General features: G+C 46.1%; 3 protein-coding genes across 6 annotated transcripts; 2 read left to right on the top strand and 1 right to left on the bottom strand.

Annotated features, from left to right (window-relative positions):
• The first annotated feature begins 30,668 nt into the window (after nucleotides 1-30,668).
• tm4sf5 (transmembrane 4 L six family member 5) lies at nucleotides 30,669-57,681 on the top strand. The gene is made up of 5 exons (XM_063048750.1): nucleotides 30,669-30,932; nucleotides 39,163-39,243; nucleotides 44,644-44,789; nucleotides 48,426-48,618; nucleotides 55,499-57,681. Exons 1-5 carry the CDS (start codon nucleotides 30,762-30,764, stop codon nucleotides 55,511-55,513), a joined length of 606 nt encoding a protein of 201 aa, XP_062904820.1. The 5' UTR covers nucleotides 30,669-30,761; the 3' UTR covers nucleotides 55,514-57,681.
• A 4,960-nt stretch (nucleotides 57,682-62,641) lies between these two features.
• LOC134346908 (2-acylglycerol O-acyltransferase 2-like) lies at nucleotides 62,642-102,230 on the top strand. Of its 2 annotated transcripts, none has more exons than XM_063048746.1 (6): nucleotides 62,642-62,873; nucleotides 65,936-66,114; nucleotides 67,495-67,699; nucleotides 70,608-70,782; nucleotides 72,497-72,696; nucleotides 101,583-102,230. In XM_063048746.1, the coding sequence occupies exons 1-6, from the start codon at nucleotides 62,780-62,782 to the stop codon at nucleotides 101,618-101,620; spliced, it is 891 nt and encodes a 296-aa protein (XP_062904816.1). In that variant the 5' UTR covers nucleotides 62,642-62,779; the 3' UTR covers nucleotides 101,621-102,230. The 2 variants fall into 2 exon arrangements, with proteins under 2 accessions (XP_062904816.1, XP_062904815.1); XM_063048745.1 differs by lacking the exon at nucleotides 101,583-102,230 and adding an exon at nucleotides 79,858-80,021 and having other exon boundaries at nucleotides 62,643-62,873.
• On the bottom strand, nucleotides 82,864-108,097 carry LOC134346909 (diacylglycerol O-acyltransferase 2-like). Of its 3 annotated transcripts, none has more exons than XM_063048747.1 (8): nucleotides 107,875-108,097; nucleotides 107,317-107,409; nucleotides 106,848-106,955; nucleotides 102,273-102,343; nucleotides 100,092-100,296; nucleotides 92,732-92,906; nucleotides 87,937-88,139; nucleotides 82,864-83,034 (listed from the first exon to the last, which is right to left on the bottom strand). In XM_063048747.1, the coding sequence occupies exons 2-8, from the start codon at nucleotides 107,387-107,389 to the stop codon at nucleotides 82,880-82,882; spliced, it is 990 nt and encodes a 329-aa protein (XP_062904817.1). In that variant the 5' UTR covers nucleotides 107,390-107,409; nucleotides 107,875-108,097; the 3' UTR covers nucleotides 82,864-82,879. The 3 variants fall into 3 exon arrangements, with proteins under 3 accessions (XP_062904817.1, XP_062904818.1, XP_062904819.1); XM_063048748.1 differs by having other exon boundaries at nucleotides 107,959-108,093; XM_063048749.1 differs by having other exon boundaries at nucleotides 107,968-108,089.
• Nucleotides 108,098-144,179: the final 36,082 nt, after the last annotated feature.

The following is a 144,179-nucleotide window of genomic DNA, read 5'->3' as shown; positions in this document are numbered from 1 at the left end:
TCTCCAGCGCCTTGGTATGAACATAGAATTCTCCAACTTCTGGTAATTCTCTCCCCCTCCCTTCCCCTATCCCTATTACACCCTGCCCCCTCCCCCAGCTGCCTATCACCTCCCTCATGGTTCCACCTCCTTCTACTACCCATTGTGCTTTCCCCTATTCCTTCTTCACCTTTCCTGCCTATCCCCTCCCTGCTTCCCCTCCCCCACCCCTTTATCTTTCCCCTTACTGGTTTTTCACCTGGAACCTACCAGCCTTCTCCTTCCCACCCTCCCTCCCCCCACCTTCTTTATAGGGCCCCTGACCCTTCCCTCTTCAGTCCTGACAAAGGGTCCCGAAATGTTGACTGATCATTTCCATGGATGCTGCCTGACCTGATGAGTTCCTTCAGCGTGTTGTGAGTGTTGCATCAATAGGCAATGCTGGTAGCACACTCACTTGAGCACCTATGTCACATACGAAGCATTGCCCTGAAAGGGTGTCCATAATGAACAGTAGCTGGCCCTGGCAGCTGAATCTCACGGTGTTCACAGACCTCTGATGTCCTGATGCGCTGGCACTGTCAAAGCTAGAAAGCAGCTGGCACTTTCTAGCGTTCATACCAAAGTGTGCATGGTAAAATCACAGGCCCGCCATCGTCCATTTTGCAGCCACAAGCGTCCGTATGTTGAGGGCCTTGCTAACCAGGCTAATTGGTGTAATGAAAGGAGGAGGAGTGATAGATCGCTGCCCAGCTGAGTGTAGACCATCAGTCATTTTAGCAGGATCCCTATAATCCATCATGGGTGCATTAGCAAGGGCTATGCAAACTTGATCGGGCATTTGCTGCATGAAGAGTTCTTTTAAAAATAAAATAAGCTTGGTGATTTCCCAGGAGAGACAGCATGTGATCCAATACCTTTGAAGGCTCACCATTGTCGACGGCGGGCAAGGAGAGCAACTGTTTGCTGCACTCAGACTCCAATAGTCCAAAAGTCTGTAAAAGATGAGTTTTCAGTGATTGGTAGTTATTGTGTTCAGGCGGGTGTTTAAACACAGGGGTCCCCAACCTTTTTGGCACTGCAGACCGCTTTAATATTGACAATATTCTTGTGGACCGGCCGACCGGGGGAGGGTTGAGGGTTGCCAACGGACAAGAGTATGCAACCATCAACTGCGACTCCAGCCTTGAACTCCAGGCCGGGTCTTTATGTGCTGCTGTTGTGACTCCCGTCTCCCCTTCCCCCACCACCACTCCGCAGCCCCGTCTTCCTCAGATCCCACCGTCAACTCCTGGGCCCTCAGAGGCTCCATCTTCCTCTCACCCCAACCCTCCCCTCTCCACTGACACCCCCAGCCTCCCCCCTCCCCCCTCTGATCCCAGCTCTCAAGATTCCAGCCTTGAACTCCAGGCCGGGTCTTTATGTGCTGCTATTGTGACTCCCGTCTCCCCTTCCCCCACCAATACTCTGCAACCCCGTCTCCCTCAGATCCCACCGTCAGCTCCTGGGCCCTCAGAGGCTCCATCTTCCTCTCACCCCAACCCTCCCCTCTCCACTGACACACCCAGCCTCCCCCCTCCCCCCTCTGATCCCAGCTCTCATCCGTGCCGGGTCTTTACCATCCCCTCCGACCTTCAACTGTCGGAGGCAGAACGCTCTGTTCTCAGTAAGGGCCTCACCTTTGTCCCCCTTCGCCCACACCTCAGCGAGTTCCGTGTTCGCCATGATGCGGAACTTTTCTTCCGCCGTCTCCGTCTCCGAGCCTACTTCTTCGGCAAGGACTCTTCCACCCCCACCGATGACCCCTTCTCCCGTCTTCAACCCTCCTCTTCTTCATGGACACCCTGCTCTGGTCTTCTGCCTGCTCTGGATCTCTTTATTGCCAACTGCCGACGGGACATCAACCGTCTCGACTTCACCGCACCTTGTCCCCATTCCAACCTCACTCCTTCGGAACGCTCTGCTCTCCACTCCCTCCGCACTAATCCTAACCTTATTATTAAACCCGCTGATAAGGGGGGTGCTGTTGTAGTCTGGCGTACTGACCTCTACCTTGCCGAGGCACAGCGACAACTCGTGGATACCTCCTCTTATTTACCCCTCGATCGTGACCCCACTAAGGAGCACCAGGCCATTGTCTCCCACACTATCACCGACTTTATCCGCTCAGGGGATCTCCCATCCACTGCTACCAACCTTATAGTTCCCACACCCTGCACTTCCCGTTTCTACCTCCTACCCAAGATCCACAAACCTGCCTGTCCTGGCCGACCTATTGTCTCAGCTTGCTCCTGCCCCACCGAACTCGTTTCTGCATACCTCGACACTCTTTTATCACCCCTTGTTCAATCCCTTCCGACCTATGTTCGTGACACTTCTCACGCTCTTAAACTTTTCGATGATTTTAAGTTCCCTGGCCCCCACCGCTTTATTTTCACCATGGATGTCCAGTCCTTATATACTTCCATCCCCCATCAGGAAGGTCTCAAAGCTCTCCGCTTCTTTTTGGATTCCAGACCTAATCAGTTCCCCTCTACCACCACTCTGCTCCGTCTAGCGGAATTAGTCCTTACTCTTAATAATTTCTCCTTTTGCTCCTCCCATTTCCTCCAAACTAAAGGTATAGCTATGGGCACCCGTATGGGTCCTAGCTATGCCTGCCTTTTTGTTGGGTTTGTGGAACAATCTATGTTCCGTGCCTATTCTGGTATCTGTCCCCCACTTTTCCTTCGCTACATCGACGACTGCATTGGCGCTGCTTCCTGCACGCATGCAGAACTCGTTGACTTTATTAACTTTGCCTCCAACTTTCACCCTGCCCTCAAGTTTACCTGGTCCATTTCCGACACCTCCCTCCCCTTTCTAGATCTTTCTGTCTCTGTCTCTGGAGACAGCTTATCCACTGATGTCTACTATAAGCCTACTGACTCTCACAGCTATCTGGACTATTCCTCTTCTCACCCTGTCTCTTGCAAAAACGCCATCCCCTTCTCGCAATTCCTCCGTCTCCGCCGCATCTGCTCTCAGGATGAGGCTTTTCATTCTAGGACGAGGGAGATGTCTTCATTTTTTAAAGAAAGGGGCTTCCCTTCCTCCACTATCAACTCTGCTCTTAAATGCATCTCCCCCATTTCACGTACATCTGCTCTCACTCCATCCTCCCACCACCCCACTAGGAATAGGGTTCCCCTGGTCCTCACCTACCACCCCACCAGCCTCCGGGTCCAACATATTATTCTCCGTAACTTCCGCCACCTCCAACGGGATCCCACCACTAAGCACATCTTTCCCTCCCCCCCTCTCTCTGCATTCCGCAGGGATCGCTCCCTACACAACTCCCTTGTCCATTCGTCCCCCCCATTCCTCCCCACTGATCTCCCTCCTGGCACTTTTCCGTGTAAGCCGAACAAGTGCTACACATGCCCTTACACTTCCTCCCTTACCACCATTCAGGGCCCCAAACAGTCCTTCCAGGTGAGGCATCACTTCACCTGTGAGTCGACTGGGGTGATATACTGCGTCCGGTGCTCCCGATGTGGCCTTTTATATATTGGTGAGACCCGACGCAGACTGGGAGACCGCTTTGCTGAACATCTACGCTCTGTCCGCCAGAGAAAGCAGGATCTCCCAGTGGCCACACATTTTAATTCCACATCCCATTCCCATTCTGACATGTCTATCCACGGCCTCCTCTACTGTAAAGATGAAGCCACACTTAGGTTGGAGGTACAACACCTTATATTCCGTCTGGGTAGCCTCCAACCTGATGGCATGAACATTGACTTCTCTAACTTCCGCTAAGGCCCCACCTCCCCCTCGTACCCCATCTGTTACTCATTTTTATGCACACATTCTTTCTCTCACTCTCCTTTTTCTCCCTCTGTCCCTCTGACTATACCTCTTGCCCATCCTCTGGGTCACCCCCCCCCCTTGTCTTTCTTCCCGGACCTCCTGTCCCATGATCCTCTCGTATCCCTTTTGCCTATCACCTGTCCAGCTCTCGGCTCTATCCCTCCCCCTCCTGTCTTCTCCTATTATTTCGGATCTCCCCCTCCCCCTCCAACTTTCAAATCCCTTACTCACTCTTCCTTCAGTTAGTCCTGACGAAGGGTCTCGGCCTGAAACGTCGACTGCGCCTCTTCCTATAGATGCTGCTTGGCCTGCTGCGTTCACCAGCAACTTTGATGTATGTGACAAGAGTATGTGTTTACCCAGGAAAAGACTACAATGACCATGAAGCCTTGCGCGGGAACCAGTGTGGATGCGTGACCTGCGCACGTGTCCCTGCTGATTTTTTTCGACAAATCGTTTTTGGCGATTCTGTTGGGTGGGGTTAATCACGACAGGAATATAGGTGATAAGTGGCTAATACACTCAATTTAGTTTCTAAAAGGGTTTATCTAACGAATTTAATATTAAACACACAGCGCATATTTTCCTCGCATGAATATAGCGATAAGTCAATTATCAGGGGAGGACAGGGAAGCTTGAAGTAAGTGTTGAACAAACTTCCAGTAGAAGTGGTAGAGGAAGTTCGATATTACCATTTAAAGAAAAATTGGATAGGTATATGGACAGGAAAGGAATGGAGGGTTATGGGCTGAGTGCAGGTTGGTGGGACTAGGTGAGAGTAGTGTTTGGCACGGACTAGAAGGGCCGAGATGGCCTGTTTCCGTGCTGTAATTGTTATATGGTTATATAAGTAAGTCAATAGCATCATAACGTTTTAAGTAACGTTTGGATATTAAACACACAGCACATATTTTCCCCTTATGAACATATAAAATCATTGCAACACACCAGTATCGCTGAATCAGTGGGAGCCCTGGGCTTGTTTTCCTGCAACAAGACGGTCCTATCGAGGGATGATGGGAGACAGCGATACTTGAAGGGGCTTCCTTATATCCAGTCTATTCCATGATTTAGTTTTCCTTGTATTCATCGCAGAAAACTCTGCTTCGCAGCGATATGATGTTGGAAATGGAAGCAACGTTTTCATTGCTTTCGTGGCTATCTCAGGATATTCAGCCTTGACTTTGATCCAGAATGCCGGCAGAGACATTATGTCAGACATACTTTTCAGCCCGCCGTCATTTGCAAGCTCGAGGAGTCGATCTCCTTCCCGCGCTGACATAGATGACGCGTGGGTAATGACCTCGCGTGCGTTCAAGTTCAACAGTGGGCGTGACAGGGAATGAGGAAAGGTGCCAAAATGAGGAAAGATTTTTCATATCGCCAAATCATATTGTTTCCTCGCGGCCCAGTAGCACATGCATTGCGGCCCGGCACCGGTCCATGGCCCGGTGGTTGGGGATCGCTGTTTAAACAGAGTCACCACTCTCGCAGCCATGGAGTTGCTAAGCAACGCTACCACATAGTAGAATTCGGTGTTGTCAGCGGAGATTTCTCAAAGCACGATTTAGGACTTGGCTTGTGTGAACCAAGCAATGGCATTTTGCTCCCAAAACTTTGGTGATTTTAAAGTTACTGCATTGCCTTGTATATGCAATAACTCTGGAATCATCCTGGAGCATCGGGGTCACCAATGTAGGTTTTCACAAATAAAATGAAGTGAGGCATTTTATGATTAAGAATAACCATAACAGGTTTTATTGAACTCCAAAACCTAATACCTCTGTCAGGATGCTGTTTATTGACTATAAACATTTAACACTGTCATTCCTACAGTTCTGATTGAAAAGCTATAGAACCTAGGCCTCTGTACCTCTGTTTGCAACTGGATCCTCGACTTCCTAACCAGGAGACCACAATCCATGTGGATTGCAAATAGCATCTCCAACTCTCTGATAATCAACACTGGCGCACCACAAGGATGTGTGTTTTGCCCACTGCTCTACTCTCTTTACACCCATGACTGTATGGCTAGGCATAGCTCAAGTGCCATCTATAAATTTGTCAGTGATACAACCATTGTTGGCAGAATCTCAGATAGTGAAGAGAGGGCATACCAGTTGAGATATACCAGCAGAGTGATGTCATAGCAACAACCTTGCACTCAGTGTTAGCAAGAACAAAGAGATGATTGTGGACTTCAGAAAGGGTGACACGAGGGAAAACAAACCAATCCTCATAGAGGGATCAGAAGTGGAGTGAGCAATTTCAAGTTTCTGGGTGTTAATATCTCTGAGGACCTAACCCGGTCACAACATATTGATGCTGCTATAAAGAAGACAAGACAGTGGCTATATTTGGAGTTTGAGAAAATTTGGGTTTGCCACATAAAACACTTGAGAACTTCTACAAATGAACTGTGGAGAGCATTCTGACTGGCTACATCACTGTCTGGTATGGGGGGGGGGTGGCACTGCACTGGATCAAAGTAAGCTGCGGGAAGTTGTAAATTAGTCAACTTCATTATGGATACTAGCCTCCATAGTTTCCAAGATATCTTCAAGGAGCAGTGCCTCAGGAAGGCAGCATCCATCTTTAAGGATCCCCACCACCCAGGACATGCCCCCTTCTCATTGCTACCATCAGGGAGGAGATACAGGAGCCTGAAGGCACACACTCAACAATTCAGGAACAGTTTCTTCCCCTCTGCCATCCGATTTCTGAAGGGACATTGAATCCAGGAACACTACCTCTCTACGTTTTTATTTATTTCTGTTTTATCACTACTTAATTTAACATAACTATTTAATATCAGTCTGAGTCTGAAGCCTCTGTCATCAGAGTTGACCATGGGTATTGTGTCCTAGCTGTCCAGATACGCAAACCAGGGCAGTACGATATGAGAGCAAGCTGTTGCCCATGTAGCAAGCTCCCCCTCTCCACACAACTGATGAACCCAAAGGAACGGCGGAGACCAATGCAGTTTGGTACCAGCAGCATCGCGCAAGTTGCTGGACAGCATTGAACTCAATGTAGGACTGCTTTAAGGACTCGAGCTCTGGAATTTTTCCTTTGGGGTTTACTCCCGAAGCCTTTCCCATGGATGGGTACAGCTGCAAGGCAGCTGAGGTTTGTAATCAGAGCTGCCAACCACGGATGATGAGTCCCATCTGCCTGAAGTGACTGGTTTTAAGGTGCCGGTAACCCGCCTTCGCCCCTTCTCCTGTCACTAGGAACAGTTCCGCCGGAATTAGTAGCTAAACCACATGAGAAGGCCAGGAGCTGGACTTGGTTCTCAGAGACAGTTTGAGGTGCACGCCACTGGGAGCATTTAATATGTAGTGGGAGCTACGCGCCATTACCACCCCCAGCTATAACAAATTTAAGGAACCAACTAATTAATATGCTTAATATAATTTCAGTAATTCAGTTTTCTTTCTATTATCATGTATTGTATTGTACTGCTGCCGCAACGTTAACGAACTTCACGACATATGCCGGTGATAGTAAATCTGATTCTGATTCTGAACACCTAAGCGCACCGTATGTCATGATGTCGTCACTTCAGACCAGCCTCTTAAACTGAAACCCCCAGTCACTGTCGGGGGTTGTGAATTATGCACATTTCCACCAATTACGTTACCCCACACTCTGTCCTTCCACAGTACTTTCATCATTCCTCTCAAAAGCCACGTTTCTGCAGCTTCGAGCCTTCCCTCATTTTGTTTTGATATTGTCTGACATTCGCTTCCATGTTAGTGTGTAATGAACATAGAACAGCAACATTCTGAGTTTCCTACCCATAGGAATTATGTTATTCTTTAGTATCTTGCTCGAAGTCTAAGGCACCCTAACTATGTATATGTATAGCAACACACATCAAAGTTGCTGGTGAACGCAGCAGGCCAGGCAGCATCTCTAGGAAGAGGTACAGTCGACGCTTCGGGCCGAGACCCTTCGTCAGAACTTCGACGGTACCTCTTCCTAGAGATGCTGCCTGGCCTGCTGCGTTCACCAGCAACTTTGATGTGTGTTGCTTGAATTTCCAGCATCTGCAGAATTCCTCGTGTTTGCGTATGTATATGTAACAGTACGTAAGACTTTTGCACTGTACTGTACCTCGTCATGACCCTTGCATTTTATTTGTCTGCCTGCATAGCAACTATAACACAATGTTCTGCGTTCTGTCTTCTTCTTACTTCCTCACTGTAGTTATGTATTGAATTATGGCAAGCAAAATGAATTTTTTTCACTGTATCTTAATACTTACGACAAGATTAAATCAGGAGCACATGTTTCAGAGGCTGCCCTTTGGTGACAGGACTCTAGACTTCTGCCGTGTCTGTCCCAAGCTTCAATGTATTTCTCAGCACCCTGGACTGGGCGATCAGCAGTATTCCCTTATGGACATCTCATTGTATGGAGACTAGCTAGTTTTGTTTTTTACACTGATTTATTTATTTACTTAGTGAGATACAGTGTGGAGTAGCAGGCCTTCGAGCTAAGCCGCCCAGCAATCCCCTGCTTTAATCCGAGCCTAATCATGGGACAATTTACACTGACCAATTAACCTACCAACCGGTATATCTTTGGACTGTGGGAGGAAACTGGAGCACCCGGAGGAAACCCATGTGATCATGGGGAGAATGTACAAACTCCTTACAGGCAGTGGCGGGGAATTGAACCATCGTCACTAGTACTGTAAAGCATTGTGCTAACCACTATGCTACCAGGCTGTCCTAATCTAACAGCAGGCAGCCAGTGACTATCTTGGTGTAAGTCCCTGGGAACAGCCCATTAAAGATTAGAGATCTTAATCACATGTACATCAAAACTTCAAAATGTACAGTGAAGTACATCGCTTGCATCAATGAAGATGCGTTGGGCCCAGCCGGCAACTGCTTCCAGCGCCAAAATAGCATACCCACAAATTACTAATCCTAACTTGTACGTGTATTCAATATTTCAGTAATATTTGAGTAATATTGTAAATATATTGTTTAATTAAGGATTCTGTTTGTTTACATAATTCATTATGTGTTATATGTAAGAAGTACGTGAAAGGTATATGTTATTAAGTCACCACGTCATCATCATGTGTAAGCACCTCACTAAAGAAAATCTTAGTAGACATGTTTTTCTGGCTACTGTGTTTTTCTCTCCATTAGTTTCTGGAATTACACGTTCAAGTTCAAGTTTAATTGTCATTCAACCATATCATCATTATAGCTTGTCACACCAGACAGCCAGTCACTCTAGTGTTGTTTGGTTGATGTTGAGCAGGTCAGTGTCAGCTAAATCAGGTGAGAGTGGGCAGTTGCGCAGAACGTGTTCAATGTTCTACATCCTTTCGCCACACTCACAGGATTCGCTGGTCTTTAAACCCCACTTCACCATATTGTCTCCCGTCCTACAAACTCTCGCTCTCTCTCTGTTGAGAGTGAACCACTTCCATCTGTCAAGCAGTGCCCCGTCTGGTAACATTTCTGTGGGGTCTTGCACTGTATTGTTTGGTGGGGTTCTGGCTTCTGTTTGTTGCCAGAGGTCAATCCTGTATGTTTGGGGGGGATGTTCCGTGCGGTAGTTCCTCCACTGTAGCAAAGCTTTTCCTCGATTTTAGGCGGTTGAAAATGATGGTGTAGTGGGTGCCGTGGATCCAAGTTCTGTTTACCTTTTTCAAATTTTGTTGTAGCGTGTCTTCAGATCTCTGGGGGAGAAATGCCTGCAAGTCTGTAAATGATGTTAGCAGGTGTGGGGCACAGTGTGCCCGTGATTATTTGGCAGGCTTCGTTAAGCAACGGGTCTATTTTCTTCGCATGGGCTGATCTGCCCCACACAGGTGCACAGTATTCTGCCGGTGCATAGCAGAGTGCTAAGGCAGTTGATCTAAGTGTGAGCATTAGCTCCCCATTTCGCACCTGCTAATTTTTTCAAGAGAGAATCACGAGAGGCAACTTTCCCTCGGAGTTTTTGGATGTGGTTGGCAACCATACATGAACACCGATGAATAGGGCCAAACATTACTCCTGGGCCAAGTTGCAAAACACAGTGTCAACAGTCATACACAGCACAAGGCACATGTAAGGTAGCAAGCACACATAAGCTATCAGTGTCACACAAAAAAAAATGGTCCAAGACCCTGAGTCCCATGAATGTTGTAGCAGTCTTCAGTCAAAAATAATACAGCTTGCTTTCTGCCAAGCGAACACTGGGGGGCAGCACCACCTTCAGATTGGACGCTGCGCAACACTGCTTCTGGTGGAGCTCAACAACTCTGACACCTCTCTCCTGGGCAGCTGTAAACAGTGACACCACAATTTGAGGCCTGTTACCGCTAAGACCAACGCCACAGAGCTTCCCCGCCACCTGCCAATAAATCAGTGAATTGGACTTGCAGCATTCCACATTAACAATATCCAACAGGGTCTCATGATCACAAGAAAGGTGACTAAGACGTTCACTCCCTGTTAAGTCCACCTTCATGCACCAACTCCTCTGATATCTCCCTGATGCAGGCTGCAGCATGATCCTCACCAAGTCCAGCTCCTTCAGCTTCTCCGTCAACGAACAACTGGTTGATGGGGTAGACCTGCAATATTATAAGTTCTGAATGTCCAGCATGGTCTTGTGATCATAAAAGAATGTTTAAAATGGAAAATAACACCTTTGTTTAGCCCCGGAGGAGCTACTGCAATTGAATGAGCCGCCATCCTACCAGAAGATAACAGTGGCGACAAGGCAGTTTCAAAACAAACCCGAGACAACTACCAACCTGTTGAGCACCCTTAATTTAATTCAACCTTTAATTCCACGTCCCATTCCCATTCTGATAAGTCTATCCACGGCCTCCTCTACTGTAAAGATGAAGCCACACTCAGGTTGGAGGAACAACACCTTATATTCCGTCTGGGTAGCCTCCAACCTGATGGCATGAACATTGACTTCTCTAACTTTTGCTAATGCCCCACCTCCCCCTCATAGCCCATCTGTTATTTATTTATATACACATGTTCTTTCTCTCTCTCTCTCCTTTCTCTCCCTCTGTCCCTCTGACTATACCCCTTGCCCATCCTCTGGGTTTCCCCCCTCCCCCTTTTCTTTCTCCTTAGGCCTCCTGTCCCATGATCCTCTCATATCCCTTTTGCCAATCACCTGTCCAGCTCTTGGCTCCATCCCTCCCCCTCCTGTCTTCTCCTATTATTTCAGATCTCCCCCTCCCCCTCCATTTACAAATCTCTTCCTATCTCTTTTTTCCGTTAGTCCGGACGAAGGGTCTCGACCCGAAACGTCGACTGTACTTCTTCCTATAGATGCTGCCTGGCCTGCTGCGTTCACCAGCAACTTTTATGTGTGTTGCTTGAGCACAGCACATTTTTCTTTAGAAGAGGAGAAAGACTTTCAAATATAAAAAGCACAGCATGTTTTTCTTTGGAAAAGGAGAAAGACATTTGAGTTTAAAAAGAAAGGCAGGATATGGACAAAATTAACAAGCAACGTTTTGGCTATAAGTTTATAGACAATGAGCACTGGGTGATGATAATAATAATAATTAAATAAAAAAATAGAAGGTGCTGGCCACATCGGAAGGATAGACGCATTCAATAGTACAATAGATAACTAGATCATGTATACTGAACAAATTGAGAGGCATTTTAAAGCAGAAGGAATAGCCAATAAGAAATGAGTCTTGTTGAGTGTAATAGGTGGATAAATACACAGTTTGCATAGAAATTTGACTGCACCAGCCAAGCCGCCGAAATGAGCTTTGCTGTTCTCATGATCATAATGCAGTAACATTCAGAACCAAAGCCAGTGCTGATTGCAGAACAGTTTAGGTTTCATAAGCGGAATCAAAAGGAGCGTCCATTTCATCTCATGTGGCTGAACTGAAGAAATTGTCCAAGCATTACCAGTTCAGTTATGGGCTTAACAATGCACTGAAAGATCACTTAGGTTGTGGAATCTTTCAAGAAACATTCAAAAACAGCTCCTAATAAAGCACAACTCACATTTAAAAGAACAGATGAAATCACTGTATCAATGAAAACAGCAGCCAGAGACACAATTGAGTTGTAGTCAGGAATGAAAGTGAGTGTGAACAAAATTGCAACACGTAATCAAAAACCTACCTGGCCATACAAATTGTGTTACCATTATGGCAGGGGCTCACATACACCAGACCAATGCAAGTTTAAAGGATGCAAAAAAGTAGGATACAGGCAAAGAGCATGTCGGGTAGACAAAAATAAATGATCTGCACAGGAAAGAGAAAAAGATAAATCTAGTTGCAGTTTTGAAAAGAGCACTAATCTGCATGCTGTTGATGAAAAATCTGATAATGATGAGAATGAGTAACACTGGACTGAGTAGCTTTAAGATTTACAATGTGAAAACCAACAAGAGACAAACTTACACCAGAAGTGAACAGCAAATTAATTAATTAAAATGGAATTGGATTCTGACTCAGTTGTTTCCGTCTTTCCACAAAATAAGATTGAATTGCATTTCAAAGATGCTGAACTGAAGTCTGCAGATGTCTAACTAAGGACAGAGTTAGACATCTCTGTTCTTAGATGTCTCAGTCTATTCATAGTTAAACATCTACAGACAAAAGATAAGTCCTGTGGGAATGACATTCATAACAGTGAAATACAACAACCAACAAGCCATATTGGGCTTGTATGTGGTCAAAACAGGAGGGGATGTGATTGGCTGAGCCAACTACAACTTGATCGGAGATCCATCCACTGTTAGCATGCCATATCCCCTGAAACGGAATCAATTGAAAGCAAATTAGGAAAGGTACCATTTGATGACACAGCGGTGTTCAAGGATGGCATTGGAAAACTCAAACAAATCAAGGGTAAAATAGTGTTAAATGAAAATGCCACACCCAAGTTTTACACAGCCCATCCAGTTCCTTTTTTCTTTCTGTCATAAAGTAGCCAGTGAGCTAAATAGCATAGATGCTGAAGGAATTGTTTCTAAGGTTGAATGGAGCCCGTGGGCAATGCCAGTGGCCCCAGTAGCCAAGATGAATGGGTCTGTTAGGTTTTTCTGGTGATTTTAAGGTCACCACCACCTAGTACTAAAAGTATATCAATACCCTCTGCCCAGGATAAAGGATATATTTGCCAACCTTTCTGGAAGGAAACAGTTCAGCAAAGTAGACTTAGCTTAGATCTACCTACAGATGGAGATGGAAGAAGAGTCCAAAATGTTTCTCACTATATATACTTACAAAGGTTTTATCACTACAATAGCCTTATTTTTGATTTTGCATCTGTACCTGCACTCTGGCAGAAAGCTATAAACAAGGTGCTTACAAGGCTGCCAGGCATTCAGTGTTACCTGGATGACAGCATTGTTACTGGTAAGGATGACAAGAAATATCTCCAAAATCTCAAGGCAGTGTTGAAACGATTAGAAGATTAGGGGCTCAGAGCATGACGCAACAGGTGTGACTTCCTTAAACCAAGTATCATCACTGTGGTCACACCATTGATGCACAAGATTTATACAAGTGTGCTGAGAAAGTTCAAGAAGTGGTGGATACCCCAAGGTCAAAGGATGTGTCACAGTTGTTACCCTCTTTAGGAATTTTCAATTACTATAAGAGGCTCCTGTCAACCTGGCCACTGTGCTCCACCCTTTGAACTCATTATTACAGATTGGGAAGAAATGACCATGGACAAAGCAGTGTGAAGTGACTTTCCAAAAAAGTAAAGGAAATGGTGACATCAGACACTGTACTGACACATTATGATCCACAAGATCCAGTGAAGCTTGCCTGTGACAGTTCGCCTTATGGGCTAGCTGCAGTTATGTCATATGTTATGACTGACAGAAGTGAATGCCCCTTAGCCTTTCCCTTTGCATCGCTTTCCCTTACTGCTGTAGAGAAAAATTACCCACAGATTGATAGAGAGGCCTTGAGGTGTAATCATTTCAATCAGTACTTGAATGGGAAAGAGTTTACCCTCGTTACTGATTAACAACCACCTTTCGATCCACAGAAGGGTGTTCCACTAAGAGCAGCAGAACGACTGCAGAGATGGGCTCTGTTTCTTGGAGGACACAATTCCAAGATCGAATTGAAAAGGACAACTAATCATGGAAGTGCTGACGGATTGTCCCCTTTACCCTTGGAAAAAGAAATACCTGAAAATTTTGACAGAAGAACTCACTCTTCCTGACACATTCTCCCTAATGCAAATTGTAAGTTGCCCTATTATGGCAAAGATGGTCCAAAGGGAATCCGGAGAAGGTCCCACACTGTCTCAAGTCTACAAGACAACACAAGTGGGTGGAATGTGCAGCAGAAATTCCAGTTCCCTCACGTTAACCAGTGCCGGGATTGACCCTGATAGGGGTTACTTTATGTGGGCGTTGATGGTTGTTGCACCATCCAAACAGAGAGGCAGAGTGTTTGAGCAGCAACAGTACACGCTGGTCAATTACAGTATGCGTGGTGAAAATGAGATCGTTGGCTCGAAGCTTTGTCTGGTGGCCTGGGATCGATCAGTAGATTGAGCAGCTCACCTTGCACTGTTCAGGTGCCAACACGCCCAAAAGGTGCCAAGAGCAGTACCTCTCCAGCCCTGAGAGTAGCCTGCATTGCCCTGGCAGGGGATTCATGTGAGTTTTGCTGGACCATTCATGTGCACCAGTTTCTTGGTAGTTGTGGATGCAGCTACAAAGTAGCCAGAAGTGTGAACTACAGCCTCATACACTATCAAGTCCTTTTCTTGAGGACTGGTGGTCCAGAACACATAGTCAGTGACCATGGACCACAGTTTGTTGTGGAACAGTTTCAGTCATTCCTGAAAATGAACGGAATAAGACATATTACATCTGCGACGTACCACCCAGCTACAAACAGCTTGGCAGGAAGGTTTGTCCAGAGTATAAAGACAATGTCAGCAGAACACATTACACTTACACTGACATTGAATCAGAATCTGAAGCTCACCAATTTCCTCCTTGCATATCGCAATGCAGCACACTCCACATCCAACAACTCACCAGCTATGTTGTTCCTGGGCCAACCCTTACGCTCACACTTGCACCTAATCTCAGAAGGAGTATGCAGACAAATAGCTGAGGCAAATCAGGAGTCTCGGCCCAAAACATTGACTCTTTGTTCCTCTCTATATTTGCTGCCTAATCTACTGAGTTCCTCCAGTATTGTGTGTTACTGAGGATTTACAGCATCTGCAGAATCTCTTGTGTTGATCAATCTAAAGGTCCTTCTATGGATGCTGCTTGACCAGTGAGAATTTCCAGAATTTATTTATTTCTCAATTGCTTTTTGTTATCATGAAGGTCATACTTACATCTCCAGGTCAAAACTTTTCTCCTCAATTCACCACTCAGTGACTGGTTCCACATTGATTAATTTACTTGTGAGGAATGGGAAGTAGAATTGAAATGGCAACCACTGCGAGATCACTCTTTTTGCATTTTAACACTTCAGTCCATGGACTCCTCTACTGCAAGGATGAGGCCACACTCAAGTGAGAGGAACAATACCTTATATTCTGCTTGTGTAGCCTCCAACCTGATGGCATGAACATTGATTTCTCGAGCTTCCAGTAATTGCCCAGCTCCCTCCCTCTCCTTTACCATTCCCCATTCCTCTCACCTTATCTTATTACCTACCCATCACCTCCCCCTGGATCTCCTCCTCCTTCCCTTTCTTCCATGGTCTTTTGTTCTCTCCTATCAGTTTCCCCCTTCTCTAGCCCTGTATCTCTTTCATCGATGGACTTCCCAGCTCTTTACTTCACCCTCTCCCCAACCCCTTCTCCCCGTTTCACCTATCACCTGCCACCTTGAATTTCTTCCTTCACTTCCCCCACCTTCTTACTTTGACTTCTTCCCCTTTCTTTCCAGTCCTGATGAAGGGTCTTGGTCTGAAACGTTGACTGTTTATTCTTTTCCATAGATGCTGACTGGACTGCTGAGTTCCTCCAGCATTTTGTGTTGTGTGTGTTGCTTTGGATTTCCATCAACTGCAGACTTTCTTGTGACCTGGAGAATCATAGTAGTCTTGGTCTTTTTTTTTGTGGAAATGGTTTGTGCTAGAGGCTGTTCATAAGGGTTAGATTGTGGGAAGAACAAATAGACATGGACAATGAAACAATTGACATTGTGTAGGGTGAGTTCAGAAGAAAGAGAGGTGATCTTATCGAAAGATATTGAATTTTCTCTAATGGGGGAATCTTGGTGGAAGGACGGTTGTATTTTGAGAAGGGGAGGGGGTCACCAAGTAAAATGAGGAAGAATTTCTTCTCTCTGAGGGTCATGAATCTTTGAGTTATGGAGTCATAGGGCACTGATCATCATTGTTACTTGCAGTGTTGCCCTTGGAAAATTTTTCTACAGAAAGTGGTTTGCTATTGCCTGTTTCTAGGCAGTGCTTTTACAAGAAGGGTGACCCCAGCCATATCAATAATCTTCAGAGATTGTCTGCCTGGCGTCAGTTGTCATATAATCAGGTTGTGATATGCACCGGCTGTTCTCACGACCATTTACCTCCTGCTCCCGTGGCTTCACATGACCCTGTCGGGTGTTGGGGGGGGGGGGGGGAAGCAGGTGCAAACCTTGCCCAAGGGTGATCTGCTGGCTAGTGGAGGAAAAGAGCACTTTACATACCTTTGGTAGAGATGTATCTCCACCCCACCACCCAAAAAGCACTAAAGCACAAAAACAGGCCTTTCAGCCCATCTAGTCAGTGCCAAACTATTATTCTACCTAGTCCGATTCAGAATTCTCTAACCAAGAGAGCTGTGGAAGCAAAGATTTTGGTGTTGAAAAACAACTACTTATTTAAAAATAATACTATTTATAAGATTTGTACATTTTAACAAAGTCTTGCATTTTTACACTCATTGGCAGAAAGCAGTATAGCTACTAAGCTAACAGTTTATCGTCTTTCTCATTTTTCATTAGCTAAGTTTTCCCACCTTACCCATGTGATATATTTTATTTAATTAGATTAGGTTAGATGAGATTATGACGACACTCAGTCCTCGTTTATTGTCATTTAGAAATGCATGCATTAAAAAGTGATACAGTGTTCCCCCGGTATCATATCACAGAAACACAAGACAGACCAAGACTAAAACTGACAAAAACCACATAATTATAACATATAGTTACAACAGTGCAAAGCAATACCATAATTTGATAAGAGTAGACCATGGGCACGGTAAAAAAAAGTCTCAAAATCCCGATAGCCCCAACATCTCACGCAGATGTAGAAGGGAGAAACTCTCCCTGCCATGAGCTTCTAGTGCCGCAAACTTGCCGATCCAGCATCCTGGAAGCACCTGATTACAGTCCAACTCTGAGTCCGTCTGAAAACTTCGAGCCTCCGACCAACCCTCTGACACCGAGCACCGAACACCAAGCACCATCTCTGCCGAGCGCTTCGACCCCGGCCCCGGCTGCCAAGCAACAGGCAAAGCCAAGGACTCTGGAACTTCCCCTCTGGAGATTCTGGATCACACAGTAGCGGCGACAGCGAAACAGGCATTTCAGAAGTTTTACCAGATGTTCCTTCGTGCTCTCACGTCTGCCTCCATCAAATCAGAATTGTGCATGACCTCCTACTTGACAGATTACAGATATTCATCACCGGAGAGGCTGTGCGCGCTGCGTTGCGCCGCCATCTTCTCCTCCTCCTCACTAGATGGGCTGAAAGGCCTGTTTTGTGCTTTAGTACTCTTTGGGTGGTGGGGTGGAGATACATCTCCACCAAAGGTGTCAATTATGCAGCCTATTAACTAATTAATTCCTGTCTATGGAATTTCCTTCTCTTATCTATAAAAGTGATCAATTTTTCAGAGGAACCATCTTGGCTTCCCTATTCCTTTGTCTTCTCTTCCCCTCAGATCTTTATATGTTTGTTAGTACTTAAAAATAAACTGAAAATTTCGAGTTAAGAATACTCATCATTCTTGACTCCTTAAGGATCAGGAATTAAACAGAGATCCAACATTGGATCTATCAAAGCTGAGTGTTCTTCCAGCAGGGTGTCAAGGGTCACAGGGAATGGGAAGAAGAGTGTTTCAGAGGTTAAAATCAAATTAACGGTTGTGTCCAAGAATGTTTGAGAGTCTAGATTTCCATGTTCTTCTGTTGCCTGTGTTTTCAAATTCAATGTCAAACTTATTGTTATCTGCACAACTCCAAGTGTCACACAGGTGCAACGAAAAACTTACTTGCAGCAGTATCACAGGCACAGAGCATCAGATACACAATATTCACAAGAAAAACATAAATCAAACATATGCCCTGTATTTATATATTTATTAAGATACAGTGTGGAATAGGCACTTCTGGCTCTTTGAGCCACACTGCTCACCAATCTCCTGATTTAACCCTAGTCTAATCATGGGGCAACTTTACAATGACCAATTAACCGACCAACTGGTACACCTTTGGACTGTGGGAGGAAACCGGAACTCCCGGAGAAACCCCACATGGTCACAGGGAGAATATACAAACTCCTTACAGGCAGTGGTGGGAATTGAACCTGGGTCACCTGTTCCGTAAAGCATTGTGCTAAGCACTATGTTATCGTGTTGCCCCACTCAAGGAACACATTTAGAACAAAGAAAAGTCCATTTTAGTGCAAAGTGGTCATAGCATTGCTAATATTTCCCTCCATAGACTTTTAAGGACTCTTTGTCTCTAGTTCTCAATATTTATTGCTGATTTATTTGTTCTTATTATTTTATTTCTGTTTTGTCTTTGCACTGTTTGTTATCTTTTGCACACTGGTTACCTGGGTGTGGACTTCCTTTGTTTCCGTGATTGTTATTTATTTATTGAGTATGCCCATAAGAAAATGAATCTCAGAGTTGTGCATACATGGTAACGTACATGTACTTTGATAATAAATTTACTTTGAACTTTTGAACTTTTCCCTGACATATTGAGTTCCTCCAGCATTTTGTGTGTGTTGATTTGGATTTCTAACATCTGTAGAATTTCTTGTGTTTATGACTTGATGCTAGATATTCTCAGCAGCTTCTTGTGTTCCATGCATTTGAATTGTCATACCAGGCCATGAAACAACTAGTCTGTTCAAAGTTTAAAGCAAATTTATTACAAATTTATTTATACCGAAGGAGGTGGAAGGTGCTCCTTCCCTCTAGCCTACAGTTTACTCTTGGGTAAGGTGTAGCACCTGCTTAATCACCCCGGCCCCAGTCAGGGTCTCGTGAAGCGATGGGAGCAGGTGGTGGATGGTCGTACGAGCAGCTGGTGCATTTCACAAGTCCTGATTATGTGACCACTGACACCAGGCAGATAATCTCTGAAGAATATTCATAACGCCTGGGATCTTGTAAAGACACTGCCCAGAAGAAAACAATGGCAAAGCACTTCTGTAGAAAAATTTGCCAAGAGCAATCATGGTCATTGAAAGACCATGATTGCCCACATCATACAACACAGCTCGTAATGAATTAACCTGTAGCAAGGTGACCAAAACTGAACACAATATTCTAAAGGCTGCCTCACCAACATCTTGCACAACTACAAGTAAATTTATTTTCGAAGTACGTACATATATGTAAGCTATACTGCCCTGAGATTCACTTACTTGTGGGGATTCATGGTAGATACAAAGAAATACAATGGAATTAAAGAAAAACTACACACAAAGGCAGTCAAGAAAACCAATGTGCAAAAGAGGACAAACTAAGCAATATAAAAAAAGTCAAATAATAATCATAAATAAATAACTAAGGGTGGTACCGTAGCATAGTGGTTAACACAATGCTTACGGGTCCAGTGACCCGGGTTCAATTCCCGCCGCTGCCTGTAAGGAGTTTGTACGTTCTCCCCGTGACTGTGTGGATTTCCTCCGGGTGTTGCTGTTTCCTCCCACAGTCTAAATGCATACCGGTTGATAGGTGACAATTTACAGGCTAGGGTTAAATCGGGGGATTGCTGGTCAGTGTGGCTCACAGGGCGGGAAGGGCCTATTCTGTGCTGTAGCCCAATACATAAATCAATAAGTAAACAGTGATTCTTCCTTGTCACTTAATCCACCGGTAACTTCCTGCTCCCATTGTTTCTATGCCGTTCATTTTAATATAACCCAGGTTCCAAAAGTGATAATGAGGCATTGTAAAACAAATTCTTAGATCAGCAAGCTGAATTTATTGGCCTTAAGGAAATTCGACTTTGTACTGAAATTAATGTCCTGGATGGGTAATTAGTAAATTCACTGAACTGTTTTATGACTTTGTGCTGTACTTAATATAATCATGTTTATATCCCAGACACGGCAAGTGAATGTACCATGGAGGGTGCGGCCATTCAGCCTTTCACATTTGTTCTAGCATTCAATTAGATCTGTCTCCTAACTCCCACTACCTCCTTAAGCAGCAGTAATTGGAATTGGTTTATTATTTTCAATGTAATGAGATAAAGTGAAAAGTTATCTTGCATACGGTTCATACATATCAGATCATTACACAGTGTATTGAGATAGTTTGAGCGTTGGGGTGGAGATACGTCTCTACCAAAGGAAGTGTAAGGCGCTCCATCCTTCCGCTAGCCTGTAGGTCACCCTTGGACAAGCTGCTTAGCCCTCACCCCCACCCCCACCTCTATCGGGGTCACATGAAGCCATGGGAGTAGGTAGTGAATGATGGTTGTATGAGCAGCTGGTGCGTATCAGAAATCCTGGTTACGTGACCACTAACGCCAGGCAGGCAATCTCTGAAAAGAATTGATAATGGCTGGGGTTACCTGTCTCTAAATCCACTGCTCAGAAGAAGGCAATGGCAACCCACTTCTGTAGAATTTACCAAGGTCAATCATGGTCAAGGAAAGACCACGATATCGCCCACATTTTATGACACGGCACATAGTGGCGATGATGTTGAACAATAACAGAATGCAGAGTAAAGTGCATATCTATGGAGAAAATGAAGTACTGTGCTGGTAGACAATAAGGTGCAAGATGATGACGAGGTAGATTCTGAGTCTTATCATCCCGGGGAACCATTCAACAGTCTTCCAACAGCAGGATAACATTGAAGGAGGGTGAGAGTTGAAATAGAGACTTACAACATGATAAGGGGCATAGATTGAGTAGATAGCCAGAGATTTTCTCCTAGGGTAGAAATGGTTAATGCCAAGGGGCATAATTTTAGGGTGAATGGAGGAAAGTAAAAAGGGAATATCAGAGGTAGGTTTTTCCACAGAGAGTGGTGGATACGAGGAACACACTGAGATAGTTGGTGGTAGAGGCAGATACATTCATCATCATCGTTATGCGCCATGTTGTAGGATGTTGGGCGATCATGGTGACCGTGATTGTTCTTGGCAAATTTTTCAACAGAAATGGTTTGCCATTGCCTTCTTCAGGCCAGTGTCTTTACAAGACGGGTGACCTCAGCCTCCCATGGCCTCACGTGATCCTGATGGAGGGTGGGGGGGTGCTCAGCCGGTGCTACTCCTTGCTGAATGATAACCTGCAGGCTAGCAGAGCGAAGGAGTGCCTTGCACCCCCTTTGATGGAGATGTATCTCCATCCCCGCCACCCAAGCTGAAACATTAGGGGAACTTAAGAAACACTTAGACGGACAAATGGATGAAAGAAAAATGGAGGGTTACATAGGAGGAATGTGTTAGATTGATCTTAGTGTAGGCTAAATGTCAGCGAACATCGTGGGCTGAAGGGTCAGTACTGTGTTCTATGGTTTATATTCTTGAAGTGGGACTGAGGTAAAAGGACAGTCTTGAGTAACAAGCAGTCTACTGGAGGAACTCAGCAGGTTGAGCAGCAACTGTGGGAGGAAAGGAACTGTCGACGCTTCAGGTCAAAACCTTCATCAGGATTGGGAGAGTGGAGATGGCTGGGTTAAAGAGAAGGGAGGTCATAGAGTCATAGAAAGCTCCAGCTCAGAAAAAGGCCCTTTGGCCCACCCAGTTCATGCCAAACCATTTAAGCTGCCTACTCCCATCGATCTGCACCGGGACTGTGGCCCTCCATACTCCTCCCATCCATGTACCGATCCAAACTTCTCCTGAATGTTCAAAGCGAAATCGCACGCACCACTTGTGCGGGCAGCGCATTCCACACTCTCACCACCCTCTGAGTGAAGTTCCCCCTCATTTTCCCCTTGAATATTTCTATGACCTCCAGTTTTAGTCTCACCCAACCTCAGTAGAAAAAGCCTCTTGCATTTATCCTACCTATAGCTCTCATCTGCCAAATCTCCTCTCAATCTTCTATGATCTAGGGAACAAAGTTCTAACCTTCTCAATTTTCCCTTATAACTCTGATCCTCTAGTCCTGGAAACATCTTTGTAAATTTTCTCTGTACTCTTTCAATTTTATTTACATCTTTCCTGTAGGTAGGTGACTAAAACTGTACACAATACTTCAAATTAGGTCTCACCAACGTCTTACACATCTGCAACATAACATCCCAATGTTATGTTGAAGATCAATGCTCTGATCTACGAAGGACAATGTTCCAAGAACTCCCTTTATGATCCTTATGGATTATGGACATGAATTCCCAGATCGCTTTATTCTACCGCATTCCTCAATAGCGAGAGATGATTCCAAGGTGATTGGTGGACTGAAGTGAGGTGTGAGAGAACTGACAGTTAGAGAAGTTGAGCAGGGACACAGGTGGGAGAAAATGGCAGGTGAATGATAGATGGAGGTAGAGAGGGAGAGAGAGGGAAAAAGGGAAGTCAAATGAATGGAGCAAGTGTGGGGAGGGGTCTGTGAAGAAAGCAAACATCTACTAGAGGGAGATAAGCAGGAACTCAAAATGCTACTGGTGCTGGATTCTGAAAAGTAGCAGAGATGAGAATGAGAACCGTTAGGGGAGAGGTATATGACAGGTGGAAGCAGGTGGGGGTGTAGGGAGAGGTATATGGCAGACAGAACCAGGTGGGGATGTGGGGGAAGTATATGGCAGACAGAACCAGGTGGGGGTGTGGGTGGAGAGGTATATGACAGGTGGAATCAGGTGGGGGTGTGAAGTGAGGTATATGCAGATGGAATCAGGTAGGGGTGTAGGAAGAGGTATATGGCAGGTGGAACCAGGTGGGGTGGGGGTGGAGAGTAATATGGCAGGTGGAAGCAGGTGGGGGTGTGGGGAGAGGTATATGGCAGGTGGAACCAGGTGGGGTGGGGGTGGAGAGTAATATGGCAGGTGGAAGCAGGTGGGGGTGTGGGGAGAGGTATATGGCAGGTGGAAGCAGGTGGGGGTATGGGGAGAGGTATATGGCAGGTGGAAGCAGGTGGGGGTGGGGGAGAGGTATATGGCAGGTGGAAGCAGGTGGGTGTGGGAGTGGAGAGGTATATGGCAGGTGGAATCAGGTGGGGGTGTGGGGAGAGGTATATGACAGACAGAACCAGGTGGGTGTGGGGGTGGAGAGGTATATGGCAGATGGAATCAGGTGGGGTGGGGGTGGAGAGGTATATGGCAGATGGAATCAGGTGGGGTGGGGGTGGAGAGGTATATGGCAGATGGAACCAGGTGGGGGTGTGGGGGAGAGGTATATGGCAGGTGGAAGCAGGTGGGGGTATGGGGAGAGGTATATGGCAGGTGGAAGCAGGTGGGGGTATGAGGAGAGGTATACAGCAGACAGAACCAGGTGGGGAGGTGGGGAGAGGTATATGGCAGATGGAATCAGGTGGGGTGGGGGAGAGGTATAGGGCAAATGGAATCAGATGGGGGTGTGGGGAGAGGTATATGACAGACAGAACCAGGTGAGTGTGGGAGTGGAGAGGTATATGGCAGGTGGAACCAGGTGGGGGTGTGGGGGAGAGGTATATGGCAGGTGGAACCAGGTGGGGTGGGGGTGGAGAGGTATATGGCAGATGGAATCAGGTGGGGTGGGGGTGGAGAGGTATATGGCAGATGGAACCAGGTGGGGGTGTGGGGGAGAGGTATATGGCAGGTGGAACCAGGTGGGGTGGGGGTGGAGAGGTATATGGCAGATGGAATCAGGTGGGGTGGGGTGGAGAGGTATATGGCAGGTGGAACCAGGTGGGGGTGTGGGGGAGAGGTATATGGCAGGTGGAACCAGGTGGGGTGGGGGTGGAGAGGTATATGGCAGATGGAATCAGGTGGGGTGGGGGTGGAGAGGTATATGGCAGATGGAACCAGGTGGGGGTGTGGGGGAGAGGTATATGGCAGGTGGAATCAGGTGGGGTGGGGGTGGAGAGGTATATGGCAGGTGGAACCAGGTGGGGGTGTGGGGGAGAGGTATATGGCAGGTGGAACCAGGTGGGGTGGGGGTGGAGAGGTATATGGCAGATGGAACCAGGTGGGGGTGTGGGGGAGAGGTATATGGCAGATGGAATCAGGTGGGGTGGGGGTGGAGAGGTATATGGCAGATGGAACCAGGTGGGGGTGTGGGGGAGAGGTATATGGCAGATGGAATCAGGTGGGGTGGGGGTGGAGAGGTATATGGCAGATGGAACCAGGTGGGGGTGTGGGGGAGAGATATATGGCAGATGGAATCAGGTGGGGTGGGGGTGGAGAGGTATATGGCAGATGGAATCAGGTGGGGTGGGAGTGGAGAGGTATATGGCAGATGGAACCAGGTGGGGGTGTGGGGGAGAGGTATATGGCAGGTGGAACCAGGTGTAGGTTGGAGATCCTGTGTGTGAAGTGGGTGGATGAAACTAGGAGGGGGTGTGGGGGGGATGAAGGTGGGTGAAGGTGTGGGGACATTTCAACTCACACCATAGGTAATTCCAGTTACAGAACATAGAACAGTACAGCTCAGGAACAGGCCCCTGTGTGCACTAACTAGTATTAAATCCTTCACAAAACCAATCCATTCTGCTTGCACAATATTTATTTCTCTCCTTTCTCTACCTATCTGCATGCCTATCAGTGAGCCTCTTAAATGGCTTGATGGTATTTGCTTCTGTCACGACCCCTGGCAGCACATTCCAAGCACCCACTACTCTCTGTAAAAAAAAGTGCCCTGCACATGTCAGAATTTAAACCCCCTCTCAGCTCTGAAATTAGACATTTCAACCCTAGGAAAATGGTTCTGGCTGACTACTCTATGTATCGGGTGGTGGAGTGGAGATGCGTCTCTACCAAAGGAGGTGTAATGTGCTCCTTCCCTCCACCAGCCTGCAGGTCATCCTTGGGCAAGGTGTATCACCTGCTTAGTCCCCTCGATCAGGGTCATGTGAATCCACGGGAGCAGGTGGTGGATGGTCGTAGGAGCAGTTCGTGCATATCTCAAGCCCCAGTTATGTGACCACTGACCCCAGGCAGACAATCTCTGAAGAGTATTGATAATGGCTGTGGTCACCTGTCTTGTAAAGACACTGCCCAGAAGAAGGCAATGGCAAACCACTTCTGTAGAAAAATTTGCCAAGAACAATCACGGTGAAAAGACCATGATCGTCCATGTCATATAACACGGGACATAGTGATGATGATGACTTTATTTATGCCTTTCATAATTTTATAGACTAATATCAAATTCTTCCCTCAGCCTTCCCCTACTCCAGAGAAAAACTACCCAAAGATTGTCCAGCCTTTCCTCATAGCACATGGCCTCTAATTCAGACAGCGTTCTGATTTAAGTTCAAGTTTATTATCATCTGACTGTACATATATACAACCAAACAAAACAATGTTTTTCTGGACCACGGTGCACCCACAAGACACATAAAACAAAATATTACCTCAAATAAGTCGATAAAATACAATTCTAAATGCATGTAATATCCAGCACAGGTAAACTGTAAACAGTTAACAGTACAGTAAACAGCCTGCTCTCCTTTTGGGAAGACCTTGGTTGTGACAGGGTATTCATTATTCTCACAAACTGAGAGAAGAAGCTCTTTCTCTTTTAAATCTTTTTATTAATTATTATTGAAAATCAATAACAAAAAAAAACAATGAAGTAATCAACATATCAATATGTATAATAAGAGTTAAACTATCAACCAAGTTAAACAATATATCAATAATAATAAGAAAAAACAAAATGTTAAAGCTATTTTTTTTGGAAAAAAGAAAGAAGGAAAAAGAACCCCTACTAACTAAAACAAAAAAAAAAGAAAAAAAAAGAACCCACTTGGAACACAAACCTGTAGCTATACGCCATACAAGCTTCCATAAAAGAAAGACATCAATCCGCCAACCAAATCCATTTACCCAAGAATCAGAAGGGGATAGAAGAAGCTGTGACCCACTGGCAGTCCTAATCCTGATGCTCCTGTACATTCTCCCTGACGGTAGTGGGTCAAAAAGATTGTGTATGGGTGGTAGGATGATCTTCAACAATGCTTCAGACCCCTCGTATACAACGCTCCCAGTAAATGTCACAAATAGGGTGAAGGGAAACGTTGGTGATCCTCTCAGCAGTTTTCACTATCCTCCGTGCGGTCCTGAGGACCTCAGCCTCCGTATCACACATTGATGCAGCCAGACTGGATACTCTTGATGGTGCTCTTGTGGGGGTGGGGACCCTTGCCCATCTCAGTCTCCTCAGAAAGTGTCGACACTGCTGCGTCTTTTTGACTAACGAGGTGACCAGGTTGGATCGTCCATTATGTGCACACCAAGGAAGTCTATGCTCTTCACAATCTCCCAGCTGGAGCCATTTGATGTGCAATGGAGAGTGGCTGAACTGCATCTTCCTGAAGTCCACAATCATCTCTTTTTTCTTGTTCATGTTGAGACTCGTGTTGTTGTTCTCGCACCATTCGACAGGCCTCTCTACCTCCTCCCTGTATGCTGCTGGCTCATCATTGTTGTTGATGAGGCTGACCACCGTAGTATCATCAGCAACTTGTTGATGCAGTTTGAGCCGGACCTGGTAGCGCAGTTGTGAGTCAGCCACGGACTGAGCATACCACTTGGGGGGGGGCACCAGTGCTCAGGGTGATGGAATACGAGTTGTTGCTGCCAGTTCGGACTGATTAGGGGCCATTCCATCAAGTCCAAGATCCGGCCACGGTGAGGGCAGATGAGTCCCAAAGAGGGCAATTCACCCACAAGCCTCTGAGTGGTGATTGAGTTAAACACCAAGCTGAGGACAATGAACAACATCTTGGGAGATGAGGCATCGTTTTTTAGGTGGGACAGGACGGAGTGGGAAGATGAGGCTATGGCATCATCAGTGCTCTGGTTTGAGCAGTAGGTGAACTGGAAAGGCTCCAATGTAGCTGGAGGTTGGGATTTCGTATGATCCATTACTAGCCACTCAAAGCACTTTATGATTGTTGAGGTCTGTGCCACTGGGGGTAATTCCTCAGGCCAGTTACCATCACTCTCTTCGGCTCCTGATTGATGGTGGCTGCCTTGAAACTTGCAGGGACAGTGGACTGTTGCAAAGAGATTATAAAGGCATACAAAGTATGTTCAAAGTATATTTATTATCAAACTATGTATAAAATATTGAGATTTGCCTGCAAGAAGCCTGAAAGAACCCAATTCAAAGAAGAAAGACCAACACCCAATGCACAGAGAAAGAGAAAAAAACACAAATTATGTAAACGGTAGGAGCCAGGAGCAGCACTCTGAACCAAATTGAGTCCATAGATCCAGATCTTCCGAGCAGCCAAAGCCTCGGTCTCAGTCTGTCACATAGCAGGACAAATCACCACTAAGCTCACAGACATGAAGCCCATAGCAGCCGGAGCAGTCTCACAGCCTCAGCGCCACGGAGAGAAGAGTGAACATTATGTGAGAGCGAGAAAAATTGGCCCAACCCTCGCTTCCAGTCCCGACACCCTGCCTTTTCGGTCTATCCGAGCTGGCCGAACCAGAGTTTTACAAACCTGCAACATAGCTTCCTGTCTTTTGAACTTAATGCCCCGACTAATATGGTTTCACAGATGCTGCTTGATATGCTGAGTCCTTTGAGCACGTTGTATGTCGCTCCAGATTCCAGCATCTGTAGTCTCCTCTGTCTCCAAAAGATTAAAGATGAGCTTTATTGTCACATGTACATCGAAACACACAGGGAAATGCATTATATGCAGCAAAGGCTGACACAGTCCGAGAATTGTGAAGGGTGAAATCGCAAGTGACGTCATGCCTCCAGCATCAACGGAGCATGCCCACAACTCACTAACCCTAACCTATACATTTTTGGAATGTGGGAGGAAACCAGAGCACCCTGAGGAAACCCACGTGGTCGTGGATAGGACATACAAACTCCACACAGACAGCAGTCCGAAGGGAAACTCTATGGTTGGTGCTGCAAAGCGTTACGCTGACCAGAATAGTCAGGATTATTTTCAAAAGCGATGCCCCCAAAAGGAAGACTCCATCGTTAAGGACCCCCATCACCCAGGACGTGCTCTCTTGTTACCATAATGGAGGAGATAGCAGATCCTGAATACACAGCATCAACACTTTAGGAAGAGCTTCTTTGCCTCCATGATCAGAATCAGAATATCACTGGCATCTGTCGTGAAGTTTGTTTTTGTGCGGCAGCCGTATATTGCAGTATATAAAAAGAACTATGAATTACAGTAAGAAACACGTAACATTAAATAAAGAGTGTAAAAAGAGATCAAAAGAATAATACTGAGATAGTGTTCATGGGTTCATTGCCCACTCAGACATCTGATAGTGGTGAGAAGAAGTTGTTCCTAAAACATTGAGTGTGTGTACCTTCAGTGAGAAGAAGGCATCTCCTGGATGATGGGGGTTCTTAATAATAGGTGCCGCCTTTTTGAGGCATCACATTTTGTAGATGTCCTCGATGCTGGGGAATCTAGTGCCCATGATGGGGCTGGCTGAGTTTGCAACAAGCTGCAGCTTTCTTCCGATCCTGTGCTACCGACCACTCCCCGCCCCCATGCCAGACGGTGATGCAAAAAGTTAGAATGGTCTTCTGTAGAAATTTGCCAATGTCAAGTCTCCTCAAACTTCCAATGAAGCAAAACTATTGTAGTGACTCCTTTCTTTTTGCTTCAATATGTTGGGCCCAGGATAGATCTTCAGAGATGGTGACACCCAGGAATTTGAAACTGCTCACCATTTCCACTGCTGATCCCTCAATGAGTTCCCTTGACTTCAACTCCTGAAGTCCACAAAGAATTCCTTGGTCTTACTGATACTGAGTGGAAGGTTGTTGTTGCAGCACCACCTAACCAGCTGATCTCACTCACCCCTATACACCCGCTTACCACCATCTGAAACTGAGCGATTTATAAATGGACCATTAACCCAGGAACACTACCTCACTATTTTTGCTCTCTCTTTTTTTTATTACTTATTTAATTTTTTCTGCACACACAGTGGCCACTTCATTACAGACACCTGTACACCTGCTCACTAATGCAAGTATCTAATCAGCCAATCATGTGGCAGCAACTCAGTGCATAAACGCATGCAGACATGGTCAAGAGGTTCAGTTGTTATTCAGCCCAAACATTACAATGGGGAAGAAATGTGATCTCAGTGACTTAGACTGTGTGAATGATTGTTGGTGCCAGATGGGGTGGTTTGAGTATCTCAGAAACTGCTGATCCCCTGGGATTTTCACACACAACAGTCTGCAGAGTTTACAGAAAGTGATGCAAGAAACAAAAAATACCCTGTGAGTGGCGGTTCTGTGGGCAAAAATATCTTGTTAATGGGAGAGGTCAAAGGAGAATGACCAGACTAGTTCAAGCTGTCAGGAAGGCAACAGTAACTCAAATAACCACATGTTACAAGTGGTGTGTGGAAAAGCATCTCTAACAGTACAACACGTTATAGTCATAGTCATACTTTATCGATCCCGGGGGAAATTGGTTTTTGTTACAGTTGCACCATAAATAATAAATAGTAACAAAACCATAAATAGTTAAATAGTAATATGTAAATTATGCCAGGAAATAAGTCCAGGACCAGCCTATTGGCTCAGGGTGTCTGACCCTCCAAGGGAGGAGTAGTAAAGTTTGATGGCCACAGGCAGGAATGACTTCCTATGACGCTCTGTGTTGCATCTCGGTGGAATGAGTCTCTGGCTGAATGTACTCCTGTGCCCACCAATACGTTATGTAGTGGATGGGAGACATTGTCCAAGATGGCATGCAACTTGGATAGCATCCTCTTTTCAGACACCACCGTCAGAGAGTCCAGTTCCATCCCCACAACATCACTGGCCTTACGAATGAGTTTGTTGATTCTGTTGGTGTCTGCTACCCTCAGCCTGCTGCCCCAACACACAACAGCAAACATGATCGCACTGGCCACCACAAACTCGTAGAACATCCTCAGCATCATCCGGCAGATGTTAAAGGACCTCAGTCTCCTCAGGAAATAGAGACGGCTCTGACCCTTCTTGTAGACAGCCTCAGTGTTCTTTGACCAGTCCAGTTTATTGTCAATTCGTATCCCCAGGTATTTATAATCCTCCACCATGTCCACACTGGCCTCTGGATGGAAATAGGGGTCACCATTTCCATCCAGGGGGTCAGTGCGGACATGGTGGAGGTTGAAGTGGATGGACTACAGCAGCAGAAGCCCATGAACACACACTCAGCGGCCATTTCACTAGGTACAAGAGATACCCAATAAAGTAGCCACTGATGGATTTTGTAATTTATAGTTTTCTAATGCATTGCATTGTACAGCTGTCACAAAACAACAAATTTCACAACGTATTAAATCTGATTTTGATTCCTAATTCCGATTCGGATTCTGGTCAGAATCAGAATATTGGATGGTGGAAGAGGGATGAAGGTCTGAAGTGCTTTGTGCTGCCCTCCTGCTGTGTGGTCTCTGCTCAGTGGTTATCTCGTCGTTTGGTATCTTGTTTGCACAATGAGGTAATTTCACTTCCTTATCAGAGAGTAAACGGTGACCGCAGTGCAGAACAAAGAGACATAGCAGTCGTGAAAGGCTGCTGGAGACTTTCTCAGGCACCAACGTTGGACATTCGGTGGATTGACCTGCACAATGTGCACGGGGCAGTGCTCACGATGCATCGGCCTGATGCTGCTTCCGCTGGCTTTTAGCTGCATTGTAGCAAATATACTGCTCATATTCCCCAACGGTGAGAGAGATTGGGTCGATCATATCACCTTGCAGGTCTGGCTGATGGGAGGAATTGTCGGAGGTGGACTTTTTGTAAGTGCTTTTGCTTTGGTTCTTTTCAAATCCCCAGTCGTCCCCTTCCCTCCCACTCCGCTCCTGTTTGCTGCAGAGTCATAGAGAGAGGAAAGGTACAGAAATAGGCCCTTCAGCCCACTGAGTTTGCACTGACCAACATCCACCCATTTTCACTCACTCCCGCCTGAACCAATTCTACCCCTCACCCGCACGCTAGGGCGAAACAACCCACTGACCCCTGGTGGAGATGTGAGAGGAAAGCTGAATACCCAGGGGAAATCCACACATGGTCACAGGGAAAGAGTGCAATCTACACACACACACACACACACACAGAGCGGCGGAGGCCAGAATCGAACCTGGGTCTCTGGAGGTGGGAGTCTACCACTCTGCACTCAGTAGCCACTTTATTAGGTACACCTACGTACCTGCTCACTAATGAAAATATAGTACCTGATCAGACAATCATGTGGCAGCAACTCAATGTATAAATGCATGCAAGCATGGTTAAGAGGTTCAGTTGTTGTTCAGACCAAACATCAGAATGGGGAAGAAATGTGATCTAAGCGACTTTGACCGTAGAATGTTTGTTGGTGCCAGTCGTGGTGGTTTGAGTATCTCAGAAACTGCCACTCTGGGATCTTCACGTACAACTGACTCCAAAGTTTACAGGGAATGGTGTGAAAAACTAAAGAAAATATTCCAGTGAGTGGCATTTCTGTGGAAACGCACTGTTATTGGGAGAGGTGTAGATGAAAATGCCTTGTTAATGAGAGAGGTCAGAGGAGAATGGCCAGACTGGTTCAAGCTGACAGGAAGGGGACAGGAAGGGGACAGTAACTCAAGTAAACTCGCGTTACAATGGTGGAGTGCAGAAGAGGATCTCTGAATCCGTAACACATCGAACCTTGAAGTGGATGGGCTACAGCAGCAGAAGACCGTGAACATACACTCAGTGGCCACTTTATTAGATACGGGAGGCGCTTATTAAAGCGGGCACGGACTGTATCTTTATGGTCATCTGCTGCTGTCTCTGAGTGTATGTAAGTGGTGGGACATCAGTAACAAGACTGGCCTGATCCCCACCCTCATCTCCAATGGGTGGTAAGGCAGAGACCTTGAATAGTAACCTGTGACAGTGTGAGTTCAAATCTTACACAGATACAGGAACAGTATTCCATCTGGGTGGCCTCCAACCTGATAGCATGCATAGCGAATTCTCCTTGCAGCAAAAATAATTCACCCCGCTCCTCCCCCCTTCCTCTATTCCCCACTCTGACCTTTTACCTCTTCTCACCTGCCTTTCAACTCCCCCCAACCCCTCCTCCTTCCCTTTCTCCACTTTCCTCTTCAGTCCTTTCCGTTCCCCTCCTGGCTGGCTTTGATGATCATCTCCCAGCTGGCCTCCTTCCCCTCCCCCCACCCTTTTATTCCGGCGACTTCCCCCTTTCTTTCTCGGCCCAAAACGTCGATGTTTATTCACTTGCATAGATGCTGCCTGACCTACTGAGTTCCTCCGGAATTTAGTGTGTGTTGCTTAGGGAGAGTATTAGCCCAGATTGTTTAATCCTTCATTAAACCACCTTATCACTAATGGGCCAGAACATAAAACTGGTATTAGTAATGTCATTGGATTATCATATATGGAAAGGAATTTGTCCTCTTTGGGCCATATGTGACTCTGCCGCCCCCACTTCCTGCAATATTATTGATCTGAACTGCCTTCTGATGCTTTGCACTTCACCCGTCACCAACAGCAACCACGGATGGACAATAAATGTGGAGATGCCCATATCTGGGAAACAAACTGCACGGTGACCAAGGGCAGCAGCGTCATGTGTGTCCCCTACATCTACTGATCTACGATTTAAAAAATAAGAACATGAAATATAGAAGCAGGAATTTCTTGTTTCTTATCAACAGTGACACCATGTCCTATCTCTGACCTGTGTTTAGCTAATGATAATTACCATGGTGCAATGGTAGTGCAGTGGTTAGCGTGACACTATTACAGTTTACCTCTGAGAGGACCACAAACTTGTCGTAGGGTTTGGAGGCTTGCGTGCCTCAATGACCTGGAGAACTATGTTGACTGGAGTCAGGGCTTTGTGCTTTGGCTCTTGGTTAGGTCACCCATACCAAACAGGTCAAAGGATACAGGCCAGATAAAGAGTGGTCCACCAATCCTCCAGGTTCAGGGTTTCAGGTCAGGGTTAGCAACCCTGACTGATGAAAAAAATTGTTACAGAAACAGCAGTGAAGAACCCTTCTATATCAGTGTGTGTCTGTATGAACAGACAGAGATGGAGAACCTTCATTGCTGCCCTAAATGCCAGCGGCGTAACGGGCAGGAAGTAAGTAAGAATTACAGCTCAGGGTATCCAAGTTCGGAGTTGAATTCTGACGTTGTTTGCATGGAGTTTGTACGACCCTTCCCATGAGTGCGTGGGTTTCCTCTAGCTGCTCCAGTTTCCTCCCATATTCCAAAGATGTACCTGTGTGTATATAACTTGATCATTGTAAATTTGGTAAGGTATTTGACAAGGTACCCCATGCAAGGCTTATTGAAAAAGTAAGGAGGCATGGGATCCAAGGGGACATTGCTTTGTGGATCCAGAACTGGCTTGCCCACAGAAGGCAAAGAGTGGTTGTAGACAGGTCACATTCTGTGTGGAGGCCGGTGACCAGTGGTGTGCCTCAGGGATCTGTTCTGGGACCCCTACTCTTCGTGATTTTTATAAATGACCTGGATGAGGAAGTGGAGGGATGGGTTAGTAAAATTGCTCATGACACAAAGGTTGGGTGTGTTGTGGATAATGTGGAGGGCTGTCAGAGGTTAGAGCAGGACATTGATAGGATGCAAAACTGGGCTGAGAAGTGGCAGATGGAGTTCAACCCAGATAAGTGTGAAGTGGTTCACTTTGGTAGGTCAAATATGATGGCAGAATGGTAAGACTTTTGGCAGTGTGGAGGCTCAGAGGGATCTCGAGGTCTGAGTCCATAGGTCACTCAAAGCCGCTGCACAGGTTCACTCTGTGGTTAAGAAGGCATACAGTTCATTGGCCTTCATCAATCGTGGGATTGAGTTTAAGAGCCAAGAGGTAAGGTTGCAGCTATATAGGACCCTGGTCAGACCCCACTTGGAGTACTGTGCTCAATTCTGGTTGCCTCACTATAGGAAGGACGTGGAAACTATAGAAAGGGTGCAGAGGAGATTTACAAGGATGTTGCCTGGATTGGGGAGCATGCCTTATGAGAATAGGTTGACTGAACTCGGCCTTTTCTCCTTGGAGCGATGGAGGATGAGAGGTAACTTGATAGAGGTGTACAAGATAATGAGATGCATTGATCTTGTGGATAGTCAGAGGCTATCTGACTATTTTCGATAGTCAGAGGTTTTCCCCAGGGCTGAATTGGCTAGCAAGAGAGGGCATAGTTTTAAGGTGCTTGGAAGTAGGTACAGTGATGTCAGGGGTACGTTTTTTACGCAGGGAGTGGTGAGTGTGTGGAATGGGCTGCTGGTGGCAGTGGTGGAGGCGGAAACGATAGGGTCTTTTAAGAGACTCCTGGATGGCCACATGGAGATTAGAAGAATAGAGGGCTATGGGTAAGGCTTAGGTAGTCCAAAGGTAGGGACATGATCGGCACAACTTTGTGGGCCGAAGGGCCTGTATTGTGCTGTAGGTTTCTATGTTTCCGTGTTAAATTGTTCTGTGATTAGGATAGGGTTAAGTCCATTGCTATTGGGAGGCAGGGTGGAGATGCGTCTCCACCAAAGGAGGTGTAAAGGCACTCCTTCCCTCCGCTAGCCTCCAGGTCACCCTTGGGCAAGGTGTAGCACATACTTAGCCCCCCAATCAGGGTCATGTGAAGCCATGATAGCAGGTGTGGGTGGTCGTACGAGCAGTTAGTGCATGTCACAAGTACTAGGCGACCACTGACGCCAGGCAGACAATCTCCGAAGAGTATTGATAATGGTTGGGGTCACCTGTCTTGTAAAGACACTGCCCAGAAGAAGGCAATGGAAAACCACTTCTGTAGAAAAATTTGCCAAGAACAATCATGGTCAAAGACCATGATCACCTACGTCATACGACATGGCACGTAACAAACAAACAAGAGGGTCGCTGGGCTGGAAAGGCCTGTACTGCACTGTATCCCTAAATAAAATAAAATAGAATGAGTAATAAAATTGAATCTTCACTGCTGACCGTTCAGTATTTCAGTGAGTTCACCTTTCCCCTCAAATGGGTGTAGACACAATCTTCTTAACATTTCCTCATGAGACAGCCTGCCTTCCCATGGATCAAACAGATTACGCAGGTCAAAGTTCGAAGTAAATTTATTAACAAATTACATATCTGTCTCCATACACAACCCTGAGATTCATTGTCTTGTGGACATACTCAATAAATCCATAATCGAATAATAACCATAATAGAACCAATGAATAACCACACTAACTTGGGCGTTCAACCTAGTGCGAAAAAGATTAGAAACTGTGCAAATACTAAAAGAAAGAAATAATAATAATAAATAAGCAATAAATATGGAGATCATCAGATGAAGAATCCTTAGATTGTGGAAACATTTCAATTTTGGGGCAAGTGAAGTTGAGTGCAGTTATTCTCTTTGGTTCAGGAGCCTGATGGTTGAGGGATGTTGCTGATCCTGGTGGTGTGAGTCCTGAGGATCCTGTACCTTCATCCTCATAGAAGCAGTGAGAGGAGAGCACGTCCTGGGTGGAGGAGGTCCCTGATGATGGATGCTGCTTTCCTGCAACAATGCTCCATATAGATGTGCTCAATAGTGGGGAGGCTGCTATCTGTGATGGAGTGGGCTGTATCCATTACTTCTTGTAAGATTTTGTAGCATCTGTAGAGAGTTGACATTTTGGGATTGAGATCCTTCATCTGGAGTTTCTCCAAATTCCCACTTCTTTGGACCGTTCTGTTTCTTTAATCCCAGGAAATCAGTCTGTAGTTCTTGGACAACATATAACAGCTTCCAGAGGAACTCAACAGGTCAGGCAGCATCTACTGAATGCTTCCATCGGTCAGGATCGACCATGGATGTTGTGTCCTAGCTGTCTAGATATGTAAGCTAGAGCATAATGATATGGAGAGAAAGCTGTTGCCCATGTACCAAGCGCCCCCTCTCCACGCATCTGGTGAACCCAGAGGAACGGCAGATACTGATACAGTTTGGTATCAGCAGCATCACAGGAGTTGCCAGTCAGTATTAACTCAACGTAGGACTGCCTTAGGAACCCCAGCTCTGGATTTTTCCCCTCGGGGTTTACTCCCAAAGCCTTCCCCGTGGGTGGATATAGCTGCAAAGTAGTGGAGGTTTCAGATCAGAGTTTTTCTTCTCCTTGATGAGTTGCTGATGAGCTCCATCTGCCCAAACTGACTGGTTTTAAGGCAGCAGTAACCCGTCTTTGCCACTTCTCCTGTCAGAAGAAACGGTTCTGCTGGGCCTAGCAGCTAAGACACACATGTAGGCCAGGAGATGTACTTGGTTGTCGGTGGCTATTTAATCAGCATCTATACAGGGAATAAACAGTCAAAGTTTCGGGCCGAGACCCTTCATCAGGACTGGAAAGGGAAGGTGGAAGAAGCCAGAACAAGGGGAGGGGAAGGAGATGACAATTGAAAAGTGAAATCAAGTGAAGGTGGGATAAAGTTTGAAGTTGTGAGGAGATAGGTGGAAGATAGGTTGAATATGAGAGGGGAAGGATTTAAAGGGGATATTTTCACTTCGAGAGTGGTGGTATTTGGATGAGCTGCTGGAGGAAGTGGTAGGAAGTAAGTACATTGAAGATATATAAATGACATTTGGATTGGTGTATTCATAGAAATGGCCGAGAGCAGAAGTTCCCAACCTGGGGTCCACGAGCCCCTCAGTTAATGGTAAGGGTCCATGGCATAAAAGAGATTGGGAATCCCTGGCTTAGAGGGATATAGGACAATGCAGACATGTGAGATGAGCAAGGATGGACATCTTGATCAGGATGGCCAAGTTGGGCTGTCTAACATGTCTCTCAGGCCAATCTGCTGTGTTTAGTAAGCTTGGGAAGGTTGAATTTGAAGGCAAAATACATAGTTAAGTACATGATTCTTGGCTGTGTGGAGGAACATGGGCATCTTGGAGTCCATATCCATAGATCCCTCAAAATTGCCGCGGAAGTTGATAGGGTGGTTAAGAAGGTGTATGCTATATTTTCTCTAAGAGGACCACAACCATTGGGTTTGGAGCCTTGGCTGCCTCAGTGACCCAGAGAGCAATGTTAGCTGGACTTGGGGCTTTACGCTTTGGTAGAGGCTAGACCAAGAGTGATCCACTGGAGCTCCAGGTTTCAGAGGTTCAGCTCATGGCCAACAACCATGACTGATGAAACAAAATTGTTACGGAAACAGCAATGAAGAATCCTTCTACATCTGAGTGCGACAGCATTCCTGAGTCTCCAGCTGGGACTTGCATGACAGACGATAGTGAAAACTGAGAGGAAGCTACTGACACGATGAAAGAAACACTGAACACTGCCACAGATGGAGGACCTTCATTGCTACCCTACACACCAATGGCAAAACAGGCAGTAAGTAAGTATGATGTGCTGGCCTTCTTTAGTCAGCGGATTGAGTTCAAGGGCCGTGAGGTAATGTTAGAGTTCTATAAAACTCTGGTTAGTCCACATTTGGAATATTATGTTCAGTTCTGGTCACCTCATTATAGGAAGGATGTGGAAGCTTTAGAGAAGGTGCAGAAGAGATTTACCAGCATGCTGCTTGGATTAGAGAACATGCCTTATGAGGAAAGGTTGAGTGAGTTAGTGTTTTTCTCTTTGCAGTGAAGGAGGATGAGAGGTGCCTTGAAAGCCCTGTACAAGTTGGAGTGGCATGGTAGTGTGGCGGTTAGCGTGATGCTGTTACAGTACCAGCAACCTGGGATCAATTCCCACCGCTGTCTGTAAGGAGTTTCTCCATGTGACCACACGGGATTCCTCCGGGTGCTCGGGCTTCTTCCTACAGTCCGATGACATACAGGTAGTGGGTCAACTGATATTGTGGGTGTAATTGGGCCGCTTGAACCCATGCTGTATTGTTAAAAGAAAGTAGCATAGAACAATATGTTGAAGATGATAAGAGGAGTCACAACCTCAGGTTGTCGGTGGAATATTCTGAGTGCTGAGTTTTTTGCTGTTGGGCTATATTTGTATTCTCTGCATACTATTACTCACAATTATCTGTATCGTTGTGCTTTGGGTTTTTAAGTGTTATTGTTAGGTCTTATAGAGGCTTACAAAAGTACAGCACAGAAACGGGCCCTTCAGCCCATCTGGACAATGCAAAACCATTTAAATTGCCTACTTCCATCAATCTGCACCGAAACCATCACCGTCCATACCCCTATCATACATGTACCTATCCAAACTTCTCTTAAACATTGAAACTGAGCTCTAGTCTTCTCTGGCTTACATTAAGTTGCAAATGTCCTTGGATGTTTCCAGATAATTCTCTTTGGGACTTTGCAGGTGTCTAATTAATTACCCTTGGACTTTTGTCTCTTATTGGAATAGTTACTTGTTAATTTGTAATTATTCTGAGGTTTTATCAGCTGGAGTGTATTTAAAAGGACTGTATTAACCCCTTGTTGTCTTGGTCATCCTGATCTTTGCCTAGTGAAGTTCTGGCCCAGTTATCCGAGGCCTTGCAAGTTCAAATTTTTGTTGTTTTTTGTTGTTTTGTTTTGTTTTATTTTATTTTGTTCCCTTCTGAGTCTCTGTGTGATCCTGATCTTGGGTCCAAAGAGGCAATGAAATGAAGAGGTTTAAACTGAATGGACAGGCAGAGACTTTTTCTCAGGGTGGAAATAGCTAATACCAGCGGGCATTATTTTAAAGTGATTGGAAGAAAGTATAGGGGGAATGCCAGAGGTAAGTTCTTTACACAAAGAGTAGTGAGTGTGTGGAATGCCACGCCAGGGTGATGGTAGACGCAGGTGTTCCCAACCTGGGGTCTATGGACCACTTACTCAATGGTATTGGTTCATGGCATAAGAAAGGTTGGGAACCTCTGCACTAGGGGAATTAAATTTTTTTAAAGATGGGGAAATGGAGGTTAATGTAGGAGGGAAGGATTAGATCGATCTTAAAGTAGGTTAAACGTTTGGCACAACGTTGTAGGCTGTAGGCTGTAATGTTCTATGTTCTTTCTTGGTTCATCATTGGTGATGTCTCTGTCCACAGATCCTGTGCCCTGGCTGTGCTGCCATTCGTGCTGGAGGGAAAGGTTGCTGTGGAGCCGGTTGCTGTGGCAACAGATGTCGGGTAAGATTCCTGACGGGTTGCACATTGACTCATGGATCCTGATGTCTACTCAGCCAATGGTTTTGGACGTAACATTTATCTGAAGAAGTTCAAAGTGTTGAGGGGTGGTTGAGTTGCTGGGGGGGACAGCTGGGGATGTGAGTGTTGGGGGGAGAGTGAGGCTGATGATGAGTGGGAGGTGGGAAGTTGAGATGGATTGGCAGTGGGTGATGTGGGGGTAAGGGTTGAGACATCTATTTCAATAATTGGAAAGTCAAAGCTTTATAAAACTCAGGTTAGGCTGCATCTGGAGTATTGCATGTTAGTCCTGGTCACGCCATTACAGGAAGGATATGGAGGCTTTGGGAAGGATGTTGAAGAGGTTCACCAGGATGCTGCCTGGATTAGAAGGGATGAGTTATGAGGAGAGATTGGAGAAATTTGAGTAATTTTACTCTGGAGCGTCAGAGTCTGAGGGGAGACCTGATAGAAGTTTATGAAGTTATGAGCTGCATAGATAGGGCAGACAGCAAGAGGTGGTATGGTGGCATTGTGGTTAGCACAACGCTTTACCGTACAGGTGATATGGGTTCAATTCCCACCACTGCCTCTAAGGAGTTTCTATGTTCTTGCTGTAAACTGCTTGAGTTTCCTTCAGGTACTCTGGTTTCCTCCCATAGTCCAAAGGCATACTGGTTGATAAGTTAATTGATCATTGTGAATTGTCCCATGATTAGGCGGGTAAAATTGGTGGACTGCTGTGGGCATGGCTTAAACAGCCAGAAGGGACTATTCATTTCTGTATCTCAATCAATTGGATAGTGGGGTGAAGAGACGTCTCTACCAAAGGAAGTGTAGGACATCTCCTTCCCTCCGCTAGACTGCAGGTTACCTTTGGGCAAAGGGTATAACCTGCTTAGCTGTTCCCCCCCCCCGCCCCCCGCAAACCGATCAGGGTCACGTGAAGCCATGGGAGCAGGTGGTGGATGGTCGTACGAGCAGCTGGTCCATATCACAAACCTTGGCTATGTGACCACTGATACCAGGCAGACAACCTCTGAAGAGTACTGATAAAGGCTGGGGTCACCTGTCTTGTAAAGACACTGCGCAGAAGAAGGCAATGACAAACCACTTCTATAGAAAAATTTGGCAAGAACAATCAAGGTCATGGAAAGACCATGATCACCCATGTCATATGACACAGCACATAATAAATAAATCTCAATAAATGAATTAGTAAATAAATAAATAATCTTTTCCCAGGGTCAAAATATCATACTAGAGGGCACGTATTTAAGGTGATGGTGGTGGTGTGGATTTCAAAGGGGAATGTATGGGACATATGCAGAGAGTGGTGGGTGTCTGGAATGCACTGCCAGGGGTGGTGGTAGCAAGTATGATAGAGATGTCTGAAAGGCTTTTAGACAGGAACATGACTGTGTGGAGAATGGAGGGACATGGACCATGTGCAGCAGAATGGATTAGCTTAATTCCATGGTTCCATTTAATATTGGAGAATGTATACAATAGACAACCTGAAATTCTTACTCTCTGCAGACATCCTTGAAACAGAAGAAAACCGCAAAGAATGAATGACAAAAAAAATTAGAACCCCAAAACCCCCTCCTCCTCCCTTGCACAATCAACAGCAAAGCATCAACACTCCCCCCTCCCTTTCCCCAGGTAGCATAGCCCGTCACCACTCACTGTAGCAAGGCCTCCAAAGAGACCATGATCCGGAGTCCATCAAAGCCTACAGTCCAAACCCAGCACTTCAACATCCCACAGGCTCTCTCTCTAACAATGCAGAGAGAGGTGACCCCCCCCCCCCACCCCACGACGAGAGGGGAGACTAAAAGCTCGCTGTTTCGATGTTACAATCTACAGCAACATTTTTATTTTGAGTTTCTCTGACTCGAGAATCAGCAGCAAACTATCCCCCTGACCCTGAGTGTGTAGGCCCCAGCAGGGGTGAGTGGCTTGCTGGGAAACTGCAGCAGGCATGTGAGGAAGACCAGGATTCAATATTGAAAAGGCACCGGTCTTGGCTGTGTTCAAGGCTTCCTTCGTCATGCCAAGATGGTTTTCACTACTGCCAGTCATTCAGGTCCCGGGTGGAGACTCAGATGTAGAAGGATTCTTCATTGTTGTTTCTGTAACAATTTTTTTGACCAGTCAGGGTTGTTAGCCCTGAGATGAACCCCCGAACCTGGAGGACTGGTGGGCCACTTTTCGTTTGGCCTCTACCCTTTGACCTGTTTGGCTTGGGTGACCCCACCAAGAGCCAAAGCATAAAGTTCTGACTCCAGCCAACCTAGCTCTCCGGGTCATTGAGGCAGACAATCCTCTAAACAAGGACAAGTTTGTGATCCTTTTGGAGGCACGTCATAGGTAAAAGGACCTGTGAAAAGGTGAGGTGTTTCATTAGGGAAAGGATGATGATTGTCTGGAGCAACATACGTAAAAAGCTGGAGGAATTCAGCAGGTCAAGCAGCCTCTATGGAGAGGAATAAAGAGCCAAGATTTCGGGCTGAGACCCATTCCAAAACATCAGTTCTTTCTTCCTCTTAAGATGAGTTCACCCAGCAATATTGTTTGTGTTATCAAGATTCTAGTTTTATTTATCACCTGTACATAGAAACGTACCGTAAACTGCACTGTTTGCTTCATCAACCAGCGTACCTGAGCGTGTGCTTGGTGCACCGCATAATTGTCACCATATATTCTGGTGCCAGAATAGCAGGCCTACAATGCTCAGCTGAACAACTCAGAGCACAGCAAGCAACAAAACAGACCCTATTCGTCCTTGCCCTCCAAGAGTTCCAAAACCTTGTTATCGGGTTTGGAGGCTTGCGTGCCTCAATAACTCAGAGCTATGTTGGCTGGAGTCAGAGCTTTATGATTTGGCTCTGTGTAGCGTCACACATGCCAAGCAGATCAAAGGGTGGAGGCAAGACCAAGAAAGGTCCACCAGTCCTCCAGGTTCAGGGATACAGCTCAGGGCTAACAACTCTGACTGGTAAAACATAGTTGTTATGGGAACAGCAATGACGAATCCTTCTACATCTGAGTGTGACGGTATTCCCTGAGTCTTCTGTCGGGAGTAGTGAAAACTGTGAGGAAACCTCTGACATGACGAAGGAAGACCTGAACATCATCGAAGATGGAGGACCTTCATTGCTGCTCTAGATGCCGGTGGCATAATGGGCAGTTGGTAAGTGAGTTCCTTCCTCCCACCCATGCACCTACATGGTCCTTTAACCCCTGCACAGGCCTCCGGCATTCAGCAGACTTGGACTCAAGCCTGTAGATGTTGGGCTTCATATTAGCCAAAGGAATGAGCCTGGAGTGATCATGAACAGTTAAATGCCAGCCATCCCAACACACCCAGGAGTAGACCAGCCTTCCTCGCCTAACTTCCACCTTCTCACACTGCTGCCTGTTTTGGGCAACGTTAATGTTATCGATTGTGCTGTGGATAATTTACCAATGTTTGACCTTTACTTGCACAATCATTTACTGTTGTTGAGTCACCATTCGGAGATATCGCTCCTTGTTCCCAGCCCATCAATGATATTGCTCTCGTTTCTTTGCTGCTTTACATCTGGCAGTGATCTTGGTATCTCCCCTTCTGCTCTGTCAGATTCCACAGCGCTGCCTGTTGTCACTCGCCAAACCGAGCCATTGGGAAACAGAGAAGTCGCTTTGCTCAGCAAACCTCCAGAAGAGAGAGAATCATAAACACAAGAGATTCCGCAGATGCTAGAAATCCCAGAGTAACACACACAAAGTGTTGGAGAAACTCAGCAGAATAGGTAGCATCTGTGGAAAGGAATAAAGAGTCAACGTTTCAGAAGTATTGATGAAGGGTCTCAAAGTTCTAAGAAAATTTATCATCAAAGTACATATGTCACCATATACAACCCTGAGATTCACTTTCTTGTAGGCATACTAAATAACTCTATAAAATGATAACCTTAACAGAATCAATGAAGACTGCTCAGCTAGGGCGTTCAACCAGAATGCTGAAGACAACAAACCATGAAAGTAGAAAAAGAAAGAAATAATAATAATAAATAAATATTGAGAATATGAGATGGATAGTCCTTGAAACTGAGTGCCTTGATTGTGGGAACAGTTCATTCATGGAGTGAATGAAGCTGTATGTAGTTATCCCTTTTGGTTCATGAGCCTCATGTTTGCGAGGTAGTAACTGTTCCTAAACCTGGTGGTGCGGGACCTGATGCTCCTGTACCTTCATCCTGAGTGGAGAAGCAAGAAGAGAGAATATCCTGGATGGTGGGGGTCCCTGATGATGGATGCTGCTCTCCTGCAACTGTGTTTCATGGCCAATGGTGGGGAGGCTTTGCCTGTGATCTATTGGGCCGTATCCATAACTTTCTCCAGGCTTTTCTGTTCAAGAGCATTGGTGTTTCCATACCAGACTATGATGCAGCCCTCACTCTTTCTTCGCCCACCTGCTCTCCCTCCCCCCTCGTCCTCCCTCCCCACTTTCTCCCACGGCCCCACCCCCTGCGCTCTCCCATGGCCCCACCCTGTGCTCTCCCATGGCCCCACCCCCCTCACTTTCCCATGGCCCCACCCCGACTGGCTCACCCTTTGCCCCACCCTCCTCCCCACTATCTGCAAATTGATCTACACAAGTAGTTTGCCATTGTCTCCTTCTGGGCAGTGTCTTTACGGGTGACCCCAGCCATTATCAATACTCTTCAGAGACTGTCTGCCTGGCGTCAGTGGTCACATAACCAGGACTTGTGATGTGCACCGGCTGCTCGTACAACCATCCACCACCTCCTCCCACGGCTTCATGTGACCCTGATCGGTCGGGTGGGGGGGCTAAGCAGGTGCTACATCTTGTTCAACTGTGACCTGCAGGATAGTGGAGGGAAGGAACACCTTACACCTCCTTTGGTAGACTGATATCTCCACACCGCAGGTCAAATTTTGTACAGGTGCATATTTTCTGAATCCTGGTTCCCACTTAGTTAATCCATGATTAAGCGATCCACAATATGATACCACCAGAATGATCCCCAACACTGCTGTTCTTCAGAGTCTAAAGAGATTCTGCAGATGCTGGAAAGTTTGAGCAGCAAACGCAAGATTCTGGAGGAACACAGCGGGCCAGGCAGCATCTATGGAGGGAATTCAATAGTCAATATTTCAGGCCAAAAGTTCTTTGACCAAAATGGTATCCTGATGAAGGGTCTTGACCCGAAATGTCGACTGTTTATTCTGCTCCATAGGTGCTGTCTGGCCTGCTGAGTTGCTCCAGTGTTTTGTGTTATCCTACTGTTCGTGCCTTCTTGCTGAACTAGGACACGGAACAGAGAACTGTAGAGCAACGTATGTGCAGGGACCCCGGGCCAGTGGCACTGAGACTGCTCTTGTTCCCTACAGATGCTGCGATCTGTGTTCTCTTCCGCGTTTGGGGTGCTGGGCTCCTTCTACTGCCTGGTTGTGTCTGCAACAGCGCTGCGGAATGGCCCGCTGTGTCTTGTCGAGTCCAGAGGTTGGGATTACCCCTTCCAGAACCTTCCGAATGGGTACGTACATCTCCATTTACCTTGATGGCGAGAAAGGAGGTGATGAGCACAAACCTGGTACTCTGACCTATCCCATCCCTCCCATTTCCCTCTGTAACACTTCAGCAAAAATCGAACATCTATTGGGCCGTGGCAGACCTGATCTCCAATACCAATGGGGAATTCTATTGCTCTTCGTCCTCGAAAACTCAGACCAAGGCACCTATCCACTGATCCAGCATCTTCCCTCTACCCAAGTAGTTAAACTCTGATAACTTGTCATGCCTGCTTCCAGACCAGCAGATCAGCTTCTAAGTACATTTATTACCAAAGTACGAGATACGTCTTCCCTACGGGCAGTCACGAAACAAAGAAGAACCATGGAGCCAAACCGTCAATCATCAATCATCAACCCACCCCTTCCTCAACACGCAAAAAAAAATTGTGCAAATGACAACCAAGTAGTAAGCCAAAAAATTTACAACACAAAAGAGAGGGAGATCGCTTTGCAAGAAAATAAACAAATACAATACAGGGACTAATGTGCAAAATATGGTGAGCTGTGCACAAAACCAATCTTAAAAATAATACAGAGAATATGAATTTTTGGGTCCTTGAAAGTGAGTGTGGAATCAGCTCCAAGTTGAGGTGAGTGAAGTTATCCACGCTGGTTCAGGAGCCTGATGGTTGTAGGAGAGTAAGTGTTCCTCAGTCTAAGGCTCCAGTACCTCCTTGGAGGCTCAGTGAGAAGAGATCATGGCCTGTTTGGCAGGGGTCCTTGATGATGGATGCTGCTTTCTTGTAGCAGTGTTCCTTGTCAACGTGCTCAATAGTTGGGAAGGCTTTGCCTGTGATGGGCCGGGCTGCATCCACCACCTTCTGTAGACTTTTCCCTTCCTGGGCGTTGGTGTTTCTACAGCAGGCTGTGATGCAACCAGTCAGGATACGCTCCGCTGTACATCTGGAGGTTTGTCAATGTTTTGGATGACATGCCAAATCTGTGCTAACTTCTAATAAAATGTAGCGGCACGGTTGTGTCTTCTTCGCGATGGTACTGAAAATCTAGTCTCAGGACAGATCCTCTGATATGAGAATGCTAAGGAATTTAAAGTTAATAACCCTTTCCACCTCTGATCCACATAATGAGAACCGGTTCATGGACCTTTGGTGATGTCCTCCGGTAGTTAATCAACTCTTTGGTTTTGCTGAAGTAAAAACCAACTCTTTGGTTTTGCTGGTGAATTTTAAGGACATTTAGGAGTCAGAACCAGGTGATTTGTAAGGAGTGGTGGAATCAGAACCATCTGCTGATGTCTGATCAGTACCAAGCAGCACGGCATGTCAGTCCATGGCCACCTCTACTGCTGCAAAGAGGCCACACTCAGGTTAGAGGAGCAACACCTTGTATTCCGTCCGGGTAGCCTCCAACCTGATGGCATGAACATTGACTTCCCAAACTTTTGGTCATTCCCCCCCCCCCCCACTTCACCATTCCCCATTCCTTTCTCCGTCTCTCATCTTATCTCCTTGTCTGCCCATCACCTCTCTCTGTTGCTCCTCCTCCTTCCCTTTCCTTCCATGGTCTTCTCTCATCTCCTATCAGATTCTACCTTCTTCAGCCCTTCATCCCTTTCACCAATCAACTTCCCAGCTCTTGATTTCATCCCTCCTCCTCTCCTGGTTTCACTTATCACCTACCACTTTATACTTCTTCCTCTTGTAATGCCCTGGCTAAGATTTTTACTGCTATGCAGTGGGTATTTCATTTTAGCAGTTCCCTAAGAGCAATCTGTTCTGCTTTCCTCATGTTTGGGTTTCAGCTAAAGATAAGGGGTTGTGATGTTCATGCTTAGGAATGTAATGTCATCCAATCAGGATGGTGGAATTGGGAGACGACGCTAGAGAATTCTGGACGGAGAGGTTTTTGTGACAGACACTGGTGTGGTTCGCAGTCTTTTTGGTGGGAGCTAGGAGAAGACAGGAGGAAAGATGGCTGAGGATGCCATCCCTTGTTTCACAAGGTGCTTTGTGCAGGTGAATGGCTTCAAGGAGGAAGAACCAGTACTCCCATGGGGGTGCCCATATGTTCGAGATGGATTTCGAGCAACATTTGGAAGGTGCTATGGACTTTCAGGCAGATTATGGGTGCAGCACACGAGTTAAAGACAACTTTGAGAAGAGCTCCACCTTGTGTGCAAATTTGGACTGGGGTTAATTATAATGGGCCCTTTTTATTTTTTCCTTTTCTTTTCCTACTAGCTGTTGAAATTTGTAAATATACTTCCTTTATAACTGTATGCAGTGTACAGTGTGTTCTTTCTTGATGAGGGGTGATTGCATGGGGGCAGTAATTCACACAGATCGGGGTTCAGGTAGGAGAGACAGCCCAACGTCCTGGGTTTGGAGGGACTCAAGTCATACCAACCCTAGACGTATGGAGCCTGGGGAAGGTGGGTTTCTCACCGCTGAGTCTGGTGGCTGTTAGTGAGGGTCTAACGAACCGCATCTTTAGAGATGCCCGGTAAAAGGGGGTTTCACTCTCCTCCCCCCATCTTCTTACTCTGACCTCTTCCTTTGCAGTCCTGATGAAGGGTTTCAGCTTGAAACACCGACTGTTAACTCTTTTCCATGGATGCTGCCTGGCCTGCTGAGTTCCTCCAGCGTTTTGTGTGTGTGTGTGTGTGTGTGTGTGTGTGTGTGTGTGTGTGTGTTTGTGTGTTGCTTTGGATTTCTAACATCTACAGATTATGTTTCTGAATCACCATTTACCACTTCTGTACATCACAGATGGGGTAGCATACACAGAGTTGGTGGGTCGAGCATGGAATGTGGCCTATACCCTGGGACTGGTGTTGCAGGGATAGAGGGAGAGGGGGGGTGAGAAAAGGAAGGTGGATAAGGGGTACAATTTTCTCTCAATGCTGTGGCAAAAAAAAAGTGAAAAGCATAGGGAAAAGAGATTCTGCAGATGCTGGAAATGCAGACTGACACACACGTTTGGCCTCCTCTACGTCAGTGAGACCAGACATAGGCTGGGTGACCACTTTGTCGAGCACGCTTGCTCCGTCAGCAACAGGGAGGATTTCCCGGTGGACAGCCATTTTAATTCCGCTCCTCATTCCCATTCAGAAACGTCATTCCATGGCCTCCTCTATTGCCACAATGAGGCCACTCTCAGGCTGGAGAAGCAACACCTCATATTCTGTTTGGGTAGCCTCCAACCTGACGGGATGAACATCAATTTCTCTAACTTCTGGGAATTACTTCTCCCTCACCCCCACCGTCTCTCCCTTTCCTTTCCCCATTCTGGCTCCCCTCTTACCTCTTCTCCTCACCTGTCTATCACCCCCCCGCCCCCGGTACTCATCCTCCTTCCCTTTTTGCCATGCACCACTGTTCCCTCCTATCAGAGTCCTTCTTCCTCTTCCACCTTTTACCTCCCAGCTTCTCATTTCATTGCTCTCCGCCCCCCACCCACCCACTCACCTTCCCTCCTCACCTTGTACCTCCTCCCCACCTTCTTATTATGGCTTCTACTCCCCTCCTTCCCAGTCCCAATGAAGGGTCTCAGCCCGTAACGTCAACTCTCGCTTGACCCACTGAGTTACTCCAGCATCTTGTGCGTGTTAACGTGAAAAGCAATTATTTTCCCGACAGGACTAACTATCTGACGAACCAGACTCTGTGGAAAATCTGTACTAAGCCCGATAACATTGTGATGTGGAACGTGGTCCTCTTCTCCATTTTACTTGCGGCCAGTGTGATCGAGCTGGTGTTATGCGGCTTTCAGATCATTAACGCAGCCATTGGGGTGTTCTGTGGAGACTGCAGGAAGAAAAAGAGGAAATACGTAAGTTGAAATTATCATCACGTGCACCCTTTCACTGTGAATGGTAGGCCATTGAGTGGGTTAGAACAGAGGAGAGGGATCTGAGAATACAGATCCATAATTCCATCACAGTTAGGTGGGTTCATAAAGAGAGGTCTAGGATAGTTGGGCTTCATAAATCAAAGTATTGAGTACAAGAATTGGGATGTTATGCTGAAGTCGTATAAGACATTGGTGAGGTCAAATTTGGAGTATTGTGTGCAGTTCTGGTCACCTACCAACAGGAAAGATATCAATAAGATTGAAGGAGTACAGAGAAAATTTATCAAGGATGTTGCTGGGACTTGAGGACCTGATTTACAAGGAAAGGTTAAAAAGGTTAGGACTTTATTCCTTGGAGTGTAGGAGAAAGTGGGGAGTTTTGATAGAGATATACCAAAGTATGAAGGGTATAGATAAGGTAGGTGCAAATAGGCTTTTTCTACCGAGGCTGTTTGGGATTAGAACAAGAGGTCATAGGTTAAGGGTGAAAAGCAGAATCCTTAAGGTGAACCTAAGGGGGAACTCATCCACTCAGGAGATAATGTGAGTTTGGAAGGTGGATATGGGTTTGATTTCAACATTTAAGAAATGTTTGGATAAGTACATGGATAGGAGGGGTTTGGGGATGTGCAGGTACAGACTTTCAGTACACTGGATGAACTCAGCAGGTTGGGCAGCATCAGAGAGAAACGATGAGTCGACGTTTCGGGCCGGAACCCTTCGTCAGGACGGAAGAATGAAAGATGGGGAAGGATTTGAAGAATGCTTGTAGCATCAGTTGATAGACCAGTAATTTGAAAGACAAAGGGGTGGGGGAGGGGGAGCATTGACGTCATAACCCTGAAAACAATGAGTGGTAGAAGAAGGAGGCAGAACCATGAGGGAGCTGGGGGAGGGGTAGAGTGAAATAGGGAAAGAGGAAGGGAGGGGGAGGGAATTACCGGAAGTTGGAGAATTCTATGTTCATACCAAGGGGCTGGAGACTACCTAGATGGTATATGAGGTGTTGCTCCTCCAACCTGAGTTTAGCCTCATCATGGCAGTAGAGGAGGCCATGTATGGACATATCTGAATGGGAATGGGAAGCAGAGTTGAAGTGGGTGGCTACCGGGAGATCCTGTCTGTTGTGGCGGACAGAATGGAGGTGCTCGACGAAGCGGTCCCCCACTCTGCGTTGGGTTTCACCGATGTAGAGGAGGCCGCACCGGGAGCACTGGATGCAATAGATGACCCCAATAGACTCACAAGTGAAGTGTTGTCTCACCTGGAAGGACCGTTTGGGGCCCTGAATGGTTGCAAGTGATGAGGTGTAGGGACAGGTGTAGCACTTACGCTTACAGGGATAAGTGCCGGGTGGGAGATCAGTGGGGATGGACGTGTGGATAAGAGAGTCGCTGAGGGACCGATCCCTACGGAAAGTGGAGAGGGGTGCAGAGGGAAAGGTGTGCTTAGTGGTGGGGTCCTGTTGAAGGTGGCGGAAGTTGCGGAGGATAATGTGCTGGATCCGGAGGATGGTGGGGTGCTAGGTGAGGACAAGGGGAACACTGTCCCTGTTGTGGTTGCGGGAGGATGGGACTACCTCACCTTAAGAATTTCACCTTTCACCCTTAACCTATGACCTCTTGTTCTAATCCCAAACAGCCTCAGTAGAAAAAGCCTATTTGCACCTACCCTATCTATACCCTTCATACTTTGGTATATCTCTATCAAAACTCTTCACTTTCTCCTACACTCCAAGGAATAAAGTCCTCACCTTTTTAACCTTTCCCTGTAAATCAGGTCCTCAAGTCCCAGCAACATCCTTGGTAAATTTTCTCTGTACTCCTTCAATCTTATTGATATCTTTCACATTTAATAACTTCTCTTTTGGCTCTTCCCACTTTCTTCAGACTAAAGGTGTAGTTATGGAAACTCGCATGGGACCCAGCTACGCCTGCCTCTTTGTTGGTTATGTGGAACCGTCTGTGCTCCAAACCTATTCTGGTACTGCTCCCCAACTTTTCCTTTGGTACATTGACGACTACATTGGTGCTGCTTCCTGCACCCATGCTGAGCTCATCAATTTCATCGACTTTACTTCAAACTTCCACCCAACCCTCAAATTCACTTACTCTATCTCGGACACTTCTCTCCCCTTTCTCGATGTCTCGGTCTCCATCTCTGGAGACAGACTGTCCACTGACATCTTCTACAAGCCCACTGACTCTCATAACTACCTCAACTAAACCTCTTCCCACACCGCCACATGCAAAAATGTCATTCCCTATTCCCAGTTCCTCCGTCTCCGCCACATCTTCTCCGAGGATGAGGCTTTCCGTTCCAGGACATCTCAAATGTCGTCTTTCTTTAAGGATCGTGGTTTCCCTTCTACCATCATCAATGATGCCCTCACCCACATCTCCTCCATTTCCCGCACTTTGGCCCTCACCCCATCCTCCCGCCACCACAACAGGGACAGAGTTCCCCTTGTCCTCACCTACCACCCCACCAGCCTCCGGATCCAGCACATTATCCTCCGCAACTTCCGCCACCTTCAACAGGACCCCACCACTAAGCACATCTTTCCCTCTCCACCCCTCTCCACTTTCCGTAGGGATCGGTCCCTCCATGACTCACTTATCCACATGTCCATCCCCACTGATCTCCCACCCGGCACTTATCCCTGTAAGCGTAAGTGCTACACCTGTCCCTACACCTCCTCTCTTGCCATCATTCAGGGTCCCAAACAGTCCTTCCAGGTGAGGCAACACTTCACTTGTGAGTCTGTTGGGATCATCTATTGCATCCGGTGCTCCCGGTGTGGCCTCCTCTACATCGGTGAAACCCGACGCAGATTGGGGGGCCGCTTCGTCGAGCACCTCCATTCTGTCCGCCACAACAGACAGGATCTCCCGGTAGCCACCCACTTCAACTCTGCTTCCCATTCCCATTCGGATATGTCCATACATGGCCTCCTCTACTGCCATGATGAGGCTAAACTCAGGTTGAAGGAGCAACACCTCATATACTGTCTAGGTAGTCTCCAGCCCCTTGGTATGAACATAGAATTCTCCAACTTCCGGTAATTCCCTCCCCCTCCCTTCCCCTATCCCTATTTCACTCTGCCCCCTCCCCCAGCTCCCTCATGGTTCCGCCTCCTTCTTCTACTACCCATTGTTTTCAGGGCTATGACGTCAATGCTTCCCCTCCCCCACCCCTTTGTCTTTCAAATTACTGGTCTTTCAACTGAAGCTACAAGCATTCTGCAAATCCTTCCCCCTCTTTCATTCTTCAGTCCTGACGAAGGGTTCCGGCCCGAAATGTCAACTCATCGTTTCTGACTGATGCTGCCCAACCTGCTGAGTTCATCCAGCGTACTGAAAGTGTTGCTTTGATCTTTTACAGCAGCTGCAGATTATTTTGTGTGTGCAGGTACAGACTGATGGGGCTAATAGTTTGACACAGACTCGACGTGCTGAGAAGTCTGTTTTTTGTGCTGTAGAGCTCTATGACACTAAGTACACAAAAATGCAGATACAGTGGAAATCTTATTTGCAGCAGCATCACGGGAATGCCAATACAGGAGATACACAGAGCATAAATCTTACAGAATAGAAAAGTGAGAGACAAAGAAAGTGTTCAAAAACAAGACCTTATTGGAAAAAGGAAGGCTCAATAGGGGACAAGTCCATGGTGGTGGAAAGGGTGATCTGCAATGCTCCATTCTGAGGTAGGGTTAAGGTTATTCAAAGTTCAAAGTAAATTTATTGTCAAAGGACATTATGCCACCATATACAACCCTAAGATTCATTTTCTTGTGGGCATACTTGATAATTCCATGATAGAATAATAATTACGGACACCCTCCTGTCAGTTTGAACCTGTCAGGCCATTCTCTACTGATCTCTCTCATTACAAGGCGCTTTCACCCACAGAACTGTCACTCACTGGATGGTTTTTTTTGTATCTCGCACCACTCTCTGTAGACTCTAGGGACTGTTGTGTGTGGAAATCCCAGGAAATCAGCAGTTTTTGAGATACTCAAACCACCCCGTCTGGCACCAACAATCATTCCACAGTCAAAGTCACTTTGATGACGTTTCTTCCCCATTCTGATGTTTGGTCTGAACAGCAACCGAACCTCTTGACCATGACTGCATGCTTTTACGCACTGAGTTGCTGCCACATGATCGGCTGATCAGATACTTGCATTAGTATAAGTTTACCTAAGAAAGTGGCCACTGAGTGTAGGTTCGGGTCTAGCACAAGCTACTGAGAACAAGTTTGAGTTTATTGTCACGGGCACACTAGAAATGCCATGAAAGTCAGCTTTTCACAACAGCAGCGGAGTACGTTATAGACATGGCTGTCATAACTTACATGAATTGACATCACAAAATAAAAAAAATAAGATTAACGACATCAGTGCAAGTTGAGGGAAATCTAGTCTGGGGTAGAATTAGGGTTTTGCAGGTGGACTCAGGGATCTGATGGTGGTGGAGGAGATGCTGCTCTTGAACCTTCAGGCATGGGTCTTCAGACTCCTGTTGCTCCTCCCTGATGGTGGCACTGGGAAGAGGGTATGGTCCGGATAGAGAGATCCCTGATGAGGGACGTCTCCTTCCTGAGACATCACCACTTAGAGAGGTCCTTGATGGTGGCAAGAGCTTTACTCAGGGTGGAACTGTCTGAGTCCCACCGCTCTCTGTAGCCCCTTGCGATCCTGTGCACTGGAGTTCCTGTACCAGGCTGTGATAGAACCAATTGGAATGCTTTCCACTGTACACCTATAAACATTTGTCCGAGTCTTCAATTCAAAACCTCTTTAAAATTTTATCAAAGTAGAGATGCTGGCGTGCCTTCTTTGGGATTGGTGTCCTCTGGACAGGAGGGTCAAGACAGCAGGTATAGACAAGGCTCTAGGGCCACTTTTGGCATCCCACACTGTGTTGTCCCCTCGCTACTGTCCCAGAGATGAGGTTAGCCAGGAGAATTGGAGGGAGAGGCTTGACAGGGAGGCGGGCTTTTGTCAGAGTCTTTGGTGACATGATGAATATCTTAAAATTCAAAGAAAGTAGAGATGCTGACATGCCTTGTGGTTGCATCTGTGATTTGGGCCCAGGATAGACCGTCTGAGGTGTTGACACTCATGAACATGAAGCTCATCACTTTTTCCACTGCTAACCCCTCTTGAGGTCAAGGGCAAGACTGTCACAACATTTAAGAAGTTTCTAGACAAACACAAGGCATAGAAGGCTAAGTGATGGAATATGGGATGACTATAGATGGGTTAGCACAAATATGGTGAGTCGAAGGTCCTGTTTCTCTTCATGTATGGATCTAGTCAATAAAAATCTGTCAGCCCCAGATCTAACTTGAAAGACTGAACCTTCCTGTCATGGATTGCTTTTTACAGAAAACAGTCCAATCTAGGCTGTTCTCTGGGGCAGCTCAGTGTCAGACACTGGGTTCAATTCCTACATCTGCCGTTGTGTGTGTGTGTGTGTGTGTGTGTGTGTGTGTGTGCGTGCGCGCGCGTGGAGTTTGTACGTTCTCCCTGTGATCCTGTGGTTGAATTTTTTTTTACAGTGAACCACAAAGATTTTGCTTCCTGACTACTTTGGTGTCTTTCTTGTGGATTTTGGCCTGTTGTGTTTCTATGAACTTGCCTATATTTGTTATCTCAATTCATAATTCAAGTTAATAAAATGTTGCCCACAATTTGAGCTGAAAAGTGTTCTATCTTGTCCAGACACGCCTGGGAATGCTTAGGCAGAGAGATGCTGCATGAGAGGACAGATTCTAGAAAGGCTATAAATTTCCATGAAAGAGTTTGATATTTGAGACGGATGTTTCCCAAAATAACTGATGCCAAGATTAAGGAAGGCATTTTTGTTGCTCCATAGATCAAACAGGTAATCAATGACAGGCAATTCAAAGGACTTCCAGTGAAACTGGAGAAAATCATATGGAAGGTATTCAAAGATGTTGTTGAAAATTTTCTTGGCAACTACAGAGCACCAAACTACGTGCAGTTGGTTGACAACATGCTTCAAGTATACAAAACCATGAAGTGCAACATGTCACTAAAGATTCATTTTCTGCATTCCCATTTAGACTTCTTCCCTGCAAACTTGGTGCTGTCTGTGATGAGCATGGTGAAAAGTTTCACCTGGACATTACAGTCATGGAGAAGCAGTATCAGGGCAAATGGTATCCATCAATGCTGACTGATTATTGTTGGACACTTAAGTCAGAAGCCTCAGACACCGAGTACAAATGAAAATCATCAACAAAACATTTTTAGATTAGTTGAACAATTGCTTGTTTCTCCAAATTCCTATGTGATACAAGTCAGCTGAACTTATATCTGATTTCAGGTTAAAGCAGTTTATCATAAACAAAAACTAATTCTGAGGAAGCCAAACTTTTGAAAAAATTTGTTGTCCAGTGTTATTGGCACCTGTACCAAGGTATGGTGAAAAAAATAGTTTTACAGACAGCATGTCTGTACAAATTATTCCAAATATCAGTACATTGGGGTAGTACAAGGGAAAGTAAATAAGAAATTTCAGAATAAAGTGTTACAGTTGCAGAGAAAGTGCAGTGTAGGCAGACAATAAGATGCAAGGTGTAATGAGGTAGATGTGAGATGAAGAATCTATCTCCATCATATAAGAGGTCTGTCCAAGAGACATGACAGTGGGGAAAAAAGCTGTCCTTGAGCCTGGTGGTTCATGCTTTTGAGCTCTTGCACCTTCTGGCCGATGAAAGGGGAGAAGAGTGGAGAATGCAGCAGATTACCTCTATATTCCAGTGGAGTTATGCTGTGATTATACCTGCTGACTTGAATCTCATGGTGTGCTTTTTCTCTTTACAGGACGATGATCAGTAATGTTCAGACCCAGAGAGGTGACCATGTAGAATTTAGCCCAGCAACCTGACATGTCTTCATGATCCCAGCAGTAGGCTTACTCCTCCCCCTACTGTCCTAGTTCTACGTTTCAACGGTATTGGTTTGTGATGACTCTAGAAGATGATACCCTACAGCCATGGAAACAAGACTTCTGACCGAGGATCCATCTCCAAATTTACCACATCTAACCAGAGGCTGAATCACTCAAACATTATTCCTCACTACCTTAGAGTGGATGTTCCCTCCACTGCTCTGCCTTCTCCACACTCCTCATTTCCATTATTTTTCTTGCTCATCCACTTACTTTTATCTTCCAGTGTCTCTAGTGTTTCTCCTTCCTTTCTTCTGTTCTGTCTTCCTCCCTCCCTCTGTCTCTCTGTCTTTTTCTTTCTCCCTCTCCCTCTATCCTGTTATGTTTCGTAACTTCAAAACATTAAATTAATTCAAAAGAAGACACAGTCCAAAATGTGAGTCTAACTTTGAGTTTCCTTTAAGCGAGGCTTGCACGTATCATATGGTAGAGTGATATTGTATGCAATTCAAGTATCTGTACATATAACCAGTAATCAATTATTTAAATTCACAAGAATGCTTAAACAAACAATATACATACATAGTTACTTAAATACTACTGATACATCAAATACACACATCCCTCCCTCTCTCCATCTCTCCATACATGTCCAGAGTACAAATGTTATGAAGATTACTTTCTAACAGCAGCAACAGAACAGTACATTAAAACATAAGTTAACACAAACTTAAATGGGTGTAAATTACGCATAACTTATGTAACAAAAACAAGCAAAATAAAATGACAAGGCTAGAATCGTCGACTGTACTTTTTTCCATCGCTGCTGCCTGGCCTGCTGAGTTCCTACAGCATTTTGTGTGTGCTGGGCCGAGTCGCTCCAGCATTTTGTGTATGCTGCTCACACATAGACTTGTTCAGATCTGGAACACAATCCCTGACAGGGTTGTGAAGGCATAGAATCTCCCAACACTTAAGACCATAAAACTATAACAAAATCTGCACATCAACTCTTGTCTGCAATTGTGTTCACTCACAATCCTCAGTAGTAGAGTGCTGGATTTTCAATCCAACGACCTGAGTTCAATTCCTAATTGAGTCACTTCCCTTACAAATATAACCATATAACAATTACAGCACGGAAGCAGGCCATCTCGGCCCTTCTAGTCCATGCCGAACTCTCACCTAGTCCCACCGACCTGCACTCAGCCCATAACCCTCCATTCCTTTCCTGTCCATATATCTATCCAATTTAACTTTAAATGACAACATCGAACCTGCCTCAACCACTTCTGCTGGAAACTCATTCCAGACAGCTACCACTCTCTGAGTAAAGAAGTCCAGCAATGACTTGGCCTCCACAGCTTCCTGTACCCACACAGATTCACCACTCTCTGGCTAAAAAAATTCCTCCTCCCACCCTGAGCCAATAGGCTGGTCCTGGACTTATTTCCTGGCATAAGTTACATATAATTATTTAATTATGTATGGTTTTATATTGCTATATTTATACTCTATTCTTGGTTGGTGCAACTGTAATGAAACCCAATTTCCCTCGGGATCAATAAAGTATGACTATGACTATTTCCATTCTAAATGGACATCCCTCTAATCTGAGGCTGTGTCCTCTGGTCCTAGACAGCCCTACAGTAGGAAACATCCTCTCCACATCCACTTTATTGAAGTGTTTCAACATTCGATAGGTTTCAATGAGATCCCTTCTCATTCTTCTGAATCCTAGTGAATACAGGCCCAGAGCCATCAAATGCTCCGCATATGACAAGCCTTTCAATCCTGAAATCATTTTTATGAAACTCCTTTGAACCCTCTGCAATGTCAGCACATCCTTTCTTAGATAAGGGGCGCAAAGTATCTGGAGAAACACAGGTCACAAGGCAGAGAAGTACTCAGACCAAATTCTGGTAAATGGAACTAATGTTGATGGTCAGCATGGATTCAATTCGCAAACACGAGGAAATCTGCAGATGCTGGAATTTCAAGCAACACACATAAAAGTTGCTGGTGAATGCAGCAGGCCAGGCAGCATCTCTAGGAAGAGGTAAAGTCGACGTTTCGGCCGAGATCCTTCGTCAGGACTAACTGAAAGAAGAGCTAGTAAGAGATTTGAAAGTGGGAGGGGGAGGGGGAGATTCGAAATGATAAGAGAAGACAGGAGGGGGAGGGATGGAGCCAAGAGCTGGACAGGTGATTGGCAAAAGGGATATGAGAGGATCATGGGACAGGAGGCCTAGGGAGAAAGAAAAAGAAAAGGGGGAGGGAGGAAGCCCAGAGGATGGTCAAGGGGTATAGTGAGAGGGACAGAGGGAGAAAAAGGAGAGAGAGAGAAAGAATGTGTGTATATAAATAAATAATGGATGGGGTATGAGGGGGAGGTGGGGGCATTAGCGGAAGTTTGAGAAGTCAATGTTCATGCCATCAGGTTGGAGGCTACCCAGACGGAATATAAGGTGTTGTTCCTCCAACCTGAGTGTGGCTTCATCTTTACAGTAGGGGTGGCCGTGGATAGACATGTCAGAATGGAAATGGGACGTGGAATTAAAATGTGTGGCCACTGGGAGATCCTGCTTTCTCTGGTGGACAGAGAATAGGCATTCAGTGAAACGATCTCCCAGTCTGCGTCGGGTCTCGCCAATATATAGAAGGCCACATCGGGAGCACCGGACGCAGTATATCACCCCAGCTGACTCACAGGTGAAGTGTCGCCTCACTTGGGAGGACTGTCTGGGGCCCTGAATGGTAGTGAGGGAGGAAGTGTAAGGGCATGTGTAGCACTTGTTCCGCTTACAAGGATAAGTGCCAGGAGGGAGATCGGTGTGGAGAGATGGGGGGGGGACACAAATGGACAAGGGAGTCGCGTATGTTCGAGGTAGATGTGACAAATAAAGATAATCTTAAATCTGAGCAACACACACAAAATGCTGGAGGAACTCAACAGGCCAGGCAGCATTGATGGAAAAATGTAGAGCCAGCTTTTCGGGCTGAAATCCTTTGGCAAGACCAAATCTCCCTGGTTTTTAATGGGTGGTCAGAGCCCCCTGCTGTGAATTGCCACTAGAGGGGGCCATAGAGAGATACAGCATGGAAACAGGACCTTTGAAGTTCAAAGTTGAAATTTATTATCGAAGTACATATATGTCACCATATACTATACTGAGATTCATTTTCTTGCGGGCATTCACAGTAGACAATAAGCAATACAATGGAATCAATGAAAACTCACACAAATACTTGGACAAAGGAAACAATGTGCAAAAGAAGACAAACTGAACAAACAGACCGACAGATAAGTAAATAATATTGAGAACATGAGTTGTAGAGTCCTTGAAAAGTGAGTCCATGCGTTGAGGAATCAGTTCAGAGTTGAGGTGAGTGAAGTTATCCATGCTGTACATGTAAAAAGCTGGTGGATCTCAGCAGTCTGGGCAGCATCTATGGAAAAGAATAAACAGTTGATATTTTGGGGCAAGACCTTTCATCAGGACTGACTTTTCACCTTATCTCCAGTCCTGATGAAGTGTTTTGGGCCTGAAACATCGATTGTATTCATTTTCATAGATGCTGCCTGGCCTGCTGAGTTCCTTCAGCATTTTGCGTGTGACATTTGGAATTCCTGCATCTGCAGATTTCCTTGTGCTTGATGGTTGTAGGGTAATAACTGTTCATGAACCCGATGGTGTTGGACCTAAGGCCCCTGCACCATATTCCCGATGGTAGCAACGAGAAACAGCCATGGCCTGGACGGTGGGGGATCTTGCTGATGGATGCTGCTTTCTTGTGGCAGCAAGTGTGCTCAGTGGTGGGGAGAATTATGCCAGCGGTGGACTGGGCGGTATCCACCATTTTTTGCAGACTTTTCCATTCTTGGGCATTAATGTTTCCATACCAGACCGTGATGCAACCAGTCAGGATACTCTGCTGTGCATCTATACAGTAGCTGTTTTGTTAAAGTTTTTGACGACTAACCACCGTCTATGATGAACTACCCACTTAAACCAATGCCATTGTATTTTTCTCCATGTTCTCTTATCTCTGGAAAAAAAAACAATTCTCCCGGCTAACTTCCCCTCTGGGACTCTAGCAAGGGGACAACACAGTGAGGGATACCACACGTGGTCAAACATCTGCTCTCTTGACCCTCCTGTCCAGAGGGCACCTATCCCAAAGAAGGAGTGCCAGCGTCTCTACTTTATTAGAAGTTTAAGGAGGTTGGGCATGTCATCGAAGACTGGCAAATGTCTACAGGTGTACAGTGGAAAGCTTTCTGACTGGTTACATCGCAGCCTGGTAGGGGAACTCCAATGCGCAGGAAAACAGGAGGCTATGGAGAGTGATGGCACTCGGCCTGTTCCATCACAAGTACAGCCTCCCCCACATATCGAGGACACCTACAACAGGCGATATCTCAGGAAGCTGACGTCCAGCGTCAGGAACCTCATCATCCAGGCCATGCCATCTAGTGAGTGCTGCCATCAGGTAGGAGATACAGGAACTTGAAGACCCACACCTCATGGTTCAACAGCAGCTCCTCCCCCCCACCCTGACCATCGGGTTTTTGAACTCACCTGAAAAACTCTAACACAATCTTGGAATATATTTCCATCAACTTGCTCCAATGCTGTTAAGTTTATTTTTGTTTATTTTGGCATATGATGTACAATGTATTCAAGATTTAAGATTGCTTATTGTCATTCTTCAGTACATAAGTGTAAATGAGAACACAATAGGGTGGGTAAGAAGCTTTATGGAATGCTTGCTTTTATCGGTCAAGGCATTGAGTTCAAAAGTCAAGAGGTTATGTTGCAACGTTATAGAACTCCGGTTAGACCACCTCTGGAGTATTGTGTATATTTCTGATCGCCCTGCTATAGGAAGGATATGGTTTTTAGAGAGGGTGCTGAAGAGGTTTACCGGGATGCTGCCCGGTTTAGAGGGCATGTCCTATCATGAGAGGCTGGATAAACTTGGGATGTTTTCTCTGGAGTATCAGAGACTGAAGGGGAGATCTGACAGAGGCTTACGAGATCATGAGAGGCTTAGACAGAGTAGACAGGGAGTATCTTTTCCAAGGGTAGAAGTGCGTAATACCAGAGGACATCCACTGAAAGTTCAAAGGGGTGAGTTTTTCACTCAGAGTGGTGGATGTCTGGAACTGGCTGCCTGGTATGGTGGCAGAGGCAAATACATTAGAGGCTTTTATGAGGCATTTAGGCACAAGAATATGAGGAAGATGGAGGGATTTGGACATTGTGTAAGTAGGAGGAATTAGTTTTGGGGTTTTTTTGATTTACTTTTTAGCTGGTTTGGCACAATATTCTGGGACAAATGGCCTATTCCTGTGCTGTCCTGTTCTGTGTTCTATGAAGTGATTGTTGTTCCAGAAGCAATGCAGCATAAAGAATACAATAAAACACATAAATGTAAAAGCAATCCTATCAAATGCAGTGTACAAGTAACTGAATGAGGTCGTGTATACAGTACATATCCTCTAAGAGAACCACAGCCTTACCGTAGAGTTTGGAGGTTTGTGTGCCTGAATGAACCAGGGAGCCAAGCTCACTGGACTCAGAGCTCTGGCTCTTGGTAAGGTCACCCATGCCAAACAGGTCACAGGGTAGAGGCCAGGCTATGAGTGGTCTACCAGTCCTCCAGGTTTGGAGGTTCAGCTCAGGGCTAACAACCACGACTGGTCGAACAAAACTGTTACAGACACAGGAAAATCCAGAGCAACACACACGAAATGCTGAAGGAACTCAACAGAGCAGGCAGCGTCTTTGGAAAGGAGTAAGCAGTCGACGTTTCAGGCCGAGACCCTTCATCAGGGCTGGAAAGAAAGAGGAAAATTCAAAGTAAGAAGGTGGGGGGAGGAGAGGAAGAAGTACTAGGTGGTAGGTGATAGGTGAAACTGAGAGAGGGGGCGGGGTGAAGTAAAGAGCTGGGAAGTTGATTGGAGGAATTGATAAAGGTCTGGAGAAGGGGGAATTTGATAGGAGAGGACAGAGGACCATGGGACACCAGAGGGAGGCGATGGGCAGGTAAAGAGATAAGGTGAGAGAGGGGAACAGGAATGGGGAATAGTGAAGGAGAGGAGGGGGGAAGGGACAATTACCAGAAGTTTCAGAAATCGACATTCATGACATGAGGTTGGAGGCTACCGTTATATCAACGACAATGAATTATCTTTCTACATCTGTGTGCGGCCAAGGACAGACAGATTCTGACGACCCTCATTGCTGTTTTAAACGCCAGCGGCGTTACACGCAGTATGTCTATACATAACATTAGTTTATATCCATAGTCCGATTGTATGTATACGGGAATATCTAAACATAAGGGGATTCTGACAGGAAATTATAAATTGACGTTCCTTTGTTTTCAATGTATGTTCATTATGCAATTTACGCGTGTGATGTAATGTGCAGCTGTTTCAAAAGGAACTGATCTTCATGTTACTTATACCCTGGGTCTGCATGCCCATGGCAATAAACTAATGATTCGGGGTAATAACTGTTCCTGAACCTGTTAGCGTAGGCTTCTGTACCTTCTTCCCGATGGCGGCTGCGGCCAGAGAGCATGGTCTGGACGCTGGGGGTCCTTGATATTGGAAGCTGCTTTTTTTAAATGGAAGCGCACCTTGTAAATGTGCTCAATGGTGGGGAGGGATTTGCCTGTGAGGGACTGGACTGTATCTACCACTCTGCGTAGATTTACGTTCCTGGCCGTGATGGAACTAGTCAGGATTCTGTCCTCAGGGGTTTTCAGCCCGGGGTCCGCTGGGCCCCTTGCTTAATGGTATTGGTCCATGGGTTTAAAAAATGGCTGGGAAGCCCCCCCCCCCCACTGTGCTTCTGTGGAAGTTTGACAAAGTTTTTGGTGACATGCCGAATCTTTGCAGACTTCTGAGAAAATAGAGGGTTACCGGGATTAAATCCAGGATCGAAATTGAGAGGAGATAATGCCGGGGATTAAATCCGCGCTCGGGATTGGTCCCAGCGGTGAGGGCTGAAGCTCACCTTGGAAGGGAAAGGTGTCGGAGGTCAAAACAGAACCGGGCGGCGAGCCAGTTTCAGGACAGTGCCTGGGATTGATCGGAGGTGCTTCTGTCTTCGGACACGGGGAGGGGGCGGTTCCGTCCTGATTCAGGCTACATAAGCACCCCCCGCCACCCGGGATCCGGCCCCTCCACTCCAGCCGTGATGAGGATCAAGTTTGCTCCTCTCCGTATCCCCCTGGAACGCAGGCTGCAGACTCTGGGGGTCTTACAATGGATATTCTCGTTCCTGGCTCTGGGTAAGTCCTCTGGGGTTTCGTCAGTCCATCCCACCCCCGCGCCCGCCCCTAGCGTCTTTCTTTTCCCCCTCCCCATATTCCAATGTGTGTGTGTCTCTCTCAGTCTCCCTCTCCCTCTCTCTCTCTGTCTCTCTCTCACCATCTGTGTCTCTCTCAGTCTCCCTCTCTCTCTCTCTCTGTCTCTCTCTCACCATTTGTGTCTCTCTGCCTCTCTCTCTCACCATCTCACCATCTCTGTGTCTCTCTGCCTCTCTCTCTCACACACTCTCTGTCCGTTATGCAGCGAGACAGGCATAAAGTAATCTTATTTTCGGCGTGGTGATCCTAGTCAGGGAACTCTCCACAGTGCTCTTGGTTGGGCAATGCTCGTGTCGACATCGGTGTCTAAAGTTCAGAGCGATGATTTGCGCAATGGATGGGGTCATTGGACCTGCCTCCCGGAGGGGGTAGGGAGATCCTGCCGTCAGCCAGTGCCCATGCCCTGTCAGTGGACGAAGGACGACTCGGGAGCTACATTTGTAGAGAACCGTATGAGGGATCACCATTGTATATTGTGCTCCATTTCTGAATCTTTGCCATAAGCGCCACAGCTTTCTGGACCTCAGTTTCAAAGATGAAGACTGTATCCCTGAACCTTGCCCAGCTCACATCAGGGTCAAAGTTCAAGTTTATTGTCATAGGAATACGTACATACCATTTGTTTTTCACTCTCAAGAATTTAGAAGACGAGGAATGTCTCATCGAAACCTATCGAATACTGAAAGACGCACGGAGTATTGTGAGCAGTTTTGGGTCCTTTATCTACGAAAGGCCGTGCTGACGTTGGAGAGGGTTCATGAAATTGATTCTGGGATTGAAGGGCTTGTCATATGAGGAGGGTTTGATGGCTCCGGGCCTGTCCTCTCTGGAATTCAGATGAGGGGTGGCCTATCGAATGTTGAAAGGCCTCTATAGAGTGGATGTGGAGAGGATGTTTCCTATGGTGGGGGAGTCCAAGACCAGACACAGCCTCAGAATAGAGGGGTGTCCTTTCAGAACTGAAATGAGGAGGAATTTCTTGAGCCAGAAGAAGGCAGGAGATTGGGGTTGAGAGGGAAATGGATCAGCCATGATGAAATGGTGGATCAGCCATGATGACATGGCAGAGCAGACTTGATGGGCCAAGAGACCTGTTTCTGCTCCTATATCTTATGGTCGAAGAAAGGGTGGACATGGGGAGAATGGTTCCTATAGTAGGGGAAGTCTAGAACCAGGGGACATACACTCATGATATATGTACGTCCCTTTACAACAGAGATGAGGAGGAATTTCTTTAGCTAGAGAACATGTGGAATTCTTTGTCACAGGTGGCTGTGGAGGGCAAGTCTTTGGATATATTTAAAGCAACAGTTGGTAGGTTCTTGATTATTCAGGGCATCAAAAGTTGCAGGGAGAAGGCAGAAGAATGGGGTTGAGAGGGATAATTCAGCCATGATGGAATGGTAGTACAGACTTGATGTGCCAAATGGCTTTATGGTATTATCAGTCTTATAAATGCCATGAAAATTAGCTTTTTGCTGCACAGTACGTTACAAGACAAACATAAGCTGATGTAAAAAAATACACTGTATATAATATATACATATATAGAAAAGATCAGAGACAAAATAAACACAAATACATCATCATCATTACCTGCCATGTCGTATGACGTGGGCGATCATGGCCTTTCCGTGACTATGATTGTTCTTGGCAAATTTTTCTACAGAAATACTTTACCATTGCCTTCTACTGGGCAGTGTCTTTACAAGACGGGTGACCCCAGCCATTATCAATACTCTTCAGAGATTGTCTGCCTGGTGTCAGTGGTCCCATAACCAGGACTTGTGATCTGCACCGGCTGCTCGTACGACCATCCGCCACCTGATCCCATGGTTTCACGTGACCCTGACCGGGAGGGGGAGGCTAAGCAGGTGCTACACCTTGTCCAAGGGTGACCTGCAGGCGAACGGAGGGAAGGAGAGCCTTACACCTCCTTTGGTAGAGATATATCTCCACCCCAGCACCCAAACATAAACACAGATGCTGGAAATCCAGAGCAACACACAGAAAATGCTGAAGGAACTCAGCTGGTCAGTCCGCATCTATGGAGGGGAATGACCCGCATAGCTGAGACCCTTCACCACGAAAGAACAAGAAAGCGGAGGTGGGGCAGGAGCACAGACTGGCGGCTGTTAGATGAGGCCCGGTGAAGGGAAAGGCCAGCGGGTGGGGGAAGTGGCGGATGAAGCAAGAAGCTGGGAGGTGATAGGTGGAAGAGGTAAAGGCCGAAGAAGAAGGAATCTGATAGGAGGGGAGAGAGGAGCATGGGAGGAAGGGAAGGATGGGCGGAGGTGCTCGATGAAAACAAATGTGATGCCACTAGATCAAGATTAGGAGAAAAAGAGAAACGTAGGTGGAGGTAATGATAGGGATTTTAGCTGGGCTCAGGAACGTGATGGTGGTGGGGAGAAGCTGTTGTTGAATCGTGAGGTGTGGGCCTTCAGGCTCCTGTACCTCCTGCCTGGTGGCAGCATTGAGTAGAGGTATGGCCCGGATGGAGAGATTCCCCGATGATGGGCGTCACCTTCCTGAAACATCACCGCCTGCTGATCTCCTCAGTGGTGGGGAGAGCTGCACCCAGCTTGGAAACAGTCTGGGTCCCACCACTCTCTGTAGTCTCTTGTGTTCCTGTACAGAGGAGCTTCTGTGCCAAACTTTGATGCAACCAGTCAGAACGTTTTTCACTGTCCATCTGTGGATGGTGGTTCAGTTTTCAAAGACAGGCCGCCCACATTTCTTCTTCTCTTCCCTAATCTTCTAAGAAAGTGGGTATGCTGGTGCCCTTTCTTTAGGGTAGGTCTCCGTACAGGAGGGTCAAGACAGCAGATGTAGACGAAGCTGTCTGACCACATGCACGATGTTGTCCCTTCGCTCGGGGTGAGGTTAGCCGGGGGATTTGGGGATTGTTCTCATCAGAGATGGGAGAGTCAGGGGGAGGCACAAAAGGGAGGCGGAAGACTAGCTATAACTTCTGCCTTTAGCCCAGTGCTGCCTTGCCATCTTTGTACTACTCCTGTTCACCGACTACTGGTTCGTCGCCGTGCTCTACGCTGGCTGGCTCTACCTGGACCGAGAGACGCCGTCTAGCGGTGGGCGGCGGTCGGCATGGGTCCGCAGCTGGTCCATCTGGAGATACTTCAGCAATTACTTCCCCATTACGGTGAGTCATCGGCAGTGGAGGTGACCGATCGAAATCCCGGACACCGCCACCCCTCTCCTTTTCCCAAATTTCAGAGGGTAAATGCATGCAATGACTGTGAAAAGTGTCGTTTTGTGTCAGATTAAATCAGTGAGCATTGTGCTTGGGGGGGGGTGCAAGTGTTGCCACGCTTCTGGCGCTAAGATAGTATGCCCACAACTCCATAGCCCTCACTGTATATCTGTGGAATATGGGCAGAAATCAGAGCACCTGGAGGAAACCTAGGCCATTACAGAGAGAATGTACAAACTCCTTGGAGACAGCCGCGGGGATTGAAGCCCGACGTCGCGGATGGCGCTGCAAAACGTTGTGCTAACCACAATATCATCGCAAGTTAGATCACTGGGGTATTTAAACAGGTGATAAATAATTGTTTAAAGAATTGGGAAACTGAGGGCTATGGGCAGACCAGGGCATTCTTGAGGGACCCAATGACCTAACCTAATCTGGCTCCTATCCTCTTATGGAACGCATCTTCCCACCGCTGAAGTTTCTTGGTAAATCTTGAAACTGATCGACCCTTTTCCCCATCAGGAAATCCTATCAATCACCTCCTTCATCATCGGTAGGGTACGGCATGTTAAGGGGGGGGGGGCAGCATGTTAGCGTATCGGTGACCATAATGCTCTCCAGCACCAGTGACACAAGTTTGGCCTGTAAGGAGTTTGTACGTTCTCTCCATGACTTCGTGGTTTTCCTCTGGGTTCTCCGGTTTCCTCCCACAGTCCAAAGATAAGCGGGTTAGTAGGTCCGCTGATCACGCGGGTGTAATCGGGTGGTGGGCTCGTTTGGCAATAAAATCTGAGAGAGGTCGGAGAGATTGCCCCCCTACTCTCTGAAGCTGGCTTGCAGTGTGGGACGGAACAAGGCCGTGGACAGTGGGAATTAACAGTTTGCCTTACCCTTCCAGTCTCTCTGTACTTCCCTGGGATCCTTCCCCATCCTCTACTGCCTCCCCCACCCCCCCCCCAATGTTCATAAGTCCTCTGCTCTCCACACAGAGATATTTCAGCCAAATCCAGACTGTCTGAGACTGGCCGTGGGCACACCGCAGGGGAACAGCACTTTGAGGCTGTCCTCGATGGTGGGGGTGATGGAATTGGCTAAGTCTGCAACCCTCTGCATCCCCTTTCGATGCTGTGTGTTGGAGGCTCCAGACCAGATTGTGGGACAGCCGCTGTGGTGGGAGGGGCCTGCATTAGCTCCACCCTCAACACTGATTGGCAGCTGATACGTCGGGAGGGTGGGAGGGTGAAGAAGGAAGTAATGATGCTTGCCTTGGATAATTCGATCCAACTTTTCCTCTGCTTTCCGCCCCCCACCCCACCGACCACTACGAAGCTGGTGAAGACGGCGGAACTGGACCCAAAATACAACTACCTGTTCGGCTTCCACCCCCACGGCGTCCTGGTGGCTGGAGCATTCGGGAACTTCTGCACTGAGGCGACTGGCTTCTCCCGGCTTTTCCCGGGGCTCACCTCCTACCTGCTGATGCTGCCCTTCTGGTTCAGGGTGCCTTTCTACAGGGAGTACATTATGTGTGGGGGTGAGCAGCCTGTCAATGTCCATGTCTGCCTGTGTGTGTCCAGATATCTGCTTCTGTGTCCATCTGTGTGTGTCCAGAGATATGCCTCTGTGTGTGTCTGGATATCTGCCTTTGTGTCTGCCTGTGTGTGTCCAGATATCTGACTCTGTGTCTGCCTGTGTGTGTCCAGATATCTGCTTCTGTGTCTGCCTGTGTGTCCGGATATCTGCCTCTATGTCCGCCTGTGTGTGTGTCTGTATGTCTGTGTCTGCCTGCCATAACTTTGCATCTCTCTGTCTGTAGGTGTTTGCCTGTGGGCATCTGTGCCTGATGGGGCATGATTGCCTGTTGTGTCTATCTGTCTGTGTTTGCCTGTGGGTATCTGTCTACCTCTAGTGTCTGAGTCTGCCCAAGTGTGTCTGTATCTGCCTGTGTGTGTATGTGCCTGTGTCTCTTGCCTTCTCCCTGTAATCTTTTATGCCCTGACTAATAAAGAACCTATCAACATTCGCTTTAAATACATATACCCAATGACCTGGCCTCCACACCGTCTGTGGCAATGAATTCCACAGATTCACCACCCTCTGGCTAAAGAAATCGCTCCTTTTCTCTGTTCTAAAGGAACATGCTTCTATTCTGACTTTGAGGTCTCTGGTCCTAGACTTCCCACTATTGGAAACATCCTCTCCACATCCACTCTATCTAGGCCTTTCAGTACCCTGTAGGATTCAATGAAGTCCCAGAGCCATCAAATGTTCCCCATATGTTAAGCCTTTCATTCCCGAGATCATCCTCGTAAACCACTTCCGGCCCCTCTCCAATTTCAGGACATTTAAAAAAATATAATAAATAGTTATAGTAACACTTTTCAGAAAAAATGTTTTTAAAATTCTTTTAAAATTAGTAATTTAAATAATTTTGAACAGTTCTAAAATGCTTTAATTAGAGTTGTCAAAGAGTACAGCAGGTAAACAGGCCCTTCAGCCCATCTAGTCTGTGACAAACCATTTGTTTCAATCTGTCTCTGTTATACTTTTATTAATGATAAAACAGTGAGTACACATAAATGAGCAATGGAACTCATCCCTTTCCCTTAAAAATGTTCATAATCATTGTTAATAATTTATTAATTATGATAAGCTTTGATCAAATTATAGCGTGCAAGGTAATACTTTTTGGAAGGTTATTGCCAATTTGGCCGCATGCTCTCAAAAAGATTCACCACCCCCAGACTAGGGAATCTCTCTGCACTCTTTCTAGCTTAATGTATACTTCCTATAGCTGAGTGAACATATCTGCACATAATACTCCACGTGCCATCTCACCAACATCTTCCTGTGCCCTGAAAAAGAGTCTCGGCACGAAACACCCACTATTTACTGTTTTCCATGGATGCTGCCCAAGTCGGCTGAGTTCCTGCAGCATTTTGTGTTTTAACTTTAGATATGCAGCATTTGCAGATCAAGTCAAAAAAAAATGAAATCAAATCAAATTTAATTAACATTCAACTATACATGGATACAGCAGAATGAAACAGTGTTCCTCTGCGGCCAAGGTGCAAAACATACACAGCACGTTCAAAATAGTGAGCAAAAATAAAAACGGTCACGCAAGAAAACATATCAATAGTCCAAGACTCTGAGAGACATGACCCACAGATTGTACAGTTCCTGGAAATCCAAGCTGTCATTCCACCAATGGGACTTTGGAGGGTAGCATCGATGGGAAAGGCCAGCCTCAACCCACCATAGATGCCACATGACACCGCCTCCAGTGTCTCCTCACTTGGATTGTGGCAGCAGACAAGCCCACAGCTTGAGGCCTAGTCCTCACTGTAACAGGCCACGCTGCTGCCCCTCCATCTGTTGCACCACCACCTTGTCCTGCTGGAATACGACATCCAAATTTTGTACTTGGTGCCCATCCGATGAATGCAAGAATACCATACGCCTTCTTCAATACCCTGTCTACCTGTGTCTACACTTTCAGAGAACGCTGTATCTGTACCCCAGGTTTTTCTATTCTGCACCATTTACCATTCCCAGCCTAACCATGAGATGGCACCAGGTTCGGGAATAATTATTCCACCCCCAGCCCCTGACCATCAGGTTCCTTAATCAGCATAAATAATTTCACCCACCCCAACACTGAACTGATTCCACAACCTACGGACTCACTTTCAAGGACTCTACAACTCGCATTCTCAACATTTATTGGTTATTCGTTATTATTAGTTTTTTTCTGTATTTGCAGAGTTTGGTGTCTTTTGCACACTGGTTGTTTGTCTCTGTTGTGTGTGGGTTTCATTGATTCTGCTGTGTTTCTTTGTATCTACTGTGAATGCCCGCAAGAAAATGAATCTCAGGGTTATATATGGTGACATGTATGTCCTTTGATAATAAATTTACTCTGAATCTCTATGTTACAAGTATTACCATCCAAATCGCTATTATAGATGACAAACAAGAGAGGACTCTGCACTGTTTCCTGGGGCACACTGCCAGTCACAGGCCTCCAGTCTGAACCAGAAGCCTTCACCACTGGCTCCTCTCTCCTCCCACCAGGCCAATGGTTAGGTGGGATGGGGTGATCGCTGTCGGGAAACCTTAGGGCATTTGTTAGGAGAGGGCCAGCATTTGGGATGAAGTAGTAAATATTAGAGTGGGTGTGTGGAGGGGGAGTTGTTTGAGATGGGTGGCAATCTTGGGCCTTAACAAACCCGTATGGGGCTTCACGTGGGATCTTGCTGTGCCTGAATTGGCTTCTTGATTCTGATTGGCACTCAGTGTTTGATGCTCCGGCTTGTCTTGGTGGGGAGGAAAGGGTGTTTTTTCTGAGTGAAGAGGGGTGGGGTTTGTTCGTGGTTGGGGAGGGTGGGAGAAGATAGAGCTGTTGCATCCAACAATGTTGCTCCTTCCTTTACCCACAGGTCTGGTCTCCTCAGACAAGCAGAGCGCCACTCACATCCTGAGCCAGCCGGGTGGGGGTCAAGTGGCGGTGTTGGCAGTGGGTGGCCCCCCAGAGACACTGGACGCACGGCCGGGGGCACTCACCCTCAGAGTCCTCGCCAGGAAGGGCTTCATCAAGATCGCACTGAAGACTGGGCAAGTTCAGAGGGCAGGGCTTGGGTGATGGTGCGAGGCTTCAAGATGGTGTGGCTGGGAAAGGGGCGTGGCTGAGGCAAGGCAGGGAAGGGTTGTGGCAAGGTGCAAGACTAGCAGAAGTGGGTAGTGCTGGGTTGAGGGGTGGGCTTATGTTGGAGAAAGTGGGTGGAGCTGGGGAGGGGGCAGGACTGGAGAAGGTGGGTGGGGCTGGGGAGAGGGGTGGGACTGGAGAAGGTGGGTGGAGCTGGGGAGAGGGGCAGGACTGGAGAAGGTGGGTGGAGCTGGGGAGAGAGGGACTGGAGAAGGCGAGTGGGGCTGGGGAGAGGGGTGGGACTGGAGAAGGTGGGTGGGGCTGGGGAGAGGGTTGGGACTGGAGATGGTGGGTGGAGCTGGGGAGAGGGGCAGTACAGGAGAAGGTGGGGGGGGCTGGGGAGAGGGGCGGGACTGGAGGAGGTGGGTGGAGCTGGGGAGAGAGGTGGGACTGGAGAAGGTGGGTGGGGCTGGGGAGAGGGTTGGGACTGGAGATGGTGGGTGGGGCTGGGGAGAGGGGCAGGACTGGAGGAGGTGGGTGGAGCTGAGGAGAGAGGTGGGACTGGAGAAGGCGAGTGGGGCTGGGGAGAGGGGTGGGACTGGAGAAGGTGGGTGGGGCTGGGGAGAGGGGTGGGACTGGAGAAGGTGGGTAGAATTAGGGAAGGGTGGGACCTGGGAAAGTGGGTAGAATGGGAGAGGGGAGCGACTGGAGAAAGTTGGTAGAGCTGGGGAGAGGAGAGCGACTGGAGTGGGTCTGAGGAGGAGGTAGGGTGGAAAGTGAACGATGCTGGGCTGGTGTTCTGAGAGGCTGACCCAATGGGTAGGACAAAGAGGCAGGATGAAAAGAAGAGGCGTGTCTGGTGCAAGGAGGGGTGTATCTTGGGAAAGCAGCAAGCTTGGAATGAGGGGGCACACTGGTGGGACTCAGACAAGGGGGCAGAGCTTGTTCAAGGAGCAGGGCAGGAGTAAATGGGTGGTTTTGGGGCAAGGGGTGGGGCTATCGAGAAGGGGCTGGGCTGAGGTAAGGAGGGGCACGGTTTGTTGTGTCACTGGGACAAGGACAAGAAGGGGCTGGGCTTTGCATTGAAAGGGTCATGGCTGTAAGAGGGTTGGGACTGAAGTTGAGGGTGTGGGATCATTGGGGGAGCGCCTTATCTACGGGGTTGGGGCTGGGGCCAGGACTGGTCCTACCCTACGTGGTATGGAAAGTTCTGCTGTACGGAGGGGAGGGGAATGGGGAGGGAGGAAGGGATGCAGGTGGGATGTGGAACAAGGGGAGGACTAATGGAGGGAGAAGGTAGGAGGATTGAATGGGTGGCCTCCCCTCCCTGAAGTGCTGACCACCCATAGTCCATCCAACTCTCAAGGGAGGGAGGGAGAGGGTGGGGTTGAGTTGAGACCTGCCCATGAGCTGGGGGGGCGGGTGTCCTCGGGGACACACCCTCCAATACCCTCCGGATAACATTGGCTCTTATGCCACTGATCCCTTGGGTGCTTTCCTGCCCTGGCGACAGTGTTGTGTAGAAAGAACCAGTGCGGGTATCGGCTATTTAGCCGTTGGTGCCGTCGCCAAGCCCAGCCTGAACTCTGAAGCGGGAGGGGTGGATGGTTGTAGACAGAACCAATGCGTTTCACAGCCGCTGGGTCCTCCGTGTGACCCTTTCCCTGACTCTCCACTCCACAGGGCTCACCTGGTGCCAGTGTTTTCCTTTGGCGAGAATGAGCTGTTTGACCAAGTGGAGAACCCCCCGGGATCCACACTGCGGGCAGTCCAGGACAGGCTACAGAAGCTGATGGGGCTGGCAATGCCGCTGTTCCATGCCCGTGGCATATTCCAGTACAGTTTCGGTCTGATTCCTTTCAGGAAACCTATCTACACTGTCGGTAAGATCTCAGCACCACGGTAACATCTAGCATTCACTCTGGGCTCGGTCGGGCCTAAGGAGGGTGTTGTTTGCCTGGGCTGGGGAGTCTAGAACCAGGGGTCACAGTCAGTGGTTGGATATTCAGTGTAGAGTGGGGGAAATGCATTAGAGCCAGCTGTAAGATCGGGGGTCGATTCCCACCGCCGTCTGGAAGGAGTTTGCTTGTTCTCACCACGACCGTGTGGGTTTTGTCAGGGTGCTCCAATTTCCTCCCACAGTCCAGAGACATACGGGTTAAGTTAGTGATTTGTGGGCATGCTATGTTGGCTTCTGAAGCATGGCGACACTACATTAGGGCGCCCCAACGCATCCCCAGGCTGACGCAAACGACGCATTTCACAGTACGTTTCGATGTCTGGACGTACAGCATTATGTTCTCAATAAAGACAAACTTAGCACGAGTAAATGCTAACGCACTGTATTCTGTTCAACTCTGAGCGCTTGTGACCAGCTCACTATCATAACCCCGGTTCCAGGTGAACCGTCTGCATTTACCCATTGGGAAATGAAGTTTTTTATTATGCACAAATAATAACACATACAGTACTGTACAAAAGTCTATATATAGCAAGGATGCCTAAGACTTTTGCACACTATTGGGGTAATTTTATGTATTGTGCTCTACTGCTGCCACAAAAAAAAAACACAAATTTCATGACATTTGTGAGTGACGATAAACCTGATTCCGATATGAGTCTCTATTGTGGACTGAGAGTGGGAAGGGGACAGGGAGAGGGGAATCATAGTTGGGAAAAGGGGAAGGGAGAGGGGAGGGAGTGGGAAACACCAGAGAGACAGTCTGTAATGATCAATAAACTAATTGTTTGGAATCAAATGACCTTGCCTGGTGTCTCAGGGCTGGGTGTGTCTGCAGCCACCCCCCCCCCCTCAACCCCTGGCATTCCTCTGCCACCTGTCCCACACCCCTCCCACAGTGCTCCACCCTCACCATCCTTCACCCCTGCCAGATTTACAAACTTACTCTTCTCTCCATGTTGACAAATACAGTACTGCGCGAAAGTCATAGGCACCCTAGCTACATATGTGCCGAAGACTTTTGCACAGTACTGTACATATAACTTGTAAAACTAATCCTTCTCTTGTTCACCCGCTGGAATTCTCTCCCCAAGAGACTTAGTGGCTGAAGACTTGAAAGAGACCGAATGTTGGTATTGGTTTATTAACTGAGATAGTGAAAAACGTTGTTTTGTTTTGCATCTGTACAGAATACTTCACCACATCAGTACATCGAGGTAAAGTAATAAAGGGATGCAGAATAAAATGTTACAGTTATGGAGAAGTTGTTTATTTATTTTATTGAGATACAGCGTAGAATAGGCTCTTCCAGCCCTTCAAACCATGTCACCCGGCAATCCCTCGATTTAACCCTGGCCTAATTACGGGACTATTTACAATGACCAATTAACCTACCAACTGGTACGTCTTTGGACTGTGGGAGGAAACCCACGCGGTCACGGGGAGAACGTACAAACTCCTTACAGGGAGCAGTGGGAATTGAACTCTGGTTGTCTGTACTGTAAAGCGTTGTGCTAACCACTATGTTATCGTGCCACCCTTAGATTACAGTGTAGGTGGACTATAAGGTGCAAGGGTCGTACCGAGGTAGATTGCGAGGTCAAGAATCTATCTTATCGTACTAGGGAACCATTCAATAGACTTATAACAGCAGAGTAGAAGCTGTCCTTGGAGCCTGGAGGTACATGCTTTTAGGAGTTTGTACCTTCTGCCCAATGAGAGAGGGCAGAAGAATGAATATTCAGGGTGGGCGAGGGTCTTTGATTATGCTGGCTGCTTTACCGAGGCAGCAGGAAGTCTAGACCAAGTCCACGGGGAGGAGGCTGGTATCTTTGATGTGCTAAGCTGTGTCCACAACACTCTCCCTCTCTCAGTAGATGTGGAAGTGGTACTTCCCTGAACTGGACTGTCTCAAACTAGGGAAACAGTGTCTGAAGGACCAGCTGGAATATTGGGCTGAAAAATGGCAGGTGGAATTTAATGCAGAGAAGTGCGATGTGTTGCACTTTGGTAGGACCAACCAGGGTCGGTCTTACACAGTGAACAGTAGGGCACTGAAGAGTGCCGTTGAACAAAGGGCTCTGGGAATGCGGGTGAATAATTCATTGAAAGTGGCATCATCGCAGGTTGATAGGGTCATATGTCACATTGGACTTCATAAATCAAAGTATGGAGTACAGGAGATGGGATGTTATGTTGAGGCTGTATAAGATATTGATGACGCCTAATTGATGACCACAGCTACCTACAGGAAAGATATAAATGAGACTGAAAGAGTACAGATGTTGTCGGGACTGGAGGATCTGAGTGAAAAGGAAAGATTGAATAGGTTAGGATTTCATTTCTTGGAACGTAGATGATTGAGGAGAGATTTGATAGAGGTATATAAAATTATGAGGGGTATAGATAGAGTAAATGCAAGGAGGCTTTTTTTCCCACAGAGGTTTTGTGGGACTACAACTAGAGGTCATAGGTTAAGGTGAGCATGAGGGGAAACCTCTCCACTCAGAGGGACATGAGAGTGTGGAATGAGCTGCCAGTGAAAGTGGCGCATGCAGGCTCAATTTCAACATTTAAGAGAAGTTTTGATAGGTACATGGATAGTAGGGGTATGGAGGGCTATGGGCCTGGTGCAGATCAATAGAAGTAGGCAGTTTAAGTGGTTTTGCGTGGACGAGATGAGCCAAAGGGCCCATTTCTGTGACTCAAAATGTAAGGGGTGGGTGGTAGAAATTACTTCGTACAGGCATGGTGTCTCTTTGGAATCCTCTCCCCCAAGAGGCTGTCGCCAAGAATATCCATCCGGTAGTGTTTGGATACTGAGATTGGTTTATTATCACATGTACTGACATGCGGTGAAAAGCTTTTGTTTACGTGACATCCTTACAGATCATTCCACATATTAGTACATCAAGACAGGCAAAAGTAACCGAGAACACAGACTATAGTGTTGTGGTCACAGATGAACTACAATGCACAAGGTCAAATAAATGCAAAGGACCATGGTGAGGTCAACTGGGAGATTGAGTTCAACTCTGACATACACAAGGTCCATTCAAGAGTTTGATAACTGAGGTTAGAAGACCTGCTGAAGGGTTTAGGCCCGAAACGTCAACTGTACGTCAGATGCTGCCTGGCCTGCTGAGTTCCTCCAGCATTTCGTGTGTGGTGCAGAGGATAGAAGTTTCTCCTTGAACCTCTTGTACATTTTTTTTTTCATTGTTTGTGTATCATCTGTCTAAGGAGGAGGATATAGGGAGAAGAGAGAAAGTTTGGAGTCAATGATTTTGTTGGTTGCTTTTTCCTGGCAGTGGGTTGTGTAATGGATATTAAGGGAAATGGAAATTTCGGTTTGAGGCCGGAATCGGCACAGAGGTAAACATCTTGCATTAAATGGCATCTTAGATCATAAGACATAGGAGCAGAATGAGGCCATTCAGCCCTTCAAGTCTGCTCTGTCATTCCCTCATGGCTGATTGGTTATTGCTCTCAATCCCATTCTGCCTTCTCCCCATCACCTTTGATGTTGAGTTTAATTAAAACCTATCAACCGCTGCTATAAATATACTCAATGACACGGCCTCCACAGCTGTCTGTGGCAATGAATTCCACAGATTCACTGACCTCTGGCTAAATAAGTTCCTCCTCATCTACCTTCAGACCCTTCAGCTTCCCAAGCACCTTCTCCTTAGTGAGAGCAACCGCATCACTTCTGCCCCTTGACACTCTCAAATTTCTTGCATTCTGCTAGTGTCTTCCACAGTGGAGACTGAGGTAAAATACTTATTCAACATAAGTCTGCCATTTTTGTCCCTCACTACTACCTCACCAGTATCATTTTCCGGCTGTCTGATTTCCACTTGCCTCTTTTACTCTGTATGTACTTAGGGGAAAAACAACTTTTGATATCCTTACTTATATTATTGGCTCTCGTACCTTCATATTTAATCTTTTTCCTCCTTGTAGCTTATTTAGTTACCTTCTATGGGTTTTAAAAGCTTCCCAAATCTCTAACTTCCCACTATTTTTGCCATATTTTATGACCTCTCCTTTGCTTTTATGCTGTTTTGATTTCCCTTGTCATCCTCCCTTCAGAACACTTCTTCATCTTTTGGATGTATCTGTCCTCCCCCTTCTGAGTTATCCCCAGAAATTCCAGCCATTGCTGCACTGCTGTCATCTCTGCCAGTATCCTCTTCCAATAAATTTTGGCCAGCTCCTCTCTCATGCCTCTAATTCCCTTTACTCCACTGTAATACTGATGCATCTGACTTTATCTTCCCCTGCTCAAACTACAGTGTGAATTCTATCCACTTTATGATCACTGTCTCCCAAGTGTTCCTATACCTTAAGCTCCCTAATCAAATCTGGTTTTTTACACAACACCCAAGCCAGAATTCCCATTGCTCTAGTGGGCTCAACCTTAAGCTGCTCTAAAAAGCCATCTCGTAATCATTCTACAAATTCCCTCTCTTGAGATCCAGCACCAACCAAACTACCTGCATATTGAAATACCCCCGTGACTGTTGTAACATTGCCCTTATTACATGCCTTTCATCTTTTCTGTTGAAATTTGTATCCTACATCCTGGCTACTCTTTGTAGGCCTGTATACAGGTTCCATCAGGGTCCGTTACTCTTGCAATTTTTTAGCTCTACCCCCAAGAATGTACACCTGATCCTATGAAACTATCTCTTACCAACAGAGCCACGCCTCCCCCTTTGCTCACATGCCTGTCCTTTTGCTACAATGTGTATCCTTGGATGTAACACTCTCAACTATAATCTTTCAGCCACAACTCAGTGATGCCTATAACAATGTACCTGGAAGTCTCTAACTCCGCCACAAGATCGTCTCTCTTAGTCCGTGTACTGCTTGCATTCAAATATAACATCTTCAGTCCTGAATTCATCACCCTTTTGATTTTGCCCCCATGTTACTCATCCCACTGAGTGAAATTTTGCCCCATCACCTGCCTGTCTTTCCTCACAGTCTCACCACACGCTGCATCGACTTGTATACCCACTGCCCCATCCTCAGCCCAATCCAGTTCCCATGGGAGAATGAGGGAGGGGGGATTTTAGAGGGAGAAGGCAAGGGGAAGAGGTGTAGGAAGAAGTGGTAGGAATGGGGAGGAAGGAGAGAGAGTTGTGGTGATTCGGGAGAGGGGGAGGATGGATGAGGAGGATGTAAGAATCAAGCAGATTCCACTTTTTTGGCGGGTGGAGATACAAAGGTACTCCCTCCCTCTGCTAGCCTGCCGGTTACCTTTGGACAAGGTGTGGCACCTGATTAGTGCCCCCCTCCACCCCCACCGATCAGGGTCATGTGAAGCCATGGGAGCAGGTGGTGGATGGTCGTACGAGCAGCCGGTGCAGATCACAAGTCCTGGTTATGCGACCAATAACACCAGGCAGACAATCTCTGAAGAGTATTGATAATGGCTGGGGTCACCCGTCTTGTAAAGACACTGGCCAGAAGAAGGCAATGGCAAACCACTTTAATAGAAACAATTGCCAGTAACAATCATGATCATGGAAAGACCATGATTGCCTACATCATACAACATGGCACATAATGGTGTACATTGAAACACACTGTACAGTGAAATGCGTCATTTGCATTAACAGCTAGCATACCTGATGCTGTTCTCTAGGCAACCCGCAAGTGTCGACGCATATTCTGGGACCAACATAGCCTGCCCACAATGCTCAGCGAAACAACAGAGCCCGACAAACAACAAAACAACAACAGCAAAACAAGTTCCATTCCTCTGTCTCTCCTACCCCCACACACAGGCAGCCCTCCAACTCCAGAATAGGCTTCTGGGTCTCCAGGCTTTGGCCATCAGTCAATAACTTCTGGACTTCCGATTGACCTTTGGGCTTCAGTCTTCGGTACTGACGTCTAGCCTAGCTGATGACAGGACCATGGCTCGAACTTTGACCAGCCCTCGTGCACTGACCTGGGACCACCCGACATTCCTCAGTCCACATCTCTGGCCTTCAAGCACAAATGGAGGTGGAGGGAGGGAAGGGGGTGTTGGGCTGAAGAGGAGGGAAAATGGCTAGGATAGGCAGGGAGGGAGAGTTGCGGTGATTTGGGAGAATCTCTGGGATGAGGTGGAGGAGGGAGGAGGGTGAGATTGGGAGGCAGGGTATGGTCCAGACCCTCTTAATCATCACTGTCCATGCCTCCCATCCCCAATCTGGACCCTCTGGGGTGGACCCAGTGCCTTGACACAGATGGATATTTCTCTGTGGGCCCCAAAACAGGCATGGAAAAATCCAACATCCTCCTGCACATCAAAGTCTGTGGCCAGGACTCTGCTCCTCTGTCTGCTCCTATTTGCACCACATAGGGGTACAATCACTTGGCACAGGGTGAGGCCACCATGGGGCAGGCATGATCGCTCTCCAACAGTAGGCAGCCACAGGGTGCAGGCAGGGAGGGCTGTTGGGTGAAGGTTAGATCAGGAAGTGGGCAAATGTTTCAATATGATGCCCTCTGACACCTTTCTCTCCTGCACTCTGACCCTTGACCCCCTCTAACCTTGACTCTTTGACCCCTGTCCTTCACTCTGTGACCTTCTCGCTGAATGCCATCCCTGAATCTCCTTCTGCCTCTCTCTCTAACCCCTGATGCTTTTCTCTCTGAACACCCACTCCATGACACTCCATTGTCGCTCTTGTCTGTCTCCTCTCTCATCCTTGCTCACCTTCAATGTCCCTATTATTCCCTTCCTCCTTTCTTTCTCTCCATTCCTCTTCCTTTATTCTCTTCTACTCTCCACAATCCCACTCCCATCCTCCTTTCATCCACTCCTTCTCCATATCCCTCCATTTACCTACTCTCCATCTCCCTCTTCCCACCTCTTTTATCTGCCACTTTCCCCCTTCTCCCTCTGCCTTTACCCCTTCTCTCTCCCTCCCTGTTCCCCTTCTCTCCCTCCCCTCTTTGCCCATCTCTCCCCTTCTAACCTCCCTCTCTCTCACTCCCATTCTCTGTCTGTTTCTCTCTTCCCTCTTCTCCCCCTCTGTCCCACACTCCCACCTCCTTCCTCCTGTGCCTTTCCTTTCCCCAGTGGGTGAACCCATTCCGGTGGAGCAGAACCTCAGCCCCTCACACAGCGACATCGAGAGACTCCACGAGCTGTACCTGGATCACCTCACCTGCCTGTTCGAGGAACACAAGGCCCAGTATGGCATTGCGGAGGACAGCCACTTGGTGTTGATATAGCGGAGGCTACATCGTCCCGGGACGTCAACTCCAACCAGCAGACCCCAGAACCAAGCCTCAGCCCTCCTGCCTGACTTTGATTGTAATAAATCTGACCACTGTCATTATCTCAAACTCTGCCTTTTCCCTGCTGTGTACGTTGAGTCTGTGTCTGTATAATGGAGCTCAGCTCCCTCTCAGAGGGTCAGGACCATCCCTGCTAGGGGAGAAAAGCAGGAATATAATCCACATCTCTCAAAGGGTCTTCCATGGAAATGTTCGTTGTTTCTCGCTCCACAGATGTTGCCTGTATTTCCTGCCAGTGATATCCAGATGTTGCTGCCAAGCTTATGTTGTCCTTGGCCTGGGAGAGTGTGGTGGGACATTGTAGAGGGAGCTTCACTCTCTGACCTTGGGAGTGCGTGATGGGACAGTGTAGACGGAGTTTCACTCTGTGTCTGACCTTGGGAGTGCGTGATGGGACAGTGTAGACGGAGTTTCACTCTGTGTCTGACCCTGGGAGTGTGTGATGGGACAGTGTAGACGGAGTTTCACTCTGTGTCTGACCCTGGGAGTGTGTGATGGGACAGTGTAGAGGGTGCTTCACTCTGTGTGACCCTGGGAGTATGTGATGGGATAATCTCACTCCCACTCACTCACATTGACTCTGCTATGGAATATGCGATGCTGTTGCTCAGAATACAAAATAATATTCCCCTCTAATTTAGATCCAAAGAAGCACAGAACAGAACTAAAGTACCCTGTGAAACACTGGTAAATGGGGCAGAGGGATTTTCTGCAGTAGATGGGGACTGGTGGGAGTTGACACAGGCCTTGGCCTCTCAGGGTGCTGGGTGTGTTAGTATCAGGCCTTGTGGGAGATGAACTGAAACACAGATGCTGTGGGTAGCAGTGAAATAGCCCTCAGGTTTTGTTGGAAGTAGTTTCCTCATCTTCTGGCTCTGACGACAGTGAAATGAATGTCTTTTCCTTAGGCCCTATTGAGAAGATGAACTGGACCCCTGACCAGCAGCAGATGGTCAACAAGGCCTCAGGCCCCATGGGCAGTGAAGTGATTAGTGTCTTCATTCTCTGTGGGTGATGAACTGGATCCCTGGCCCTGTAGGAGATGGCGATTAGTAATCTAGCTCCAGGCCTTATCAGGGGTGACTTTCTAGGCCTGTGGCCCTGGAGACCTATGAAATAATGAACTAGTTCTCAGCCCCTTGGCAGTTAAGCATTTGTTCTGCCCTCTGACCCTAGGTGTGATTATGTAGATCTTAGGCCCTGTGGGTGTCAACTGGGCCTCAGGCCCTGAGGGATATGGTGATTTTGCATAGTTGAAGGTGGATTTCTAGCTCTCGGTCCCTGAAGGCAGTGAAGTGAATGTCTTTCCCTCAGGCCCCGAAAGTGATGGTGATCCAGCCCTCAGGCCCAGTTGAGAAGATGATCTGGAGTCCCCCAACTATGGGAGATGGTGGACAAGGCCTCAGTCCCTGTGGGTGAGAGAGCAGGCTCTAGGCCATGGGGAAAATAGCAATCAGCAAATCAGCTTCAAGGTCCAATTGGAGGTGGTTTCCTAGCCTCAGACCCAGAGGAAAGTGAAGAGAGCTCAGGCTCCAAGAGTGATGGTGATCTAAACCTCAGGCCTAGCTAAACTCTCACCTGACCTGTGGAAGATGGTGAACAAGGCCTTAGGCCCTATGGGTCTCAAATGAGCTTCAAACCCTGTGGAACATGGTGATCTTGCCCTCAGTCACATTTGCAAGTGGTTTCTGAGCTTCTGAGGTAGTGAAGCATTTGTCTTCTCTCAGGCCCTGAGAGTGATGGTGATCTAACCCTCAGGCTCTGTATTGTAAAGATGAGCTGGGCTCCAGGCCCTTTGGGAGACTGTGAGTTGCCTCAGGTATTTTTTGGAGGTGATTTCTGATCCCTCAGACTGTGGGCAATGATTCAATTATCCTGCCTTCAGTCCCTGTGGGTGAGGAATCAGGACCTAGGCCCTGTGGGAGATGGAGATTGGCGATTTCATCCCCAGGCCTTATTGGAGATGGTTTCCTAAGCCGCCGGATAATGAAGGCCCCATGGGCAGTTAAACAAATGTATCTGCCCTTGGGCTATGAGGGTGATAATCATAGTTATGGTGATGTGCAGCATGAAAACAGGCCCTTCAGCCCATCTGCTCCATGCTGACCACATTTCCCATCTAAACCAGTCTCATTAGACAGATTTGACCCATTACCCTCGGAGCCTTTCCCACCCACGTACCTGTCCAGATGTCTTCTAAATGTTGTTAGCATGCCTGCCTCAACCACAACCTCTGGCAGCTCACTCCACATACTCACCACCCACTAGGTGAAAATCTTGCCCCTCAGGTTGCTATTGAATCCCTCCCACTCTCACCTTCAATGTGTGCCCTCTTGGTTTCCCAACCCTGCAAAATAAGACTGCAAGCGTTCATTTTAACTATGCCCCTCCTGATTTTACACATCCCTAAAAGGTTGCCTCTTAATCTCCTACACCGCAATATGTAAGTTCTCAACCTGTTCAACCTTTCTAAGTCAGTCACTTGAGTCTCCGCAACATTCTCATAAAACTCAGGGCCTGTGGGTGTTGATGAACCTGTGGGAGATGGTTAGCCAGGCCCCAGGTTTCATTGATGGTGCATGCTAGGCCTCAGAGCCTGTGGGTATGGATGAACAAGGCCTCAGTCCCTGTGGGAGATAGTGAGCTTATTGATAGTGGCCTAGGCCTCACGGCCTACACAGAATAACTGTCCTGCCCTGTCCCTGTGGGAGAATATGGAGTGAAGAAGCTGAGGGCTGGGGTTCGATACTCTTGCTTCACGTGGAGGGATGTGGGCAGAGGGTGAAGAGGGGTGATGGGCCTCAGTGTATGGTCAGCCTGGTATCCTTGGACAGTCCATACCGCGTCTTGTGCTTATCAAAGAGCCTGAGAAGGGCTTCCTGGTACAGAGTGTGGTAGCGATCCACCTCTTCTTGAGGAGGGTTGGGCATCCTCTTGACAGCGATGGGCTTGCCCACTGTTAGAGAGAAGAGAACAGTTAAGGAGTGGCTCATCCTCTCCTCCCACGTTAACCCCCCCATTACCCTCATTCGGCCTTCACCCCGATACTCCATCATCACTGCCCACTGCCTGGGCTTGTGTGGTCAGAGTCAGGAGGGTCTGCCCAGTGGTGAGGGGAATCAATGACCCATCCATTCCCTGTCTCCCTATCCCCCGTCTCTTTCCCCCACATTCCCTCCTTCCCCCTCTCTCTCACACCTTTTTGTTCCCACCCTCCCCCTAAGCTACTGGCAATTGGTCTTTGTTATTGTCACATGTACCGAGGTAGAGGCAGGGTGGAGGTGCTTCTTTACCAAAGGAGGTGTAAGGTGCTCCTTTCTTTCATTATTAAGAATGAGGTCTCGGGTACTTAGAGACTAATAATAAAATAAGTCAAAGTCAGCATGGTTTCCGTCAAGGGAAATCTTGCATGACAGATCTATTAGAGTTCTCCGAGGAAGTAACAAGCAGAGTGGACAAAGGACAGGCAATGGATGTCATTTACTTAGATTTTCAGAAGGCATTCGATAAGGTGCCACACATGAGGGTGTTTAACAAGACAAAAATCCCATAGCATTACAGGGAAGATACTGCCATGGATAGAGGAATGGTTGACAGGCAGGAGGCAGAGAGTGGGAATAAAGGGGGGCTTTTCTGGTTGGCTGCCAGTTACTTGTGTTCCTCAGGGGTCAGTACTGGGACTGCAACTTTTCACATTATTTGTCAGTGATTTAGATAATGGAATTGGTGGCTTTGTGGCAAAGTTTGGAGATGATACGAAGATAGGTAGAGGGGTAGGTAGATTGCAGAAGGACTTAGACAAATTGGAAGAATGGGCAAAAAAGTGGCAGATCAAATATGGTGTTGGAAAACGTATGATAATGCATTTTGGTAAAAGGAACAATAGTGCAGACTATTATCTAAATGGGGAGAAGGCTCAAACATCAGAGGTGCAGAGAGACTTAGGAGTCCTCGTGCAAGACTCCCAGAAGGTTAATTCACAGGTTGAGTCTGTGGTAAAGAGGACAAGTGCAATGTTGGCATTCATTCCAAGAGGAATAGAATATAAAAGCAAGGAGATAATGTTGAAGCTTTATAAGATACCAGTCAGGCCACACTTGGAGTGTTGTAACAGTTTTGGGCCCCATATCTCAGAAAGGATGTATTGTCATTGGAGAGAGTCCAGAGGAAACTCTCAAAGAAGATTCTGGGAATGAAGCGGTCAAAAAATCTGAGGAGCGTTTGCCAGCTTTGGGCTTGTGTTACCTGGAATTTAGAAGAATGTAGGGGAGATCTCGTTCAAACCCACTGAATGTTGAAAGGACTCTATAAGGTGGATGTGGAGAGAATGTTTCCTATGGTGGGGGTATCCAAAACTAGAGGGCACAGCCTCAAAACTGAGGGGCAACCCTTTAGCAAAGAGGTAAGGAGGAATTTTTTTTTTAGCCAGAGAGTAGTGAGTCTGTGGAATGCTCTGCTAATGATTGTGGTCCGTGTGTGTATTTAAGGTGGAAGTTGATCGTTTCCTGATCGGTCAGGGCATCAAAGGTTATGTCCAGAAGGCAGGTGTATGGGGTTGATGGGATCCGGGATCGGTCATGATAGAATGGTGGAGCAGACCCAATAGGCTAATTGGCCTAATTCTGCTCTTTGGTCTTAAGGTCTTCCCTCTGCTAGCAAGGTGTAACACCTCCTGATCAGGGTCATGGGACGCCATGGGATCAGGTAGGCACGTGGTGGATGGTCAGCCGGTGCATATCACACGTCCTGGTTATGCGACCACCGACACCAGGCAGACAATCTCTGAAGAATATTGACAATGGCTGGGTCACCCATCTGATAAAGTTACTGTTCAGTAGAAGGGAATGGCAAACGACTTCGGTATAGAAAAATTTGTCAAGAACGGTCATGCTCATGGAAAGATCCTGGTCGCCTACGTCATGTGGCATGGTACATAATGTTGATGATGAGGAGGAGAATATTGGTGGGGTCTGGGGCAAATGGGATCGGTCTGAGAGGCAGCATGGGAAGACCATGATCACTTACATCATAAGACGTGGCATATATGATGATGACCTTGGAGAAAGATTCTCACTGTCTACGCTATCGGACACTGGTTTCTGTTATTGTCACACATACTGAGGTGGAGTGGGAAACTTTGATTTGCATGCCCTCCATTCAGATAATTTCATTACATTGAGTTAGTACAGGGGAAAGTTAATGACAGAATGCAGAATAAAGTGCTACAGCTACAGAGAAAGTAGTGGACAGACAATAAAGTGCAAGACTATGATGGAGTCCTCCAAGAGGACCACAATCTTAATGTTGGGTTCAGAGGCTCGTGTGCCTCAATGACCCAGGGATCTATGTGGCTGGAGTCAGGGCTTTATGCTTTGGCTCTCGATAGGGTCACCCATGCCAAACAGGTCAAAGGGTAGAGGTCAGACTAAGAGTGGTCCACTGTTCCTCCAGGTTCAGGGTTTCAACTCAGGGCTAGCAACCCAGACTGGTAAAGCAAAATTGAATGCTCTGAGTACCAAAGTATTCCAGAGTTTCCAACCGGGACTAGGATGACAGACAGTAGTGAAAACCGAGAGGAAGCTACTGACACTATGAAGGAAGCCCTGAACACCACCAGAGATGGAGGAGCTTCATTGCCCTAAATGCCAGTAGTGTAATGGGAAACCTGACCTGACTGGCAATGATGAGGTAAATTGAAAGGTCAAGAACCTACCCAACCATATAAACGGTCTATTGAGGAGTGTGAGTACAGTGGGATAGAAGCACTCTTGATCCTGGTGATAGGTGCTTTCAGACTTTACTATTTTCTGCCCAATGGGAGAGAGAAGAGAGACTGTCTGGGTGGGTGAGTTCTCGGATTTTGCTGACTGCTGGACAAGGCAGCAAGAAGTTTAGACAGAGACTGAGGTGAGCAGACTGGTTTCTGTGATGTGTTGAGCTGTGTACACAATGCTCGGCATTTTCTTGCAGTCTCGAGCAGAGCCGTTTCCATAACAAGCTGTGATGCATCCAGATAGGATGCTTCCAATGGTGCAATTTAATAAAATGTTGGTAAGGGTCAACAGGAATGTGCTGAATCTCTTTAGCTTCCTGAGAAAGTAGAGGTGCTGGAGCATCTTCAATGAAAAGCTAACTTTTTGTATCTTCAAAGTAAACCATTGAGCACATCTACATGAAATGCTGTCGTAGGAAAGCAGCATCCATCATCAAAGATCCTCATCACACAAGCCATGCTCTTTTCATGCTGCTGCCACCAGGAGCCTCAGGGCTCACACCACCAGGTTCAAGAACAGTTACTCCCCATCAACCATCAGAACCAAAGGGGTCAACTACACTCACTTGCCCCATCATTGAAATGTTCCCCGATCTCACTTTAAAGACTCTTTATCTCATATTCTCATTATTTATTGCTATTTATTTATATTTGCATTTGCACAGTTTGTTGTCTTCTGCACTCTAGTTGATTTTTCATTGATCCTGTTTATAGTTACTATTTTATAGATTTGCTGAGTATGCCCGCAGGAAAATTAATCTTACGGTTGTACGCGGTTACATATATATATTTTGGTAATAAAATTTACTTTGAACTTTATCAAAGTACATATAGAGTAGACCACTGCATACTACCTTGAGGGTTGCTAGGGTTGTCATAGCCGGAGAGGTAGTGGGGATAAGCTCCCACTACCTATAAAGTGCTCCCAATGATGTGCATCTCTAACAGCCTCCGACAACCAAGTCCAACTCCTGGCCTTCACGCGTGGCTTAGCTACTAGGCCCGACAGACCTGTTTCTGCTGAGAAGAGCAGGGGAAAAGGCGGACCACTGGCACCTCAAAACCAGTTGCTTCGGGCAGGTGGGGCTCGTCAGCTTTGGATAGGAGAAGGAAAGCTCTGGTTTTAAACCTCTGCTTCCTTGCGGCCTTACTCACCCATGGGAAGGGCTTTGGGAGTAAACTCTGAGGAAGAAATCAGGAGCCCGGATCCCTAAGGCAGTTTGATGTTGTTTACAACTTCACTCTGGCAGTCTCTGCGACGACACTGGTGCCAAGCTGTATCGGCGCTTGCCCTTCCCTTGGACTACATCAGTGACGTGGAGAGGGGGATCCCGCTGCATGGGCAACAGCCGGTTCTTCAAATCTTCCCACCCGGGCTTACCCCCTGGAGAGGACATGGTCCACCAGAGGGGCAAACCCTTGATCCCCTGGGATTGACGGCTGCCTACTCCTACTACCTTGAGATTCATTTTTTTGCAGACATTTACAGGAAAATAAATGAATACAGTAGAATTTATGAAAAACTATATGTAAACAAAGACTGAGACACAACCAATGTGCAAAAAAGACAAATAGTGCAAATCATAATTAATAAATAAATAATATTGAGAACATGAGCTGCAGAGACTTTGACAGTGAGTCCGTAGGATGTGGAATCAGTTAAGTGTTGGGGTGTGTGAATTGTCCACTCTGGTTCAGGAGCCTGATGGCTGAAGAATAATAACTGCTTCTGAACCTGGTCGTGTGGGACCCAAGGCTCCTGTACCTCCTTCCTGATGGTAGTAGTGAGAAAGGGGCATGGTGTGGACAGTGATGGATGCTGCTTTCTTGTTCCAGCACTCCTTGTAGCTGTGCTCAGTGGTGGGTAGGGCTTTGCCTGTGGTGTGATGTGATATGATGTTTAATGAAGTTTCACCCATCTAAGTATATGTGACTTTAATAAGCCAATCCCAGTATTGAGGTCACTAAACAGAATATTGGCTTCCTGTGGTTGTTCTCTCCCGCAAGGTGAAACATTGTGCAGTCTCTCTTTTAACGCAAGCTGCAGCCGGCAAGTGCACGAGGGATGGCCACTGTGATACCCACCTACAGTAGCGACTGGCCTGGCGAAGGGCAGCAGGCCCCAGGAGCGGCTGAACACGAGACCACGGCCTCTGAACAGGCAGGGAGCAAAGCCCGCCAGCTTCTGGAACTGCCGCTGCAGTCGATTCCCCCAGCTGTCTGGCTCTAGAACTACCTGGTCATAGACGTCGTTCTCTCCGAAAGAGTAGACAGGAACTAGGTCGGCCCTGAGCGGAAGGGAGGGAGGAGAGGAGGATGAAGAGAGGGCTGTTGTCACCAGAACTGATTGTGTCATAGGGCCATACAGTACAGGAGCGTTTGATGGCTCTGGGCCTGCACTTGCTAGAGTTTAGGACAATGATGGGGTTCTCACTTAAACCTATTGAATATTGAAAGGCCTAAATAGAGTGGAGGTGGAGAGGATGTTTCTGATAGTGGGAGAGTCGAGTACTGGAGAGCACAACCTCAAAATACAAGGATGTCCCTTCAGAACAGAGATGAGGAGGAAGTTCTTTAACTAGAGGATGGTGAATCTGGAATTAACTAGGCCAAGTCATTGGGTGTATGCACAGCAGAGGTCGATCAGTTCTTGATTAATCAGAGTGTCAAAGGTTACAGGGAGAAGGCAGGAGAATAGGGTTAAGATGGATAATAAATCAGCCTTGATGGAATGGTGGAGCAGACTCAAAGTGCCAAAAGGCCTAATTCTGCTCCTATGCCATATGGCCTTATAAAAACAGACCCTGAGGCCCAGCTGGTCCAGGCCGACCAAGATTCAGGCTGAAGTCTGGAGACTTAAGGCCTGTCCTGGTGCTGGAGGACTTCCATGTGTGTGGGTGAGAGGGAGGAAAGGGGCTTGTTTTCCTGTTGATTTTCTTTTGACTTGGTATATTCAATTTTGTTGTGCTCTGTGTTATGCTAACCTTGGTGGGCATGCTATATTGGTGCCAGAATGTGTGGCAACACTTGCAGATTGTGCCCAGCACATCCCTCAGTCATACTGGTTGTTAATGCTGCTGAGATACATCCTAGGGTGCGCTGGGACACGTCCCCAGTGATGTAACCTGGGGTCATCGGGTGTTTTGGGCCTTTCAAAATCAGACACTCTTGCCCAGGCAACCCAGCCATGGGTCATTAGGCCCCGGCTTGTGTCCCAGCAGCATTGGTCCACAAGTGACTCCTCTCAATCCACAGCCATCTGGAGGCTCCCTCAGCAGCCTCCGTGACGGCCCTGATGGCTCTTTTCTTTGTAGCCCCCTCCTGTAAAGCTGAGGAGAGAGTAGGTTCTGCCGAGCGATTGGCCAGCAAAACATCTACACCCCACCTCTATAGACTCCCATCGTGCTCTCCACCCCTGACTCTGGCACTGCGCTACCAGTTCCTGGCATTTGGCTTTCTTATGCTCAAATTCTGTCAATTCTACCATGACCACTTGCTTTTAAATGGCACATTTCACTGTAGTGGGGATATAAGCTCTCACAACTTATTAAACGTTCCCAATGGCGTGCATCTCAAATGGCCTCTGACAACCAGGTCCAGTTCCTGGTCTTCATGTGTGGCTCAGCTACTGAACCTCACAGAACTGTTTCTACTGACAGGAGAAGGGGCAACGGTGGGTTACTGCCACCTCAAAACCAGTCATTCTGGGCCGACGGGGCTTGTCGGCCGTGGCTGGCGGCTCATCTAGGAGAAGGGAAACGGATCTCAAAACCCTGCTGCCTTGTGGCTGTACCCGCTCATGGGGAAGGTTTCGGGAGCAAACTCCGAGGGGAAAAATCCGGAACTGGAGTCCCTAAGGCAATCTAATATTGAGTTCAATGGCCGAATGGCAAATTCTGCGAGGCTGCTGGTGCCTGCCATTCCTTTGAGTTTGTCAGATGCTTGGAGAGGGGAGTTTGCTACATGGGCAACAGATTACTCTCCATATCGTACTGCCCTGGTTTGTGTACCTAGACAGTTAGGACGCAGCATCCATGGTCGACCCTGACCAACGGAGGCCTCACTCACATCTTAAAACATTTTCCTTCTAGTTCTCGATTTCCCTGCCCTGGGGAAAAGACTGTGCACACTCATTATTTCTGAGCCCCTGGCAGTTTTATACACCCCCTTTTAAGGTCTCCCTCGTTTGCCAGTACGCCAATGAAAAAGTCCCAATCTACTTCTCACCATAACTCAGTCCCTTGAGACCCAATAACATTCTCATAAATCTCCTCTGCTCCCTTCCAGCTTGACATATCATGGCATGATGATCAAAACTGAATACAATATTCCAACATCTTTACACTTAAATCTATGCCTTCTAATTCTCGATTCCCCAACCCTGAGAAAATGACTGTGTGCATTTACCCTATCTACACCCTTCGTGGGTTTATACATGGTCCTGGGGAGTGGAGAGAGAAGGCTAGAGGCTGTGGAGGGTAGTGGGCACAGCCCTCCCCACCCATTGATAGTATCTACAAGAAGGCAGTATCTGTAATCAAAGATCCCCACCGTGCTCACTTACCACCATTAGGCAGAAGGTAAAGGAAGCTGAAGTCTCACACCAGCAGGTTCAGGAACAGTTACTTTCCTACAACCATCAAGTTCTTGAAACGATCTACAAAACCCTGATCACTATCTCAGCAAAGTAACACCAGCAACCTGCATGGCTATGGATTGTGAGGCTTTTTTTACACTATGTCTTGTGTTTGAATACTTTTTTTTCTCTTTTGTCCTTTTCTCTCCCTTCAGTGTTTTGTATAAGACCATAAGATATAGGAGCAGAATTGGACTATTTGGCCCATCAAGTCTGCTCTGCCATTCAATCATGGCTGGAAAAAAAAAACGTTCTCCTGCCTTCTCCCTAACCTTCAACCCCCTTACCAATCAAAAACCTATCAATCTTCAACATCAATACACCCAGAGACTTGGCCTACATAGCTCCATGTTCAAAGTTGAAGTTCATTATCAAAGTATGTATATGTCACCATATACTACCCTGAGATTCATTTTCTTCCGGGCATTCACTGTAGATACAAAGAAATACAATGGAATCAATGACAAGCTACACACAGAGACAAATAAACAACTCATATGCAAAACAAGACAAGATGTGCAAATACAAAAAAGAAAAAAAATAATAATATAGCATTCAACAATTAGGACTACTCAGCAATATCTATGTAAATCTTCAGAACGCCACAATACTAAACACCACTAAAATGGTCCAAAAGTTTCCAGCATTTGAGAAATGAGTGTGCTTGGCTATGCCTGTACTTCAGGTTTTACTAGCTTGAACTGAGAGAAAAGAAATAATAATAAAAGACCAACAAATTCAAGATGATTATTGCAGAAAATGCCAAGAGAAACCAGAAACAATTCAAAACATTACAGGATCCCACTCAATCTGATTACTTACACAGGCACAATCAGGTGGCAACCATCATTCATCAACATCATACCTTAAAATACAATTCATAAAAGAAATCACATCTTGTTGTAAATACAAGCCTGGTCCAGTTTTAGTGTCAGAGTCCTACAAATTATATTACAATCGATACGTTATTACAGATAGGGCAATCCATAATAATCGTCCGGATATAATAATACAGGATAAACAAGCAAGAACAATTTACTTAATAGATATAGCCATTCCAAACACACATAACTTACAGAACTCAGCAAGTGAAAACACAAAAAAGAGGAAATTGAAAGACTATGGAACATGAACGGTGTATACATGTCCCAATACTAATATCTACAACTGCTATCATCCCAAAGACACTACGCAATAGCATTAAACAATTAGGTCTACACAACATTATTGATGTAAATCTCCACTAAGCCACATTACTAAACACGCCTAGAATAATCAGAAGGGTCCTAGTAATTGAGGAATGAGTGTGCTTGGCTATGCCTGTACCTTAGGTTTTACCTACTTGTGCTGAGAAAAAAAAATACAATAATAATAAATAATATTGAGAACATGCAGAGTCCTTGAAAGTGAGTCTATAGGTTGTGGAATCACTTTGGTGTTGAGGTGAGTGAAGTTATCCACATAGTTCAGGAGCCAGCTGGTCGTAGGGTAATAACTGTCCCTGACCTGGTGGTGTGGGACACAAGGCTCCTGAATCTCCTTCCCGATGGCTGCAGGGAACTGAGAGCAACAAATTCCTCCAATTCACCATCCTTTAAATCATGTTCTTTGTTTTGTCTGTACGTACCTACTAGCCGATGATGCTGCTGCAAGTTAGTTTCTCGGGGTCTACACTGCACAGTAGTGGTTAGCACAACGCTCTACAGTACCAGTGACAATGGTTCGATCCCTGCTGTTGTCTGTAAGGAGTTTGTACATTCTCCCCGTGACTACACTGGTTGGTCGGTTAACTGGTCATCATAAATTGTCCCATAATTGGGCTAGGATCAAATCGGGGGATTGCTGGGTAGCGTGGCTTGAAATGCTGGAAGGGCCAATTCCTCGCTGTATCCCAATAAATAAATAAAATGAAATTGTTCCTGTACCCAGTGTACTCGACAGTTGCCCCTGTTTGACTGGGGAAATCCATGTCAATCATGTGAGGGGATGAGCCAGCAAGAGGAGTGGCGGTGGAGATGCCCTGGACATTGTGTGAGCTGGAGAAGGGAGTATGCTGACAGTCACGCAGAGGGAGCGTAGATCTGTCTTTGGGAAGGGGATACAATGTTTGTGGAGGAAGGGAGAGGGTGAACACAACGCCTAGGCTGAAGAGAAGGTTCGGGTCCTTCCACTGGCACGTGGATCGGTGCATTGCCCAACCAAATGTGGTTGTCATCCGCGCAGACAGGAAACTCCACGACCTACCCGTGCTCCAGAGCCATCCGGACGAAGCCCTGCCTGTTCTTCAGCAAGACCCCGTGCTCGCCCGGCCGGCCAGTCATTGACTCTGCTGCGCCCCCCACCACGATCACCACTGCTTGGCCCTCCCCCCTTTCTTCCAGGAGGTGTCTGAGGCTTGACCTGCTCACTGAGCATGCTCCTGGGGGAATGGGGGAGGTGGAGGGGAGAGAACGTTACAACATAAGAACTAGGAACAGAATGAGGCCACCCAGTCCATTGAGTCTGCTTTGGTATTTAATAAGATCATGGATGACCACTACCAACCTGCCTTTTCCCCCATAACCCTTGATTGCCCTATTATGCAAATATTCAGCAAATTTTGCCTAAAATACTTTGTTGTTTCAAAAGGAACAGGGAGGGAAGTAAAAGTGGGGGGGGGGGTGGCATTGTTAATCAGAGATAGCATCACAGTTGCAGAAAACGAGGGCATCAAGGAGGGATTGCTTCCTGCGTCAGTGTGGGTGGAAGTCAGAAACAGGAAGGGAGTAATCACTCGGTGAACGGTAGGGCACTGAGATGTGTAAAAGAACAAAGGGATTTGAAAATACAGGTCCATAATTCATTGAAAGTGGCGTCACAGATAGATGGGTTCAGAAAGGAAGCTTTAAGCATACTGACCCTAATAGATCAATGTACTGAGCATAAGCATTGAGACATTATGTTGAAGTTGTATATGACATTAGTGAGGTCTAACTTGGAGTATTTGCAGTTTTAGTTACTGATCTACAGGAAAGATGTAAACAAGGTTGAAAAAGTACACAGAAAATTTACAAGGCTGTTGCCAGGTCTGGAGGACATGAGTTATAAAGGAAGATTGAATGGGTTAGAACTTTATTCCCCAGAATGTAGAAAATTGAGGGGAGATTTGATAGAGGTACACAAAATTATCATCGGCTGGTGGTGTAGTGGCATCAGCGCTGGACTTCGGAGCGAAGGCTCCCGAGTTCGAATCCAGCCGGCTCCCTTGCACGTTTTCCATCCATGCTGGGTTGAGCGTCGAGCTAGCAACTCGGCCTCGTAAAAATGAGAAAGCCTGCCAAAAAAACGGTGTCCCGATGACTCCACTCGGACTTAAGGGCTTTCTTCTATACAAAATTATGAGGTGTACAGACAAGGTTTATGCAAGCAGGCTTTTTCCACTGATGTTGGGGGGGACTACAACCAGAGGTCATGGGTTAAAGATGACATGCGAAATATTTAAGGGAAACATGAGGGGACACCTCCTCACTGAGAGGGTGGTGAGAAGGTGTAACAAGGTGCCAACACAAACGGTGGATGAAATTTCTATTTCAACATTTAAGAGACTATCGGATAGGTACATGGATAGGGGTATGGAGGGCTATGGTCCATGTGCGGGTTGATGTACTAGGCAGTTTAAATGGTTTGGTGCAGACCAGACAGGCTGAAGGCCTGTTTCTGTGCTGTAGTTTTCTATGACTCTATAGACTCCAAAATAGCAATATAGACACTGACAAACAGATCAGGAGGCCGAGTTTGCAAAGGGGCAAAAATAACAGGGTTGTTGTCATGGTGGACTTCAACTTCTCTAATATTGATTGGTGCTTCCTTAGTTCCAAAGGTTTAGATGGGGCAGGATTAGTTAGGTTTGTACAGGAAGGATATAGACTGGCCAACTAGAAGAGAGCCCACAATGTACCTGTGCTTGGCAGTGAATCAGGCCAGCGTCAGAGCTCCTGATGGGTTAGCAGATACAATAGTTCAATAGATACATAGGCACATGGATGACAGATAAATGAAGGGCTATGTAGGAGGAAAAGGTGAGATTGTTCTTAGAGAAGGTTAAAAGTCTGGCACAACATTGTGGGCTGAAACATAGAAAATAGGTGCAGGAGTAGGCCATTCAGCCCTTCAAGCCTGCACCGCCATTCAGTACGATCATGGCTGATCATCCAACTCAGGACCCTATACCTGCCTTCTCTCAATACCCCCTGATCCCTTTAGCCACAAGGGCCATATCTAACTCCCTCTGAAGGGCATATCATCATCATCACAATGACATGGGTGATCATCGTCTCCTGACCATGACTGATCTAGGCAAATTTTTTCTACAGAAGTGGTTTGCCATTGCCTTCTTCTGGGCATGTCTTTACAAGATGGGTGACGCCAGCCATCATCAATACTCTTCAAAGGTTGTCCGCCTGGATAACCAGGACTTGTGATATGCACCAGCTGCTCGTACGACCATACACCACTTGCTTCCATGTCTTCATGTGACCCTGATCGCAGAGGGGGGCTAAGCAGGTGCTTCACCTTGCTCGAGGGTGATCTGCAGGCTAGTGGAAGGAAGGAGCATCTTACACCTTCCTTAATAGAGACGTATCTCCACCCCGCCAGTATAGGGCCTATACTGTGCTGTTTCTATCATATTGTTCCAGGTTTAATTGAACTGCTTACAACAAATATATTTTCCTGGGCAGAGAATTCCACAGATTTGTGAAAAGCAGCTCCTCCTCATCTCCATCCTAAATCTACTCCCCTAAACCTTGAGGCTATGTCCCCTAATTGTAGCCTCATTTACCAGTGGAAACCACTCTCCTGTCTCAATCTTATCTATCTCTTGCCTGGTTTTACTGTATATGTTTCCATAAGGTCCCCTCTCATTCTTCTGAGGGAAGAAAGAAGAGACAATCCAACACCACACTGTGTGCCCACCATCTGGGCAATGGCCTCATCTCACCAGAGGTCCTGAAGCCTGAAGTCCCACACCACCAGGCACAGAGACAGCTACCTCCCTTTCAACCATCTGGCATCACAAACAGGGATCATTTAAACATTTCTTTTTCAGTTAGTATGTGGTTTGTATTTTCTCAATGTCACCTCGTGGGTCTGTGTTGTCTTTGGATTGTTTGCCTGTTATGTCTTAATTGTATGTCTTTGGACTTTGTGTTGCAGGTGTCTCATTTGTAATCATGGGGATTGTTAAACTCTTTGTATTGATCACTTTTATTCAATTTGAGATAATTTAATTAACACAATATTGTCTGTGTCTGAAACTCCTACGTGTGTATTTAGGGGTGGGGGGGGCACGCCACCCCCTCTTTATCGACTCATTGTGATTCTTTGTCATGTGGATCTCAGACTAGTCCTTCTGTGTATCGTCAGTGATTTCTGTTCATCAGGATTCTGTATAGTTTGTCTGAGCTCCTGTTAGTTTTTCTAGTTAATTTATTAACTAGAAAAACTAACAGGAGCTCAGACAAACTATACAGAATCCTGATGAATCTTTAGTCTGGTTTGAATTGCTGAAGTCTCTGTGACTACTGCACTTGAGTTCACCACCGATCCTCACATCTGACTTTTGAACTGACCTCACAATCTTGATCACTACGTCAGGAATGAATACTATGGTCTAGCTATGGAGTGTGTGACTCAGCATAGAACCAAGGGCACTTAAAAATTCACTGATGAGAATGTCCTGTCTTGGTCCAAACATATAGACACCATGGCCAAAACACTCAGTAGTGTCCCTGTGTCCTCAGGAAGTTAAGGAAATTTGGCATGCTTCAACGTTTATTGACGCAGCTGTAGAAAGCATCCTATCTGCATGCATCATGGGTTGGTACCGCAACTGCTCTGCCCTTGATCACCAAAAACTGCAGAGATGTGGACACAACTCAGTACATCACAGAAACAAACATCACCCATAGCTTCTGTCTACATTTCCTGCTTCCTTGGGAAACTAGACAACATCTTCAAGGCCCCTTTCCAGCCCTGTCTTTTTCTATTCTCCCCCGTACCAAATCGACAAAAGATGCGATTAGTGACCACTTTATTAGGTACCTGCTCGATTGAGTGCAGATTTGTGGTCTTCTGCTACCGTAGCCCATCCACTTCAAGGTTCAATGTGTTGTGCATTCAGAGATGGTCGTCTGCACACCATTGTTGTAACACATGTTATCTGAGTTACTGTCGCCTTCTTGTCAGTTTGAACCAGTCTGACCATTCACCTCTGATTCCTGTCGTTAACAAGGCAATTCTGCCCATGGAACTATCTCTCACTGGTTGATTTTATTCACACCATTCTCTGTAAAGTCGAGAGACTCTTGTGCATGGAAGTCCTAGGAGATCAGCGTTTTCTGAGATACTCAAACTGCCCCGTCCAGCACCAACAATCATTCCACACTCAAAATCACTTAGATCATATTTCTTCCCCATTCAGATGTTTGCTCTGAACAACAACTGAACCTCTTGACCATTTCTCCATGCTTTTATGCATTGAGTTGCTGCCACCTTGGATATTTGCATTAACCAATGGGTGTACAGTTCAAAAATTCAAAATGCATTTGTTATCAAGTATGTATGCAGTCTATCACTCTGAGATTTGTCATCCCACAGACAAATATGAAACAAAGAAAACCATGGAACCTGTTTAAAGAAAAATATCAACTGCTCCCCCAACACACCAAAAAAAAAAATCATGCAAACAGCAAAAAAGAAAAAAGAATGAGTGAAAAACACAGAATATTTTTTAAAAATCAAGTCAGTCCAGGCATATTCTGGTCAACTCAATTCAGGTCAATATAGCTCTGTGTCGTTCATTATCTGCATAGCACCCCGATCAAAATCACCCAAAATAGCAGAATAGTTTAACCTAATAAGGTGGCCACAAAGTGTACAAAGGCTTGAAAGCACATACAACCAAGCTCTAGGACAGGTTACATGCTCTGGGTATATACAAGACTACTGAATGACCTCCTAGTACAATAAAATGCACTCACGACCTCACAATCTAGCTGGTTATTGGCCCTTGCGCGTTCTCTGTAACTGGGACACTTTATTCTGCGTTCTGTTACTGGATTTCCCTTGTACTATCTCAATGCACTGTTGCAATGAAATGATCTGTATGGACAAAATTTTTCACTTCACGTTGGTATGCGTGACAATAATAAACCAATTTACTAATCTAAATGACTGCCTTTGAAAGAATCACAGGTTTGAAGTCGGGTTACCAGGGCGAGATAGGTCACCTGGTTTAGTGGAGCCACAACAACAACCTCTTGCTCAACATCGGTAAAACTGAAGAGCTGATTGTTATTATCATCTATTGCATTGTACTGCTGCTGAATATCAACAAAGTTCACAGCACATGCCAGAGATACTAAACTCAATTCTGATTCTGATTCTGTCTGGTGCTTCCCACTCTCTCCCCACTCCCTTCGCCTTTCCCCAAACGTGATTCCCCTCTCCCTGCCCCCTTCCCACTCTCAGTCCACAACAGAGACCCAGATCAGAATCAGGTTTATAGAAACATAGAAAACATAGAAAATAGGTGCAGGAGTAGGCCATTCGGCCCTTCGAGCCTGCACCGCCATTTATTATGATCATGGCTGATCATCCAACTCAGAACCCCGCCCCAGCCTTCCCTCCATACCCCCTGACCCCCGTAGCCACAAGGGCCATATCTAACTCCCTCTTAAATATAGCCAATGAACTGGCCTCAACAGCTTCCTGTGGCAGAGAATTCCACAGATTCACCACTCTCTGTGTGAAGAAGTTTTTCCTAATCTCGGTCCTAAAAGGTTTCCCCTCTATCCTCAAACTGTGACCCCTCGTTCTGGACTTCCCCAACATCGGGAACAATCTTCCTGCATCTAGCCTATCCAATCCCTTTAGGATCTTATACATTTCAATCAGATCCCCCCTCAATCTTCTAAATTCCAACGAGTACAAGCCCAATTCATCCAGTCTTTCTTCATATGAAAGTCCCGCCATCCCAGGAATCAATCTGGTGAACCTTCTTTGTACTCCCTCTATGGCAAAGATGTCTTTCCTCAGATTAGGGGACCAAAACTGCACACAATACTCCAGGTGTGGTCTCACCAAGGCCTTGTACTTGTATCATCACTCATGTGTCATGAAATGTGTTTTTCTATAGTGGCAAGCTGTACAGTGCAATACATAAAATGTGAACAATATCGTGCAAAAGTCCTAGGCAGCCTAGCTCTATATATGTACCGAAATATATACATTATTTTGGGAAAAGTCGGCAGCTTTGAATTCCTGGGTGTTAACATGTTGAATGCCTTGCCCTGGGCCGAACACACAGATGTGATCATAATGAACATATACCAGCATCTTTCCTTTCTTTGGAGGTTGAGGTCATTCAGCAAATAGGTGAACTGTTGAAAAGATCCTGAATGTAAGAAGCTGCAGAGAGTAGGGGAATCAGCCCAATACATCACAGGCACATCCCACCCCACCATGGTGTCTACAGGATGCACCTTCTCAAGAAGGCAAAGTCTATCGTCAAAGGTCCTCAACATCCAGGCCATGCCATCTTCTCACAACTACCATTAGGCAGGAGGTACAGAAGCCTGAAGTCTCACACCACCAGGTTCAGGAGTAATTACTTCCCTTTGATCATTTGGTTCCTAAACCAGCTGGCACGGCCCTATTCACAGGCACAAGAATTTCTGCAGATGCCGTAAATGGTGAGCAATACACACAAAATGCTGGAGGAACTCAGCAATGCAGGCAGCATCTATGGAGGAGAATAAACAGTTAATGTTTTGGGCTGAGACCTTCCCTTCCAGTCCTGATCAAAGTTCTTGGCCCAAGTTATTGACAGCTTATTTTCCTCCGTAGATGCTGCCTGACCTGCTGAGTTCCTCCACCATTTTGGGTGCTTTGCACAACCCAAAGCACTACATGGGTGGTAGGGTGGAGATACGTCTCTGCCAAAGGAGGTGTAGGGCACTTCTTCCCTCCACTAGCCAGCAGGTCACCCTTGGGCAAGGTGTAGCACCTGCTTAGCCTCCGCCCCTACCCAAATCAGGGTCATGTGAAGCCATGGGGGCAGGTGGTGGATGGTCGTATGTGCATCTGGTGCACATCACGAGCTTTGGTTCTGTGACCGCTGATGCTAGGTACACAATCTCTGAAGAGTATTGATAATGGCTGAGGTCACCCCTCTTGTAAAGACACCACCCAGAAGAAGGCAATGACAAACCACTTCTATAGAAAACTTTCCAAGGACTACCATGGACATTGTGGGCAATTACATAAGTCTGTAATCATCCACGTCATATGACGAGACATAATGAACAAACAGATCTCTACAGTTTAGCAATACTATGACCACTTTGTTCACTTTGCAATTTTTGTTCTAATTATGTTCCTTCTTGTAAACAGTTTACATTTAATTTGCTCTTTTCTTGTGAGTGCTATGTGCTTGTGATTCTGCTCCAAGAAAGTTTCCCATACATTCACATACATATATTGTACTTGTGCAGAACACAATAAACTTAACTTTGACTTCAAAGGAACCTACTCCATGCCAATTATTGGCCACCATTGACCCTACCTGAACTCATGAGGTAATCTCTGAAGATGGGCAGACGGAAGAGGCCGTTGAGCGTTGCCAGATGCGGGGTGATGCCTGGGAACACCCTGGAGAACTGGTTGGCCTCCGTGCCGAAGTTGCAGAAGGCACCGAAGCACATTATCCCGTGGGGGTGGTAGCCGAGGATGTAGTTCTTTTTGGGGCTGAGCTTGGACATCTTCACAAGCTGGTAGGAAGGGTGTGGGGATGTAGTTGGAAGAGAAGACAACTTGGATCAGCAAATTTGCGGATGAAACTAAGACTGGGACATAGTAGACAGTGAAGAAGGCTATCAGAGCTTGCACTGCGATCTGAACTAGCTGGAAAAACGAGCTGAAAAATGGCAGACAACCGGAATTCTGCAGATGCTGGAAATTCAAGCAACACACATCAAAGTTGCTGGTGAACGCAGCAGGCCAGGCAGCATCTTTAGGAAGAGGTACAGTCAACGTTTCAGGCCGAGACCCTTCGTCAGGACTAACTGAAGGAAGAGTTAGTAAGAGATTTGAAAGTGGGAGGGGGAGGGGGAGATCCAAAATGATAGGAGAAGACAGGAGGGGGAGGGATGGAGCAAAAATGGCAGGTAGAGTTTAATGCGGAGAGATGTGAGGTGTTGTACTTTGGAAAAACAAACCAGGTTAGGACTTATCAATGGTTTACTGGTTCCATTTACTGTCAGAGAATGTATACACTATACAACCTGAAATTCTTACTCTATGCAGACATCCACAAAACAGAAGAAAACCCCAAAGAATGAATGCCAGAAAAATGTTAAACCCCAAGCTCCCCCTTCCCCCTCTCCCCCTCCCATGCACAAGCATCAACCCTCCCCCCACTTGTTCCAGCAGGATGCATCAGCCACCCCCACCATCCACCGTGCAAGCAACAGCAAAGCCCCCAAAGATCCCATGATCCACAGTCCATCAAAAACTACAGCCCAAAACCCAGCACTTTGACATGCCACAGGCTCTTTATCGCACTAATGAGGAAGAGAGAGGGAGAGAGGTATCACTGCTGTGACAGCGATGTGGGGGGGGGGGGAACTAACAGCTCGCAGATTCAATGCTACAGTCTCAGTATCCAGTAAACATCAGGGCACTGAGGAGCACAGCAGAATGAGTAATCTGGGACTACAAATCCATAATTCCATAAAAGTGATGTCACAGGTTTATAGGGCCATAAAGAGAGCTTTTGGCATATTGACCTTCATGAGTCAAAGTACTGAGAACAGGAGTTAGAATACTAAGTGGAAGTTGTATATGAGAAATACAGACAGAGTCTGTAGCTGGTTTCTGTGACGTTCTGAGCCGAGTCCAGAACTCTCTGCAGTTTCTTGCAACCTTGTGCAGAGCAGTTATCATACTAAGCCATTATGCATTCAAGTAGGATATTTTCAAAGACTCAAAGATTCAAAATACATTTATTATCAAAGTATGTGTAAACTATACAACCTTAAGATTTTTCTACTTACAGGCAGCCCCAAAGCAAGAAACCCGAAAGAACCGAATTAAGAAAAGAAAGAGCAACACCCAATGTGTAGAGGAAGAGAAGGAACACTGATTGGGCAAATTGAGTCCTTAGATTTGAATCCCCCGAGCAACCAACTTGGCCCAAAACCTTGGACTCAGTTCATCATATTAATGGGGCAAATCGGCGCAAAGCATGTAGCAGCCGGAACAGTCTCATGGCTTCAGCAGCGCGGAGAGAGGAGTGAACATCGTGGGAGAGTGAGCGAAATTGGCTTGATCCTGGCTGGTGCATTGCCAATAATTGGCGAGGGACAACAGAGACCTGGTTTCAATCTCAACCACTGTGTGTGTGTGTGTGTGTGTGTGTGTGTGTGTGCGCGCGCGCGTGTGTGTGTGTGTGTGCGTGTGCGTACGTGCACATGCGGGTTAGCACATTCTCCTTATGAACTCATGGCTTTCCCCCCAGGTGCTCCGATTCCCTGCCCACATCCCAATGACATGCAGAGCTGGTGAGTTAATCAGCCCCTCTAAATAGCCCCACCCCGGGTGTGCGGGTAAGTGGTGGGAGTTGATGGGAATGTTGGGAGAATAAATTGGGATCAGTGTAACCGGAAAGTGGACGGATGGCCAAAAGGCCCGCTTCCTTACTGTCTGACTCCCTGAGGTAAATTTGAGAATTCTGAAAGGATCTCACCGTCACAGGAAAATAATCCCTCATTCCTTTCCATACTCTCCAGCTTCTGACCCACCTTGATCTTCTACCTCCTGGAAATGAAACCAACCGATCAGAATTACAACCTTTGTCAAAGAAAATCACCACCAGGCTCCACTCTGTGGGGATATTCGTCTTATATTAGCACACTGGCCTCCAAGCCAAGTCAAGTTTACTGTCATTTAATTCTATACATATATACCGTCAAGCGAGACGTTTCTCCAAACCAGGGTGTAAAGCACTGTAGTACACACATGTACCACACAATAACTTATGAAAGTAAGGATGAAATCTACAAATGAATTACACATAGATAAACAAAATAAAGTGCATAAATTAAATACCGTAAACTACAGAACAGATTAACCACTGAAACTTTGAACACAATGCAACAGGGAGTTTAGAAGCCTAATGGCCTAGGGAAGAAATCGTTTCCCATCCTGACCGTTCTTGTTTTTATGCATCGGAGTCTCCTGCCTGATGGTAGAAAGTCAAAGAGGATGATGAGTGGATGGGTGGGATCCTTAATAACACTAGTGACTCTGTGTACGCAGCACTCCTGATAAATGTCCCATCAGTCAGGGTACCGAGTACTGGAGGGGGAGGGAGAGAACGTCGACTCAGACCATGAGAGGCCTGCGTCGGGCATTTTCATGCCTTACAAAGCACAGATTGGAAGTCCGTGTGGGGTGCCACTCCTTGCACAGACGCTAGAGCAATGTGTGGTTAACTGCCTTTCTCAAGGACACAAACACACTGCCACAGCTGAGGCTCGAACTAGCGACCTTCAAATCACTAGATGAACGCTTTAACCACTTGTCCACCCAACACAAGAGTACAGGAGTTGGGACATTATGTTGCAGCTGTAGAAGTTACTGATGAGGCCGCACATAGAGTACTGTGTATAGAATGTATTTGTTTTTAGAGATGCGATGCGGAACAGGCCTTTACGACCCTTCAAGCCGCCTAGCAAACCCCGATTTAACCCTAGCATGACAGGGCGGAGATACACCTCTACCAAAGGAGGGGTGAGGTGCTCCTTATCTGTGTTAGCCTGCAGGTCACCCTTGGGCAAGGTGCACCTGCTTAGCGTCCCAATCAAGGTCACATGAACCTATGGGGGCAGGCGATGGATGGTCGTGTGAGCAGCTAGTGCATATCACACTGGCTATGTGACTACTGGGACCAGGCAGACAATCTCTGTGGAGTATTGATAATGTCTGGGGTCACCCATCTTGTAAAGACACTGCCCGGAAGGAAATGGCAAAGCACTTCTGTAGAAACATTTGCCAAGAATAACAATGGTCACCATGATTGCCTACGTCATACGGCATGGCACATAACAAACAACAAGTTCTGATAGGAACTGTCATATCAATGCAGAAGGCGTAGACTTGATCTGCCCAGCCAAGGTGGGCATTCACAGGTGCAGGTGAATGGACCTGTCCAAGCCAATTGGCCTCCCCTCTCCTGGGGTTACTTCCGTTCCTGAGTGTCCCTGGGGAAGGAGCATACAGTATCCACAGGTGCAATGTGGGATCTGCAAGATCCCCACAGTAGCCTGAGTGCATTCTGGATGGAGACTGTTATGTTCTGTAACTTCAAAACATCAACATCATTTGAAAGAAGACACAGGAGTCCGGCAATCTGGGTCTAACTTTGTGTTTACTTTAAGCGAGGCGTGCACGTATCACATAGTAGCGTGATGATGTACTCAATTCATGTGTTTTACATATGAATTACTTAAATGAAAAACAATGCTTAATCAACCAATACATATAGAAAAGATTACTCAAATGATATTGAAATATTAAACACACAATAGAGATAACTGCATTATCATTTGAAACTCTAAATAGTGTGAATTGTGGAATAATGTAGTATTTTATAATAACATAATGACAGAATAAACCCCTGTGGTAAAAAGGGGAAAAACTTGATCCAAGTTTAGCTTTAATTATCCCAATCAATAAGCCAAATCTTCAGTAATCTCTCTTTAGGTTTCTTAATCATAATCCAAACAAACTAATCTTTACCAGGTAAACAGTCAGGGCTCAGAGTACAGGAGTTGTGACATCATGATGCAGTTGCGTAAGTTGTTGGTGAGGTCGCACTCGGCTAATGTATAGTTTCCCCTGTTACAGGGAAGACATGGTTCGGAGATGACTTGCAAGGATTTGTGGGTGAAGGGGGCTCATTGACGATGGATGCCGCCTTTTTAAGGCATCGTTCCTTGAAGATGCTGGGGGGGGGCTAGTGCCCATGACTGAGCTCACGACTTTCTGCATTTCCATCCTGTGCAGTGCCCCTGCCCGCTCATACCAAATGGTGATGCAGCCAGTGAGACGCCGCCTGACTCACTGAGCTGCCGCCTGACCCACTGAGCTCCTCCAGCATTTTGCGTGTTCCTCGCAACTACCATCAGGCCGGAAGTACAGAAGCCTGAAGTTCGACACCACAGCTACTTCCCGTCGACCATTCTGTTCTTGACCCTAATCATTACCTCAGTATAGCAACACTATGGCCACCTTGATCACTTTGCACCGCAGAGCACATTGCTTTTGTTTGTTCTATTTGCGTTCTTTCCTGCAAAAACTGTCTGTTCAAATTATATTGTTCTTGTGAATGCTGCTTATATGATGTTATATGGATATGATATGGAAAAATCCTACAAGAAGTTGTGAATACGGTCCAGTCCATCCCAGGTAAATTGGGCACATCTACATGAAATGCTGTCGCAGGAAAGTAGCACCATCATCAGGGACTCCCCCACCCTAGGCATGCTCTCTTCTTGCTGCTGCCATCAGGAAGAAGGTACAGGAGCCTCAGGACTCACACCACCACATTCAAGAACAATTATTACCCCTCAAACATCAGGCTCTTGAATCAAAGGGGATAACTTCACTCAACTTCACTTGCTCCATCATTAAACTGTTCCCACAACTTGTGGACTCACTCTCAAGGTCTCTTGATCTCATGTTCTCGATATTTATTGCCTTTTTATTTATTATAATTATTTCTTTTTATACTGTGAGTTTGTTGTCTTCTGCACTCTGGTTGAACACCCTAGTTGGGCGGTCTTTCATTGATTCTGCAGTGGTTATTATTCTATAGATTTACTGAGTATGCCCACAAGAAGATAAATCTCAGGGTTGTATATGGTAATGTATACATACTTAGATACTAAATTTATTTTGAAATTTCCTTTGAACTTTGTTGCTGCCACGAGTCAGTTTTTCATTGCAGCTGTGCAAATGAGTATCTGTAAATTAGATCATACACTTGACTTTGACTTTGATCTCGTATATTAATGATCTGGATGATAATGTGGTTCACTGAATCAGCATCTGACAGCAAAATTGGGCACGTAGCGGACAGCAAGGAAGGGAATCAAAGCTTGTAGTGGGATCGGGACCAGCTAGAAAATGGGCTGAAAAATGGCAAATGGAATTTAATGCAGACAAGTGTGAGGTGTTGCACTTTGGGAGGACCAGCCAGGGTAGGTCTTACATGGTGGCAAGGGCACTGAAGAGTGTGGTAGAACAGAGAGATCTGAGAATATGTCCATAATTCCTTGAAAGTAGTGTGGCAAGTAGATAGGGTCATAAAGGTTTATGTTGCGACTTTATAAAACTCTGGTTAGGCCACATGGCAGACAGTTCTAGTGGCCTCACTATAGGAAGGATATTGAGGCTTTGGAGAGGGTGCAGAAGAGGTTTACCAGGAAGCTGCCTGGTTTAGAGGGCATGTTGCTATCATGAGAGGCTGGATAAACTTGGTTGGTTTCCTCTGGAAAGGCTGAGTGGAGATCTGATACAGCTTTATAAGATTATGAGAGGCATAGATAGAGTAGATAGAGTAGATAGAGTAGAGTAGAGTAGAGTAATCTGTTTCCCATTGTTGAAATGTCTAATACCAGAGGGCATGTATTAAAGGTGAGGGGGGTAGGTTCGTAGGGGATGTGAGGGGTAAGTTTTTTACTCAGAGAGTGGTGTTTGCCTGGAATGCGCTGCCCAGTATGGTGGTAGAGGCAAATACATTAGAGGCTTTTAAGAGACATTTGGATAGGCACATGGATGTGAGGAAGATGGTGGGATATGGACATTGTGTAAGTAGGAGGGATTACAGTTTGGCCGTTTTTGATTTGCTTTATAGCTGGTTTGGTACAATATTATGGGCTGAATGGCCTGTCCTGTGCTGTACTGTTCTGTGCTCTAAAGCTTTTGGTACATTGGTCTTCATAGAGTGTTGAGTACAGGAGTTGGAACGCGATAGTGAAGTTGTATAAGACGTTGCTGAGGCCAGATTTGGAGTATTGAGTGCAGTTCTGGTCACCTACCGACAGGAAAGATATCAATAAGAGAATAAAGTGCTAGGTGGGCCAGCCAAATGGCCTGTTTTGGCACTGTAGTGATCTGGGCCTCTTTGCCTCGTCTTTTTGGCAGCTCTGGTGTCCCCACTCTCGAGTGTGAGTGGCCATTAAAGCTGGCTGTGCAGCCCACTAGAACTCACCCCCATGGGATGGTTATGGGATCAGCAGAGGACTTTCACTCTTACCTCGTTCGGGGGTGTTTCTATCCATGGCCAACCAGGCAAGGTACAGGGCAGACACTGGCCAGAGAGGCGTGAAGAGCAAGTACACAGTCAGAAGGGTGAAAAAGACACCTAGAAGCAGACAGAAAATCCTGTTACCATCCCGGAGAGAAACCAGCCAACAGAGTGTTGAACTCAGCCGAACAGATCACGGACACACCCCTCCCCACCATCGGTCATATCTACAGGAGGCACTGCCTCAGGAAGATCCCCACCATCCGAACCACACCATCTTCTCACAGCTCCCATGAGGTTATCGCTGGAACTTTCAGGCTGTGAACCCACCCACCCCCCCCCACCACCACACCCTGGTACATTGTTTGATACCCGAGGATGGGGATGGGGGTTGTTGGGAGAATTACTGGGCACCAATCGGGCAGAACTTTGTAACCAAGTATGAGGAGGCGAGCCTCGGAGAACGGTAGCATCTCACCCATCGCCAGGAAGGTCAAGACCCACTGGAACACACAGAGAGTCTCGGTCAGGCTGGGGGTCCGCATCCTCATCACCGCCCCCTGCCGGGGTCCTGGGGAGAAGCAGAACACAACAGCTATGAGGAGGAGGGGAGTGCACGTGCACAATAGATGTGAGACAGTGTGTAAACACAGAGAAGGTGTGTGAAATGTGTAGGTTTATAAAAGGAGTGTGAAGCACACAAGTGTAAGGAGGAGAGAGGAATTACACACATCAGGGGTGAGAAGTGTGTAAAAACGCTGCAAGCATGAAGAGTGTAAGCACACAACAGGTGTGAGACAGTGTCTAAATTCAGAACAGGCACCGGGGGAGCATGTAAGCGTGTGGTACGTGAGGAGGGGTGTGTAAGCACACAGTGAGTGTGAGGTAGTGTGCAGGCACACAGCAGGTGTGAGACAACCTAAATGCTGAGCAGGTGTGAGGAGTGTGTAAGGACGTGATCCGTGTGAGTAAAAACACAGCAGTGTGTAAACATGCAGCAGGTGTGAGGAAGGAGTGTGTAAGGTAGATGACACACCTGCTCCCCTGACTCCGAATCTCTGGCCGGTTCCTTCTCTTCGCCCGCACCGCCCCCACCCCACCTTCGCCGACCCGGGGTTACCAGGGTGACCTGTGTGAAGACTCCCTCCCGCGGTCTCCCTCTGCTCCGAGCCCCGGTCCCGAGCACTCCCAGCCGGGGTACGGAGCACCCGTCCTGTCGTCCTCAGCCCGGCCGGTGTAAGGAGCAGCCCAGGTGCAAAGCGAGTTACCCCAGCTGAACAGCCTCGCCCTTTGACACCTCTGTGGCAGACAAGAGAGATAAGAACCATAAATCACATCAAATCAAAACTAAAGCAATCAGTGCTTTCACAATCTCAAAGTCCAGACCTTCAGCATGATCTACTCAAGGAGAGGGCTGGGCCCAGGATCGTCCGGCATTTATCCCGGGCTTCGGTCAGATCGGAACCGCCCGAACATCTCTAGGCAGAAGGAGGAAGGAAACTCTTTCTGCTCAATTCTTTCACAAGTTCCCAGTCAAGATTAAAAAAAAACGGCAATAAATTCCGCTGGTAGGCCGAGGAAAGGTTTGCTGTAAGGGTTAAGTTGTTTGGGGTCGGCGGCGTAGTTTGATAGTCACTGAATCGCACAGCAAGGAAACAGGCTGTTCGGCCCACCTGGTTAATGCTGACCACGAATGCCATCTAAGCCGGCCAGTGGTGTAGTGGCATCCGCGCCGAAATTCGATGCAAACGGCTCCGGGTCCGAATGTGGCCGGCAACTTGCACGCTTTCTATCCGTGCTGGGTTGAGCGTCGAGCTAGCAATTCGGCCTCGTAAATGCTGAAGAAACGGCAAGGTCGCCGCCCAACAACACACAAAATGCTGAAGGAATTCAGCAGGCTTGGCAAAGAGTGCAGTCGACGTTTCGGGCCGAGACCCGAGGCGTCAATGAGACGCGAGGATAAATCAAAGAAGATTCTTATCCAAGCTAGTTATGCTACAACCTTTCCTTTCTTCATCTACTGACCTCATTTGTTGAGAGAGGGAAAAGAAATTAGTGTTAGAGAGGGGCGGGGGGGGGTGCACAGGGACAATGCAGGGAGAGGAGGTTAGCTTAGCTTCAAACACCTCCGCTCCATCCACCAACAGCGAAATTTCCCTAAGGCCAAACAATTTAATTCCCAGTCCTGTCCCGATATGTCAGTCCATGGTCTCCTCTTGTGCCAGGGTGGAGGAGCAACACCTTATATTCCGTCTGAGTAGCCTCCAACCCGATGGCACGGACATCGATTTCTCCTTCCAGTAAAAAAATTCTCTCCCTTCCCCCTCTTCTGTTCCCCATTCCAGCCTCTTACCTCTCTCAGCTGTCTATCACCTCCCCCAGGCGCCCCTCCTCCTTTCCTTTCTCCTATGGTCCACTCCCCTTGCCTATCAGATTCCTTCCTCTCCAGCCCTCGACCTTTGCCACCTGTCACCTATCACCTTCTAGCTATCCTCCTTCTCCTCCCTCCACCTTTTTATTCTGGCAATTGTCTTCCCCCTTCCTTTCCAGCCCTGAAGAAGGGTCTGGGCCCAAAACACTGACTGTTTATTCATTTCCATAAATGCTGCCTGACCTTCTGAGTTCCTCCAGTATTTTGTGTGTGTAGTTTAGAGAGACATTTGTTTGACACCAATGAGCTGGGCTTGTCCTGTATAACTATGCCTCTGTCATTGTATGCATACCTGTGAAAGCATGAGGAAAGGGCTGCTATGAGGATAAGTTATTGAGGTAGTTAATTGACGATTCTGGTTAAAGATTCTTCATCTCTCTCCACAGAAGCTGCCTGACCAACTGAATATGTTTAGCACTTGCTGGCTTGGATTTATAAAACATAGACCATGGAACGCCACAGCACAGTACAGGCCATTCTGGGTGACGGGGTGGAGGTACATCTCTACCAAAGGGGGTGTAAGGCATTCCTTCCCTCCGCTAGCCTGCAGGTCACCCTTGGGCAAGATGTAGCAACCTCTTGGCACCGTCCTCCCACCCCAATCAGGATCACGTGAAGCCATGGGAACAGGTGGTGGATGGTCATATCACAAGTCCAGGTTATGCGATCACTGATGCCATCAGACACTCTCTGAAGTGTATTGATAATGGCTGGGGTCACCCAGCTTTGTAAAAACACTGACCTGAAGTAGGCAATGGTTGGCTGCTGGTGTCTAGTCTGGTGATTTTCCACAGGAGTCTGTGTTAGGACCACTACTTTTTATGTTATACGTCGATGATTTGACAGAATTGATGTCTTTGTGGCCAAGTTTGTAGACGGTAGGTGCAGGGGAAGATAGTTTTGAGGAAGTAGAGAGGCTATAGAAGGACTTAAACAGATTAGAAAGAGGGTGCAGATGGAATACAGTGTCAGAAAGTGTACGATCATGCACTTTGGTAGAAGAAATAAAACCGTAGACTGTTATCTAAATGGAGAGAAAATTAAGAAATCTGAGGTGCTAAGGTACTTGGGAGTCCTTGTGAAGGATTCCCTAAAGGTTAAGTTGCAGGTGGATTGAGTTGTGATGGAGGCAAATGCAGTGTTAGCATTCATTTTGAGAGGACTTGAATACAAAAGCAAGGATGTAATGTTGAAGTTTTAAAAGGCACTGGTGAGACCTCACTTGGAGGATTGTGAGCAGTTTTAGGCCCCTTTTCTAAGAAAGGAATGAACCTTTGAACTTATGTTTGATTTTGAGAAAAATGGGGTTCATTTGCTCATTATTATCACTTGAGTTAATAGATAGATTTCCTCCACGATCTAATTGTAAATTTTTGGTACATTTTTTTTTGCTGGTGGTTTGATGTTTATCTTTAGAAGCTTTTTGTATGACATATCACTCTGGGGTTGAACACCTAATGGTTTTTTCCCCCACTTTTCTAGCTTAGTAGGGTTTTTTAATCACCAACATTTTTTCAATCTTTAAAATAATGTTCTTTTTCTTGAGACATTGTAAATGTTGCTTACTTTGATGTACTCATGTTAATTTTGGATAATAATAAAAAGTTTTGAAAAGGAAAAAAAGAAAGGATGTGCTGACATTGGAAAAAGTTTTAAGGAGGATCACAAAAATGATTCCAAGATTCAAAGGCTTGTCATATGAAGAGCATTTGATGGCTCTGGACACCTACCCACTGTAATTCAGAAGAATGAGGGGGTGACCTCATTGAAACCTATCAAATGGTAAAAGGCCTCGATAAGTGGATGTGGAGAGAATGTTTCCCACAATGAGAGAGTCTAAGACCAGGGGTCAAAGCCACAGAATAGAGGGACGTCCTTTTAGAGTGGAGAGTGGTGTATCTGTGGAATTCTTTGCCGCAGGCAATTGTCGAGGGCAAGTCGGTAGTATACTTATGGTAGAGGCTGATAGATTCTTTTTTGGTCAGGACATTAAGGGATACAGAGGTGGGGGGGGGAGACAGGAGAGGAAAATTGAATCAGTCATGAGAAGATTCGATGGGCCAAATGGCCTAAATCTACTCTATCTTGTGGTCTTAAACCAATTCTGTAGAGACAAATTGCCAAGATCAACCATGGTCATGAGACCATGATTGTCCATGTCATATGACATAGTAGATAATGATGATAATGATGACGACAGGCCAGCTGGGCCACAATGTTGTGCCAACTCCAAGATCAATCCAACCACTCCCTCCCACATGGCTGTCCATTTTTTCCGTCATAGACCTGCCAATCTAAGATTATCTTAAATGTTCCTAATCTATCTGCATCTACCACAACCTCTGTCAGGGCATTCCATGCACTCATGACTCTCTGTGTGAAAAAGCATATCTCTGACATCCCCTCTATACTTTCCTCCAATCACCTCGCATTAGCCATTACCTTTCTGGGGGAAAGTCTCTGGCTGTCTGCTTGATCTATGCCACTCATCATCTCGTACACCTTGATGAAGTTGCCTCTTACCCTTAGTCTCTTCAAAGGGAAAACCCCGAATTCATTCAACCTATCTTCAAAGGACGTACTCTATAATTCCGGCAACATCCTGGGAAATCTCCTCCACACCCTCTCTAAACCTTCGGGTTTCAAGAATAGTTTAGAATCTAAAAATTTTGCTTGAAGTTCTATTAACATTGACAAAACAATTTTTTGTTCTGTTATTGGTGACCACAATGATTTAACCTGCTCTGCAAACCTAAACCAACTTCTCTTCTTCAGTTCCTGATTATAATTGGGAGTTGTCAACGTGAAATGTCAGCCCCGATCCACTCCCCACAGAAGCTGCCCGACCTGCAGAGTGTTCCCAGCATGGCCTCTTTTTATTTCGGATTTCCAGCGTCTGCAGTATTTCTTTAATCCGGCCCCTGAGATAGTCTGCGAGTGTCGCATGCACGGTGGGGGGAGCCTGAAAGCCACATGCATGCATCATTTGAAATGAGAGATTGGGGTAAGAGGCAAGGGAGGAGGGTGAAAAGAGAAATTTCTGCCCTTTGAGTGAGTATGCAACTCAGCAGAACCCCAATGGGGGTTGGGGGGGGGAAGAGAAATTTTGAAAATTAGAACCCCCCCCCCCCTTTCAACTCACTCACACTCACTGTGGGTTCAGTTGTTACTGGATGGCTAAATACCAATGGGCTATTTGGAGTAATTTTCCCCCAAATTGACACAGCACGGGGCAGGACAGTAGTGTAGTGGTTAGTGAAAAGCTTTATAGTGCCAGTGATCTCCGACTGGGGTTCAGATCTGCCACTGTCTGTAAGGAGTTTGTACGTTCGTAATGGCGTGGGCTTCCTTGGGCTGGTCCTCCCATATTCCAGCACCATACGGGTTAGGGCTAGTCAGTTGTGCGCAAGCTTTGTTGGTGCTGGAAGCCTGGCAACTCTTGCAAGTTTCCCCCAACACAATCCTCACTGATTTAAAGAAGGTGACACAATTCGCTGCAGGTTCCGAAGTTTTGATGTACATGTGACAAACAAAGCTAATCTCAATCTCTCTTTCTCAACTACTTAGACAGAGCTTGATGATTATTTGGGATGGGGATTATCCATGTAATTTCTAAATTCAAAAGTTCTGAGTAAATTGATTATCAAAGTACATATTAAAAAAAAGGTATCCATTAGTCTTGTGAGACCTTGGATCCGTGCCTGGAATGTTTCACTGGGCAAGGTTGTATGGACGACCAGCAGTTGCCCATGCTGCAAGTCTCCCCTCTCCATGACACTGATGTTGTCTAAGGGAAGGGCAAGGGCCGAAACTGCTTGGCACCAGTGTCGTTGCAGAGCACTGTGCGGTTAAGTGCCTTGCTCAAGGACACAACACGCTGCTGGGGCTCAAACTCACGACCTTCAGATCACTAGCGAATGCCTTAACCACTTGGCCTTGTGCCCACAGCAAAGTACATATATGAAACCACATACAACCCTACGGTTCATTTTCTTGCGGGCATGCTCAGTAAATCCAAGAACCATAATAGAGTCAATGAAAAACCACCCCCAACAGGGCAGACAAACTACTAATGTGCAAAAGTCAAAAAAACTGTGCATACAGAAGAGAAAGAATAATAATGAATAAATAAGCAATAACTATTGAGAACATGAGACGAAGAGTCCTTGAAAGTGAGTCTATGGGTTGTGGGAACAGTTCAGTGATGGGTCAAGTGAAGTTGAGTGAAATTATCCCTTCTGGTCGGGAGCCTGATAGTTGAGGGGTAATAACTGTTCCTGAACCTGGTGGTGTGTGTCCTGAGGTCACTGTACCTTCTGATGGCAGCAGCGAGAAGACAGCATAACCTGGATGGAGGAGGTCCATGGTAACAGATGCTGCCTTCCTGCAACAATGCTCCGTGTAGATGTTCTAAATGGAGGAGAGGGCTTTACCAGGATGGACTGGGCCATATCCACTACTTTTTGTAGGATTTTCCATTCAAGGCATTGATATTTCTACACCAGGCTGTGATGCAACCAGTCAATATACTCTCCACCACACATCTTGAGAAGTTTGTCAGAATATTAGATGCCATGCCAAATCTTCACTATCTTCTAAGGAAGTAGAGACACTGCCATGTTTTCTTCATAATTGCACATATGTCCCGAGGCCAGCACAGGTTCACTGAAATGAGAACACCAAGGAATTTAAAGTTCACCCTCTACACCTTTGATTCCCTGATGGGGTCTGGCTGAAGGACGTTCAGTTTCCTCCTCCTGAAGTAAATAATCAGCTCCTTGGTTTTGCTGGCACTGAGTATGAGTGAGATGTGGTTGCTGAAGCACCACTCAGACAGATTTTCAATTTCCTTCCTGTGTGCTGATTTGTCACCACCTTTGATTCGGCCAACAACAGCGTTGTCACCAGCCAAGTGAAATATGGCATTGGTGCTGTGCTTAGCCACACTGTCATCAGTGTAAAGCAAGTAGAGCAGGGGGCTAAGCACACAGCCTTGTGGTGCCCCTGTGTGATGGAGACCATGGAACTGGCTGGGGTCTGCAAGTGCAGAAATCGAGAATCCAGTTGCATAAGGCGTTATTGAGACCAAGGTCTTGGAGCTTATTGATTAATTTTGAGGGGATGATAGTATTGAATGCAGAGCTGTTGTTGATAAAGAGCATTCTGATGTATGCATCTTTGCTGACCAGATGTTCCAGGGTTGAGTGAAGAGCCAATCAGATGGCATCTGCTAAGATGATGTATGTAACATGAATGTAAGGAAGGACAGTGATTGGGTACAGCTGCAGACAGAGCAAAGAGTTAAATTGTACCACAGACAAAATTCAAAAGAGCAAAGAATACAGGACGGAAGGTGCTGTATTCAAATGTGCGTAGCATTCAGAAAAAGGTGGACGAACTCATGGCACAATTAAAGATCGGTCAGTATGATGTTATGGGCATCACTGAACCGCAGCTGAAAGAAGGTCATAGTTTAACATCAAAGTATATATGTTATAGTGAAAGGATAGTCAGGAAGGCAGAGGCGATGGTGTGGCTCTGTTGGTAAGAGATGGGATTACATCTTTAGAAAAAGGTGACATAGGGTCAGAGAATGTTGAATCTTTGTGGGAAGAGCTGAGAAACAGCAAAGATGAAAAAACCATTATAGGAATCATATATAGGCCTCTAAATAGTAGACAAGATGTGAGGTTGAGATTGCAAAGGGAACTGGAAAAGGGTAATGACACAATTGTAATGAGAGACGTCAATATGAAAGGGGATTGGGAGCATCAGGATGGTGTTGGATTGCAAGAGAGGGAATTTATTGAATGCCTACAAAATGGATTATTAGAGCAGCTAGTGCTTGAAACTACTTGAAAAGGATTGGGTGTTGTGTAATAACCCAGATGTTATTAGGGAGCTTAATATAAAGGAACCCTTAGGAAGCAGTCATCATAATATCATCGAATTCATACTGCTATTTGAGAGGGAGAAGCATAAGTCACAATGGAATAAAGGGAATTACAGAGGCATGAGAGAGGACCTTGCCCAGGTGGATTGGAGGAGGACACTGGTGGCACAGCGCAGAGATGGCTGAAGTTTCTGGGAATAATTCATAAGGCGCAGGATAGATATGTCCCTCAGAGGAAGAAGTTCTCAAATGGCAGAGGTAGGTATCCATGGCTGACAAGGGAAGGTAAGGACTGCATAAAAGCCAAGGAAAGGGCGTATAAGGTAGAAAAAGTGAATGAGAAGTTAGATGATTGGGAAGCTTTTAAAACCCAACAAAAGGCAACTAAAAGGTATAAGGAAGGAAAATGGTAAAATATGAAGGCAAACTGGCCAATAATATAAAGCAGGATACCAAAAGCTTTTTCATTTACGTAAGTAAAAAGTTGGTGAGAGTTAATATTGAACCATCAGAAAATGATGCTGGTGAGATAGTAATGGGGGACAAAGAAATGGCAGGTGAACTTAATGGGTACTCTGCATCAGTTTTCACTGTGGAAGACACTATCAGTGTGCTAGAGGTCCATCAGTGCCAGGGAGCAGGAGTGAGTGGCATTGCTAATACAAAGGAAAAAGTGCTGGGCAAACTGAAAGGTCTTAAGGTGGATAAGTCATCTGGACCAGATGGACTACATCCCAGCGTACATTGAGAGGTTGCTGGAGAGATAACAGATGCATTGGTTATGATCTTTCAAGAATTACTTAATTCTGGCATGTTCACGGAGGACTGAAAGATTGCAAATGTCACTCCACCCTCTAAGAAGTGAGGAAGGCAAAAGAAAGGAAATTATAGGCCAATTAGCCTAACCTCAGTGTTTTCGAAAGTTGGAGTGTATTAAGGCCATAAGACATAGGAACAGAATTAGGCCATTTGGCCTATCGAGCCTGCTCTGCCATTCAATCATGGCTGATCCTTTCAAGAACCTATGTCTAATCAAGAACCTATCGAGCTCTGCCTTAAATATACCCAATGACCTGGCCTCCACAGTTGCCTGTGGTAATGAATTCCACAATTCACTGAACTCTGACTAAAGAAGTTGTTCCGCATCTCTGTTTTAAATGGATGCCCCTCCATCATGAGGCTGTGCTCTCTGTCCCCCACCATGGGATAAGGTTTTGGGGTACTTGGAGACTAATGATAAAATAAGTCAAAGTCAGCATGGTTTTTTAAAGAGAATTCTTGCCTGACAAATCTGTTACAGTTCTTCGAGGAAGTAACAAGCAGGGTGGACAAAGGGGAGGCAGTGGATGTCACTTACTTGGATTTTCAGAAGGCATTTGATAAGGTACCCCACATGAGGCTGCTTAACAAGATAAAATCCTATGGTGTTACAGGAAAGATACTGGCATGGATAGAAGAATGGCTGATAGGCAGGAGGCAGCAAGTGGGAATAAAGGGGCCTTTTCTGGTTGGCTGCCAGTGACTAGTGGTGTTCCTCAGGGATCAGTATTGGGACCACTACTTATCACATTGCTTTTCAATGATTTGGATAATAGAATTGATGGCTTTGTGGGAAAGATTGCAGATGATACAAAGATAGATGGAGGGGTACATAGTCCTGAGGAGGTAATGTGATTGCAGCAGGATTTAGACAAATTGGAAGAATGGGCAAAAAAATGGCAGATGGAATACAGTGTTGGGAAAAGTATGATAACGGGTTTTGGTAAAAGAAACAAAAGTGCAGTCTGTTATCTAAATGGGGAGAAGGTTCAAACATCAGAGGTGCAGAAGGACTTGAGAGTCCTCGTGCAAGACTTCCAGAAGTTTTGTGGTAAAGAAGGACAATGCAAGGTTGGTAATTATTTCAAGGTGAATTGAATATAAAAGCAAGGAGATAATGCTGAGCCTTTATAAGACACTAGTCAGGCCAGACTTGGAATATTGTCAACAGTTTTGGGCCCCATATCTCAGAAAGGTTGTGTTGTCATTGGAGAGAGTTCAGAGGAGGTTCACGAGGAAGATTCTGGGAATGAAAGGGTTAACATATGAGCAGTATTTGGCAGCTTTGGGCCTATACTCACTGGAATTTAGACCCTAATGCATAGGGATCTCATTGAAACCTATCGAATGTTGAAAGGACTAGATAAGGTGAATGTGGAGAGGATGTTTCCTATAGTGGGGGTATCCAGAACTAGAGGACACTACCTCAACATTGAGGGGCGACCTTTTAGAACAGAAGTAAGGAGAAATTTTTGCAGCCAGAGAATGTTCAAGAACATCTGTGGAATGTTCTGCCGCAGACTGCGGTGGAGGCCAAGTCTGTGGGTATACTTAAGGCGGAAGTTGAAAGTTTCAACTTTCAGGGCATCAAGGGCTAAGACGAGAAGGCAGGTGTATGGGGTTCAGTGAGATCCAGGATCAGCCATGATGGAATGGCAGAGCAGACTCGATCGGCTGAATGGCCTAATTCTGCTCCTATGTCTTATGGTCTTGCAGACCTGTTGTGCCGGTGGGCAGATTGGAGTGGATCCGATTCGTTTCTCAGGCGGGAGCTGATATGTTTCATCACCAGCCTCTCAAAGCAATTCAGCGCAATGGATATAAGTGCCATTGGATGGTTGTCATTGAGGGAGGGACTGGCAATAGTTTACGAGGACAAGGAGGGAGAGTGTGAAAGGACAGAGATAGGGTTCAGTAGTAGAAATACCTTCTTCAACTCCACCATCAGATTTCTGAATGCTCTCTGACTGATGAAAAGAACCTTGCTATTCCTCATTTTCATGCTTTATCTGTCTGTCTATCTACATTTCCATCTATTTGCCACAAATCAACAAACCTCACAACATAAAGAGCTGGAAACCTCACAAAATGCTGGACAAACTCAGCAGGTCAGGCAGCACCTTTGGAGGGGAATAAACAGCAGGCATTTCGGGCCAGGATCCTTTCCAGTCCTGACAAGGTGGGGGAGGGAAGGGAACATCGACTCAGACCATGAGAGGCCTGCGTCGGGCATTTTCATGCCTTACAAGGCACAGATTGGATGTCTGTGTGGGGCGCCACTCCTCGCATAGACACTAGAGCAGTGTGTGTTTGAGTGCCTTGCTCAAGGACACAAACACGCTGCTACAGCTGAGGCTCGAACTAGCAACTTTGAGATCACTAGACGAACGCCTTAACCACTTGGCCACCTGCCCGACGAAGGGCCTCAGCCTGAGATACCTCCATAGATGCTGCCCGACCTGCGGAAATCTCCTGCCGTGTCAGTGATGATAAGCTGACACTTGCTGTGAGAACTCGCGGCACAGCAGCCCTGCGGTTAGCATAAAACTTTACAGTGTCAGTGACCCAGGTTCAACTCCTGCTGCTGCCTGTAAGGAGATCGTACGTTCTCCCCGTGACAGCGTCGGTTTCCTTTGACACCGTGGTTTCTTCGACTTACGGGTTATGGGCAAACTATGTTGCCGCTGGAGGCATGGCGACACTTGCGGGCTGCTCCCGGAACATCCTCAGACTGTGTTGGTCATTGGTACAAATGAGACATTTCACTGTGCGTTTTGATATTTACCTGTTTCTGATTCTGCCAAGAGATGGCAGCAGAGGACTCCATATCAATTGGCTCTGTGTTCGGTCGGAGACAAGGGACCGTAGATGCTGGAATCTGGAGCAGCGCACGAAAAGCCGGAGGAAATGAACGGATCAGGCAGCAGCTTCTGCGGAGAGGAAACTCTGTTTAATTTCTGATCGTTAGGGTTCTCCTTGGAGTCAAAAATGACAAGCAGTCTTAATTCCAAGATTTCAGTTTATTTTAGAATACGGACAAACATACAAATGCGAAGCAAACTGAGTAAGGAGCTGAGAAAGGACGCTGAGGGTGAAATTAATGCTGAAATGAAAGAATAAAGGTGCCACTTCTGCGAAATCTAGCCCTTTTAAACATGGCAGATTGTAACATCGAAACAGCGAGCTGTCGCTCTCTCCTCCCGCTGCGGCAGGAGCGATATCACTCTCTCCCTCGCTAGTGAGAGAGAAAGAGCTTGTGCGAGGTATCGAAGTGTAGGGATGGACAGTAGTTTTTGATGGACTCTGGAACATGGTCTCTAGGGCCTTTGCTATCGCTTGCGTGGTGGGCGGTGGTGGTGGGGGGTTTTGATGCTCTTTGCTGGAGTAAGTTGGGGAGGGGGAGGTGAGGGTTGATGCTTTTGTTATTGTTTTTGCATGGGGGGGGACTGGGGGCTTTGGGGATCTAACATTTTCCTGTCATTAATTTTTGTTTCTTTTCCCCTCTATTTCATGCATGTCTGCAAAGAGTAAGGATTTCAGGTTGTATATAATAAGACCATAAGACACAGGAGCAGAATTAGGCCATTCAGTCCATCGAGTCTGCTCCACCATTCTATCATGGCTGATCCTCAATCCCACTGAACTCCATACACCTGCCTTCTCACCATATCCTTTGATGCTCCCACTGATCAGGAAACAATCAACTTCCACCTTAAATATCACCCATCGACTTGGCCTCCACCGCACTCTGTGGCAGAGCATTCCACAGATTCACCATTCTCTGGCTAAAAAGGAATTCCTCCTTACCTCTGTTCTGAAGGGTGGCCCCTCAGTTTTGAGGCTGTGCTCTCTAGTTCTGGATACTTCCACCACAGGAAACATCCTCTCCACATCTACCCTATCTAGTCCTTTCAACATTCGGTAGGTTTCAATGAGATCTCTCCGCATTCTTCTAAATTCTAGACAGTACGGGCCAAAAGCTGCCAAATGCTCCACATATGTCAACCCCTTCATTCCTGGAATCATCCTCGTGAACCTCCACTGGACTCTCTCGAATAATAATACATCCTTTCTGAGATAAGGGGCCCAAAACTGTTGACAATACTCCAAGTGCGGCCTGACTAGTGTCTTATAAAGGCTCAGCATTATCTCCTTGTTTTTATATTCCAACATTATATGCCAACATTGCATTTGCCTTCTTTAGTATTGTCTGATGTTAAATTGAACCATTGAACCATTGAACCATTGAATATAAAGAAATTCCTTAGATAGTGATACATTAGTTAATAGGCTATGTAATTAAGCCAGTTACATCACGTGGGTAATGTGCCAATATTTAGCCAATGAACAATGACAAAGATGATAGACGGGTGGTGAAAAGGACATCAGCTGGGCTGGCTGGCTGAGAGCTGTTGGATGGGAGTGAGATCCCTGATTGCAAAGGAGTTGGAAATATCTTACTCAGATTCAGCCTAGTAGTTTGGAAAGAGTTAGTTTGAAGCCTATGGCTGCAAAAGGGAGAGGGGAGGTTGAGATTGAAGGAGGAGGGCGGGAGACTGTGGAATACTCCAGAAGTAAGGGTAGCCAAAAAAGAGGTGCATCAAGTGAAAGACCCAAAGTAATGGGGGACAACAAATTGAGGAAAATGGGTGAATTGGAGGAATTTATAGTTCTGTATAAAATTAAAGGTCAGAAGGAAGGGAAAGGAGGATTTAGAGCCCTTAATCCTTTGAAAGTGGCAGCAGTATTACAGAACCAAACAGGTAAAGGATTCCAGGCCAAGATTTTGTCTAATGGATTGCTGAAAATTGGTTGCAAAGATATTGACCAATATACCAGGGCCAGATGGTCTGCATCCCAGAGTGCTAAAGGAAGTGGCCCAAGAAATAATGGATGCATTAGTGATAATTTTTCAAAACTCGTTAGATTCTGGACTAGTTCCTGAGGATTGGAGGGTGGCTAATGTAACCCCACTTTTTAAAAAAGGAGGGAGAGAGAAACCGGGGAATTATAGGCCGGTTAGCCTAACGTCGGTGGTGGGGAAACTGCTGGAGTCAGTTATCAAGGATGTGATAACAGCACATTTGGAAAGCGGTGAAATGATCGGACAAAGTCAGCATGGATTTGTGAAAGGAAAATCATGTCTGACGAATCTCATAGAATTTTTTGAGGATGTAACTAGTAGAGTGGATAGGGGAGAACCAGTGGATGTGGTATATTTGGATTTTCAAAAGGCTTTTGACAAGGTCCCACACAGGAGATTAGTGTGCAAACTTAAAGCACACGGTATTGGGGGTAAGGTATTGGTGTGGGTGGAGAATTGGTTAGCAGACAGGAAGCAAAGAGTGGGAATAAACGGGACCTTTTCAGAATGGCAGGCGGTGACTAGTGGGGTACCGCAAGGCTCAGTGCTGGGACCCCAGTTGTTTACAATATATATTAATGACTTGGATGAGGGAATTAAATGCAGCATCTCCAAGTTTGCGGATGACACAAAGCTGGGTGGCAGTGTTAGCAGTGAGGAGGATGCTAAGAGGATGCAGGGTGACTTGGATAGGTTGGGTGAGTGGGCAAACTCAATGGCAGATGCAATTTAATGTGGATAAATGTGAAGTTATCCACTTTGGTGGCAAAAATAGGAAAACAGATTATTATCTGAATGGTGGCCGATTAGGAAAAGGGGAGGTGCAACGAGACCTGGGTGTCATTATACACCAGTCATTGAAAGTGGGCATGCAGGTACAGCAGGCGGTGAAAAAGGCGAACGGTATGCTGGCATTTATAGCGAGAGGATTCGAGTACAGGAGCAGGGAGGTACTACTGCAGTTGTACAAGGCCTTGGTGAGACCACACCTGGAGTATTGTGTGCAGTTTTGGTCCCCTAATCTGAGGAAAGACATCTTTGCCATAGAGGGAGTACAAAGAAGGTTCACCAGATTGATTCCTGGGATGGCAGGTCTTTCATATGAAGAAAGACTGGATGAACTGGGCTTGTACTCGTTGGAATTTAGAAGATTGAGGGGGGATCTGATTGAAATGTATAAGATCCTAAAGGGATTGGACAGGCTAGATGCAGGAAGATTGTTCCTGATGTTGGGGAGGTCTAGAACGAGGGGTCACAGTTTGAGGATAGAGGGGAAGCCTTTTAGGACCGAGGTTAGGAAAAACTTCTTCACACAGAGAGTGGTGAATCTGTGGAATTCTCTGCCACAGCAAACTGTTGAGGCCAGTTCATTAGCTATGTTTAAAAGGAAGTTAGATATGGCCCTTGTGGCTACAGGGGTCAGGGGGTATGGAGGGAAGGCTGGGTTCTGAGTTGGATGATCAGCCATGATCATAATAAATGGCGGTGCAGGCTCGAAGGGCCGAATGGCCTACTCCTGCACCTATTTTCTATGTTTTCTATGTTTCTATAACAGTGCTAAACTGGTGGGAAAATTGATTGTGAAGTGGAGTGTATTACTCCGAAAGAAAGGAAGGGAGTTGGGGGATAATGATTCGAAGAAGGAGTCTGAGAGTCTGAGTGGGAGTGCTAAGAAAGACATTTTTGAAATTTTCGTTATTTTTTTTCTCCAACGGCGTTCTGAGAGGCGGGACTGTGCAGGCGTGTGACGTCGGGCAGTGCAGCGTGGCAGATTTAAAAGGAACAGAGTCTCATAGAGCGGGCAGCGTAGTTTGCAGGCGGCGGAGTGAGCCGGGAGCAGAGTGAAGACTTAAGGGCTTTGGCTCAACGGGCTTAGGCGGAAATGGGCGAGGCGAGGAAGGTTTGGCATTCATTTTCTGTTGTTATTTGAGGAGAGGGGCAGTATGATTGTGAGGGCAGTTTGCTGTTCTCGGTGTCGGATGTGGGAGGCCCTGGAGTCTCCAAGCCTCCCGGACATCTACATCTGCGCCAAGTGCATCGAGATGCAGCTCCTAAGGGACCGCGTTACGGAACTGGAGCTGCAGCTCGATGACCTTCGTCTGGTCAGGGAGAGTGAGGAGTTGATAGAGAGGAGTTGCAGGCAGGTGGTCACACCAGGGCCACGGGAGGCAGACAAGTGGGTCACGGTTAGGAGGGGGAAGGGGAAGAGTCAGATAATAGGGAGTACCCCGGTGGCTGTACCCCTTAACAATAGGTACTCCTGTTTGAGTACTGTTGGGGGGGACAGCTTACCTGGGGGAAGTGACAGTGGCCTTGCCTCCAGCACAGAGTCTGGCCCTGCAGCTCAGAAGGGTAGGGCAAGGAAGAGGATGGCAGTTGTGATAGAGGACTCGATAGTAAGGGGGTCAGATAGGCGATTCTGTGGACGCAGTCCAGAGACCCGGATGGTAGTTTGCCTCCCTGGTGCCAGGGTCCGGGATATTTCTGATCGTGTCCAAGATATCCTGAAGTGGGAGGGTGAGGAGCCAGAGGTCATGGTACATATAGTTACCAATGACATAGGTAGGAAAAGGGATGAGGTCCTGAAAGGAGAATATAGGGAGCTAGGAAGGGAGTTGAGAAAAAGGACCGCAAAGGTAGTAATCTCAAGATTACTGCCTGTGCCACGTGACAGTGAGAGTAGGAATGCGATGAGGTGGAGGATAAATGCGTGGCTGAGGGATTGGAGCAGGGGGCAGGGATTCAAGTTTTTGGATCATTGGGACCTCTTTTGGCGCAGGCGTGACCTGGACAAAAAGGAAGGGTTACACTTGAATCCTAGGGGGATCAATATCCTGGCAGGGAGATTAGCGAGGGCTACTGAGGTGACTTTAAACTAGAATGGTTGGGGGGTGGGAATCAAATTAAAGAGGCTAGGCGGGAGGAGGTTAGTTCACAACAGGGGGATGGGAACCAGTGCAGAGAGACAGAGGGGTGTAAAGTGAGGGTAGAAGCAAAAAGTACAAAGGAGAAAAGTAAAAGTGGCAGGCCGACAAATCCAGGGCAAGCATTAAAAAGGGCCACTTTTCAACATAATTGTATAAGGGCTAAGGGAGTTGTAAAAGAGCACCTGAAGGCTTTGTGTGTCAATGCAAGGAGCATTCATAATAAGGTGGATGAATTGAAAGTGCAGATTGTTATTAATGATTATGATATAGTTGGGATCACAGAGACATGGCTCCAGGGTGACCAGGGATGGGAGCTCAACGTTCAGGGATATTCAATATTCAGGAGGGATAGACATGAAGGAAGGGGAGGTGGGGTGGCGTTGCTGGTTAAAGAAGAGATTAACGCAATAGAAAGGAAGGACATAGGCCGGGAAGATGTGGAAACGATATGGGTAGAGCTGCGTAACACTAAGGGGCAGAAGACACTGGTGGGAGTTGTGTACAGGCCACCTAACAGTAGTAGTCAGGTCGGAGATGGTATTAAACAGGAAATTAGAAATGTGTGCAATAAAGGAACAGCAGTTATAATGGGTGACTTCAATCTACATGTAGATTGGGTGAACCAAATTGGTAAAGGTGCTGAGGAAGAGGATTTCTTGGAATGTATGCGGGATGGTTTTTTGAACCAACATGTCGAGGAACCAACCAGAGAGCAGGCTATTCTGGACTGGGTTTTGAGCAATGAGGAAGGGTTAATTCGCGATCTTGTCATGAGAGGCCCCTTGGGTAAGAGTGACCATAATATGGTGGAATTCTTCATTAAGCTGGAGAGTGACATAGTTAATTCAGAAACAAAGGTTCTGAACTTAAAGAGGGGTAACTTTGAAGGTATGAGACGTGAATTAGCTAAGATAGACTGGCAAATGACACTTAAAGGATTGACGGTGGATATGCAATGGCAAGCATTTAAAGGTCGCATGGATGAACTACAACAATTGTTCATCCCAGTTTGGCAAAAGAATAAATCAAGGAAGGTAGTACACCCGTGGCTGACAAGAGAAATTAGGGATAGTATCAATTCCAAAGAAGAAGCATACAAATTAGCCAGAGAAAGTGGCTCACCTGAGGACTGGGAGAAATTCAGATTTCAGCAGAGGAGGGCAAAGGGCTTAATTAGGAAGGGGAAAAACGATTATGAGAGAAAACTGGCAGGGAACATAAAAACGGACTGTAAAAGCTTTTATAGATATGTAAAAAGGAAAAGACTGGTAAAGACAAATGTAGGTCCCCTGCAGACAGAAACAGGTGAATTGATTATGGGGAGCAAGGACATGGCAGACCAATTGAATAATTACTTTGGTTCTGTCTTCACTAAGGAGGACATAAATAATCTTCCAGAAATAGTAGGGGACAGAGGGTCCAGTGAGATGGAGGAACTGAGCGAAATACATGTTAGTAGGGAAGTGGTGTTGAGTAAATTGAAGGGATTAAAGGCAGATAAATCCCCAGGGCCAGATGGTCTGCATCCCAGAGTGCTTAAGGAAGTAGCCCAAGAAATAGTGGATGCATTAGTGATAATTTTTCAAAACTTGTTAGATTCTGGACTAGTTCCTGAGGATTGGAGGGTGGCTAACGTAACCCCACTTTTTAAAAAAGGAGGGAAAGAGAAACCGGGGAATTATATACCGGTTAGCCTAACGTCGGTGGTGGGGAAACTGCTGGAGTCAGTTATCAAGGATGTGATAACAGCACATTTGGAAAGCGGTGAAATGATCGGACAAAGTCAGCATGGATTTGTGAAAGGAAAATCATGTCTGACGAATCTCATAGAATTTTTTGAGGATGTAACTAGTAGAGTGGATAGGGGAGAATCAGTGGATGTGGTATATTTGGATTTTCAAAAGGCTTTTGACAAGGTCCCACACAGGAGATTAGTGTGCAAACTTAAAGCACACGGTATTGGGGGTAAGGTATTGGTGTGGGTGGAGAATTGGTTAGCAGACAGGAAGCAAAGAGTGGGAATAAACGGGACCTTTTCAGAATGGCAGGTGGTGACTAGTGGGGTACCACAAAGCTGAGTGCTGGGACCCCAGTAGTTTACAATATATATTAATGACTTGGATGAGGGAATTAAATGCAGCATCTCCAAGTTTGCGGATGACACGAAGCTGGGTGGCCGTGTTAGCTGTGAGGAGGATGCTAAGAGGATGCAGGGTGACTTGGATAGGTTGGGTGAATGGGCAAATTCATGGCAGATGCAATTTAATGTGGATAAATGTGAAGTTATCCACTTTGGTGGCAAAAATAGGAAAACAGATTATTATCTGAATGGTGGCCGATTAGGAAAAGGGGAGGTGCAACGAGACCTGGGTGTCATTATACACCAGTCATTGAAAGTGGGCATGCAGGTACAGCAGGCGGTGAAAAAGGCGAATGGTATGCTGGCATTTATAGCGAGAGGATTCGAGTACAGGAGCAGGGAGGTACTACTGCAGTTGTACAAGGCCTTGGTGAGACCACACCTGGAGTATTGTGTGCAGTTTTGGTCCCCTAATCTGAGGAAAGACATCCTTGCCATAGAGGGAGTACAAAGAAGGTTCACCAGATTGATTCCTGGGATGGCAGGACTTTCATATGAAGAAAGACTGGATGAACTGGGCTTGTACTCGTTGGAATTTAGAAGATTGAGGGGGGATCTGATTGAAACGTATAAAATCCTAAAGGGATTGGACAGGCTAGATGCAGGAAGATTGTTCCCGATGTTGGGGAAGTCCAGAACGAGGGGCCACAGTTTGAGGATAGAGGGGAAGCCTTTTAGGACCGAGATTAGGAAAAACTTCTTCACACAGAGAGTGGTGAATCTGTGGAATTCTCTGCCACAGGAAACAGTTGAGGCCAGTTCATTGGCTATATTTAAGAGGGAGTTAGATATGGCCCTCGTGGCTACGGGGGTCAGGGGGTATGGAGGGAAGGCTGGGGCGGGGTTCTGAGTTAGATGATCAGCCATGATCATAATAAATGGCGGTGCAGGCTCGAAGGGCCGAATGGCCTACTCCTGCACCTATTTTCTATGTTTCTATGTTTCTATTCCGTCTGGCATGACTGAAAAGGAAATTTTGGACAATATTAAAGGTGGTTGAGTGATTGAAGTCAAACAATTAAACTCGAGAGAAGGCGGTGATTGGGATTCTCCTGTTCTTCTGGTTTTTGCAGGTCATGTTTGTCCAACTGGAGTCTATCTTGGGTGCATGTCATATCAAGTTAGAGAATACATTAGACCTCCCTTGTGCTTTTATAATTGCCAGAGGTTTGGACATGTTGCTGGTTCATGTTGAGGTAAAAGAAGATGTATGAAATGTGGAGAGGATCATAATATTAAAGCACGTAAGGCAGCAGTGCCTAAATGCAGTAACTGTGGAGGGGGCCATATAGAGGCATTCAGAGGATGTGAGTATTTTAGTAATGCAAAGCAGATTCAGGATGTTAGTATCCAACAAAAAATATCATCTGCTGAGGCAGTAAAGAAAGTTGATAGAGAGCAAAGGATAAGTAAAGAAAAGATTGGAATGATGGGGAGTCAGTTCATTCCGAGTTCTCCAACTATGGTTCCTTCAGGCATGTTGTTGATGACTAAAGAGTCTTTTTTTGGCGTTTGTTGTTGATGTACTGGTCGAGGCTAAAACTACAGCCAAGAGGTCGGATATGATAAAAGTAGTTGTTGGAGCTGCAGAGAGATTCCTTGATAATAAACAGATTTCGCCAGAAAAATTGCATGAATATATGACAGACAAAAAATCACTGAATACTTCCCAGTTGTCAGGATCAGAGAGTACGGAGGAGCTTTATGTGGATGAAGAGGCCAATAGTTAGTATTTGGATGTTTTTAATATTACAATGGAATGCAAGAAGTTTATCTGCAAATGGTCAAGAATTAAAAAGATTTGTTAGAACTTTTAAGGACAAGCCTGATTTGATCTGTATACAGGAGACATGATTAAAGCCTCATATAGATTTTGTGATCCCTGGATATGATAGTTTGAGAGCTGACAGAATGGGTAAATCTGGTGGAGGGTGTGCAACTTTCATAAAAACAGGACTCCGGTTTAGAAGACTTGATATTAAATCTAACCTTGAAATTGTGGCTGTGGAGATTTGGAGCTCTCATGGTCAAATAACTTTGATTAACTTTTATAATCCAGGTAATATGATGTTATCAGATTTGGACGAAATTATGAATAAGGTAAGATCCCCAGTAATCTGGGTTGGAGATTTCAATGCCCATAATCCTATAAGGGGTAGTGAAAGTAAAGATAGTAATGGAGTGGTAATAGAGGAGTTTCTAGATAAATACAACATGGTACTGCTAAATGACGGAAGGCCTACAAGATTTAATATTGTAAAGAATACTTGTAGTCACTTATACTTATCTATCACTTCCTTAAACTTAGCTAGGGTTATACACACAAGGAAGTGATCACTATTCTATATTATGTCGATTTGGTAGAAATTTGATAGTAGAAGTTGAGGAGAGGTTTGCTAGGTATAATTTTTCTTTGGCCCATTGGGATGAGTACCAGGAGAAAGCTGTGGATATAATAGCAGAAATTAATAGTGAGGGCTCCATAGATGATTGGAATGAATCCCTCTGTTCTATAGTTCATAAAGTTGCTCAGTTGACTATTCCACTACAGAATGTTCCTAAGGCTCGAGCACTAGTTCCGTGGTGGAATAAAATTATGATATAGCAGTAAGAAACAGAATAGAGCTTACAGGAAATTAAGAAAGTACCCAGTGTTAGATAATGTTATGGATTATAAAAAGCAAAGAGCAGTAGCAAGGACAGTAATTAAAAATGCAAAGAGGGATAGTTGGAGAAGATTTTGTGGAACTCTGAGCCCTGAGACACCTATAAAGCAGCTATGGACGATCATTCACAGAATGTCAGGGATATATAGGAAACCCGACGCAGATTGGGGGACCACTTCATTGAGCACCTCTGCTCTGTCCGCCACAACAGACAGGATCTCCCGATAACCACCCACTTCAACTTTGCTTCCCATTCCCATTCAGATATGTCCATACATGGCCTCCTCTACTGCCATGATGAGGCTAAACTCAGGTTGGAGGAGCAACACCTCATATACCATCTAGGTAGTCTCCAGCCCCTTGGTATGAACATAGAATTCTCCAACTTCCGGTAGTTCCCTCCCCCTCCCTTCCTCTATCCCTATTTCACTCTGCCCCCTCCCCCAGCTGCCTATCACCTCCCTCATGGTTCCACCTCCTTCTACTACCCATTGTTTTCCTGCCTATCACCTCCCTGCTTCCCCTCCCCCACACCTTTGTCTTTCAAATTACTGGTTTTTCAACTGAACCTACCAGCCTTCTCCTTCCAACCCTCCCCCACCTTCTTTATAGGGCCTCTGCCCCTTCCCTCTTCAGTCCTGACGAAGGGTTCCGGCATGAAACGTCGACTCTATCGTTTCCACGGATGCTGCCCGACCTGCTGAGTTCCTCCAGCATGTTGTGAGTGTTACCATCTATCCCAGCTTTGCTGGAAGGAGACATTGAAGCTATAACCAATAGGCTGATATGTTTGTAGAGGTGTTCCGAGTGTTACACAGCTCTGGAGAGTTAAGTGATTTGAGAAAGAAAATTATGTTAAAGGAAAGTTGGAAACTGGACAGGAGTTTGGATGATAATAGCTCCATAAATCTGTTTTTCTCCCTTCAGGAATTGCAGGAAGCTGTCCAATCAGGTTCAAGCACTTCTCCTGGTAGGGATGGACTGTGTTATGAATTGCTTAAGCATTTAGATGACTCTGTATTAATAGAAATTCTAGCATTGTTTAATTCAGTGTGGAAAGAAGGAAAATTACCAGTAGAATGGAAGCATGCAGTGGTAGTTCCAGTTTTAAAGCCAGGTAAGGATGCGTCTAGTCCTAGTTTGTATCAGCCTATAGCTTTAATGTCAGTGCTTTGTAAAACTATGGAACGAATGGTCACCAACAGACTTGTTTATTTTTTGGAAAATAAGGGACATTTTGCTGCCTATCAAAATGGTTTTAGAACTGGAAGATCAACAATGGAATCTGTTGCCCTTTTAGATCATGGTATTAAAAAAGCGCTTCAAAATAAAGAAGTAATGGTACGTGTATTTCTAGATATTGAAAGAGCATATGACTCACTATGGAAGGATGGCTTATTAATTAAACTCTATGATGTGGGAATTAGAGGTAGAATGTTTAATTGGATCTAAGATTTCCTTAAGGAAAGGACAATTCAAGTGAAAATAGGCGGAACAAGTTCCAAATCAGTTAAAATGGGTAATGGCACCCCTCAAGGAAGTGTCATTAGTCCTGTTCTTTTTAATGTCATGATAAATGATATCTTTGATCAGGTAGGGACAAGATTTGGCAAATCATTGTTTGCAGACGATGTTGTAATCTGGAAAAGAGGAAGAAACATCAAGTATATATTAAGGCAGGTACAAAAGGCTTTAAGATCAGTTGAAAACTGGGCTAATAAATGGGGTTTCAGGATTTCTGCTTCTAAGTCCAAATATATGATCTTTGGCTTTAGAAGGAAGATTCCTGATTGTGAATTGTGTCTACATGATTCTCCACTAGAAAAAGTCAAGGTATTCAAGTTTTTAGGTGTCTGGTTTGATGAAAGACTTACTTGGAGGTTTCATATAGACAAAACAATTGGAAAGTGTGAGAAAGTTTTATATGTTATGAGAAGTATTGCTGGATGCGACTGGGGAGCAGGGCCGGAAACTATGTACTTAATATATCTAGCTATGATTAGATCAGTTATTGATTATGGTTGTATTGTTTATGGTTCCGCTGCTACGGCAGTGCTTTGAAAACTAAACACTGTGCAGTCCAAAGCACTTAGACTCTGTCATGGAGCTTTTAGAACAACATCAGTCCCGGCATTATGTGTGGAGATGGGAGAAGTGTCTCTGCATTTAAGACAAATTCAGTTGGGCCTGCAGTATTGGGTAAAACTAAACTGATTCAATCACAGCTGTCTGCTAAAGTGTCTTTTGCAGGGGAAGTTGGAGTGCCAAAGTAAAATTAAAAGATATCCATTTTTAGATTTGGTTAATAACTGGGCTGTGAAATTGAATCTGAATGAGGAAGACATAGTTGACCAAATTTGCTTGCCACCCGTCCCTTTTTGGCTCTTTCCAGAACCAGAAGTAGACCTATTCCTCCTTTTTCAGCTTAAAGGAAGCAGTGCAATTTCATCAACGTTGATCACAAATGAATATTTAAATAATAAATGGGGATCTTATCTGAAGATTTTTACTGATGGCTCAGTGGACCCAGAGAGAAGTAGGGCAGGATTTGGGATGTATGTGTCTCAACTTGGAGTTAAGATTAGTCACCGGGTTTCAGATGGTGTTTCTGTCTTTGCAACAGAATTATTAGCAATCCTCTGGGCCTTAAGGTGGATAGAAGACTCTCGACCACGTAGGGTTATCATCTGTTTGGATTCTGCTGCTGCCTTAGAGTCTATAAAAGGGAGTAAATCAAAAGCTCATCCTGACATAGTTATTGAGATTCTCTTAGTGTTGTTTAGAGTAGGGAAGATGGGATGTGCAGTCAGATTTTCATGGATACCTGGGCATGCTGGGGTGGAGGGAAATGAAATTGTGGATAGCATTGCAAAGTCCTCCTTACAGAGCAGGCAAGTAGAAATTAGAGTTCCCCTAGGCAAAGCAGAATTGAGAAGTAGGATTAAAAAAGGTATAGAGAAGAAGTGGCAGGAGGATTGGAAAAATGAATTAACGGGCAGGCATTATTTTTCTAGTCATCCACTAGTTAAAAAGGTCTCAGGCTGTTACCTTTTAAGTCATAGAGATATAGTGAAATTAACAAGACTTAGGTTGGGGCATTGTGGGCTAAACTATTATTTAAAGATAATAGGAAAACATCCTACTGGAGGATGTGACTGTGGTAGTCCAGAGATAGTCCAGCATATTTTGCTGAGCTGTAATCGATACAAAATTGAAAGAAGCATGCTGTTCAAGAGACTATCTGGCTTAAATGTATTTTGGTATTCTATTAAATCTTTGTTTGGCCATCAAGAGAACCAACATCTGATTGAAGAGTTTATTATTCAGTTTATACGTGAGACTAGGTTGTATTCGAGAATTTGAGTTCCTTGAAGTTCTTTAATTAATTATACATCCTGTGGAGGGCTGTAATACGCCTAGATGCAGCTATACTGCCAGAAATAGAAGAAGAAGATGATAGACCATTAGTTTAGCTGCTATACCACTTTCTGGCAGTGAGTGTGAAAAATGCGTGAGTTTGTCAAAAACTGCGAATCTTATAAAAAGTATTATTTAAAAACACAGTGATTTCCAACAGTCTCGAGTCGAGATGGTTCATCAGGACTGAAAGGAAGAGGCGAGACGGCTTGTGTAAGGAGCTGCAGCGAACAGGAGGAGTAAGGTGCAGCAGGTGATTGGTGGATCCAGGTGTGAGGGGTAATAGGCAGGTAAGTGAGGTGGGTAAGATGTCAGAAGCTGGGAGGTGATGTGCAGAGGTGTTGTGCAGAGGTGTTGTGTTCTCGGTATGATTTTTTATTTGCAGAGTCTGTCGTCTTTTGCACACTTTGTATGTGTTAAGGATTCCCAACCTGGGGTCCATGGACTCCTCAGTTAATGGTAAGGCTCCAAGGCATAAAATAGATTGGGAACGTTTGGTTTATGTACAGTTTTCATAAAATGTTATTCTGCTTCATTTTTCTCTGTAAATGCCTGCAAGAAAATGCATCTCAAGTTAATATATGGCAACATCTCCGAACTTTGATAATAAATTTACTCTGAGCTTCGAGGCGACCCATGTGGATCCATTGGTTGCGTAGCCATAACTGGGCCAGAAAGGGCTGTTCCATGCTGAGTCGCTAAATAAGGAATATAACTGGCTGAAGAAGAAGCAATCTGGCTGGATGGGAAGTTAGAGCATAGATAAAGGGAAGGAAGTGTGGAGAGCAACCAGTATGCGGAATGTGTGGTTTATGTGCATCTGGGGAGGGTGAGAGAAGGTGGTAAATTCATGGTGATGGGGGCCAGTGAGATCCAGGGAAAAAAGAGGAAAAGGAAGAGTGCTTAGCAGAAGTTAGAGATTTTGATATTGATGCTGTTAGGTTGGGGAAGGCCCGGGTGGAACATGAGGTGTGTTCTTCTAGCTTACCTTCAGCCTGAACTTGGTAATGAAGGAGACCATGGACAGGTGTGTCAATGTGGGAATGGGAAGGGAGATTAAAGTACCTGGCTACAAGGAGATGCTGGCTGGCTCTTCCACCTATTACCACCCAGGTTCGTACACTCTTCTCGCCCTCCCCCTCCCTCATCTTCCTATCAAACCCAACCCTCTTCACCTGGCCCAATCAGCTCTTGCTCCACCCATTCCCCCCACCTTTTTAAACTGGGCACCTGCCTGTTCTCCTCCCAGTCCAATTGAAGTGAGTCTGCCCAAAAGTATCGACTCTTCATTTCTTTCCATAGACGCTGACTGACCTGCTGACTTCCTTTAGCTTCTGCGTTGTTCTGTGTTCAGAGCCTGCTGTGTTGAATGTAGAGGGAGCTTCACTCTCTATCTGACCCTGGAAGTGTGTGATGTGACAGTGTAGAGGGAACTTCACTCTGTGTCTGACCCTTAGAATGTGTGATGGGACAGTGTAGAGGGAGCTTCACTCTCTGTCTGACCTTGGGAATGTGTGATGGGACAATGTAGTGGGAGCTTCGCTCTGTGTCTGACCCTGGGAGTGTGTGATGGGACAGTATAGAGGGAGGTTCACTCTGTGTCTGACCCTGGGAGAGTGTGATGTGACAGTGTAGAGGGAGCTTCACTCTGAGTCTGACCCTGGGAGAGTGTGATGCGACAGTATAGAGGGAGGTTCACTCTCTATCTGACTATGGGAATGTGTGATGGGACAGTGTAGAGGGAACTTCACTCTGTGTCTGACCCTGGGAGAGTGTGGTGAGATGGTGTAGAGGGAGCTTCACTCTGTGTCTGACCCTGGAAGTGTGTGATGTGACAGTGTAGAGGGAACTTCATTCTGTGTCTGACCTTGGGAATGTGTGATGGGACAGTGTAGTGGGAGCTTCGCTCTGTGTCTGACCCTGGGAGTGTGTGATGGGACAGTATAGAGGGAGGTTCACTCTGTGTCTGACCCTGGGAGAGTGTGATGTGACAGTGTAGAGGGAGCTTCACTCTGAGTCTGACCCTGGGAGAGTGTGATGCGACAGTATAGAGGGAGGTTCACTCTGTGTCTGACCCTGGGAGAGTGTGATGTGACAGTGTAGAGGGAGCTTCACTCTGAGTCTGACCCTGGGAGAGTGTGATGCGACAGTGTAGAGGGAGCTTCGCTCTGTGTCTGACCCTGGGAGAGCGTGGTGAGATGGTGTAGAGGGAGCTTCACTCTGTGTCTGACTCTGGGAGAGTGTGGTGGGACAGTGTAGAGGGAACAGTGTAGACTCTGTCTCAAATCTATTTTTGTTTAAATAATTTATTTCTGACTTTTATCAGAATATACACTTCATTCCCAAATTAAGACAGTATCTTCCTTATCAAAGGTGCACTCCAACCTTAGAGGCACCCATGGGTGCCAGAAGGCTTAGGAAGAGCACCTGGACATCACATATACTTCCTCCACCATCCAAGTTTTGCTCTCTTCTTGCTGCTGCCATCAGGAAGAAGGCACAGAAGCCTCAGGACTCGCACCACCAGGTTCAGGAACAGTTATTACCCTTAACCATCAGACTCTTGAACCGAAAGGATTAACTTCACTCAACTTCACTTGCCCCTTCTTTAAAATGTTCTCACAACCTTTGGACTCACCTTCAAGAACTCTTCATTACATGTTCTTGATATTTATTGCTTATTTATTTAATATTATTTTTTCTTCCTTTTAGTATTTGTACAGCTTGTTGTCTGTTGCATGGTGGTTGAATGCCCAAGTTGGTGCGGTCTTTCATTGACTCTATTATGGTTATTATTCTATTTAGGATTTATTGAGTATGCCTGCAAGAAAATGAATCTCAGGGTTGTAAATGGTGATGTATATGTATTTTGATAATAAATTTACATTGAACTTTCAATGTTGAACAGTCAGAGTCTTTCTTCAAGGGTAGATATGTCAAATTCTTGAGGATGTAGGCAACACATACCAAATGCTGGAGGAACTCAGCAGGTCAGGCAGCATCTGTGGAAATTAATAAACAATCGCCATTTGGGCCGAGATCGTTCATCAGGACTGGAAAAAGAGTTAAGAAGTCAGAGTAAGAAGTTGCGGGGGAAAGGAGGAAGAAGTATAAGGTGATAGGACATAGGTGAAACCAGGAGAGGGGGAGAGGTGAAGTAAAGAGCTGGGAAGTTGATTGGTGAAAGAGATAAAGAGCTGGAGGAGGGGGAATCTGATAGGAGAGGATAGAAGGAACATCAGAGGGAGGTGGTGAGCAAATAAGGAGATAGAAGAGAGAGGGAAACAGGAATGGGGAAAGATGCGGGGGAAGCTTGGGATATCGAGTTCATGGCTGCAGGTTGGAGGCCACACAGTCAGAATATAATGTGTTGCTCCTCCAACCTGAGTGCGGTCTCATTGCAGCAGTAGAGGAGGCCATGAAGGATATAGTTTGAAAAGTGAGAGGGGACAGTTTTAACACAGAGACTGGTGAGTACGTGGAACAGGCTGCCAGGGGAGGTGGTGGATGCATTTACAATAGTCTGTTTAAGAGACATTTGGTCGGGCATGTGGACAGGAGACAGGAGGCAAAAGGGACTGCAGAAGCTAATCCTGGAGAAACACACAAAGTACAAAGTCAATTTTATTATCAAAGTATATATATGTCACCACATACAACCCTGAGATTAATTTTCATGTGGGCATACTCAATAAATCTATAATATAGTAACTATGACAGAATCAATGAAAGACCACACAACTAGGGCGTTCAACCAGAGTGCAGATGACAACAAACTGTGCAAATGCAAAAAAAAAAATAATAATAATAAATAAGCAATAAATATTGAGAACCTGAGGTGCAGAGTCCTTGAAAGTGAGTCCATTCATTGTGAGAACATTTCCGTGATGGGGCAAGTGAAGTTGAGTGAAGTTATCCCCTTTGGTTCAAGTGCCTGATGGTTGAGGGGCAGTAACCATTCCAGAACCTAATAGTGTACATCCTGAAGCTCTTGTACCTTCTTCCTGTTGGCAGCAGTGAGAAGAAAGCATGGCCTAGTTGGTGGAGGACCCTGATGATGAATGCTGCTTTCCTGCGACGTTTCATGTAGATGTGCTCAATGGCTGAGAGGGCTTTACCCAAGATGGTCTGGGCTGTATCCACTACTTTTTGTAGAATTTTCCATTCAAGAACATTAGTGTTTCCATAAGTGCTGGAGGAACTCAGCGGGTTAGGCAGCATTTGTGGATGAGAATAGGCAGTCAACATTTCAGGTCAAGACCCTTCATCTGGATGGACTGAATGTTTCTGACCCAAAACGACGGCTGTCTATTTCCCTGCACAGATGCTGCTTGTCCCGCTGAGTTCCTCCAGCATTTCAATTTTCAATATTCACGATTGTTTATTGTCACTCAACAGTATACTAGCGTAAAGAAGACCAAAATGATTGTTAAAACACAAGAGCCTCTGCAGAAGCTGGAAATCCAAGGGAACACACACAAAATGCTGGAGGAACTCAGCAGGCCAGGCACCATCAATGGAAAAGAGTAAATCCTTCTTCGGGACTAAGAAGGAAGGGGGAAGATGCTGGAATAAAAAGGTGGGCGGAGGAGTAAGAGGCTAACTGGAAGGTGATAGGTGAAGTCAGGTGATTGGGAAAGGTAAAGGGCTTGAGAAGAAAGAATCGAGAGGAGAGGAGAGTGGACCATAGGAGAAAAGGAAGGAGGAGGGGACCCAGAGGGAAGTGATAGGCAGGTGATAGGACAGAGTTGGGAATGGGGGAGGGGTGGAATTTATTCAGCAGAAGGAGAAGTCAATGTTCATGCCATCATGTTGGAGGCTACCCAGATGGAATATAAGGTGTTGCTCCTCCACCCAGAGGGTGGCCTCATCTTGGCACAAGAGGAGGCCATTGATTGACATGTCTGAACGAGAATGAGAATTGGAATTAAAATTCTGCTTACGATGGATGGCTACTCTGGATCTGATGTAGTATTAAAAATACACAAGAGGCATACAAGACACAATAAATACATACAATTAGCTTGTATACATAGACAGTTGTATGTACTTATGTTAAATGACGCTAGGTACAGAAAAACCTGTATGTTAGATCATAAGCTGTAGGGATACAGACCGTGCAGTACGATGGATAGTATAAATTGCCCTCATGGTTAGGATAGACATGATGGGCCAAATGGCCTGTCCCTGTGCTGTACTCTTCTGTCTCTTAAAGAAGGGCTCAGGGGTGGCCTCCAGCTGGTCTCCTCACAAGATTCTGCATGCGTCCTCACTGCCTGGATCCGGGGGGAACACGGCTCAGTATGAGGGGCGATCTGACTCAGACCTGTCACAATGGATCAATATTCAAGATTCAAGTTTGTTTATTACATGTACGTCGAGGAATGACCTGAGCTTTGACCGATTTAAGGGCCGGGCTAGATTGAAAAGGTTGGGTACAGGCTGAACTGAGGTGGTGGAGCCTGGGCACAGGCCTGACAGTGTATCAAAGCAGCAGTGCCTGGGCCCAGGCTTGAGATGAGGAACAACCTGCGGTCTGACTGATTTAAATGCAGGGCCACATTGAAAAGGTCAGGGTGTTGGGGCCAGAGGCAAGGGAAGGGCCAGTTCAGCTTGCTGCTCTGCAAGGTTTACTCATCACTGCACTGAACTGTAGCCTGCAAGTAACGGGCTCCAGGATCTACTGTTCCTGGTTTCGTGACTGTGAACTCTCTTCTGTGAGCTTCAGTTCTGAATGCTATTTGCTTAGTTTTATTGTTTGTACGATTTGTTTTCTTTCCTCCTGAATGTTTGGTGTTTGATAGTCTTTTGTTTCAATGGGTTTTTTAGTTTCGTGGCTGTCTGTAAGGAGATGAATCCCAAGGCTGTATAATGTATACAGACTTTAATTACAAATGTAAAGAATGATGATAATGAAAAATATACTTTGAAATGGACAATAAAATACATTGTGATTGTGTGTGTGTGTGTGTGTGTGCCTTTAACTCCTGGTGGAGTTGTCAGGGCACTGTCATGACAAGATTTTTTTGGGTATGCTCATCGTACGGCATCCGAAACCTGGCAGAGACCAGCTCTCTCCAGGTTTTTTTTTAACCCAGGCACGGATGGAAAGCGTGCAAGGTAGCTGGCTGGATTCGAACTCAGGACCTCTCAGCCCAAAGTCCAGCGCTGATGCCGCTACCCAGCATGTTGTTTGTGTTAACAACCAAACTACTGAACAGTTGAGGTCACAAACCTTGGCTTAGTTGTTTTTTTTTGGTACTTTTAGGTTTGTAAGGATGGCAAACAGGAGAGAGGAGTTTATTCATTTGTTTTTTTATTGAGATACAGTGTGGTATAAACCCTTCTGGCCCTTCAAGCCATGCTGCCTAGCAACCTCATTCCCCCCCCCACCCTGATTCAACCCGAGCCTAATCACAGGACAATTAACCTACCAACTGGTACGTCTTTGGACTGTAAGGTGGATCCAGAGCACCTGGAGGACCAACACAATCATGGGGAGAACATATAAATTCCTCACAGGCAGCGGCGGAAATGGAACCAGGGTTGCTGGTACTGTAGAGCGTTGTGCTCACCACTACGCTGGCATGCCGCCCCCTTACATGCTGGTTAGGGGTCCCATTAGGGTTTAGGGATGGGGATGTGGGGTAATTAGAGGATAGGCCGGAGCCTGAGCCTCCACTCCACCTTTGAAGGCCGGCAACATGGTCGTGACTGGATGTGGGGCCTGCAGACCAGCGAGGGTGTTTGGGTGGGTCATCAGAGAGTCTGGAGTTCAAGGCCTGGAATTTGGGACCTCATCCAGGGACCTCTTTCGTCATCATCAGTGAGTCCTGGGTTGATACTGAAGATTGAAGCGCAACCGTTGATCAGAAGTTAGGTCGCTTGGAATTCCAGCTGTCGAGGCCTGGTGGCCAGAGCTCCAAGTCCGTGCAGGCCTAGTCACTGGATATATTTAAAGCAAAAGTTGATAGGTTCTTGATTAGTAAGATGTCAAAGGTTACAGGGAGAAGAAAGGAGAATGGGATTGAGAGGGATAATAAGTCGGCCATGATGAAATGGCAGATCAGACTCGATGTGCAGAACGACCTAATTCTGCTCCTGCGTCTTATGGTCCTTGTAAGTTTGCTGAGAAAATCAAAGCACCAAAGTCTGTAAATCTACAAGTCCTACAAGTCCACTGGAGGCCGAGAGCACGCAGTCCTGTGGTTAGAAGAGAGTGTGTGTGTGTGTGTGTGTGTGTGTGTGTGTGTGGCCCCCAGCATCTCCTTAGTTTCGTAGGTTGTTGATGCAAACGACCAATTTCACTGTATGCTTTGATGTGCATGTGATAAATAGATCTGAATCTGAATCTGAAACATCGGCCCATTTGGTTCATGCCAACCAGGGAAACCTTCTCACTTGCCAGCATGTAACACAGTGACCTCCAAATCTTTCCTGTCCATGTACATACTCAAAACTCTTTTAAATGTCAGTATTTTCCAAAAAAATAGCTTTAACATTTTGTTTTTTTATTATTATTATTATTATTAATAATATACTGATTAGCTTGGTTAATAGTTTGACTCTTATTATACATATTGATATATTGACTTGATTATTTTAATGTATTTTTTGTTGTCGATTTTGAATAATAATTAATAAAAAGATATAAAAATGAAAAAATTTCCAAAAAAAGCTTTTAAAATTTTGTTTTTTTAAATTATTATTGATATACTGTTTAGCTTGGTTAATAGTTTGACTCTTATTACACATGTTGATATATTGACTTGATTATTTTAATGTATTTTTTTGGTTGTCGATTTTCAATAATAATTAATAAAAAGATTTAAAATTAAATGTCAGTATTGTACTTGCCTCAACCACTTCTTCCACCAATGCAAGTATGGCAGAACCTGACATTCCAAATTCAGACAGCTAGAGGAAGTTTCACTCTGGATCTAATCCTGTTGAAGATGCTTATTTGCATTTCTGCCTCGTTTGTTCATCATATTTTACATAATTTGCATTAAAACACTCTCTCCTTTGTCCTGATGCACTTCCTTGCCCTCTAGGTTGATCTGCTGTTCCCGGAAGGCCTACAAAGAGCCGAGGGTCACAGTGTACTTTTTCTCTGGAGTCACCCGGGCACAAGATGATAAGACATAGGAACAGAATTGGGCTATTCGTCCCATCGAGTCTGTTCTACCATTCCATCATGGCTCATTTATTATTATCCCCCTCAAACCCATTCTCCTGCCTTCTTCCCATAACATTTGACAGCCTGAATAATCAAGAACCAGTCAACCTCCTTTTTAATTTACCAATGACTTCACCACCACAGCTGTCTGAGGCAATGAATTCCAGGGATTCGCCACCTTCTGGCAGAAGAAATTGTTCCTTATCTCTGTTCTAAAGGACATCCTTGTATTGTGAGGCTGTGAGTCTAGATTCCCCCACTATATGAAACATCCTCTCCACAAATCACATGTTGGAAGAACTCAGCAGGCCAGGCAGCATCTATGGAAAAAAGTAAACAGTTGATGTTTCAGGCTGAGACTCTTCATCAGGGCTGGAAAGGAAGCGGAGAAGTCAGAATAAGAAGGTGGGAGGAGGGGAGGAAGAAGTACAAGGTGGTTGGGGATAGGTGAAACTGGGAGAGGAGGAGGGACAGAAGTAAAGAGGGAAGTTGATGGGTGAAAGAGATAATGGGCTGGAGAAGGAAGAGTCTGACAGGAGAGGACAGAGGACCATGGAAGAAATGGAAGGGGAAGGAGCACCAGATGGAGGTGATGGGCAGGTAAGGAAATAAGATGAGAGAGGGAAACAGGAATGGTGAATGGTGAAGGAGAAAGTGGGGGGGCAATTACCAGGAGTTTTAGAAAGTGTTCATGCCATCGGGTTGGAAGCTACCCAAGAGGAATATCTTCCCCTCCCCTCCCCCCCCCACCTCCTCCTTCTGGCTTCTCTTTCTTTCCAATCCTGGTAAAGGGTCTTGGCTCAGAACATCGACCGTTTGCTGTTTTCCATAAGCGCGGTCTGGCCTGCTGACTTCCTCCGGCATTTTGTGTGTGTTGCTTTGGATTTCCAGCACCTGCAGATTTTCTCTTGTTTTTAAACATCCTCTCCATGTCCACTATATCTAGGCTTTTCAATATTCAGTTGTTTTCAATGAGATTCCCCCCTCGTTCTTCTGAACTCCAGTGAGTACAGACCCTGAGCCATCAAATGCTCCTCATACATTAAGCCTTTCATTTCTGTGATTATTCTCAAGAACCTCCTCTGGACCCTCTCCAATGCCAGCACATCCTTTCATAGATAAGGAGACCATCCTTTCTTGCATAAGGGCCTCCACTTTGGCAGAAGAGCAGGCAGCCTGCTCGGACCAATTCAATGGCATGGCATTGCTGAGAGCCGTGACTGCCTATCTTAGCCAGGCCGAGGAGCGAACTGCTTACAGATACCGTCCCCTTCATCAACCTTGCCTCCAACTTCCACCCTGCCCTCAAATTTACCTGCTCTATTTCTGGCACTTCCCTCCTCTGTCTCTATCTCTGGAGACAGCTTATCTACTGATGTCTATTATAAACTCGCAGACTCTCACAGCTACCTGGATTATACCTCTTCCCACCCTGTTACTTGTAAAAACGCCACCCCCATCTCTCAGTTCTTCTGTCTCCACCACATCTGCTCTTAGGAAGAGGTTTTTCATTCCAGAATGAAAGAGATGTCCTCCTTTTTCAAAGAAATGGTCTTCCCTTCCTCCACCATCAAAGCTGCCCTCAACCGTATCTCTTCCATTTCATGCATGTCTGCCCTTACTCACCTGTGAGAAGGTTGGGGTCATCTGCTGTGTCTGGTGCTCCCAGTGTGACCTCCTGTATATCGGTGAGACCCAACGTAGATTGGGAATATTCCAGAAAGTGAAAGAAAAGTGAGAGGTGGTCCAAACATGGAGATACATCATCCTATACCCAAAACATCACAGGCACATCCCTGCCCACTGATGGTAGTATCTAGAAAAAGCACTCCCTCAAGAAGGCAACATCCATCAAAGGTCACTACCATTTGGCCCTTGGATGATAAGCCTTTCACTCCCAGAATCATTTTTGTGAACCTCCTTTGGTATATAGACAAAATAGACAATTTGTAATGCACCCATCTCTATACTGAATCTGTAAAATCGGATAATTGTCATTGGGATATGCAGAATTTCTTCAGCATTTTGTGGAATTTCCTGCCATAGCATCCACACTCGGTGGCCACTTTATTAGGTACACCTGCTTGTTAATGCAAAGATCTAATCATATGGTAGCAAATGAATGCATAAAAGCCAGCAGATATGGTCAAGAGGTCCACACCAAATGTCAGAATGGTGAAGAAATATGACCTAAGAGACTTTGACCATGGAACGGGGTGGTTTGAGTATCTCAGAAACGTTCACGCACACCAGTCTCTAGAGTTTACAGAGAATGGTGTGAGAAACAAAAATATCCAGTGAGTGGCAGTTCTGTGGGCGTAAACCTCTTATTATTGAGAAAGGTCAGAGGTAATGGCCAGAGTGGTTCAAACTGACAGGAAGGTGACAGTAACTCAAATAACAAAGTTACAACAGTGATGTGCAGCAGAGCAGCTCTGAATGTACAGCACATCGAACCTTGAAGTGGATGGGCTACAGCAGCAGAAGACCATGAACATATAGTCAATGGCTACTTAACAGGAGATACAGGAGGTATCTAATAATGTGACCACTGAGTCTACGGGGCTGGATCAACACAATCTGTTGCTAATACTTACATCTTGGAACTTAAAAATCTGAATCATTTTGACCTCAGTACCTCTGATACAGACAGGGGCAATTTCTCCTCCAGTAAATACCATGAAGTTTTAGAGGTGGGTGCAATTGCCACATTTAAAAGATGCTTCTACAGATGTACAGTAGAGAGAATTCTGACTGGTTGCATTAATCAGAGAAAATCTGCAGATGCTGTAAGTCCAAGTAACACACACAAAATGCTGGGGGGAGCTCTGCAGGCCAGGCAGCATCCATGGAAAAGATTACCAGAAGGAGGTGATGGTCAGGCAAGGAAACAGGGAGAAATGGGGAATGGTGAAGGAGAGGTGGGGGGTAGACGCATTACTGGAAGTTCGTGGAATCAATGTTCACGCTATCAGGTTGGAAGCTACCCAGACAGAATACAAGGTGTTGTTTCTCCAACTTGAGTGTGGCCTTATTGCAACAGTAGATGTCCCAACCAGTTCCCCTCCACCACCACACTCTTCCACCTGACGGAACTTGTCCTCACTCTTAATAATTTCTCCTTTGCCTCCTCCCACTTCCTTCAATCAGAAGGTGTAGCCATGGGCACTCACATGGGTCCCAGGTATGCCTGCCCTTTGTGAGCTCCATGGAACAGTCTATACTCCAAGCCTACACTGGTGTCTATCCCCTACTTTTCCTACACTGCATCGACGACTGCATTGGTGCTGCTTCCTGCACCCATTTGCAGTTCGTTGACTTCACCAACTTCGCCTCCAACTTCCAACCTCCCTCAAATTTACCTGGTCCATGTCTGACACCTCCCTCCTCTTTCTCAATCCCTCTGTCTCTATCTCTGGAGACAGCTTATTTACTGACGTCTATTATAAGCCGAGAGACTCTCGCAGCTACCTGAAAAATATACTTCTTCCCACCCTGTTACTTGTAAAAACGCCATCCCCTTCTCTCAATTCCTCTGTTTCCACCACAACTGTTCTTAGGAAGAGGCTTTTCATTCCTGAATGAAAGAGATGTCCTCCTTTTTCAAAGAAGGGGTCTTCCCTTCCCCCACCATCAAAGCTGCCCTCAACCGTATCTCTTCCATTTCATGTACGTCTGCTCTTGCTCACCTGTGAGAAGTTTGGGGTCATCTGCTGTGTCTGTTGCTCCCAATGTGACCTCTTGTATGTCGGTGAGACCTGACAGAGATTGGGAGACCGCTTTGCCAAGCACCTATGCCTTGTCCACCAGAATAAACAGGATCTCCCAGTGGCCACCCATTTTAATTCCACTTCCCATTCCTATTCCGACATTTCAGTCCATGGCCTCCTCTACTGCTGCAATGAAGCCACAGTCAGGTTCAAGGTGCAACACCTTATATTCCATCTGGGTAGCCTCCAACCTGATGGCATGAACGTTGATTTCTCAAACTTCCAGTATTTCTCC

The sequence above is a fragment of the Mobula hypostoma genome, chromosome 5 (assembly GCF_963921235.1).
Source record: "Mobula hypostoma chromosome 5, sMobHyp1.1, whole genome shotgun sequence".
NCBI lineage: Eukaryota > Metazoa > Chordata > Chondrichthyes > Myliobatiformes > Myliobatidae > Mobula > Mobula hypostoma.
The sequence above is the reverse complement of the archived record's forward strand: the minus strand, read 5'-3'. Positions and strand labels throughout refer to the sequence as shown.

Excerpts from the sequence above, each read along its gene's own strand:
- tm4sf5 (XM_063048750.1), top strand. The coding sequence starts at position 30,762 with ATGTGCACGGGGCAGTGCTCACGATGCATCGGCCTGATGCTGCTTCCG. Across the intron at positions 39,244-44,643 it reads GCTGTGGCAACAGATGTCGG|ATGCTGCGATCTGTGTTCTC; the intron begins GTAAGATTCCTG and ends TGTTCCCTACAG. Across the intron at positions 44,790-48,425 it reads TTCCAGAACCTTCCGAATGG|GACTAACTATCTGACGAACC; the intron begins GTACGTACATCT and ends TTTTCCCGACAG.
- LOC134346908 (XM_063048745.1), top strand. The coding sequence starts at position 62,780 with ATGAGGATCAAGTTTGCTCCTCTCCGTATCCCCCTGGAACGCAGGCTG. Across the intron at positions 62,874-65,935 it reads ATTCTCGTTCCTGGCTCTGG|CCCAGTGCTGCCTTGCCATC; the intron begins GTAAGTCCTCTG and ends TTCTGCCTTTAG. Across the intron at positions 66,115-67,494 it reads GCAATTACTTCCCCATTACG|CTGGTGAAGACGGCGGAACT; the intron begins GTGAGTCATCGG and ends ACCACTACGAAG.
- LOC134346909 (XM_063048747.1), bottom strand. The coding sequence starts at position 107,389 with ATGAGGATGCGGACCCCCAGCCTGACCGAGACTCTCTGTGTGTTCCAG. Across the intron at positions 92,907-100,091 it reads AGATTACCTCATGAGTTCAG|GAGCATGCTCAGTGAGCAGG; the intron begins GTAGGGTCAATG and ends CCATTCCCCCAG. Across the intron at positions 88,140-92,731 it reads CGGATGGCTCTGGAGCACGG|GGCCGACCTAGTTCCTGTCT; the intron begins GTAGGTCGTGGA and ends CCTTCCGCTCAG.